Below are 121,896 nucleotides of genomic sequence, written 5' to 3' on the forward strand. Positions count from 1 at the left end.
TTCATTAGAGTTTAGAAGGTTGAGGGGAGATCTAATAGAAACATACAAGATAGTGCATGGCTTAGAAAGGGTGGGCACTGGGAGGTTGTTTCCGTTAGGCGGGGAGACTAGGACCCGTGGGCACAGCCTTAGAATTAGAGGGGGTAAATTTAAAACAGAAATGAAGAGACATTTCTTCAGCCAGTGAGTGGTGGGCCTGTGGAATTCATTGCCACGGAGCGCAGTGGAGGCCGGGACGTTAAATATCTTCAAGCGGAGATTGATAATTTCTTGATCTCGCAAGGAATTAAGGGCTATGGGGACAGTGTGGGTAAGTGGAGTTGAAATGCCCATCAGCCATGATTAAATGGTGGAATGGACCCGATGGGCCGAATGGCCTTACTTCTACTCCTATGTCTTATGGTCTTATGGCCTTAAGGCAGCACACCTTATGTGTCATGCCGGCCACCCGAGTTGGTATATCTTCAATGGTGCCTGCTGGCATCTAAAGTGCCATTTGAGCTTACCCATGACTCAGAAAATGTCAAATCTGTCATTGAAATGATTGTCACTTGTATCATTTCTCACTCTCATTCTCATTTTTCTGAGAGGTCACCAACCACTTTTTAATTGGATGTCCCTCAATTGTGAGAAGCCAGCTAGAAGGCCAAACAAATAGAAACATAGAGGAAAGGAACAGGAGGAGGTCATTCAGCTCTTCAAGCCTGCTCTCACCATTCATCACGACCATGGTTGGTCATCCAACTCAGTAGCCTAATCCTGTTTTCTCTCCATAACCTTTGATTCCATTCACCCCAAGTGCTGTATCTAGCTGCCTCTTGAATACATTCAATGTTTTGGCATCAAATACTTCCCATGGTAATGATTTCTACTGGCTCACCGCTCTTTGGGTGAAGAAGTATCTCCTCATCTCCATCTTAAATAGGCTACCCCAAATCCTCAGACTGTGACCCCTGGTTCTGGACACACCCACCATTGGGAACATCTTCCCTGCATCTATCCTGTCTAGGCCTGTTAGAATTTTATAAGTCTGCCTTCTTGCTTTTGCTTCAAAAGTGAATAACCTCACATTTATCCAAATTATACTGCGTCTGCCATTGCTGTTCCCACTCACCCAATCTGTCCGGATCATGCTGAAGGACCTCTGCATCCTCATCATAGTTCATCCTCCCACCCAAACTTTGAGATGTTACACTTTGTTCCTTCATCCACATCATTAATATATATTGTGAATAGCTGGGGTCCCTGCACTGATCCCTCTGGCAACAGAAAAGTTACTTTCTGCCAATTTGAAAAGGATTCATTCATTCCTATTCTTTGTTTCCTCTCTGCCAGCCAGTTTTCTATCCATCTCAATACACTTCCCTCAAACCCATGTGCTTTAATGTTGCACCATAATCTCTTATATGGGATTTTGTCAAACCGTTTCTGAAAGTCTAAATAAATCACATTTACTGGTTTCCTCTTGTCAACTCTACTAATGACCTTTTCATAGAATTCCAACAGTTTTTTCAAGCATGATTTCCCCTACATAAATCCAAGCTGACTCAGTCTGATACTGCCATTGCGTCCTAAATGCTCTGCTATCAAGTCCTTGATAATGGATTTGAGAATTTTCCCCACTACCATTAATACAAAACTCTGTTTGAACCTGACAGAGTCAATAGATCCTCCAACAGTGTAGTTAGGAAGTACCTTGACCTCTATAGAACAGAGCTGTATCAACCATGAATCAAATCTCGGTCACATCAATGACGGTACAGTTAGGGGCCCCACTGGTCTGAAAAGCTGATGGATTTCTTTCTCACTGTGATCATTGGTCCAATTTTAACCTTGGCCACACCTCCAGTCTGTTCTTTATTGTTTACTAATCATTACCAAGTTCTACTTTTCACCCCTTTCTCAACCCGAGGTTCTGTCTGCCCTCTCAATGAACATAAATGACCCTATGACAACATTTGAAAAAAAAAGCCAATATCCTGGGAAAACTTTCCTTCAATTCCTGTCACGAAAACAGATTACCCAGTTGAGACTTTTCAAAAATTCACTCATGGAATGTGGGTGTCGCTTGGATATGTCTGGGAGGCAAATATTGCCAATCCCTTGTAGCCCTTGAGGCTAGATTGGTATTTGTGGGAACTTGCTCTGCTCAAATTGACTGCTGTCCTTCCTATTTTACAACAATGGCTACACTTCATCAGTGTAAAATGCTTTGATGCATCTCGTGGTCATGAATGGTGCTACATGGTGCAAGTCATTCCTTCTTATTACCCCTTGTCTGTCTCAGTGGCATCAGGTAGTTTGGCTGGAAATCAAATCCCAGATAGTGATCTGTGTTAGTCCTATGTAATGTCAGGGATTTTTGTGCTGATAGTAACATACAGATTAAAATCCTATCACTTGCAAAGTACTTTACTCACCTTCAACAATCTGCTGGCCCAGATTAAAGAAGCGATTTTGGATAGAATATGTGCGAAATGCATTGTACTCTTTATTTCAATTGTGTTTTTGCCAATTATCTTGCCCACACTATCAAAATTATACATTCAGATATGTTGGCTATAATTGTTATATGCAATGTCAGCAATTGCAACTCAGACACAATAATAAGTATGTCATTCAGGTAACTTTACTGTGGAAAGAGGCATCAACTGATAACAGTAATATCATCATTTTAATCACTTTCCCTGTGTCAGCATTGCTGACTATGTATTTAGACAGCTCAAAAACAACCTCGCTTTGGTGTTAGGAGAAATACTGTTTTGATATGAGCCAACTATTTGGAATTTGGTGGAGCAAAGCTCAACAGAGCTGAAAGATAAGTATGATGAACTCAGTCTTACTGAAAATAAACGTTAGTTAAAGCCAAACAAAAACAGAAATTGTTGCAGCAATTCAGCAGGTGTTAGTAGCATCTGGGAAGGAAATGCAGTCAACATTTCAAGTCGAAGCATTAACTCTGCTTTCTTCCTATAGATACAGCCAGACCTGTTGAGACCCTCCAGCAATTTCTGTTTTTGTTTCAGATCTGCAGCATACACAGTTCTTTGTTAATTTTAGTTAAAGCCAAATTGCACAAAACAAGCAACTGTCAGTTAAGTTGCCAGAACTTTGAAAGATAACTTCAAGCTTTCCAGCCAAGTTTTTGCAAAGGATGGTCCAATATGGTGACAGAGTAGCACTCTTCAGCCAGACCTTGTCCACTCCACCCATTCTTCTTCTTTTCTTCTTTTTCTCTCCTCTTCGTGTTGTTTCTTCTTCTTCTCTCTTGGCCTCCAATGAATGTGGCCTCTGGTGATGATTCCCAGCCCCTGCAGTGACTCCCAGCCTCTAGTGATGATTCCCGGCATCCAGTGATGATTCCTGGCCTCTAGCAATGATTCCCAGCCCGTGCAATTATTCCTGACCTCCAGCAATGATTCCCAGCGCTTGTAATAATTCCCAGCCCATGCAATTGTTCCCAGCCTCCAGGGATGGTCCCCAGCCTCCAGTGATAATTCCTGGCCTCCCGTGACGATTCCTGGCCTCTGGTTGGCTTCTGGCCTCCTACGACTCCTGGCCTCCAATGACTGGTGACCTCCTGCCTGGCATAGCGGCCTCCCAGTGTGGCATGGTAGCCTCCTGCCTGGTATAGTTGCCTCCCAGCATGGCGTTATGACCTCCTGTCTGGTGTAATGGCCTTCTAGTGTAGCGTGGTGACATCCCTGCTTTGTAAAACTAAAAGATTTAGATTAGATTAGATTCCCTAGAGTGTGGAAACAGGCCCTTCAGCCCAACAAATCCACACTGCCCCTTGCAGCATCCCACCCAGACCCATCCCCCTATAACCCTCACACCCCTGAATACTACGGGCAATTTAGCATGGCCAATCCACCTAACCTGCACATTTTTGGACTGTGGGAGGAAACCGGAGCACCTGGAGGAAACCCACGCAGACACAGGGAGAATGTGCAACTCCACACAAGCAGTTGCCCGAGGGTGGAATCAAACCCTGGTGCTGTGAGGCTGCAGTGCTAACCACCGAGCCACCTTACAAGGAAGTTGCTGGCACTGGAGGGTTTGATCTATAGGGAGAGGTTGAATATGCTGTGGCTTTCTTCCTTGGAGCATCAGAGGCTATGGAGTGACCTTATAGGGGTTTACAAAATCAAGGTCTTCTTCCTAGGATGGGCACTCCAAAAATAGAGGGCACAGGTTTAAGGTGAAAGGGGAAAGATTTGAAAGGGACTTGAGGGGTAAGTTTTTCACGCAGAGGGTGGTGCATGTATTGAACGAGCTGCTGAAGGAAGAGATGGAGGCTGGTAGGGTTACAACATTTAAAAGACATCTGGATAGGTACATGAATAGGAAGGGTTTAGACAAATATGTGCCACATGCTGTCAAACGAGACTTGGTCAAATTGGGGTGTCTGGTGGGTGCAGACAAATTGGACCGAAGGGTCTATTTTCATGCTGTATGATGCTATCACTTCATATAGGTGACTAAATGCAAACAAAATATTCCAAGACAATACACAAACCAAAGTTCCTTTTAAAGATAGAAATGTTTATGCAGGAAGTTCTGAATTTTGGGGCCAACATGTCAAAGGGTTCTTTCCACCATTTATGAACCAAAGGTTAGGAGTTGATTGCAAGACCATGTCAGAGAAACAGTGCTCAGGGAGAAAGATAGAAAGCCTAACATTAACTCCAGACGTGGATGGTTTTAAATGTGTTAAAGGTTCACTCATCATGAAAATCGAATTTGCAGAGATTAGTTGGTACAAAGTTAAGGGAGGTTTATACATTTGGGCAGTGATTTTAAATTGAGAACATGATGGTGGGAGGTGCAGCAGGCAGCAGTTGATTTAGGTCAATGAGGGCAGGGGTTGGGTGAATGAAGAAGGGATGTTTTGGAGTTTTTGGTAGATGGAATGTGGATAGCCTGTAAAGAGATTAGAGCCATGATCTCTGGAGGTCTCAAAGCACAAAACAAAGGTTTCAACAGTAGGAATTTTGTAGTAAAAAAGAGTGCTGATATGATATGGAGTTGGAAATAAGCCATTTCGATAATGCACAGTGATTTGGGGTTAAAGCTAAGCTCAGAATTAGAATGCTAAGCTTGTGCATGTCCTAATACAAGAGTATGGTTAAGGAGGAAGATGGATTTAGTGTTAAGATAGCAATTGAGGAGGGAGTCAGAATGTCTTGACTGGAGGAAGATACGATCCATCCAAAACTGGAAACCAGACAAGCACTGTGATAACATAAAGGCAGTCATGGGGTTGAGAGAAGTGGAGGAGACAGGAAATTAAATAATTAGTGAGAATGAGAAAATTTATGGGTGAGGTCAGTGTGGAGAAGTATGCAGATAAAGAGGAAGGCAAGGATCGGTTGTTGGAGGTTATCAAAAATGGTTGTGCAAGGGAGGCAAAGGGACGTATAAAGAGGAATTGATTAAATATCTATGTTTACAGGATCATCTGCTTTTCTACTGTTATCTACTGGGTGGAGGAGATGAAGCTGAATACTGCCATTTGGTATGCAATATTTTTGAAATAGCCGCTGATAGCTAACTCCTATTTTAGAGATACAAAGCTTTTTGTGTAATTCAGGCTGAAACAATTCTATCCTTTTAGTTCAATAGGAATGGTAGACAGTACTTTCTGTGGATAAATATGTTGCTTTCTATCTGTTTTTGGCATTATTAGTTATCTACCTTAAGTAATGATGCCAAGGCTGGATTGATTTTATGTAACTGATTAAAAGGAGGAGCTAATCATCAACAGAAATTAGAATAATGTTAATTCTCTGACCACCTTCATGCAAGCGCTTCATTAGATGGTCTATATGAAGAAATAAATTTCTGTAGAGAATAAAAGTCATTGTTCTGGATATGTGTAATGTCTTAGTAATCTCTTTACATCTCTTTCAGTAACAATGAATCATCACAAAGTTTAAATAAGCCTGCTTTTTCACTTTGTCAAACAGCAAGCTACTGAAAACCCAGACAGCTCAATTGTGATAACATTACTTTTGCTTTTTGTATAATTTCACTCATCCAAATTACATAAAAGCTGCCAGGCCAACTTCAATTCCTTGATTCCTTCCATGTTACTAAATTGCAGTGTTGATAATATTGCAGATAAAGACACACATTCACACCTTATTACAAGGGAATAAATTGTACAGCCTAAAAGCTGTTTTGCACATTCTCAAGCTGTTAAACAGAGAAAATTCTCTCAAGCTGATGATGGAACTGAAGATGTATTACAGTACAACTCTGAAGACCTAAGTAATTGTATTTTCAAAATATTCTCACTAACTTAAAGTTCAGGCTCTAAAACAATTAGGAATCTCTATAAGAAAATGTAATAGTGGCAATTTATATATATTATATATTAATATGATGCACACAAATCTTAACTCCTGATATGAGTTGCAATATTTTCTATTCTCATTACACAATGTAAAAGAATCAATATCCACTGATAAGCATTAACAGGACTAATTCAGTCAATAATATTGTGCGTGCATTGTTTTTCCTTTCCTCTCTGATCAAATTAATTCAGTCATTCGGAAGTTCATTCCTCGAACTTCTTTCTTGCTCTCCCTTTCACACTGTTTTATCACTGGTAGAGTCAATGCCAGACTCAATGGTTCAGCCTTTTTGACAGAAATTGCGACTGGATGGTATAAATAAAATTATCTCCCTTGATTGCTCACTAAATGTACCTCAGTCATGGAGACCAAGCCAATCTCTGTTTAACTACAGTGTTGATAAATACACTTGGTTTTGGTTTCAGTATCTCCTGCAGAAAATTGGCCAGGATTCTGCTCCTGATCACCGTACAAGAGAATAGAATTAGAATTTGTGATGAAGTCAGTGCAGGTAAATGGCTGGCTGAACTCACAGATGAGCATCATCCGTGGTAGTTTAATAGAGTGATCAGTCATTGTGTAACAAAATCCTATGAAAGTACAAATGGATTTAGGAGAGGTAGGGATGGGCAAATATTAGTATAGAAAGATGAAGGTACTGGCCAGAGTAAATTAAATATTACATGTCCATATTTGTGTTTATTGCACTGAATTTATGTTGAATTGAATCCGATATTTAAAGTCAACGAATGCAAACATAATTGTCTAAAATTGGATATTAGGTGTGTGACTGATTTCATGATTGACTGGCCCCAGAAAAGAGCCCACTCTTGGGTGCTTGCAGAATTTTGATCTACAGAAAATTAGTCAATGGGTCTTCCAACTTGATATTTCTGAGGATTGACAATCCTTATCATGGAGTCGAGTGGAGAGGACTGGCTTTTTAACCTCCCAGGAATAAATTCACTTTCTTTCCTGTAAGGTTTTATGTGAAATAGATTCTTGCAAACTTACGTGTGAATTTTAGTTGCAAAGTATTATCCAAAACCTGGTGTCTCCATTCCACGGGATTCTGAGGATAGTCATACTGGGATTTTTTTCAACAAACAGTCTTTCCAGACATCAGAACCAGAATTGTGCACCAGTTCCACTTTCTCTCATTTTTTTCGCTTCCCACATGATTATAATTAAAATTTTAAATGCCAGCAGCATGCATGTTAAGCATATACAATTTTGCAGCAGAGAAGCATTTCATTGATGTAACCCACCAGCTGACAGTGCTGAATCTGTTAGGGGACCAACTGTTCAAACAGGTAGGCTGTACATTAGTGATAATGGGAACTGCAGATGCTGGAGAATCCAAGATAATGAAATGTGAGGCTGGATGAACACAGCAGGCCCAACCGCATCTCAGGAGCACAAAAGCTGACGTTTCGGGCCTAGACCCTTCATCAGAGAGGGGGATGGGGTGAGGGTTCTGGAATAAATAGGGAGAGAGGGGGAGGCGGACCGAAGATGGAGAGAAAAGAAGATAGGTGGAGAGGAGAGTATAGGTGGGGAAGTAGGGAGGGGATAGGTCAGTCCAGGGAAGACGGTCAGGTCAAGGAGGTGGGATGAGGTTAGTAGGTAAGAGATGGAGGTGCACCTTGGGGTGGGAGGAAGGGATGGGTGAGAGGAAGAACAGGTTAGGGAGGCAGAGACAGGTTGGACTGGTTTTGGGATGCAGTGAGTGGAGGGGAAGAGCTGGGCTGGTTGTGTTGTGCAGTAGGGGGAGGGGACGAACTGGGCTGGTTTTGGGATGCGGTGGGGGAAGGGGAGATTTTGAAGCTGGTGAAGTCCACATTGATACCATTGGGCTGCAGGGTTCCCAAGCGGAATATGAGTTGCTGTTCCTGCAACCTTCGGGTGGCATCATTGTGGCAGTGCAGGAGGCCCATGATGGACATGTCATCTAAAGAATGTGAGGGGGAGTAGAAATGGTTTGCGACTGGGAGGTGCAGTTGTTTATTGCGAACTGAGCGGAGATGTTCTGCAAAGCGGTCTCCAAGCCTCCGCTTGGGTTCCCCAATGTAGAGGCAGCCACACCGGGTGCAGTGGATGCAGTATACCACATTGGCAGATGTGCAGGTGAACCTCTGCTTAATGTGGAAAGTCATCTTGGGGCCTGGGATAGGGGTGAGGGAGGAGGTGTGGGGGCAAGTGTAGCATTTCCTGCGGTTACAGGGGAAGGTGCCGGGTGTGGTGGGGTTGGAGGGCAGTGTGGAGCGAACAAGGAAGTCACGGACAGAGTGGTCTCTCCGGAAAGCAGACAGGGGTGGGGATGGAAAAATGTCTTGGGTGGTGGGGTCGGATTGTAGATGGTGGAAGTGTCGGAGGATGATGCGTTGTATCCGGAGGTTGGTGGGGTGTTGTGTGAGAACGAGGGGGATCCTCTTTGGGCGGTTGTGGCGGGGGCAGGGTGTGAGGGATGTGTTGCGCGAAATGCGGGAGACGCGGTCAAGGGCGTTCTCGACCACTGTGGGAGGAAAGTTGCGGTCCTTGAAGAACTTGGACATCTGGGGCGTGCGGGAGTGGAATGCCTCATCGTGGGAGGAGATGCGGCGGAGGCGGAGGAATTGGAATTGGGAATAGGGGATGGAATTTTTGCAGGAGGGTGGGTGGGAGGAGGTGTATTCTAGGTAACCTCATCCCACCTCCTTGACCTGTCCGTCTTGCCTGGACTGACCTATCCCCTCCCTACCTATACTCTACTCTCCACCTATCTTTTCTCTCCATCTTCGGTCCGCCTCCTCCTCTCTCCCTATTTATTCCAGAACCCTCACCCCATCCCCCTCTCTGATGAAGGGTCTAGGCCCGAAACGTCAGCTTTTGTGTTCCTGAGATGCTGCTGGGCCTGCTGTGTTCATCCAGCCTCACATTTCATTATCTAGGCTGTACATTAGTGCCAGGGTATCTCACTAAGTGAGTGTCACATTATTGATGGAATGTTTGACCACTGAAGCAGACCAGCTCCATGGTTCACTTATGCTTCTCTGAAAGTTCTCCATGCTGTCAGGGAAAGGCAAATGGTGGTCTTTCCTGAACATGGCGTAAGAAGGCTCTCGTGCCAGACAAAGGCAGCCCAGTTGGAGACAGTATAGGAGATAAGAAACATGGGGATCATGTTTATGAGCTGGATCCACTGCAGAAGCGGTTCAGTCAACTGCTTCAATCAGCACGGCTAAGTTGTACATTCAACATGAAATTCTTGTGTGGTCATCAGTTATGTAGATGTGGGCAGGTAGTAGACTGAATCTGTGATCAGCCTTACTGCCATACAGCCATAGGAGAGTTTGTGTACATTTGGAGCAATGTATGAATGGCTGATCTCTGGGGTGAAGAGTATTTAAACAAAGGAATTAGATGTCACTTCATGTGTCATGAAATCTGAGATTTGTCTTACATGACAAACAAACTCACAATAGCAGAGAGAGGAGGAGGATGAGTTGTTCCTGATTCCAAGCTCCTCACAGTAACCAAGGAGAAGGTGAAGAATCAATAGCAGGAGAGAGTGCAATTAGTAGCAGAGGAGGCTGGGTCAACCAGAATGAGGAATAGGAAGAGGGATTCATTTTGCTGGTCAAATTGGAGCATGCAGGAGAGATGCTCAAACTGAGATCCTCAGTGATGCTTTTTTGTTTTCCACTACAGCATGTTACCATCTCGGGATGAGGCTGAGGCCACAGAAAACTCCATTAAAAGTGCATGAGCATGAAGGTGGCATGGGTGATTTTTCTATGTCCCCCATAGATGTTAAATATGCACATTGGCTTGAATCTCTCAAAGGGCAGATAGGTGCTGCTGCAGCACAGATGGGAATGTGAGACAAAACATTCTGACAGGGCTGGGCATACTACACACAGGGTGGAGGTCTTCCCTGGTCTGGGAGTCTACAACCAGGATACTGAATATGGCCATTTAAGGACTCAGACGAGGAAAGATTTCTTCACTCACAGGGCAGTGAATTTATGGAATTCTCTACCTCAAAGTTATGGAGGCCAAGTCACTGAATATATTAAAGAAAAAGATATATACATTTTTTAGATTTTAAAGATAGCAAGAGATACAGGGATAAAGTGGGACTATGTCACTGAGATGGATGATCAGATCTCAGTGAATGGTGAAGCAGACTCAAACGGCCGAATGGCCTACTCCTAGATTCTGTATTTAAGTTGAACATTGCTCTGTCTGAGTTTCTCAGTCTCCAAGGAAACTGAAGATTCCAATGTATAATTCGCCATGCCCAAAACCCTCTTGAAGTGCAGGTTCAGCTACAGTTAATACTTACCAGGAAAAGTTAGGCAATTTAAAAACCAAGTCTAACTCCTGGGTAACTGTTAAACTGACTGACTACCATTATCAAAAACTTACCATGACCGTATCTATTCCTATTCTGACTGCCTGAGCCCCTTGGGCCTTAGCTGTTCCCCACCTTTACCAGACCGAACACTGCCCTGACCCAATACCTGCCCTCCCTGCCGGTGGACTTGATCCCTAACTCTGGCAAGTATGGAACCCAGCAGTCCCTTCTCCCCCACCCCCAGGCCTGACAGTCCTCATGACCCACTACACGGCTCTCACGGGGACCCAACACTCCCGCTCTGACCTCAGGAACTGACACCTTGTCACTCATTTGCCCAGCTCCCGTGCACCACATATCTGCCACCGTCATAGCCTATCCTAACAGTCAGGCACCTATCTGGGAGTTTTTTCATCTTGGCCCCTGGCTCCTGACCTACCTAGCACGCTACTTAATTGGCATCCTTCCCATGTGGCACCGTAACCTCTCATACTTAGCCTTTAAAAGGAGCTGTCAAAGTGGATGTCTGCACTGCTGGATGTGTAAGTTACAGAATACAGCAACTACTGCTCAAGAAAGGATGGTATATAGTTTGTCTTCTCCCCACAGTCCTACACTATGAAGACACAGTTGAGCTGAAATACATTTAGTGCTTCTGCTGGATCTTTGATCAGAATCTCCCACCTGAAATGCAGAGAGAGTTTTCTTCACATAAAGTAGAAGCAGAGTGGCAACATTAACGTGATTGCCATTCCTTGGAAAATCCAGCCTTAAAAAAGTTGTTTTCTCTAGGTGATCATAACTATGGACATTGTTGTGGCCTATTGTATTGTATCTGTATTTCCTGTTCCATGTTTTTCCTCAATATGATGGCATGAAAGGAGAAAGAGATAAAGGCATTATTGCTGATTCAGTTGCATTTTGTGCATTCCTTGGGTGCTCGTGCAAATTTTTACTTTGAGCATGGCTCGAAAACTAGGCACAACTGACTCAAGGGCATTGGTCCCATTCACACTCATTGGTATAAATCTGAAGAAAGCTCAATTGCATTGAAAACACTTCAATTATTAGTGCCAGATCAGAATTGAATGAGGCACACTTACATGTTGGAGATGCATGATGGCGGGGGGGAGATGGGTCTGGGTGGGATGCTTCAAGGGGTCGTGTGGACTTGTTGGGCCAAAAGGGCCTGTTTCCACACCGTAGGGAATCGAATCTAAATCTAATGCATGGCACACCACAAAAGACGGATTTCATCTCTGCCTCTCAAGCATTCATAGGGAGATTGAAACTTTTGCTCCTGCCTGCTACATTTCATATCCTTGTAGACTTCATAAAATCACCCCCTTCTCCCCATCTCCATCAGTGTGGTAAATAGGAACAGTTCTGTAAACTGTCTCCTCTAAAGCTGGAGTGATTCCTGGATTCTGGGTGTTTTGTAGGATGATTGTTGACATCAATCCATCTGTGACCAGATTTTGATTCCTTCTATATCTGTTGATTTGTTGAGGTTGGTTGGTACACTGAGCTGGTTTGTTGTTCCACAGTCATTTCGTTACCACGCTTGGTAACATCCTCATGCAGCCTCTGATGAAGCATCGGTGTGTTTTCCCGCCTGGCTTTTAAACTCTGGGGTCCATTGCGATGGATTGTCTCACTTCCAGGTTTCCTCCATAGTGGAATGTATATGGGGTTGAGTTCAATGTGTTTATTAACAGCCTGCTTCGTGGAGTGCCATGCTTCCAGGAATTCTCGTGCTTGTCTCAGCCTAGCCTGTCCCAGGATCTTGGTGTTGTCCAGTCGAAGTCGTGGTTCTCCTCGTCCACGTGGATTGAGACGGGCGCGTATTGGTCATGTCTTTTTGTAGCCAGTTGGTGTTTACGTACTTTTGCTAGTTTCCTGCCTGTTTGTCCGGTGACGTGTTGATTTACAGGCCTGCTATTTCTATTGATAAATTTTAAATGAAAAACATTTTCTGTAATGATGGAACATCTTTTGTTTGTAACAGACCATAGGATTGGTTTTGAGGCTGGGAATGGAGGAGGGAGGGCTACAGTAACATAGCTGGCTGCTGCATCAATTCCCTAGCTCCATCTAGCATGTGGTAGCCAGTTAAACTAATGAAGGGCTAGTTAAGGCAAATTAAAGGAGGTCCCAGAAGTTGTTTGGGACAGTTTACCTGCCTGTGGAAGCAGAGACTCCGTGATGGGATGCTGGAACTGCAATCCAGGAAGGCTCAGGGATCTTGGCTACTTATGGAGTCATAGACTTATACAACATGGAAACAGACCTTTTAGACTAACTTGTCCATGCCAACCAGACATCCCAATCTGACGACATCACATTTGCCAGCATTTGACCCATATCCCACCAAATACTTTCTGTTCATCTACCCGTCCAGATGCCCTTTAAAAGGTTGTAATTATACCAGCCTCCACTGCTTCCTCTGGCAGCTCTTTCCATCCATGCACCACCTTCTCCATGGGAAAAAAAAAGTTACCCCTCAATTCATTTTTGCATATTTCCCCTTTCACTTTAAACCTTTGCAGGTTTGGACTCCCACCACCACCCTAGGAAAATGTCTTTGCCTGGCTGTCATAGCAGCTTGTCGGCTACCCTATAGAAGGGCTACCCCAGATCCCCAGTGGTGAGCCAGCAGCAAATACCATTTTATTTTAAAGAAGTTTGAGGCAGGGCAATAGGGTCATCCCTTACCTACCCTTCCAGGGAAGCTTGTTGCTGCTTTCAAGCAAAAAGCCCCACCCCGGTATCTTTAACTGTGCAGGGAATCCCTTCTTGCTGCCCCGAGCCATTAACTGGCAGCCCCAAGGAAAAGTCACATTAACCAACATTGTTTCAGAGTGCAGTCTTTTAATACCCATTTCACCCCAGAATACAGGACTCTCAGAATATCCTTCCCAGTTGTCTTTTAAAAGCTGGACTAGACAGCACTCTGGGAACCCATCATAATTTACAGGAGTTGCCACACAGAAAAATTTGAAAGTTGTTGATGACACGATAGCTTTACAAAGTATCCAGACTGCTGAAACAAAAAAGTGAAATTAATCCCCACTGACAATTTGCTTTGGGGTGAACAAAACAAAGACATGAAACAATCTTTTAAAATGATATTAACTCTAGTATTGTGCAGTATTTAATCTTATGCTATTCAGAAAGTCAATAAAAGGCAGGAGATTATAAAGAAAATAATATTCGACGATGCAATAAGAACGCATTATAATAGGATAGACACTGTTCTTTACACCACACAGAATGAAATGAAGAATTATTAACGCTAGTCACGTAAAAGGTCACCTATAAACCAGCTGGCTATTGTATTTGCATGTGGGCAAGTGTGTTAGACAATAACTTGCTTCATGCTGACAGCAATTATATGGATTATCTCATGTCATGACACATGCTAAAACATCCACACTAAGTCATCAATTCTGTATTTATTTCAGCTTATGCAAGGAACTATTCAAAACTTGCACTTCAATCCCACTGTATTCAGCCTGAAAGTTCATTACCACTGACAATAGAACACGGTTCTTCGGGTATCTTAATTCAGCAGATAGCAGAAACCAGGACGATTCAATACACTTATATTCTAGCTATTACTTAACATTGAAAATATCACAAATTACAAGAACAAAAGAAATTAGCTTTATTAAGCATAACTTCGTAGAAAGGTTTGTTGTATTAATGGCATGGAATTCATTAATAATAGATATGTATACAATGTTATTCCAAAAGCTTAATAAGCTGCAATACTTAAACGAGTAAGTTGAATGTTCAGTTCATCCATCTTCCGGTCTTCACAAGACAATGAAAATGGAAACCATTATTGCTGCTGAAAACCTTCTAAAGCCATGTCACAATTTTACTTTCAAACAACATACATTCTTGCCCAATCTTCCATTCATAAATCCAAACATCACACCACTGTGAAATTATTAGGATGTTCTAAATTGACATTGATAATCCTAAATCAATACAAGGCAGTATTTAGGTAGTTGATACTCAGCTCATGTGCTATTGAATGTTATGTAACAATTTGTCAAATTCAAGATTCACTGGCTGGCAAAGATATCCTGAAATGGTACTTTCACTTTTATGCTGTGATACTTGACAGAAGCAATTCATTCTATTTCTCCAACAATGATTATTATGAAAATTCTTCAGTTATTCCGCTGTCAGACATATTTCTGAAAGACCATTTCTTGTTCAAATTATGAGTCACATAAGAGAGTCCAGTTGTGCTTGTACAGTTTCCAACTGCAGAAGATAAAAAGAAACAAACGTTGGTGTATAATAGCTAATGTCTATGCTTTTGAATGCTCCCGCAACTGTTGTTTAATACCAGGAATGCAGTAAGCCAATGTTTTTATTCAGTTTTCAAGATCAACTCCTAACAATACAGTCCTAATAGAATTTGGCTTGGCATGATAAATCCACCTTGCTTCACATTTAAGTGTCTATAAGGCACAGTCCCAAACAAAATACACTCATGCATATATTACTTGCTGCTTAACACAATTAGATTTTAAAATAACATTAGACACCAAAACTAAGCGATTAGAAAATGAGTGGCAATGAGTCCTCAATAAAACAATCCACAGTCCTTAAATTTTAAGTTGAGAATATAAATGGAAGCTGCAGACTTTGAGACAGGAGTTAGGTATTTTGTTGTGGACAAGGAATGCTTTAGACCACTACCCTTAATTTCAAGGCAGCAGGTGAAGAATAATACAAATGGAGCCCAATAGCAAAGTTGAAACCAACTGGAATCAAGGGGAAAACACTCTGATGGCCAGTCATACCTCGCATAAAGGAAGATGGCCATGGTATTATCATCACTGAATCACTACTATCAAAATGCTAGGTAATGGGGTGGAGTGGTAGTCACCGAAGACACTAGAATCTCATAATACTTAATGAGATTTCTGGTCATAGTAATGCAATGTTAAAGCAAAATGATGATAAAAAGGGGCAACTTTAAACTGAGACTCTACATACACCAAAAAGACACACCAGTTTTCCAGAATACTGCAGACTTGAAGAGTGCATGAAGCTCAATGTCATTCAGAGTTAAGCAACCACTTAATTTGCACCCTAACCATCACCTTCAACATTCATGTCCTTCATTATTGACAAATAATGCCTCCAGTGTTTACCATCTACAAGGTGCTCTTCAGTAAGAGATCAATCCTCGTTTGACAGAACCTTTCAAACATATGATGTCTGAAACTGAGAAAGCCAAGGGCAGTAGATGCACAGGAACACCATCACACCAAGTCTCACTGCATTCTGACTTGGAAATATATCACTGTTTCTTCAATGTTGCTGCTTTAAAATCTTGGAACCTCCTACTTAACAGCACTGTGACAGTATTCCTACATCCCAAGGATGATAGTGATTCAAGAAGACAGCCCACCACCACCGTCTTCAGGGTAATTTGGGATGGGCGATAAATGCTGGCCTACCCAGGGACCTCCCCATCCTATGAATGAATTTTAAAAAAATGCTACAGGGAGAGGTGTTATGTCTCTCAAGATAAGGAACTAGGATAGCAAAAGTAAGGAAAGGAAGACAGTGTCTGAGATCTGAAAAGTAACCAGTTGAGAGTGACTCATACTCTATTTGCCTTTCAGCATTGCTTTACTTGAATAGCACATGATGAACTCAACGCTCCAAGTATAAATGTCAAGGCTTGATCACATGATTTGATAGCACACTCAACTGAGTCAGAATTTATTGGGTTCAAGTCCCGATCTACAATACGAGAACAAAGAAAACGCCTGGCTCTTGAGTTTAATACAGAAAGTGTGTTGCAGTTCTGGAGGGGCTGCCTTTCAGGGAGACACTAAATTAAGGCCCAGGCTGTCCTCACAACAGAACGCATCGCAGCATTAGATTATCACATCACTGTTTGTGAAGCTTGCAGTGCACAATTCACTGCTTTATGTTCGATAATGCAGCAATAATCATACTGAAGTCTTTCACTAGACGCAGCTCAGAAAGGTGCTATATGAATTCAAGTCCTCCTTCTTCATTTCCCAGGTATCAAATACACATGACTGAGGGCCCTGTCAACAATCAGGTCCGACCCATCTCCCGCACTTCTGTCCTCACCAATTCTCTTCCCTCCCGCAACAGCGATAGGGTTCCCCTTATCCTCACCTACCATCCACAGCATCCACATCCAGAAGATCATCCAATGCCATTTCCACCGCCTCCAGCAAGATGCCACCACCAGGCACCTATTCCCCTCCCCTCCCTTGTTTGCCTTCCGCAGGGACCATTTCTTCCGGGTCACCCTGGTCCACACTTCCTTCACCCCAACACCTCCCCACTGCCCTACCGCACCTTCCTCTGTAACCCGCAAAGGTGCAACACCTGCCAGTTTACCTCCTCACTCCCAGTATCCAAGGGCCCAAACATACCTTCCAGGTAAAGCAACATCACCTGCACTTCCAAGAATCTAGTCTGCTGCATTCGCTGCTCACAATGTGGTCTCCTCTACATCACGGAAACGAAGCGTAGACTTGGCGACTGCTTCGCAGAACACCTACGTTCTGCTTGCAAAAAAGACCCTGAACTACCTGTTGCCTGCCACTCAATGCACCATCCTGCTCCCTGGCCAACATTTGTGTCTCTGGCTTGCTACAGTTTTACAGTGAAGCCCAACACAAGCTGGAGGAACAACACCTCATTTTCCTCTTGGGGACCCTACAGCCCTCTGGACTCAATATTGAGTCCAATAATTTTAGGGCCTAAACTCTCCCATTTCTCAGTCTCTCACCCCACAAACCAGGCCTTGTTACCACAGCCTGCCACTACACACGCCCTGTTGTTAGTTACTAACAGTCCCTATTAATTATTCACCCTTCCAGCCTGATCGTTAGCAACTCCTTTGTCTGTCTAAGATAACAAAGTGAGGGGCTGGATGAACACAGCAGGCCAAGCAGCATCTTAGGAGCACAAAAGCCGACATTTCCGGCCTAGACCCTTCGTCAGAAAAACCCTTTGTCTGTCCAACTGTCTTTCTCTCTCTTTAGGCTCCAACCTACTGTTTACTCCCTACCCCACCCACCTCCTTATTTTCTGCATATAAAGTGATGTTTTCCCAGCCACCACCAGTTCTGAGGGAGGGTCACCGGATCTGAAACATTAACTCTGTTTTCTCCTCCATAGATGCTGCCAGAACTGCTGAGCTTTTCCAGCAACTATGTTTTTGTTCCTGATTTACAGCATCCACAGTTCTTTTGGTTTTTACATATGATTGCATTTACTGACAACACCAATTAATTTTGCAGTTAAGCATTTAAAAGGCAGCCTGGGGAAAAGTGGGTGGTGGCGGGGGCAGGGGGGTGGGAGAGAAGTAAAAAAGATGACTCCCATCCACGACACATCCTCAAATCATCCATCTCCCATCCTCACATTCCTCCATCCCACCCTCCACACATTCCTCTCCGTGACAGCACCATCCTTTATCCAGTCTCGTTTCCTCTCCTCTCCCCTCCCCAGACCATTCTGTCCTCTTGATTCTCCAGACAACTGTCCTCTCTCTTCACTCACTCACCTCACTGTCATCTCCTCCCCACCAACACCATCCTCTCTTCTCCCACCATCCGCCACCCTCCATGCTCTTCTTTCCGTACTGTCCTTCGTGCTTTCTCTGTACCACTCACCCCACCACCCCAAAATTGTTCGCCACACATCCAACATCCTCATTCCCCATCACTGAACCTTATTTCAAAAGCCCTCTTCTCAGCATGTGTGTAGTGTGGCCTTTGTGTATGACATCATCTGTAGATTTTATGCGATGAAATAGTGGTTGAATTGTGCTTGGGTCTTTCTAGAGTAGCATGTATGTACAGATTCCCACAGCTGTGGGTGTCAGGAGACACTGCTAATGCTTATTTGAAGGGCTTATGACGGATTTCAGCAGTCAAATTCCGCAGTTACATTTGGTAGAATGTAGCTTTAACCATGTCATGATAGAGAATAGCACATCAGAATTTATTCTCAATGTATTTCTGACCTCTAACTTAGTGTAAACTAGGAGCTGAGGGAAGTGAGACTCGATCTGGCTTCTCCAGACTTGATCTCTGGTATTACATCTTGAAAAGTGACACTTTTCAAAGTAAATGTAGACAGTAACTTCACAAGTTTCCCAATTAACTCAATTAGATTATCCTGTGAGTTACTGAGTTTATGCATATCAGGTAGTATCAATTTCAATCTTTAGTTTTCACTTAGTTACTTAATCTCCATTTTAGTGGTGGCAATGCACTTCACTTTAACACCTTTGAATTGAGAAGATCAACGGAAGCTTTAGCTCCTGATGATCAGTAACATTATAAATTATTGTATACAAGATGTACAATGCAAACAGGATAAAGGCCAACTGCTAAATCCCGACCAATCAGGTAGGCTACTGATATATACTGCTAAGGGCTCAACTTAAATGATGACCACTAAGTTGAAGTACCTCTAGCACTTGTTGAATTGCACTTCAACAAGCCTCCATCCTGAAAGGAGAGAGAAGGACAAGAGTTACAGCTCAACTGGATTCAGACTCACCAAAAGTCCACTTGTGTATGATGAGCTGGTATCAAGCGATCAAGAACATTACCAGGCACGCACGCACGCCCAAATGAGAATGGTAGTAGCCTTTTGAACAACTCTAAAACTAGGGTCCGACATTAAGCCCTCAACATTTCTCCAAATAAATAAGCTCACTTATCAGGGAGTTAAAGACTTTCTTTAAGGCAGATGGCATGCTTAAACCAAGTCTAACATTCAATCAACAAAAATGACAAACATGCTATTATTTATGCTTGTTGTAAAGTCAAGAAAGTAAACTGTCAATTTGTTGATGTACTACAAAGAATGTACTCACCTTGTTGTAAAATTCTAGAAGCTCTCCATGGTTAAATTCCACAAAAATCTTTTCTGTCTTCTGTATTCAAAACAAAACGTTTCTTTCATTAGTCACAAAAAATGATGTTCAGTTTGTTTTATTGTAAATACAATAAATCATGCAGTCCAAATACACACATCAGCTATCAGTGATGCAGGGATTCAGACCTGACACCAACTGGCTATAGCACATCTCTTATCATCACAAAGCAGAAATTAATGCATTATGGCATTCATACACTAATTTCCAGTTTCAGATCAATCCTATATATCTTGATAGTTACTGGATATGTAATTACAGTTGTTATAACACTTTGAAAGTTTAGGTTATTCATTAATAATGGGCACCTCTCTGAAAATCCAGAACCTGGAGAAGAGTGGGCTTTAAGTAGCGGAGAAGAAATGGTGGCCCTCTGACAGAACTCCGTTCTGACATGATTGAAATGGCCAACAAGCTAAAACTTCAGTGGTTTTTCCCTTTACCCACAGATCCTGCCTGACCTGGTGCGTATGCACAGTGTGTTTGATTTTATTTTAGATTTCCAGTATTTTGTTTTTTGATTAGGATTTTAAGTATTCCCTTGTCTAGTCACATGGTTTACACTTACAAATTATTCAGACAGTTACATTTCTAAAATTCTTGATTTATTACTCTTTCAAATGTAATCAGATTACTGCATTGTCAAGAACAGAATTCCATGTAATAAAATGAACATTGATAAATTAAAAAGTTATAAATCAATAAATCCTACATAATTTACATAACCAACATGAATGGAGGCTCAATAATATTTATTGCATCAATTAAGTATTCAGCATTTTCCCACTTCAACCATTTGTAGGAAAGTTATTAATTTTTGCAGAGGTCTTTAAACTTTGAAGTCAGTGAAGCAGTTGTAATGAACAGAGTGGTTAAATCTAATCCTTAGAAATGGGTCTTCAAGGCAATGTTCTATTAGAAATACTAGACCTGAAACGTCAGCTTTCCTGCTCCTCTGATGCTTCTTGGCTTACTGTGGTCATCCAGCTCTACGCCTTGTTATCTCTAAATATGGTTGTACGTTTTTTTGCTTTGCTCAGAGTGAAGTTCGGTTTCCTATAGCTTCAAAAAGGCTTAAGGTAAAGCACCCAGGCAATTCAGAATGTATGAAGTATTGACCTGAAATGCAAGCTTTGTGTTGGAAAGTAACAGAAAAGAACACCTCAGAAAAAAAAAATTCACAAGCACAACCGTAGTCAATTAAACAAATTACCCTTCAACCAAATAATTTATCAGCGATTGAATGGCGTTAGGATACACAAACATGAATATTAATCACGCAAATATCTCCAATGAATGTCATCACCATATCATCTTTGCAATATCAAGTGGCTCTCTGGTATTCCTACAGCTGGCTTTGCTCGCTAGATATAGGAACATAGGAACATTGAAAATAGAAGCATGAGAATCCTCTCTGACCCTTTGAACCTGTTTCACCATGATTATGGTTGATCATCCAACTCAATAGCCTGTTTCTGCTTTCTCCTCATATCCTTTGTTTCCTTTAGCTCCAACAGCTATATCTAACTCCTTCTGGAAAACATTTAGTGTAAGACCAACCAATCTCTTATGTAGAGGTTATGCTGAGTTTCTCCTTTCTGCCTGCTGATTTTTTAAGGGCAATTTACAGCTCTTGGCCCTGGTGGAACCAGTCCACAGACAATAACATAATTATTTCTTCCTGACTAAATGTCAAAACTATTTTTGGTTGCTTTTCCCATCCAGTTGAGCAAAGAAATAATTTCTAACATGACTCAGTCTACTACCACCTGGAATTGCTGATTATTTACAAATTAGTTCACCATCTTTATTATTTGAGCAAAAATCAGGGATGCTTAAGAACACATCTTGTTTATGTTCCTCTTACCTTTTGTGTAACAGGACAGAATGATTGCATGGACAGGCTAAAAGTTCCAGTTCAGGGTTGTGATTTCAATTCGAGAGAGATGGTAACTTTACAGGTACATTACTGTGTAGAACAACCACACTTTCAAGCAAAACAATCAGACAACTTCTCTGCAACTACCTAAATGAAAAATTCTTCCAACTCAAAAAAGGAAATTCATTTTAGATGCTAGATGAGGAAATAACTTACTTTGAAAATTAAATCTAAAATACAAAGCGAAGGACTAAGAATACCCTGCAACAAATTAGCCCGTCCTGGGATTTGAAGGAAATTCACCTTCCTGCAATATCTACAGTTGCAGAATCCACACTGTGAATGAAGAGCAACGAGTGCATCATTGTACCTGTGTCATAACTGAGCTAAACTGGCACACTGGGTGGGCATACGAGCCTTTCATTCTAACTGCATCGTTAAAGTTGACCACATGCACATTGTGTTGTTCCTGAGACTTAGAGTCAAAAGACCTGCTAAAAAGGATTGGCAACCAAAGGCTATCTTGTTAATACCCAATGACAAAGAAAGCGCTTTCAAATTTTTGACTCAAAGGTTCTGCACAACCTTAAATCCTCAATTACTGATTATTTATAAATTAGTTCACGGCCTTTATTATTTGAACCAAAAATCTGGGATTAAAAAAAAAGCACATCTTGTTCATAACATGCCACCCCACCAACCTCCAGATACAACGCATCATCCTCCAACACTTCTGCCATCTACAATCCAACCCCACCACTAAAGACATTTTTCCATCCCCACCCTTGTCTGTCTTCCGGAGAGACCACTCTCTCCGTGACTTCCTTGTCCGCTCCACAGTCCCCTCCAACCCCACGACACCTGGCAGTTTTGCCTGCAACCGCATAAAGTGTTACACTTGCCCCCACACCACCTCCCTCACCCCCATCCCAGGCCCCAAGATGACCTTTCACATTAAGCAGATGTTCACCTGCATGTCCGCCAATGTGGTATACTGTATCCACTGTACCCGGTGTGGCTTCCTCTACATTGGGGAAACCAAGCGGAGGATTGGGGGCCACTTTGCAGAACACCTATGCTCGGTTCGCAATAAACAACTGCACCTCCTAGTCGCGAACCATTTTAACTCCCCCTCCCATTCCTTAGACAACATGTCCATCCTGGGCCTCCTGCAGTGCCATAATGATGCCACCTGTAGGTTGCAGGAACAGCAACTCATATTCCGCTTGGGAACACTGCAGCCCAATGGCATCAATGTGGAATTCACCAGCTTCAAAATCTCCCCTCACCCCACTGCATCCCAAAACCAGCCCAGCTGGTCCCCGCCTGCCTAACCTGTTCTTCCTCTCACCTAGCCCCTTCTCCTACCTCAAGTCACACCTCCATTTCCTACCTACTAACCTCATTCCACCCCCTCGACCTGTCCGTCCACCCCAGACTGACCTATCCTCTCCCTACCTCCCCACCCATACTCTACTCTCCACCTATCTTCTCCTCTATCCATCTTCAGTCCACCTCCCCCTCTCTCCCTATTTACTCAGAACTGTCTCCCCATCCCCCCTTTTCTGATGAAGGGTCTAGGCCCAAAACATCAGCTTTTGTGCTCCTAACATGCTGCTTGGCCTGCTGTGTTCATCCAGCCCCACACTGTTATCTTGGTTTTTCCAGCATCTGCAGTTCCCAATATCTCTGATCTCATCTTGTTTATGTTCCTTTTACCTTTGGTGTAACGAGAAAAAAATTTGAAGTACTTATAGCATGGCAACCTAAATACTGTCCTATCAAAAGGTGGCACAGCCTTAAAAGGACTTCGCAAGAATGGTCCTGACATGAGAAAATAGAGTAGCTACAGAAACAGCATTGCTTCAGTTATGTACGAGGAGGATTTAAAAAAAACAAGTACATGAAATTCTAACAAGGAAATCAAAACAGTGAGGCAAAAACTGCAAAGCTGTCCAACACCCTACACCCTCCCCCAGAAAATATCATTTTCACATTAAAATCTGGCATTGATCATTTTTATGAATTTTCATATCTACATAATCAATCAATAGGTTTTTAAACCTTAAAAGAAAATTACATTTGCATTTTTAACAGACAAATGAATCATAATTTTCCTGATTATCTCAAGAGGAGTTCAGTTACATTCAATCACTCATCACTTTTTCACAGAGTTGCATTCTCCTATTGCAATGGAAAGATCAAACACTCCCTTGATTGTTAGTCTGAATGTCTACTTGGATTTGCTAATGCTCATTACAGATTTAAAAGAATTCTAATCTTCCACGAAGTGTATCGATGTCAGGTGAGACTCAAGAAAGATGTAACCACATCATTTGCACCCAATGTAAATTCCAGATAAGTGGCTGAAGAAAACAAACTATTTGGTTTTACCAAGCCGAGAGATGCATTAATTCTATTAGGAAATGTTCCTGAGCTTAGCCATTACTTACTCAATGTTATCACCTAGGCAATTTAAAAAACACTATAGTTAAGCAACACTATAGATGAGTTCTAATGAAAAATAATTAAGTTAGACATATTCATAGCTCAAGAAAATATTAATACAAGTTGTTGTTCTGCCCACGTATGCTTGATAAGCTCCATACAGTTATGTATCAATTTTATTAAACTTCAGTTTGTAAAAACAGCTCCTCATCTTGATTAATTAATTATTATCCTGTTTTTATTGATACATCTTAAGTTTCAGCCCAGGATCCAATAAATATAAAAACTTCTCCACTCATTACAAACTCCTCTACGATTTTTTCCTTTTCCTCACTCCTATTCCTGCAACCTCCTCCAATCTTCATATAACATTTTATTTTCTGATTTTGATTTTCTATGCAACGATCATAGCTTATACTCACCATTGGTGACAGTACAGCTGACAGGTTCTATCTCATAACACTTTCTTTAAAACCTCCTACCATCACTTTTAAGACCTCCTTAAAGCATACCTATTTCACAAAGCCTTGATCAATTGGAACACAACATTACCTTTTCTTTCCTCCTCTAAGGTATTTTTCTACATCTGAATTAGAATTTTGTTGATCACTCACATTTACTGGTCATAACAAAAATGTTTTAATATTCCCATAAACTTTCCATTTATCACCTAAGTCCCAACTTCACGTGGTATTCCAAAATTTACTGCTGAGTATTTTCACTCTGCATCCCATTGACTACCTGGATCTATTCCATTTGTCTGTAAATTTCTCACCTGCGTGCCTTTTACCTTGTCACTCACATGCTTCAATATATGACTTTTTTCCTTTCTTTTACTGTCTTTCACAAACTCTTGCATGTGGTCATCATCCTTCACTGAGTTGAACAGTCTAGGACTGGGCATTGCAAAGAACAGTTTGTTAAAACAATGCGGGTCTCCGAAATAGATTATCAGAATTTAATTGGTCCTTTTCAATAGGCCCCTTCCTGACTATGCAACCAGCATAACTAATACCAACAACATTCACTCAAATGATAGTTCCAAGTACAAACACAACTTCCTTACCTTTTCATCTCTTCTTACACAAGAACTTTTTAAATTGTTCAATCTGCAAAGGATCAACCTGGAAAACACAGCTAGACCCTTGGCACTCTGGTCTTTCTTTCTGTACAGTAAACCAGCTTCTTAGACCTGTCTCCCCCACCCCTTCCATCATCACCTACAAGAATAAGTTAGAGAAGCTCATAGACTTTGTAAGATTGGGAAAATATGTTCAGCTACTGTGATACTTTCTTTCCTTCTGCTATCCCACAGGGTTAAATTTCCTCTCATCCCTTTAGTCTGAGAAAACTCTAGTTTTCTCCCAAACCCCTTCTTCAAAATAACCTTTTCTATGAGACGCACTTCTTGCTTCCTTAATCCCATTCTCACTAATTAAGTGGCCACTAATCTTCCCCTCCTGACTCCACACTCATTGACATCATTGATGATCCTCTTTCTTCAGATGTCAGCCCCCTCTTCTTTATATTTGCTGTTACCACCATTTTCCTCACACACCAAACCTTTGTTGCCTTTATTTCATTCGTGAATTGGAAGTGATAATCACAGACAAGGTCAGTATTTGTTCGCATCCCTAACTGTCCTTGAAAAGGAAGTGCTGACTTGCCTTCTTAAACCTTTCCAGCCCACGTGACGCAGATGTAATCAAATAACGTGAGGAATGGAGTTCCAGAATTTTGATCCAGTGGTAGCAAAAAAAGGATAGGTTCAACTTGCGATGCCGAGCAACCTAGAGGGGGAACTTACAGATGATACCACTCCCTTGCATTTGCTGCACTTGTCCTTCTAGGTAGTGGAGGTTACACATTCTTGCAAACAAACAATAACCCCATCTCCAATCTCCACTTCTTCTTGAAAATCTTTGACCATGATGCCCCCCTCAAATTCATTCCATCTTTCCCTGAAATCTATGTTTGGATAAATCTAACCAATCAAGTTTCCATCCCTGTTCAACTAAAACAGCTCGCATCAGTCACTATCCTTTCAATTCCTTTTCAAACTGTCTGTGGCTTTCTGACATGGCTGAAATCATGATCCACCTCCAACATCTTGCTAAGTGTCACTTGATTCCATTCTTAGCACTTTAAAAATAGCCAGCATCACTTGCAAAGGCTTCTCTTCTTACTCCTCTATTATCTCCGGTAGGCCCCATCTACCTCATTTACATTTTGACATCCTGACAAGAAAATCCAAAAAATAACCATTAGTTTTTCTTGTCCAACATCTTGTATTGCATGAGCAGGTATTTTAACCAATTAAGTATGGGAGAAGTCATTTTCCTCAGTTCCTGCTTCAAACAGTATTTTTTTGGTTCACTGCCCTTTTCTGATTAACTGTGGTGCAGATTGAAATTGGCAGGTATGACATGGCAGGCATCATGGAGATGTGGATACAAGGGGCTTAGGACTGGGAGCTAAATATTCAGGTATATACATCCTATTGAAAAGTCAGGCGGATGGGCAGAGGGAGTGGGGTTGCCTCCTTAAGAAATGAAACTAAAACAATAGCAAGAAAGGAACTAGGGTCAGATGATGTAAAATCAGTGGGGGTAGAGTTGAGAAACTATAACGCTTAAAAAAAACATAATGGGAGTGATGTACAGGCCTCCAAGCCAGTAGTCAGGATTTGGGGCAGGAGATACACCAGGAGAGAAAAGATATGTAAGAAAGATAAGGTTACAGTGATCATGGGGGATTTCAATATGCAGGTGGGCTGGAAAAATGAGGTTGGTAGTGGATTGCAAAAAAAGGAATTTGTGGAATGTCTATGAGATGGCCTTTTTTGAGCAATTTGTGGTGAACTCCACCAGGGACCAGGCAATTCTGGATTTAGTGTTGTGCAATGAGGTAGGCTTGATATGAGAGATTAAAGGTGAAAGAACCCTTAGGAGGCAGTGATGATAACATGACAGAATTTACTCTGCAAGTTGAGGGGGAGAAGATGGAATCAGATGTAATGGTATTACAGTTGAATAAAGGCAACTCCAAAGTCATGAGTGAGGAGCTGATCAGAATTGACTAGGAGAGGAGCCTAGCAGGAAAGATGGTGGAACAGCAAAGGCAGAAGTTTCTGGGATTAATTTGGGAAACACAGCAAAAATGCATCCCAAGGAAAAAGAAGCATATTAAAGGGATGAAGCATCCATGGCTAACAAGGGAACCCGGGGACAGCAGAAAAGCAAAAGTGAAAGCATATAATGTGGTGAAGTGCAGTGGGAAGCTAGAGGACTAGGAAGCCTACAAAGACCAACAGTGGACAACAAAACAAAAAGAAATAAGGAGGGAGAAAATCAAATATGAGGGGGAAGGTAACTCGTAAAAGAAGACTGCAAGAGATTCTTTAGAAATATAAAAAGGCAAAAGAGAGGCAAAAGTGGACACTGGACTGCTGGAAAAAGATGCTAGAGTAGTAGTAATAGGGAACAAAGAAATAGCTGAGGAGCTGAATACGTACTTTATGCTCACGTCTTCACGGTGGAAGACATGAGCAATATCCCAAGAATTCAAGACAGTTGGGGGGCAGAAGTGAGAATGGTGGTCATCACCAAGAAGGAGGCGCTAGAAAATCTGAAATGATTAGAAGATTGATAAATTAATTGGACCAGATAAACAAGAGTTCTGACTGAAATGGCTGCTGAGATAGTGGAGGCGTTAGTGGTGATCTTTCAGGAATCACTGGACTCCCGGAGAGTCCCATAGGACTGGGAAATCGCTAATATAACCACACTATTTAAGCAGAGAGTAAGGGGAAAGATGAGAAATTACAGGCCAATTAGACTGACCCAGGTCGTTGGTATGATTACGGAGTCCATTGTAAAGGGTGAAATTTCTGAATATTTGGAACTGCACGGTAAAATAGGGCAAGATGAGCATGGTTTCATCAGGGCGAGGTCATGCCTGACAAATCTGTTACAGTTCTTTGAGGAAGTAATGAGCAGGTTAGAACAAGGACAGCCAACGAACGTTATCTAGCTGGAATTCCACAAGGCCTTTGACAAAGTGCCACACAGGAGGCTGATGAACAAGATAAGGGCCCATGGTGTTAAGGGGCAAGGTGTTACCTTGGATAGAAGATTGGCTGTCTGGCAGAAAGCACAGGAGGAGGATAAAGGGGTCCTCCTCAGGATGGCTGCCAGTGACTGGTGGTGTTCCACAAGGGTCAGTGTTGAGACCTCAATTTTTCACTTTAAACACTAGTGATCTAGATAAAGGAACTGAGGGCATTCTGGCTAAGTTTGCAGATGATACAAAGATAGGTAGAGGGACAGGTAGTACTGAGGAGGCAGGGAGGCTGCAGAAGGATTTAGACAGATTAGGAGAGTGGACTAAGAAGTGGCTGATGGAATACAAAATGGGAAAGTGTCATGTCATGCACTTTGGTAGGAAGAACAGAGGCACCGATTATTTTCTAAATGGGGAGAAAATTCAGTAATTTGAAGGGCAGAGGTATTTGGGAGTCACAGTCCAGGATTCTCTTAAGGTAAACTTACAGGTTGAGTTGGTAGTTACGAAGGCAAATACAATGTTGGCATTTATTTCGAAAGGACTAGAATATAAATACAGGGAAATGCTCCTGAGGCTTCATAAAGCTCTGGTCAGACCACTTAACATATCATGAGCAATTCTGGGTCCAATACATTAGGAACGACATACTGGCCCTGGAGCAGGTCCAAAGAGAGCTCACGAGAATGATCCCAGAATGAAAGGCTTAACATATGGGGAATGTTTGAGGACTCAGGGTCTATATTTGATGGAGTTTAGGAGGATGAGTTTGGGGGGAGGGAGGGTGGGGGTGGGGATCTAATTGAAACTTACAGAATACTGACCGGCCTGGACAGGGTGGATGTAGGGAAGATGTTTCCTTTGGTAGGAGGGACTAGAACCAGAGGGCACAGCCTTAGAGTAAAGGGACAGCCTTTAAGAAGAGATAAGGAAAAGTTCCTCAGCCACTGAGTGATGAATCTGTGAAATTCATTGCCATAGAAGACTATGTAGGCCAGGTCATTGACTAAATCTAAGACAGAGATAGATAGGTACTTGATTGTAAGTGAGATCAAGGAGAGAAAGTGGGTGAATGGATTTGAGAAACTTCTCAGCCATGACTGAATGATGGAGCAGACTTGATGGGCCAAATGGCCGAATTGCTGTTCCTATATTTTATGGTCTGTCTGGACCATCTAAACGACTGTCCATTTCTACTTCTAAGCTATCCCGAATTCAGATGAGCCTTAATTCATCTGCTACTGAAACATGAGATTTTGGTACCTCTAGATTTGACTATTCCATTGCATTTCTGATTGGTCTGCCATATTCTACTCTCTCAGTCTGAAACTTGAGATCATCCAAATGTTTGTTGCCTGCAGCATTACTTTCACTCCTATGTTCACTGATTTATAGTGGCTGCCAGTCAAACAACACATTCATGTTAAACTACCATTCTGGTTTTCAAATTCATCCGTAGCTTCATCCCTCCACTTTTCTGAAATTGGTCTCAACCCGAAAAACCGTAGAGATGGCTGTGTTCATACAATGTAGGTCTGTTCACTAACCCCGGCTGTAATTGTTGTACTCCCACTGATCAAGACCTTTAGCTGCCTAAGCCCCACATTCTGGAAGTCCCTTCCTAAACTTGTCTCTCTTCCTTTAAGCTGCAACTTAAAATCCATCTATTTTGACCAGGTTTTTGGCCATCTACCTTTGTACAATTTGCATTTAATTTTGCTTAATTCCTGTGAAGCACCTTGGGAGGTTTTATTTCACTAAAGACACAAATATCAACTGCTGCTGTTAAAAAGCATTTGGATTTGTAACATCTCAGGCTGCGAAAATTGTTTCTTTGCAAAAGTAGTTGTGAAATTCTAATCTAAAGCTGTTAAATAATGGCCCAGCAGTTCAATAGGCAAGTCTGGGTTTCTTAATTAAAATGTTTGAAAGAAATGTTAAAAACACCTGCAATTGTTGCTTAGGAAGTTTTTTCCAAAACCAACTTATGTGAACAGAACATAAGAATTACGGTTAGCGACTACAGTCATGATTCTGTAATACAAAAACTGCAAAGCAATACTTCACAACAGAGAAATTAGATGTGCTGATTGTCATGCCTCAAGACTGAAGAATTCAAAGTGCCAGAGAAACCAAATGCCAATAAATCTATAATCTCTAACTCACATTATTCTTTTATTAGCCATTGTTCTATTGTTAGTCATTTTTACAGAGCAAATATCAAGTTGATGAGTGTTACAACATTGCTTTTGGGCAATCAAACGTTAGCAGTTTAGATGGGTTTGTGCTGACAGCTTGCTAGGTTTGATACTTTCATGAGACTAGGGTCCTGAAATTAAAGGAAGAAAATTACATTGGGATGAGGTGCAAGCTGGCTGTAAAAAAACTGGGGATTGTTAGTTAAAGGTGGATAACCAATGGCAAACATTTAAAGGCCTCATGGGTGAACTGTAATGTTATTCATTCCAGTCCAGCATAAAAAGAAAATGGGAAATATGGTCAGACCATGACTAGCAAGGGAAATTAGGGATAGCAAGGAAGAGGCTTACAAGTTCACCAAAACGATTGGGGACAGGAAAGGGAGACAAGGAGGGTGAGCTTGCAGGAAACATATAGATAGATAGTAAAAGCCCATAGGTATGTGAGGAGAAAATAAGTTTAATGAAGACTAACATGGGTCCCCTACAATCAAAGTGAAATGTATAATGGGGTATGAAGTGATGGCAGATCAATTAAGTACATACTTTAGTTTTTTTTAAATTATAGAATACATTTGGTCCAAGCAAGTCCATACTAACTTTCCGAAGAGCGTTTCCCCCCTAGGCACATCCCCTTACCCTATATCCCTGCATTTTCCATGGCTAATCCACTGAGCTTATACATCTCTGGGCATTATGGGCAATTCAGCATGGCAAATCCACCAAACCTGCACATCTTTGGACTGTGGGAGGAAACCGACAGTGACACAGGGCGAACATGCAAACTCGACGCAGATGTTGCCCGAGGGTGGAACTGAACCCAGGTCCCTGGTGCTGTGAAGCAGCAGGGCTAACCACTGAGCCAGCCTTCTGTCTGCACAAGGGAAATACAAACATCACAAAAAAAAGGGAGAACTTAGGGTATAATTAGGAAGGAGGAATTGAACGAAATTAAAATTAGAAGGAAATCTAATGGAATTACAGGCAGATAAATCCCCAAGTCCCAATAACCTTCAACTCAGAATACTTCAGGAATGGCCCTAGAAATAGTTGATGTACCAGTCCCAAGCATTAGCGGATAGCCAATCTAAACTCTTCTCTTCAGGAGAGGTAGAGAGAAAACAGTAAATTATACACCAGCTAACTTCACATGGACTGTAGCGTTTTTCCACAATCAATTACAAAAGATGTATTAACAGAGCACATGGACGTTAGTGACAGGATCAGACAGGGTCAACGCGGATGTACAAAAAGGAAGTCATGCTTGACAAATCTGCTGGAATTCTGAGGATGTAACTAGCAGAGTGGACATGGATGGGCCAGTAGATGTGGTATACTTGTACTTTCAAACTGCTTTCAATAAGGTCCCCCACAAGAGATTAGTAGGCAAAATTAAAACACATACAATCATCAAGGTCATGTACTGAAATGGATTGAGAAACGAAGAGTAGAATAACGGGTCTTTTTCCGTGTGCTAGGCAGGTGACTAGTGAGGTATTACAGGGATCAGTGCTTGTTACCTCGATTATTTACAACACAAGGTGTCCTTCATTTATGAACACTCAAATTTACAAACCTAATCCCAAACAGGTGCATAATTTTTTAAAAAAGATATGACGCATGAATGTTGCCGGCACTTAAAAACGACTATTTTGTGTTGCCCTGCATGGTGATCCAATTTGATTACAAATCGTCTTACAAGCAGACTTAAGGAGGGAGCCAATTCACAACCTGGGGACTACCTGCATATACTGATGATTTAGCTGAGGAAACAATGTATCTCCAATGTCTCCAAGTCTGTAGATGGCAAAACTGGGTGGAAGGCTATATTATGACGAGGATACAGAGAATATTCATTAAAATTTGAAAAATTTAATTGGGCAAATACATGGTAGATGCTGTACAATGACAATAAATGTGTAAACTTTAGTAGCAAAACCAGGCAGGTCAATTATCTGAATGGGGATAGATTGGGAATGGGCAAGGTTCAATGGGACTTGGGTGTCCTTGTACACTGCTCGCTAAAAGTAGGCTTGTAAGTTCAACAGGCTGTAAAGACAACAAATGGCATGCTGGCTTTCATAGTGAGAAATATAAGGCAAGGGGTCTTGCTACAACTGTACGGAACATTGGTGACAGCACATCTGGGGTACTGTGTTCTTTTTTGATCTCCTTATCTGAGGAACAATGTTCTGACTATTAAGAGAATACAAAGAAGGTTTACAAATTGATTCCTGGAATGGGGGAGCAACTCACATGGACAGACTGGATTGCTTAGTGTTTAGAAGAATAAGGATTTTGGAGAAACGTATAAAATTGTAACAGAATTAGACAAGGTCGATACAGGAAGGATGGTCTTCACGGCCTAAGAGTTAAGGATCAGGGGTCATAATCTAAGGGTAAGGGGTAGACCTCTTGAAACAGATGAGGAGAAATTTCTTCACCCAGACTGAATTGATGATCAGTCATGATTATATTCAATGGTGGAGCAGGCTCAAAAGGGTCAAATGGCTGATTCCTGCTCCTAAATTCTGTAACAACCACACGATGTTACCTTATGTTGGAAATCACTCCAGCTAACAGATAGCTTATCTTCTGATTCCAGTTTTGCTCTTGCCCCCTTGATGGCGCCCTAATGTCAAAGGCAGTCACCTTCACCTCACCTCTTGAATTCAGTTCTCTTGTTCATATTTGGATCAAAGGTGTAATAAGGTCAGAAGCTGAGTGGCCCTACAGAAACCAAACCGAGCATCGTTAAATAGTTAGACATAACAAGGTGTAGAGCTGGATGAACACAGCAAGCCGAGCAGCATCAGAGGAGCAGGAAAGCTGACGTTCCGGGTCTAGACCCTTCTTCAGAAAATCATTAAATAGTGTGCTTGCAAAAGAGTAAACTAAGTGGGCCAAATAGCTTCCTTCCATGCCTTAACAATGCTTTACAACTAAAATCAAGGTAGCATTGAACACTGCAGAGCCAAATTAGAAACAGCCCTCAATTAATAAAATGTACATTAACCATTACCTTTTGTTTCTTGTCTGTATGCCAAATTTAGATCCAACCTATGAATCCCACTGGTTCTTTCACTTCTAGACAGGCATTGGGACCTTGTCAAACGCAGTGCTTTAATCTATGCAGAGCCCATCAAATACCTAATTGGGTGGCATGTTGGCTCAGTGGTTAGCACTGCAGCCTCACAGCGCCAGGGACCGGGTTCGATTCCAGCTTCGGGTAACTGTCTGTGTGGGTTTCCTCCGGGTGCTCCGGTTTCCTCCCACAGTCCAAAGATGTGCAGGTTAGGTGGATCGGCATTACCAAATTGCCCGTGGTGTTCAGGGGTGCGTGGGTTATGGGGTGGGGTGAGCGGGCGGGGGGTGGGGGGGGAAGAAGAGAAGCTGTGTCTAGGTGGGATGCTCCAACGGGCGGCGCAGACTTGTTGGGCCGAAGGGCCTGTTTCCGCACTGTAGGGAATCCAATCTAATCCAATTCTCACTGAAGCACTTTGTAACCTCCTGAAAATAATTCAAATCAAGTTTGTCAGATACAAACTTCACTAAAATCCACGTGGACTCTCCTTAATTAATTTGCATCATTCTAAATGATGTTTTAAATTGTTTCTCCACTGAAATTAGGCTGTCAGTCTGTCACTTCCTGCGCTTTTAAACAATGGTATATTAGCTATGCCCCAGTTTTCTGGACTGTGGGAGGAAACCCACGCAGACACAGGGAGAACATGCAAACTCCACACAGATGTTGCCCGAGGGTGGAATCAAACCCGGGTCCCTGGTGCTTGGAGACTCTGCAGCCTTCAGGACTCGATACCAAGTTAAATACTTTTAGAGCTGGAACACTTCCTTTAATCTCCAGCACTCCACAGGCTGTGTCATGGCATGGGCTGCTTCCAGCACCGCCAACCCATTTTCACCTTCTTATAGTCTCCATCAGCAACTCTTCTTCCTTGGCTTATTATGCACATTCCTTTGTCTGTCTGTCTTTCTCTCTCTGAGCTCTGCGTCCCTCTATTTGGTGACTCTTTTTCCCCACCTACCCCTTATCATCACATTAAAACCACCTTTTCCTAGCCAGTATCAGTTCTGGAGGGCGGGGGGGGGGGGGGGGGGGGGTCGGGGGGTCCTCACTGGACTCGAAATATTAACTCTGCTTTCTTTCCACAAATGCTGTCAGACCTGCCGAGTTTCTTCAGCAATTTTATTTCAGGTTTTCAGCATCTACAGTTCTTCGTTTTATTTTAGTCAATATTGAGACCCTTGCTTTTTCTGATATCTGTAAATTATCCAGGTCTGGGTGTGCTGGAGACAATTTCAAAGTATTTGGATGCCATAAAATTTGGAAGAACTGCAAACTGTGAGGATGACATTGTACAGTGCGCAAATAGGTGAAAGATCAAGTTCAATGGAATACACTTATGGAATACAATGATACACTTTGAAAGAATGAGGGAGACAGCATAAAATAATGGGGCCCCTATTCAAAAAGGTGGGCAGGAGCAGAGAACCCTGGGCGTTTAACTGCGTATATTATTAAAAGGTGACCGGGCAGAGGCACCATTCATTAACAAGATACTGGATATACCTCCTGCTGCTGGACAACATACAGTTCTGGATGACACATTTTAGGAAGGATGCAAATAAATTGGAGAGTGCAGAAAAGGCTCCAGGGATGAAACACCTCAGTTATGAGGAAAGATTGGAGAAGTTGAGATTGTTTTCCTTATAAGCTGAGGGGAGGATTGACAGAAGTTTTCAAAATTATGAGGGGTATGGACAGAGTAGATATAGAGAAATTTCTCTAGCTCATAAGAAGATTGAGAACCAGAGGGCAGTTTTAAACAGTGTTTTGTAAAAGAAGCAAATGTGAGATGAGTTTTTTTTTCTCTCACGTAAGTGGTCTGGGCTTGCAATATACTGAGAGAGGGGTGCGGACAATTTCAACTGAGACATAGCACAGAACTCTGGGTGGTTATTTAAATAGAAATAACATGCAGGATTATACGGAAAGGCTGGAGATCAGCACTTAGTTTAAAATGCTGAGAGAACTTACATTGATATGATGGGCTGAATGACCTTCTTCTGCACTGTATCAAATCTGTGCTCCTATATCTGTACTTTGGTCTCTAATAATACATAATTAATTAACAACATTAGAACCTAATACTTGATAATAAAATGTGAGATGCTGGAGAATCCAAGATAATAAAATGAGGCTGGATGAACACAGCAGGCCCAGCAGCATCTCGGGAGCACAAAAGCTGACGTTTCGGGCCTAGACCCTTCATCAGAGAGGGGATGGGGTGAGGGTTCTGGAATAAATAGGGAGAGAGGGGGAGGCAGACCAAAGATGGAGAGAAAAGAAGATAGGTGGAGAGGAGAGTATAGGTGGGGAGGTAGGGAGGGGATAGGTCAGTCCAGGGAAGACGGACAGGTCAAGGAGGTGGGATGAGGTTAGTAGGTAGGAGATGGAGGTGCAGCTTGGGGTGGGAGGAAGGGATGGGTGAGAGGAAGAACAGGTTAGGGAGGCAGAGACAGGCTGGGCTGGTTTTGGGATGCAGTGGGTGGGGGGGAAGAGCTGGGCTGGTTGTGTGGTGCAGTGTGGGGAGGGGGCGAACTGGGCTGGTTTTGGGATGCAGTGGGGGAAGGGGAGATTTTGAAGCTGAAGTCCACATTGATGCCATTGGGCTGCAGGGTTCCCAAGCAGAATATGAGTCGCTGCTTCTGCAACCTGCAGGTGGCATCATTGTGGCACTGCAGGAGGCCCATGATGGACATGTCATCTAAAAGAATGGGAGGGGGAGGGGGAGTGGAAATGGTTTGCGACTGGGATCTAAAGAACCATTTCCACTCCCCCTCACATTCTTTTAGATGACATGTCCATCATGGGCCTCCTGCAGTGCCACAATGATGCCACCCAAAGGTTGCAGGAACAGCAACTCATATTCCGCTTGGGAACCCTGCAGCCCAATGGCATCAATGTGGACTTCAGCTTCAAAATCTCCCCTTCCCCCACTGCATCCCAAAACCAGCCCAGTTCGCCCCCTCCCCACACTGCACCACACAACCAGCCCAGCTCTTCCCCCCCACCCACTGCATCCCAAAACCAGCCCAGCCTGTCTCTGCCTCCCTAACCTGTTCTTCCTCTCACCCATCCCTTCCTCCCACCCCAAGCTGCACCTCCATCTCCTACCTACTAACCTCATCCCACCTCCTTGACCTGTCCGTCTTCCCTGGACTGACCTATCCCCTCCCTACCTCCCCACCTATCTTCTTTTCTCTCTATCTTTGGTCCACCTCCCCCTCTCTCCCTATTTATTCCAGAGCCCTCACCCTATCCCCCTCTCTGAAGAAGGGTCTAGGCCCAAAACGTCAGCTTTTGTGCTCCTGAGATGCTGCTGGGCCTGCTGTGTTCATCCAGCCTCATTTTATTATCTTGTATTCTCCAGCATCTGCAGTTCCCATTATCACAGAGCCTAATACTTGACTGATTTCTCATTGAAACTATTTGGAAAGTAATTTTAAAAATGAGGGAGAACGCTTAAAAACAGAAAATGATTAGGACCTGGGATATAACATTTGAGTGTGTAACAGAGATAGTTTCCATGATGGCTTTTCAAATGCAATACTTGACAAGAAGAAAATTGCAGAATTAGCAGGAAGAGGTAAGACACCAGCCAGGTAGCTTCTCCTACAATTACTTTATGAGTCGATAAAGATGACAAAAAGAATTTTCAGTTTAGATTTCTTAATATTTAGGGAATAGCTGATTTGTCATTTCTTAAATGATACACAAATAAAAAACATATAAAATCTATTTCTGAAAGGCATCTTGTACCTCCCAAGGAGCATACAATCAAATTTGGCTGAAAGATGGAAAGTAGTCTTCTGGTTGCTCACTGGTGTGGAGCAAAGCCACACATACAGGTGCAATGTTCAACCCCCCAGGTTAGCTGCTCTCAACGAGAGGTTTTGGATGCAGCAACTGATCTCAGCAAGAGGGATGTTGCAGACAGACAAGTTAAACCAGACAAGTTGCAAAAATATATGTCTCTTGGCTCCCAAGCTTAATCTCTATTATTTAAAAAGTTATGTATGTGTGGATAATTAGCAAGGGCAGGATCAGGCTTGACTCTCAGAGTCAAAATGTCTGCTTATACTTACTGTTTTAATTACTTCATCATTGGCAGCTGAACCTTTATCCACTCAGGTTCTAGTTGATGTTCTCTCCATAAAACTCTTTTGCACTTTCTTCTCAACCTACCTACCAAATCTTTCAGTCAACTCACTTATTTTCTCATTTGATAGCAAGTTTAGTTTGATAGTCACTCATAAACACCTTGGAGATGAACCTCAAACTTAACTGCTGCTGTGATTTAGAATTACACAATAATGATTACTTCAGCTAGGCATCAGAGGTTTGATGCATTGTTTAATTGCTCCCAAATATTATTTTCTGGAAAGGGAAGAAAACGTGAACTGCAAATGGAGAGTAAAAAAATGACTTTTAGGTAGGAGGTCACAAGTTCGCCTTTGTAGTCTCTAGCCTAATCATACATCTTCCCTTTGATAATTAATAATGGAATGGAATCAAGGGAAATATGTCGAAAGGAACAAATCTTGCAACAAAATAAATCTGAAAAATAGTACAGCAAAGTAAGACTCCATCACTATGCTGAATACATAGGCAAACTGTATGCTTAATATAAGCATTAAGGGTTAAGAAATAAAAGCACAATTAAAGTTAATTAGAATAAAGGGAAAAAATAATGAAACAGGCCATGAAAAGAAATTATGGTTTACTAGTTAATCCACACCAAAGGGGCTTATGCTCTTGAAAGCTAGTTTTGTGGGTTGGCCCCATGAACAAACCTCCAGCTTTATTCATGACAAAAGACTTTGAAATGAAGCAGTGTGTGGTCTAACAACTACTTTTCTGTTAAGTAGATTTAAATATAGGTTTTAATGTCTCTAAGAATTAGACACTAGTTAGATTATCAGCATATTCATCCAGCACTACTAAAAGCAGTATTTGTTCGAACAGGACTGCTTCACGCCAACAAATACATCTATATATTTTTGACTTTTATACATTCAAAGTGACTACAAGACTCCATTCCTGATGGTCTGATGCCAAAATGTTCATGTATACTATTTCTGTGTTCATTTAAAAATTAAATCTAAACTTGTAAAAAGTACAGAACAAAAAAGTGTAATTCTACCAAAATAACAAACAATCTGCTTCCATACCAAAGCATTATTTAGCTTATTGTAACAATGAAAATAAGGGTGTGTGTCTGGACCGCACGCATTGAATTGCTCACAAGTACTTACTGAAAGACGACCAGCTTGGGGACAGAAAGCTTCTCCCTTGTACAGCAAATTTTAAAGCAGATATTTCCCTTTTGAATTTGAGCATTACTAACCAGTTTCATTAGCGCACTCGGAAGTTCAAGAATAATGATTCCTACATTTAAGCCTTAAACAGCCAGGTCATATTTAATGTAATTTTTCATTCCACAAAAAGAATATTATTTTCTCTGTCCTCCTTCTGCCTTCCACTGAGAACTAAGGGCCAGATTTTAGCTATCAAAGCAGCAGCTCAAGTTGGAAAAATTTCCAATTTGGCAAGTCCTTCTCATTAAAGACAACATCATACACAATTTTCACTCCGGGAAGGAGGGAATGGAATTGAGGTGGACACGTTGACTCTGGGTACACTTTAGAGACAGTATGGATGCAAACTAGTGTAAACACAGGCTGGTTAGAATGGCTAAGCATCAGGATTCCTCACACCTTAAGCATTTCCCTATTCCGCATTGTCCTTAAAACTCCATGCCCCTCCAAAAACATCACAGCTCCCCACCCTTCCTCATATCGCCTCATGCTCCCCTCTTATCTTAAATGCCCACAGCATCTCCATAGCCATTCACTCAGTATCCACTCTGGATGGACATGAAAGCCATATAGAGGTGAAAAGAGTTCATTACCTAGCAACCTAATGGGTTTGTACACACGATGCAGAAAACAAATCTCATTTATGAAACCCACTCAACATTTCAAATTCCCTCAACTGGTCAACCTGTCACAGAAATGAACAACTTTTATTCTATAATTATAAAGACAGCTAACCCTTTGAAGAGTCTATTTAAAATGTGAACTTAACACACTGTCCAAATATTATAAGAACTTTTGAAACCCAGCCAGGGATTCATAACGGTTTTTGATGTAATAACACTCCTTCCGAAAACTTAACAATTAGCTACTCAAACTAGGAGGAGAAAAAGGCAATACTTGTTTCTGAACTACAGTAGGTTTAGAGTGCTGGGAATTGAAATACCTTCGGATCCTGATACTTACACTTTTATGCATCCTTCAAAATAGTTAGATATCTATTCCATAAATTTAACTGCTTCCATACTGTGGGAGCTCTTGAAACTAAAAATTCTATTCAAACTTGGCACTAATTTCTAGTGGGCCTGTGCATTTGTTTTCCTGACTATGTGATCTATGGTCTATGTCCTTCCATAGCCAACAGAAAAATGTGATCGATTTTAAATGGTGGTGGAATAGAGGCAAGGAGAGAAAGAGGGAATGATTGTCTGCACATACACACACACGACTAAGTTAATAGAAGGTAATCCATTTTGGATGATTTACTGAACTTTTCAGGAGTTCGTTTGATTGTTTATGCATTTATGACACAATAGACACAACAAGATCAATGTATATTACTACAGAATTGCAATCCTAGCAAGGGAAGTGTGTGGAGAGCAGGGAGGTTACTTTTTAATAGGTCTAGTGGATTCTTCCCTAGAGTGAAAGAATGATCTTAAAAAGGCTCAAGTTGCATTTCTTCAACTTATAATATATTTATAACAAAACAGATTTTCACAATAAGTTCTCAATAGCACTTATCATGATGTACAGATGCATCAAATGCAATTCAAAGATGATTAAGTAATTTTGAGGTGCAATCACTCTTGCAATTCAAGCAAAATGCAGCAACCATTCTGTCAATAGCACAGGCCTACACAGGGCAGTGAGATATCTGAACAGACAGTTTTTAGTGGTGTCAATTTGGGATAAAGGTTGTCCAGAACACTGGCAGAATTCCTTTTCACTTCTTTAAATAGAACAATCCTGTGTTTCACATCCACCTGAGGGAGGTCACTGTTTAAATGTGACACTTCCCGTTTCGAGAAATAACACAAAGTTCCCCCCAAACCAGCCCCAATTCCCAATACCAGCACATTGCACTGCAACAGTCTCCAAACGTTTTAACCACGAGATCGTTTTTTTGAATGTGTGTAGCTCAGAATCTACCAAAATATAGAACTGTTTAGATTTATTGTTGTAGAAATCTAAAAACAAGCAGATACAGTTATTCATTTCATCCTCTACTTATTAAGTCTCAGTGCAACACCAGTGGGCTGCATTTTGAGACTGCTAGTCAAATAGAGACCATCAAATAGGTATCTGTAAGGACTGTGCGATACTTAGATTTGTTCAGCTTCATTGTGGAAAACGTTGGCTCCACGTATCTCTGCGAGATAAAGTAAGCTTTCATTTTAAAAGTACAGGATGAATGGAGGGAGTTATTTTCTCTGTTTATAAATCCTCAAAAATCACTATCTTTTTATTTCATCTTCAGTTTAAGTTTGCTCACTGAGCTGGAAGGTTCATTTTCAGACATTTGAACCTTCCAGCTCAGTAAGCAAACTTACATCCAGAGCCTCAACTTGAACTACAAATCTTCTCAAAACTCGCTATTTTCAGTTTAATATATTTTGTATAGTAATTATCTCCATACCATCTCCACTGCTCTGGAATTTGGTTCTAGGAGCAAAAATTATACCGCTGCATGAGGATCAATGTGTACATTATAAGGGAATGTGGATGATTGGTGAGGCAGGCATTCAGAGTCTCTGCAACTGCAGCACATGTGCAGGAGATTTTAACAGTTAACAGTTTGCAGAAAAATAAACAAACAGTCCCGAAGAATCAAAGAAACATTTTTAGAAACATTAACAGTAATGAGTGGAACCAAAACATTGTCTGCCCAAGTAGTTCAATATTCAGATACAATGAAACAATTCATCAAGAATAAACTAAAAGCAAAATAATGAGAATTCTGAAAATCTGAAATGAAAACAAAATACTCAACATATTCAGCAAGTCTGGCAGCATCTATGAAGAAAGGAAAACAACATTAACATCTCTCCTTTAAAACTTAAGACTTGAAACGCTGTGTGGAATTTTGTGCTGGTTATGGTGATTTTGATCGTCAACTCAAGGATGAATCAGAACTCAACTTTTTACCTTTCCAGAAGGCCTTTGGCCTTACAAAGGAGAACTGCCCAAGGAGGCAGTTGGCATCTCGAGGCAGGCAATTTTCCAGGGCTGGAATCTCACAACAGATGTCCACCCACGTAGAGCTACTCCTCAATCAGAAACAATGGTAGTGCCATTGAAGGAGGCTCCAAAGATAATAAAATGTGAGGCTGGATGAACACAGCAGGCCCAGGAGCATCTCAGGAGCACAAAAGCTGACGTTTCGGGCCTAGACCCGTCATCAGAGGGGGGGAATGGGGAGAGGGAACTGGAATAAATAGGGAGAGCGCGGGAGGTGGACCAAAGATGGAGAGAAAAGAAGGTAGGTGGAGAGGAGAGTATTAGGTGGGGAGGGGATAGGTCAGTCCAGGGAAGACGGACAGGTCAAGGAGGTGAGATGAGGTTAGTAGGTAGGAGATGGAGGTGCAGCTTGGGGTGGGAGGAAGGGATGGGTGAGAGGAAGAACAGGTTAGGGAGGCAGAGACAGGTTGGACTGGTTTTGGGGCGCGGTGGGTGGAGGGGAAGAGCTGGGCTGGTTTTGGGATGCGGTGGGGGAAGGGGAGATTTTGAAGCTGGTGAAGTCCACATTGATACCATTGGGCTGCAGGGTTCCCAAGCGGATTATGAGTTGCTGTTCCTGCAACCTTCCGGTGGCATCATTGTGGCACTGCAGGAGGCCCATGATGGACATGTCATCTAAAGAATGGGAGGGGGAGTGGAAATGGTTCGCGACTGGGAGGTGCAGTTGTTTATTGCGAACTGAGCGGAGGTGTTCTGCAAAGCGGTCTCCAAGCTTCCGCTTGGTTTCCCCAATGTAGAGGAAGCCACACCGGGTACAGTGGATGCAGTATACCATATTGGCAGATGTGCAGGTGAACCTCTGCTTAATATGGAAAGTCATCTTGGGGCCTGGGATGGGGGTGGGGGAGGAGGTGTGGGGGCAAGTGTAGCATTTCCTGCCGTTGCAGGGGAAGGTGTCGGGTGTGGTGGGGTTGGAGGGCAGTGTGGAGCGAACAAGGGAGTCATGGAGAGAGTGGTCTCTCCGGAAAGCAGACAAGGGTGGGGATGGAAAAATGTCTTGGGTGGTGGGGTCGGATTGTAAATGGCGGAAGTGTCTGAGCATGATGCGTTGTATCAGGAGGTTGGTGGGGTGGTGTGTGAGAACGAGGGGGATCCTCTTTGGGCGGTTGTGGCGGGGGCGGGGTGTGAGGGATGTGTTGCGGGAAATGCGGGAGACGCGGTCAAGGGCGTTCTTGACCACTGTGGGGGAAAAGTTGCGGTCCTTGAAGAACTTGGACATCTGGGATGTGCGGGAGTGGAATGCCTCATCGCGGGAGCAGATGCGGCGGAGGCGGAAGAATTAGGAATAGGAGATGGAATTTTTGCAGGAGGGTGGGTGGGAGGAGGTGTATTCTAGGTAGCTGTGGGAGTCGGTAGGCTTAAAATGGACATCAGTTACAAGCTGGTTGCCTGAGATGGAGACAGAGGTCCAGGAAGGTGAGGGATGTGTTGGAGATGGCCCAGGTGAACTGAAGGTTGGGGTGGAAGGAGTTGGTGAAGTGGATGAACTGTTTGAGCTCCTCTGGAGGGCAAGAGGCGGCACCGATACAGTCATCAGTGTAATGGAGGAAGAGGTGGGGTTTGGGCCTGTACCATGTAACCTTCCCCTGCAACCGCAGGAAATGCAACACTTGCCCCCACACCTCCTCCCTCACCCCATCCCAGGCCCCAAGATGACTTTCCATATTAAGCAGAGGTTCACCTGCACATCTGCCAATGTGGTATACTGTATCCACTGTGGCTTCCTCTACATTGGGGAAACCAAGCGGAGGCTTGGGGACCGCTTTGCAGAACACCTCCGCTCGGTTCGCAATAAACAACTGCACCTCCCAGTCGCGAACCATTTCCACTCCCCCTCCCATTCTTTAGATGACATGTCCGTCATGGGCCTCCTGCAGTGCCACAATGATGCCACCCAAAGGCTGCAGGAACAGCAACTCATATTCCGCTTGGGAACCCTGCAGCCCAATGGTATCAATGTGGACTTCACCAGCTTCAAAATCTCCCCTTCCCCCATCGCATCCCAAAACCAGCCCGGTTTGTCCCCTCCCCCCAATGCACCACACAACCAGCCCAGCTCTTCCCCTCCACCCACTGCATCCCAAAACCAGTCCAGCCTGTCTCTGCCTCCCTAACCTGTTCTTCCTCTCACCCATCCCTTCCTCCCACCCCAAGCCGCACCTACATCTCCTACCTACTAACCTCATCCCACCTCCTTGACCTGTCCGTCTTCCCTGGACTGACCTATCCCCTCCCCACCTATACTCTCCTCTCCACCTATCTTCTTTTCTCTCCATCTTCGGTCCGCCTCCCCCTCTCTCCCTATTTATTCCAGAACCCTCACCCCATCCCCCTCTCTGAAGAAAGGTCTGGGCCCAAAACGTCACCTTTTGTGTTCCTGAGATGCTACTGGGCCTGCTGTGTTCATCCAGCCTCACATTTTATTATCTTGGATTCTCCAGCATCTGCATTTCCCATTATCACCATTGAAGGAGGCGATGATTTTTATGCTCATACAATACTGAAACCTAGAAGTGTGAACCACCCCAGGCACACAGCTGTGGTTGTAAGAGATGGTTCGCAGTGTTGGTTTGAGGCTATTCTGTTGAGGTGAGCAGCAAGAACTGGAGGATGTCTCTCTCAGTGGGCCCCTCTGCTTGCTGATAGTGGACCCCTTCATCAAACCTTTGGAAAATGTACTCATGCTTCTCTGCGTACAAACCAATAAGCAAACACACCAGGGTTTGCTCACTTAGTCCAGTACAGAGTAAACCTCAGGCTAACCATTGAGTTAATAGCTGCAAGAGGTGGCACGTCAAATGGCAATTAATTGGTGGCAGGGCAACATCGGCCGTCTCACCACAAGTTTAATAAGGATGGAGGCAGGAAGATGACATGGTTCACCCACCAGCCATCTTCCCTCCCATCACCACTAAAGTGACCACAGGGGAGAACACAAGTTTACGCCTGTAAAATATGTTTTGATTTCCACACCTGCACCTGTTTTTCTTCATTATCATAAACCAGTTTAAGCATTTCTGAAGAATGGCCATTGCTCATATAAGAGCTTACAACAAGTCCGTACAGTGCTCTATTCTTTATGATCCATCAGGTCTATCCACAATAGAAAACGTACAGAGAAAGGGGATAAACATATGATTAAGGTGAAATTTAACGAGAGTATAACGTGATGCCCCTCAGGCTACAGATTATATTACGATTGTGGGACTTTTGAAATTTCAACATAATTGAAGCCTGTAAAGGTATCTAAAGAAGTGCTAAGGCAATGATTTTAACAATTGAAAGCTCTTTATCACCTTGCTGCCTACATTCACAATATACTTGCAACAATATTTCTGTGTTGTTACATTTGGTACACCAAGATTAACTCCAAAGCCCAAGGTTCTGGGCAGAATTTTAAACCATTTGTATAATCTTTCACCCATTAAGAAAAAATATTTGAATTAATTTAATTGCACACTCAAAAGTTTACATAACCAGTGCCAATAATTGCAAAAGCCATCTGTTCTCCTGAAAATCAAGATTTTAATATACTTTATGCAGAGATAACACAGCAATCGATGAAAACCATTCCCTTATGTGCAGGAAGATTAAGAAAAATAGTAGCTTTCTAATAAATCTTTTATCTTGTTGCCCAGAATTCTTGAGCTTCTATGCGTACAGCATAGAATTGTAGGATATGAAATTGCATCTGTTTCTTTAGATTCTACAATTACTGATGTGTTAGGGTGGATAGGGCAAAACAGAATTCAGGGAAAGGAATCAAAACAACATAACTTATCAATCCTATTCTCCCCTCCTTCTTGAAGATTTCCAACCTTGCAGCATATCTTAGTCAGGTATGAAATTTTGGTCTGGGGCTATTCATTCACAAATAATGTGTTCACGTCTTGAGAAAGCTGCTGGCTTCGATTTAATTTCTAAGAGTTTGGAGATCTCACCCAATGTTCTACCAACACTACCTGAAGCAATGATCAAAACATTCAATTTTTTTTCTTTCAACAGGGCAAATTTGTACTGGAAAGAAACCATTTCTGTCAGTCAACACTGAGATTGTGGTTTTTTGATATATAAAATAGATATACTACCCTGCTACATTACCTTCACATTAATTCTACTTTGTTCAATCAGCTGCATTTAATTATCACTGTATCGTGCAGCATGATTTCTCAATAAAAAAGCTCACCATTTGTAGCTCTTACCGACAGGTTGAGGCAATATTGTTAAAGACAGAGCCATAACATATTGATTTTATGCATCAAACATGACAGAATCAAATTATCACAAGCTACAGCTATTTGAATTGCTCAAAGAATAAAAAAAACACATTCCACAATTGGGGTGGCATGGTGTCTCCATGCTTAGCACTGCTGCCTCAGCGCCAGGGACCCGGGTTCGATTCCACCTGCAACGTCTATGTGGAGTTTGCACATTCTATGTCTGCACGGGTTTCGTTCCACAGCCCAAAGATGTGCAGCTAGGTGGATTAGCCCTGGGAAATGCAGGGTTACAGGGATAAGGTAGGGAGGTGGGTCTGGGTGGGGTGCTGTTCGGAGGATCGGTATGAACTCAAAAGGGTGGAACAGCCTGCTTTCGAATTGTAGGAATTCTATAGAATGTGTAATATTCAAAATAAAATTCTATATCAGTCCTTCAAAGCCAGATGCCTTTGCACCAAGGTTGAACAGTAAGTTTAACTAGCTTGACTAATTTTCATGGGGTAATAGAGAGGAATGATAAAAGGTAAAGTTGTGGATGTGGCGCACTAGGACTTCGGAAAGCCATTTATTAAGTGTGGTCTGACATACTTGTGAGAATAGTCAGATTTCACCGAATAAAAAGGCCAGTAGTAACAGATATAAAACAGACTGAGGAATAAAAAAATGAAGTAGTTGGGAAGAGACTTTTTCAGACTAGGGAATATTTTATACTGGTCCCCCTTTTTCTCATGTATACCAATGACCAAGATTTGAGCACACAGAACACAAAATTTACAGGTATGTGAGGGAGAAAGTTAAATTTCATTAGGACAGAGACAAATTGGTGGAAAAGGTGACAGATGACACTTAACAACTGAGAAGTTTATTTTAAATTCATTTAGGGCGTGAGGGCTTCTGTGGCTAGGGATACCATTGAGAGGGCAAAACTATTCCTGCTGTCAGAAGGACTGGGAATGAGAAAATATCAAAGTGATAGGGAAACAAACAATGGTGATGTGAGGAAAATTTACTTATAAAGCAAGTAATTAGGATCTAGAATATACAGCCACAGAGTCGGTGGAGGTAGATTCAATTGCAGCCTCCAAAAAGAGAATGAAATCATTTTCAGGACTAAGAAAAAAGCAAGGTGGGTGGTAGGATTAGGTGAATTATGTTTCCAAAGAGTCTGCATGGGCACAATGCATTATAAGGTCCCCTTCTGTGCTACAATAGCTTTAATTGAGAAGATAGAAACCAATGTCTATGGTCCCTCCAAAAATCTGTTCGTTTATCATTGAACCCATTCTCTTCCTGGCAGCTCATTATTTTTATGCCCTTTAACTTTGAAGTTTGAGCAGGGAATCTCCATGATATACTTAAAATAATAGGGTAGGCAAAAATAATTTATTTCTTCTCATTGGCGAACATTTCAGCCTTAGAAATGATAGAGACACATCCCTTAAAAAATAGAGCTGAGCCATTTCAGAGTGAAATCAGGAACTATTGCCGCACAAAGTAGTGAAAGTCTTAGACACTCCCTCAAAGACATTACAGGTACAAGGTTAACTGGAGCTTCAAATGCTAAAGCAGATTTTTCTTGGCCAAAATACAAGATGGCACAGAATAGAGGTGGCTACATAGTTAGTGCTCTAGCATGTTCAAATGGAACGCCTATGGGCTCAAGGGGTTAAAAAGACCACTGTTCCTGCTGTTCTTTCAATGATCATCCAAGCCATGCCCGGCCTGGAAGAACCGCATGCAGACAGTGGTTGTCAAAAGGGGAAAACTGTGCAATTTATCAACACTGACTAACAAGCACAAATGAAACTAGCCAGTTCAACAGCAGAACAGGTTAATTAGGGCACCTGGGAGTTCTCATTTACATCAGCAGTTGACTGAAATATTTTGAGAGGAGGGGTTAAAGTGAAGGCTAACGACTGGGATGTCACAATGTACAGCAGAACTATCTCACTCCACTGACAAGCACCAGTTTCGTATCTTTCAGTGGTGCAAGTATGGCCCAGCGATCAAATGTGGTCAAGTTCTGACAATCTGATCCATGAAGTTCCAGAAACTAGGTCTCAACTTCACATTTTTTCCCCCTACTCATGTAATTTTTTCTTGTTAAAAAATCATGAAGGTTGTACATTTGTTGCTGCTGCCTCAGTGGTGGATATATTCTAAATCCTTGTAACCAGAATATAAAATCATTCTTCTAAAGCTGTTTAGATGGAATTACCTGTTTTGTTAATTAAAGTTAGGCGTTTACATATTTGGTGGTCTCTGGAGTCAATTCATTCCAAGGAACTAACATATATCTTTGCTATTTGTAAAGGAATGAAATAATAAACTGGAAGGATCCACGTGCAATGTATTTTTAGGCACTTTTGTAATATAAAATTTCAATTAAATTTTCATATACTGTTCCTGCTGTTGGGTGCACTCAGCAATTTATTTTGTTCCAGCAATAACAGAGACCCATTTGTGCGCATCTTCTACCTGCCACCGGATGCTTAATGCAAAACAATGCCACTGAAAATGCAAATAATAGGATAAGTGACATCAAAAGGTTGGCATAATTCTTTCAAAGTCAGTATGAGAAAATGCAAGCTTCTGACATTAGGTGTAACCATTACCTGGGTATTTTCTCAGTGCATAATAGGCCATGAACTATTGTGCCAGGCCTGCAAAATTAAAAATAAGCTTACTGGGCTACAGCAGTGTCATACTGCTGATGCTAATGTAATATATTCCAGAATTAACTCTTCACCACTGGACGACATCATGATAGTAAGATAAACAAATGAACTGTAAAAATAACTGTACCACTACACCTGCAGGACGTGTGGATGCACTATCCTTCAACTCCCTACACCATAAATTTGCAGATACTAACAGCAGGTGACAACATTGTATCTTTTTAAAGACAATGAGGGATTTAAAATACAAATTTGCACCTGCTTCCTCATAAAACTCTACACAACAGCAATTTTTTTTCAGGAGCATGACAAAGTAATGAACATTTCCCTTGCAAGTTCCTTTATCTACAAGGTCAGCATAAATATTCCAGTTTCAGGGTGCCCGTCCGAGAATACACTGTATGCACAGAAATGACACACAGGAAATGCCACTGAATCAAATAATAAAAAAGCTAATTTCTCAAAACATATTTTGTTAATTTTAAAATTTAAAAACTTTACAAAGGAACATTGAACTTGGGCTCACATGGCTTATAAGCTCAAAGTCCACTCTATTAAATCAGCTAACAATTTAGCATCAAAACTAATGAGCCAATGATTAGTATCATTAGTTGAAGCATCTCATTTTCTGCAAAGCTTAATTTTGATGAGATTGCAAATATGGCAAAATTTCCTTAAAACAAAATTCAGACAATTTTGAAACTGAAAAATGTCCTGCAGATAAAGGAAGGAAAACGTATCCAGTCTTTCTGTTCACAAATGCTATCTAGTGTCTCTCAAAACATGCTTTAGTTTTTGAACATTAGGTTAAAATCGAAAGGTTTTCTGGATAATTAAACAGCAATATTCACCTCTCCTGGTTCAGGAATTTCAATGCTACAAATGGTCCTGATTCATTAGCTTCGCGAAGGGAAATATAACTGTTAGTGATTGCAATGTACTGACTCAATGAGTTGGACAAGGGATGAAAGGAAAATACTGCATGCTGTGGACATTACAAATCTGAAACAATACTCAGAACGTCAGAGAAAGTCAGCAGATTTGGCAGCAACTCTGGAGACAGAAACAGAGTTGAAGTTTCAAGTACAGCATGATGATGCTTCACAGATGAATTATTTTTCGGGAACCAAGAACACAACGGAAGTTTGCTGACAATATCATGATAAATAAGCAAAATAAGCCAAAAAGATGGCAAAAAACAGCTGCAGGGAGACAGACAGATTGGTCTGAATTTTCACCAAGTCAGAATGACTTGCATGCCCTCTAAAACTGTTGGACAGATCTCAGTTCTGGGATTCCGATTCCATTCTTGGGTTTCATTGATCATAGAATCCCTACAGTGTGGAAACATGCCCTTCGGCCCAACAAGTCCACACCAACCCTCGCAGCACCCACCCAAACCCATCCTCCTATAACCCACTTATTTTACACATCCCTGAACATTATAGGCAATTTAGCATGGGCAGTCCACCTAGTTTGCACATCTTTGATCTGTGGAAGGAAACCCATGCAGACACGGGGAGTGTGTGCAAACTCCACACAGACAGTTGCCCGAAGGTGGAACTGACCCTGGTCCCTGGTGCTGTGAGGCAGCAAGGCTAACCACTGTGCCACCCCAAGACTGTTTCAGTGCATTGGTTAGTTCATTCAGGAACCTGCTCCCCACATTTCAGGCTTCACTGTCTCCATTGCAGAGACAGGCATGTTTTGTCATCTGGACTCCTCCTGGAGTTAGACCTTTTTTTTTGAAGACTTGTGGTTCACAGCACCACTGAGGGGTTGCAAACTACAGGGTACATGAGGAAATATTTTGGAAGCTAAGTTCAAAAAGGTCCCCCTCAAGCCTCATTCTAAGTTATGACCCTTCACTAAACCCCTATGGCTCTTGGGGCTCAGTTGTTTCAATAGACAAATGGATTTTGAGAAGCTGAGCCAAGAATGCATTAAGTGGCTTGACTGATAGCCCAGAAAGATTTTTAAAAGAAGAAAATAGAAGATTATAAACAAAGATAGCAGGAACTGCAGATGCTGGAGAACCTGAGATAACAAGGGGTAGAGCTGGATGAACACAGCAGGCCAAGCAGCATCAGAGCAGGAAGGCTGACGCTTCGGGCCTAGACCCTTCTTCAGATATACTTTTCTGAAGAAGGGTCTAGGCCCAAAATGTCAGCCTTCCTGCTCGGCCTGCTGTGTTCATCCAGCTCTACAGATTAAAAACAAATTCCATTTTTGAGGTATTTTTAAAAAATTAGATATTCTGTTTTCTTCACAGGACTAATGGTTTCTATATGTTGCACAGCGGTTGAATTAGAATGCAAGTGGCATTGTTTGGCACAGGAATAGCTGGACTGCCTGAGGTAGCATGGGAAGCAGGTCCTTTGCTTCTCTTGATATGACGTGCACTAAGTTCCACAGCACTGAGCTGGGCCTCTTAAATCCTCCAACTTTGGGTCCGGCAGCATGTGAATGCCTGCAAATTCCTTGTGCCAGCTAGCCAGTTCGGAGGCTGCACTCTCCTCTCAGCAATGAAGAGCTACTCTTCTTCCCCCCACCATGGTAAGAGTGTGGAAAGTAGGGAATTTTCCTGGCTCCAGCTACCTTCATAGATGAAAATCCAGACCATTAACTCGGTGCAAAAGATGGCAGATGGAATGTGATGTGGAGAAAGGTGAAAAATGTACATTTTAGTTGTTATAATAGAAAAGCAGAATATTTTTCAGTAAGAGACTAGGAAAAGTTGGTAAGAAAAAGGATTTGGTCATTGAGCACTGGGATAAGAATACATTTCTTCAGTCAGATTGTTGTGAACTTTTGGAATTCTCTACCTAAATACTGGGAATTATTGTACAGGTTTAGGGCTGGGATCAACAGATTTTTTTGGACATTAAGGCAAAGGATTAAGGAATGAGGGTGGGAAAGTGAACTTGAGGTAGGTCAGCCATGATGATATTGAACAGCAGAGCTGACTTGAGGGACAAATAGACAACTTTTGCTCCCATTTCTTATGCTTTTGTGACCCCTGCTGGTAAGTGCACACTAAGATATTTTCCATTCAACCTAAGTAGAGATATTACTCCACACATTTGGAGGAGGGAGGGACTTGAATTCAGGCCTCCTGGTTCAGAAGTATAGATATTACCACTGTGTCCTGTCAGCTGTTATGCACACATACATTAGTTGAGATCAGATTGTGTTCAGATGCAATGCAAACATGACTGAATTATTTGATAAATCTCTCAGATCATTTCATAAAAGATTAGGTTAAAGAGATTCAATCCCTTTTTACTTTGACATCTTTTTAAGAAATGAGATAAATGGCAGTAAATATGCAAATACAAAAGATTACCTGTATGTTTGCTACTTGTGCAATATACTTCATTCATCTTTTAAGCATTAAAGATGAGATCCATGACACTGTTGGTGCTTGCAGCAGCTGAAACTTTTTGGAGATATAATACAGTTCTGAGCAAGTTGCTGAATGTTCCCACAGATCACAAGATGAGACATTTGCACATTTTGTAATCAGTAATCACTCTCAAACATCAACAAAATCAGAAATAATTATGAATGTGATTAGAAAGTCAAAATTAAAAACAAAGCATAATATCCAGAATAGCTTTTGCCTTCTGGTAATTTTTTTTATACAACTACACAGTGTTCCCACCATCTATTTCTTAAAGAATAATACCCTGCCTCCAGGTTTTTATATGGATTAATGTGCAACTCAACATTCCTGTAAAATAGGATTTCTTGGGCAATGGACCACACCCTACTTTCAGTATTTTTCACACACCTGTGCTGAATAGTGGACCTGAGTCATTTTGTGAGGCAGGTTATTATAATGTATTAGCAGTAAGTTCACTTCTGCAATGCATCAAATGTCTTGGGTTCTTTTCTATTAGAAAATGACGTGTAGAGCTTCTGTAACTGAACTGTCATTTGTATAAAAGATTTCCCCTGGACAGCAGCTGCATCTCGCTGCTGTTTGGTCAGCTTATTCTGGTTCAGCAGTTGGAACACTGCAATACATGGTCTTTCCTGTGTTGGTGGAAAGAATAAATGAGGTAAAATCTGTTCACTGATTAAGCTCCAGTTCTACTTTTTCCAAAAGTCACTGGCTAGGGACAAGATTGCACTCAACTGTGATGTCCCCAGCAATCAAAATGCTTACAGTATTATTGATCACAGGGTCCACGTGAGGTGTCAAAAGACTGTTTTATGCAGAACCACAAGCCAGCAACAACTTGTTTTGGCACTGAAGACAGCAAATTGAATTGGAAATTCAGAAAAAGCTCATGTAGGTAAATTATGACGAAATCAAGACTGAACCATGACTTGCAACTAAATTCATAGCATATAAAGAATGTTACTGCTCAAGTATCAAACCTAAATCCACTCAGGACGTGTGGACATGAGGTTGGAAAGTAGTTTATCCTATTCTGCCTTCTAAGTCAAAGTTCTGAAAGATTATTGACCAACCCCCAACCATAATCAACTAATTGTCTGCGAAAGATTTGCTTGGAATTACGTTTCAACAGTGATTCAATCAGAGCATCACACTCAGAGGATTCCAGTTAGAAGACACCTTTTTTAAACCAGTATTACTTGAAGCACTTTTACAGGTAACAGAAATGCATTACTCCAGACGAGTTTGAGTACCCAACATCACTGGGAAAGAGGGAAAGGCTAAGGAACATAATAACAACTTGGAGTCAAATAGTTGCATAGGTTTTTGAAAAGCATGTTCAAGGATGTAGCAATGTTTAATTGCAGTTCACTGTTGTTTCATAGAGTCCAAGCAAGGCAGTAAATAATTCTGCTTGGCTCAAGGGCATGAGAAAAATCATTCCACTTATAAGGTGTTAAAATTAAGGTTATAGGACAGAGGGGGAAGCAGTAGAAACAGGAAAAGAAGAATATGCAGTAGATTATAGCATATTTTCAGTCTGTTCTTTTTGTTTGGAAAATTCTCAAGACTTGGGCTTTAAATTGGTTAAACCAACCCAACTAAATTTTAATTTTGCAGCACAGTATGCACACTTAATACTGCTAAATGGAGTTACATCACCAATAAGCTGCTGGATTTAATATCTAGCTCAATCTCAGATATGACCTATGGACTATAATCACTGCTGGTGAACTATTAGTCAACCAGAATTGCATTTCTGTACTGCACTTCCAGTTTAAGCAAAATGCACTGCTCATTCAAAAGTGCTGAAAATCTGATCAAAAATAACAGTTCCAAAAAACCCGAACAGCTCATTTTAGGTATTTGGGACAGGAATACTTTAATTACGATACTAGCAATACAAACAAAGCTCTGCATTTTAATACAAAGTAGAAGCGTTTCCTAACTACAGCACACTTCTCTTATGTTAAATACAATGCATTTAAATTCTTATTTATCTTGTTATACTGTAATTTCTTACTGTTGGTTATTACGAATGTAAAATGCTCAACAATGCAATGTTTAAAATGCACAAAATTGTTTTGCATTACCTTCAGACTAATGTTCTGTGCTGCATAAAAGTAGGCTAGGATAAATAAAAATTTGTATAGAAAAATTTGAATGAAAATTTGCATAAGCATTTGCAAATCTAAGTGATCATTGTTTGCACACATCAAAAATTTGAAAATGCATATACACTGTTCAAACAAAATGTGTAACTATGGTTTAACCATAGCATGAGAGTTAATCCTGAGTTGCTTTTAAAAATACACACATCAGTACATTATGTAAGTGAAAGATATCGCAATGCTCTAATTTATAATGTATGCCTGGGTTTTAGGTCAACTTTCAATGTAAAATGAATAAACATTTCAAACAGCAATATCCATGTCACCAAGCGGAAGTCATTCAGTGATGACCAATCTGGAGACAGCAAAGACTGAATTCAATGAATCTTGACGGAAAATACTTTTTGAGACTCGTAAACAGAGTTTACTGTATTAAAGATTAAAAGGTGCAAAACATATCTGTCTGTCCTTTTTGAACTAGTTGTATGAATGTGGGTTTGGAACAATTCACTTTGGTCTAAGGAATAGTTCCACACAGTTGAAGATCCTTAGAAAGACCAGAACAGTGAAGTCAATTCATTGTTTAACTAATTGATAAAAGATAGCAAACACAGTCTGCAAACTTCAAAAAACTTAATGCCACTTCTACAGCTATGTTACAACAATTCTCAAATGTTTAAAAAAAGTATTTAATGAAAAAAATGATTCGTTCATAGTGTTGAACAACTGATTGTTGTATCAAAATTTACAATATTACTAAATATAGAGGGTCCTTCACTTTCCAGTAATAAATCATTGCAATTGTACTTTGACCTGTTTAGTTCTACTCAATTTATATTTTTCCCTACATTAAGCCTACTTTTTAATGTAATGAGGAGCCCCATTATTGCCTGGACACCAGAGTTAACCTTTCTGGTATGCAGGCTTCATTGATCAACACTGTGAAAGACAAGATCGACTTTACAGTATTACTGTGGGAACAGAAGTCTAACAGCACAAACATTCACAAAATTGTTTCTTTAAACACTGAACCCAGAACGGGCTGGAATTTAGTTTTTCTATGAATGTCATCAATGGGCCAAAGGTTGACAGATAAATACTGAAATAAGTTCATTGTGTATTCATATTTGATCTCAGAGAGTATATGGCTGAATTCCACTGACTAATTTAATTAAAGTTTCGGTTAGACAACATAATAAAATAATATGGCAGTGAAGTGATTGCTCTGGCATTATGATTTTACCCCAGTGAGTAGTTTTTTAAAAAAAGTTTGAAATACTTTTTAAAAAAACCTATAACACCATAGCGACACAACTTGCCACAGGCGATTAATTTTCGTACTAGAACTACCACTTCACCAGACTCCCAAAGCTGCACACATCCATCATCAGTTCACAATAATCCCAACAAAAATAATGTGCAAAAGACACGTCTGAAGCCAAGTTTAGATAGTTGTCCCATATTTTGATGTATTACCTCTGAAGGTAAAATAGCCACCCTAATTGAGAATTATATGAACTTAAAAGTGAACAGGGGCTTTTTATTAGAAAAACAGATCCTAAAATATTTCACATCATATTCCATTTAAAACTAGCTAATGCTATACTCATTTGCTGCACATGAATGTTGTTAGGAATAGGGATGATGGACCAGATATTCTGATAGTTTCACCTGCAAACTGGAATTATGCATTGGAAGACGTGGAATCCCTGATGTAGAAGACTATTAGAAATACTGAGGACATTGAAGGTTTTGCTTGGAAATTTTTCAGAGTCTGGAAGCTAACAAATCCCTTCATCTGAAGTGCTCTGCTTCTTCTAAACTCAGTTACACAGGAACAGTTAGACAATTAAAAACCTAGGTCTAATTTCTGGTTAAGTAATAAGCTGCCTATCCCCACACACATTGAACTACACCTCCCTTGAACCCTTACACCCCTTGAGCACTGGCCATTGCCACATCCCTGGCTCCAAGTTAATTTGACTCAATGACACTTTGGGTCAGCAGTGACTCCCTCCTTGTCACCTTAGTTGCTGAAGGGATGGGCCGGTAAGTCTGGCCTGAACAACATCTTGTCTACCACAGGTCACAATTGCTTATTTGGCATCCTCACGCTATGCCACCCTTCCCTCCTGGTATCCTAAACCATATGTATCTCAGGTATTTACAGGAGCTGTCAAGATATCTAGCGGTTTAGCTGCATACATAAACCTCAGCAGAACACACTGACTGTTGTAAAGGCAGCATGGCTCGACTTCCACCTATGTTACAACAGGATGTGGGAATTGTGTTGATTGCAGGTACACTCTATATTTCTGAAAGAGCTAGGGTTGGAATTTCCAGTTAAAACTTCTGAGCTCAGTAGTAACATGAAAATAAAATTCAAAGGAGTGGTAATCTGACAGTGCTTGCCACTCCTAAAAATATCCAGGCTAATAGTTGCAGAAGTAGATGTAGAAGCAATTTGTGGACTTCAAAATATGCTGGGGTTGCAGAAATATACCTCACCATTTGTAGTTGGCTGGGCTTAATAATATTATGTTGATATGTTCATATTTCACTAGATTGTCATGGAGCTTGGAGGGCAGAAGAGGGTTTCAAGAAATAGTACAGCACTTGGTCTCTCTCTTATAGCAATTTCCCTCACACAGTTAAAGGTAGCAGCAGCCAAAGCAAATAGGATTCTGGGCTGTAAACAAAAAGTGCTGGAAACCACAGCAGGTCAAGCAGCATCCATGAAGGCTTAGCGTGCTGTCTCTCCAAGCCTCGATGACTCTTCATCAGAGCTGATGTGAAGGGTGGAGATGGCAATATATATGCAACAGTGTCGGGGTGGGTTACTGGGGGAGAAAGAGTACTGAGTGTGGAGATTAAGTTGTCAAAATGTGAGAATGGTGCAATAATACCATCAAGGCTAATAAATCTAAAACTAAAGGCCAAGGCGAAAGAGTTACACCATATTTCACTGAGAACTAATCTGGAGGACTGCAGGACTTTGCAGTCCTGCAATGAACAGGAAAACACTCTGGCACTAGAAAAGAGCAATAGCAGCAAGTGACATAAGTGAAGCAATTCTGGAGATAAGAAGTTCTTGATTAAATATGGTTTTTTTGAAACAGTATAGAATTCAGAACAACAGGATTCAGATCTGCAAATATAATGAAGCATTTGGTACCTCACAACTAGAACAGATTGCTGGAGATCATAGAGCAGGACAGATCTAAGGGATTTCCAAATTAAATTTGGAAAGCAGGTAGCTTGGACATATTTTATTTTCTCAGACTAACCTCTGAAACTGCATTCCAGACCTGATAGTAAGGCTGATTTTGTTCAATCGCTCAGAATGACGTCAGATGCAGATTTATAAGATTAGGGCTGAAGTAAGATTCTCAGTAATAGTGAATAGGTTACAACCTCCTGAAGCTTACGTAATTGCTGCAAAGAGTCTAGATAGGAACTTTCAGAAGTTTCTCATTTGGCCTGCCTTCCCAGGTGTGGTGGCAATGAAGACAAGACAAAGAGTGGTAATAAAGGAGAGATAAAACAGGAAAATTGGACGTGAGAATAAAATTGAAGGGGGCGAAAAAAATGGAACAGCACACTGAAGGAAGTAAAATAATGATGAACCTTCATTAAACGCAAATCTAGCCTCAGCTAAAATAATGCATTCAATTTGGGGCATGGCACTTTACAAGAAATATGAAGGCTTTAGAGGGAGGTTCAGGAAAGATTTACAGGAAACGTTTAGGAAAGATGGACTTCAATTCAATAGTCAGTTTAGAGCAACTAGTGTTGCTTCCAATGGAGAAGGGGCTGAGGTGGGATTTGAGAGGTGGTGTTAAAAGTTAGGGTCTCGATAGGTTAACTGGAAGGAAACCACTTCCATTGGTGGGAAAGTCAGAAATTAGAGGACAGTGATTTAAGATGATTGATAAAAGGAATCAACGGCAAACTTAGGAATGACATTGCAGTTAGTGGTTAGGCTCTGCACTGCCTAAAAAGCATGGCAAAATCAGATATGATCATGGTTGTAAAAAGCAGCTACAGTGAAAACATTTGCAGAGCTTTAGAAAAAAAAATGGTGAGGGCAGACAGGACAAACATGATGGGTCAAATGGCTTCTGTGTTGGAACCATTCTATAATTCTAACCAGCAAACTGGTTGCATAATTACTAAAAAGGGCTGGTAGTTAAAGCTACACACAACCATTACCATCTTGAGGATGTAACATTTTGGGATCAGTTCTACAATAACTCACAATATATACAAAAAATTATTTTGCATTCACTTCTGAACTAAACAGTGGTGTGCACCATAAACCTTCATTTACAGGACTTTCACGATATTAAGAATTCTTGTAGACAGATACAAACCATGTTGGTTTTGGGTGACATGGTCGCTCAGTGGTTAGCACTGCTACCTCACAGCACTGCTACCTCACAGCACTGCTACCTCACAGCACCGCTACCTCACAGCACCAGGGACCCAGGTTCAATTTTTGCCTCGAGTGACTGTGTGGACTTCATGTTCTCCGCATGTCTGCATGGGTTTCCTCTAGATGCTTTTTCTTCCACAGTCCAAAGATGTGCAGGTTAGGTGGATTAGTCATGGGGAATGCAGGATTACATGGATAGGATAGGGAGTGGATCTGAGTGGGATGCTCTTTGGAGGATCGGTGTGGACTCGGACTGAATGGCCTGCTTCTACACAGTAGGGGTTCTATGATTCTACGTCCCACATCACTGAATCATTCTGCTTGATGTATCTATTAGAGAATCTATCCACTTTGTCCCCACTTGTGCACAATGCTCTAAAATAGATAGAATTCCATGCACAAGCTGAATAAATAATCAACACTTTGTTAAGATTGCAAAGCAAAATGACAACATTACAAAAGAGTAGAAGTTTCATGAACCCAATACATGGAAACCAGAATCATTACAAAAGATAATTTCAAGGCGTTGTTAATAATTACAATGAAGCTTGTAGTAAGTTTAAAAAGAATCCTCTCAAGCAGGAATGCCACGTCATTGATCAAAATACACAAATCTTAAATGATTTAGCTTGGAGTATAAATGGTGAAATCTCACACTTCCTATTTTATGCCATTAAAGTAATTAACTGCACCTAATAGTGACGTTAAGGATGAAATTTCATCATGTTACTTCATCCATTAATCACCTCCAGCAGTGAAAACAAATAAGCAGAAAACCTAAGTTTGCGCAGTGTAGAAGCAGTGAGAAACATTTACCTAGATAACAAAGTGTGAAGCTGGATGAACACAGCAGACCCAGCAGCATCTCAGGAGCACAAAAGCTGATGTTTCGGGCACAGACCCTTCATCAGAGAGGGGGATGGGGTGAGGGAACTAGAATAAATAGGGAGAGAGGGGGAGGCGGACCGAAGTTGGAGAAAAGAAGATAGGTGGAGAGGAGAGTATAGGTGGGGAGGTAGGGAGGGGATAGGTCAGTCCAGGGAAGACGGACAGGTCAAGGAGGTGGGATGAGGTTAGTAGGTAGGAGATGTAGGTGCGGCTTGGGGTGGGAGCAAGGGATGGGTGGGAGGAAGAACAGGTTAGGGAGGCAGAGATAGGCTGGGCTGGTTTTGGGATGCAGTGGGGGGAGCGGAAGACCTGGGCTGGTTGTGTGGTGCAGTGAGGGGAGGGGACGAACTGGGCTGGTTTTGGGATGCGGTGGGGGAAGGGGAGATTTTGAATTCTGTGCCCTCAGTTTGCTTTCCACCTATCTTTGTATTGTCAGCAAACACTGCTACATTATAATTGGTCCCTTCATTCAAATCATTAAATGTAAATTGCAAATGGCGTGAATGTGCTGGAGTTGGACTGGGGTGGAAAGAAGTCACACGACACCAGGTTATAGTCCAATGAGTGTTAACTATAATTCTGTGCCTGTATGCTTTTCTTCACTTCACTTGAAGGAGCTGCGCTTCGATAGCTTGTGATTTCAAATAAACCTGGACTATAGCCTGATATTGTATGACTTTTGACCTTGTCGATTATAAATAGTTGAGGGCCCATCACTGATGCTTGTGGCACCATACTAGTTATAGACTGCCAAACTGAAAGCAGCATTTATTCTGTTTCCGTTAGGAATTGTCTATCCATGCCAATAACTAGAGCATCACAAGCTTTTGCCCTGTGAGGTAACCTTTTATGTAGCATTTTTTCAAATACACTTTTGGAAATCCAAGAACACCACATCTACCAACTGCCCTTTATCCACCAGGATCATTACATCTTCAAAGAACTCAACAAATTTGTCAGATCTCAAATAGCAGAGTTGGCTCAAAGGAGTGAATGGATTGCTTGTGCTCCCAGTTTGTATGTTTTTTGTACACCAAACCCTATTTCCCTTTCAGTAAATAAAGCTGACTCTGCTTAATTGAGCTGAATCTGTAAATTGGAAGAGCCTGACTGAAATGAATTTTTTGAATTATGCCCATAGGGAGGTGTGATGGTGAAGAGGAAACGTATTCAGGTGTAATCCGATTACAATTGAGACAGTTTAGCTATTAACACTTACGTCATGATAGGATTACATAAATCCAAACAAAGGGCAGATGTGTTAATAGTCTTGATTCTTCAACAGAGTATGCTTGTATGCTACTCCCACCTTTTTATTCCTTTCACCATCCATCAGTAGCAATTTATTTTTCTCTCTTCAGTTGTTACCGTATTGTGTGTTCCTAGCAGTAGGCAAATAAAGCAGACACTATCAAAGGACGTTTTGCTCATGTTATCAAAGGTTTGCATTTCTCATGCATTTGTCACACTGGGAAGGTTTTGTCTCTAAGCACTGGTCTGATCACAAACAAACTCCTAAGATTAAAGTTATTGCATGAAGGGCAGGCACCTACACTACTCACTGCAATCTATGGGTGCCTGCCTCATGAACAGCCAAGTGACTGTGCAAAACCACAATGGCACAAGTATTACGGTTGCTGAACTCCTGACAGCAGGTAACTGGTAACTTTTTGTCGTAGCTTTACTAAGATTTTATCCTGACATGCCAGTTCAGTGGCAATGAGCTTTGAACTCAGAAGGGATAGCACTTCCAAGATGTCTATCAAAAGATGGCTTCCACTGATAACAATATAAATATAGACGGCATGAGCACACATGAAATTTAAACTCACTTGTAACAGAATTAATCAAATATATAAAAAAGGGCATTCTGCCACCCAGTTCCTGTAATGTTTGGGTGTTGATTACGGTGAACATAAGGTCCACAGCACTGTTCAAAGAGGAGCAAGACAGTTCTTCCAATGTGTGGCTTTAATAAATCTGTACTCTGTAACTTGATACTCTCATTCCATTGATCCTGGTCAGCTCTCCTGAGGGCACTCCATCAATTTTCTGAACGAAACCATCCATTTCTAACCAACTTCTTCTAACAGTACATCTGCATCAAGAGGTCTGGTAGCTGGGGAAAGAAGAACGCTCACAGCTTGTCTGCTGACCTGAGGGATACTGGTTTGCAGTACAACTGATTCTAAGATGTTCCTTCAAACTGTTGCAGGCTTTCAATCGTCAAATGGGGTTTCTATTACAAATGACCCTAAAACTTTACATTCAGTCAGGTTTAATCATAAAAACATACAATACAGAAGAGGCCTTAAAGCCCATCGAGTCTATGCTGCCAAAAATACATTACAACCTACACTAGTCCCACAGCCTTGAATGCTATGCCATTTCAAGTGCGCATGTGAGTGTTTTTTAAAAAGGTTGTAGGGCGACCTGCCTCAACTTCCCAGGCAGTGCACTCCAGTCCCCACCACCCTCTGAGTTGGGGGGGGGGGGGTACTTTTCCTCAAGTTCCCTCAAATACTTCTGTTTTTCACATTAAAAGTGTGCCCTCTTGTTATTGATCCTTCAAACAAGGGGAATTACTGCTTTCTATTCAACTTGTGCTGTCCATGCCTCTTATCATTTTATACATCTTTGTCAGGTCCCCCACAAGTTCTCTGCTCTGAGGAAAACAATGAGTATAACCAGCTTCTCTTCATAGCTCCAACCCAGGCAACTGCCTGGTGAACCTCCTCTGCACCCTCTCTAGTTCTATGGCATTCTTCCTTTTGCGTGGTGACCAAAACTGCACACAGTACTCTAGCTGTGACCTAACCAAAGTCCTGCACGGCTCCAACATAACCTCCCAGATCTTACATTCTATAATTCGATGAATAAAAAGCAAACTCTCTCATTTGTGTGCCTAAATATCCTATTATTCTGCCCTTGTCACCTTCAGGGATCTATGGACGAGTGGATAATAAATCAAAGTTCTAAAGTTGTTCGACAGCTGGATTGGCCATTCATTGAACAAGCAGGATGTGCCATTTGCCATTACTCCCTGTCCTGCACTGGAAAAGAATAAATGCTAAAATGTAGGAAAATTATTTAAGGAAAGATGGACACCTTCACACATTTGTGACTTTTCTTTTGACAGTAATAATGCAAATGTGTTTTTACAAAGAACCAGCCTGTCACTGGCTCCAACCCTACCTCTGGGTTTATTCCAGTGGAAAATGTTGCTCTTAAGTGCAACTAACAAACTGTGTTACACACCCAGTTGCCAGGCAACAGAAGAGAGATTTTGCATTTCAACCCAATTTTAAGTCCAACTCCAGTTATCCCTTTGGTATTTCTCACTAGGTAACTCCAATTTCCATCCCATGCTCCATTCGCACCCAAATACTGCACTTCCCAAATCACATTCCAGACTTACATATTCACAACCACAGGAAATGTAATCAAAAGGAAAAAAATCTTAACATATTAAAAATAATTGAATAGGGTCGTAATATTGTATTTCAGAGAACATCAAAAGACAAGTTCAATCCATTGCAAAAACTAATTTCATTACAGGTAACGGTTTCTGTATGTTGCATAGCGGTTGAAATAGAATGCAAGTGGCATTGCTTGGCACAGGAATAGCTGGACTGCCTGAGGTAGCATGGGAAGCAGGTCCTTTGCTTCTCTTGATATGACGTGCACTAAGTTCCACAGCACTGAGCTGGGCCTCTTAAATCTTCCAACTTTGGGTCCGGCAGCATGTGAATGCCTGCAAATTCCTTGTGCCAGCTAGCCAGTTCAGAGGCTGCACTCTCCTCTCAGTAATGAGGAGCTACTCTTCTTCCCCCCCATGTGGTAAGAGTGTGGAAAGGAGGGAATTTTCCTGGCTCCAGCTACCTTCATAGATGAAAATCCAGACCATTAACTCGGTGCAAAAGATGGCAGATGGAATGTGATGTGGAGAAAGGTGAAAAATGTACATTTTAGTTGTTATAATAGAAAAGCAGAATATTTTTCAGTAAGAGGCTAGGAAAAGGTGGTAAGGAAAAGGATTTGGTCATTGAGCACTGGGATAAGGATACATTTTTTCAGTCAGATTGTTGTGAACTTTTGGAATTCTCCACCTAAATGTTGGGAATTATTGTACAGGTTTAGGGCTGGGATCAACAGATTTTTTTGGACATTAAGGCAAAGGATTAAGGAATGAGGGTGGGAAAGTGAACTTGAGGTAGGTCAGCCATGGTGATATTGAACAGCAGAGCTGACTTGAGGGACAAAGACAACTTTTGCTCCCATTTCTTATGCTTTTGTGACCCCTGCTGTTAAGTGCACACTAAGACATTTTCTGTTCAACCTAAGTAGAGATAATGCAATTAGAGATAATCTAATTTAATTTATCAACGTTTACTTACAGTACATGTTACCTGGTTGGTCGCAAGGATTGGAATTTCTAATGTAAAATATCTGGCATTAATTTTTACTTTACATGGCAGCCTAACTAGATTCCTAAAGTGAAAGCATTCAAGACATACAAAGTATAGAAATAACTTGATTAAACAAAATTGCTATACAAGACTACAGACTTTGAGCATTAGGTGACACCTTGGTCCAAACTGTAATGCAGTCCTTTGTGTCTTAGTTTCTGTCAAGTAAAAAGTAGACATTTTTCATAAGTTTCAACTTTTAATATCACTTAAAATATACACTAAATTATTTCTTAATCCTCCACCTGCACAGATCCACTTCAAACTGGCTCTCCATTACAAATTCCAGTCTGCTGCAGATAACCTGTCAGATCAGTGGTGTCAGTCACTCTGTAAATGATCTATGCATCTCACAATATAGGAGTGGATGTGCAAGAACCTAAGGATGTAACAACAGCACCCCCTTGTGATTTTCACTGGAAATGTGCTCTTTAAACATAGATTTTTTCAATCATTCTTAACAAGAACCAAACAAGGGCATCAGTTTGGGCAAAGTAATTAATTATTTCATTTCCAAAAGAAACCTTGAAGAACAGGTGGTATATCTGGATTGACTTAATTTAAATCAGCATAATTTGTTGTCATCAAATGCTACAAAATACATATTGCTACACACACATTTCTAGAGAAGGGTCCCAACCCAAAACGTCAGCTTTTCTGCTCCTCTGATACTGCTTTGGCCTGCTGTGTTCCTCCAGCTCCACACATGTTGTTATCTCCGACTCCAACATCAGCAGTTCTGACTAGCTCTCTTGCTACATAGGTTGATTCATGTTGATTCTCAGTACCTGACAACATTTAAAGCTTTTTGTTCAAATAATTTGATTTTTTTCTTCTAGCACAAGCTCACAATAGCAAAGAGTCAAGGAGCTTGGTGACGAGATTTAATCGCACCAAACTGCCGCATGAAGCCCCTTACTGGCATGGGTTGCTGTGCTATACCTGGCCTCCGGTTGATGGAGTCCCAGCAATTCTTTCTGGTGGCACTGCCCAGAATAAAAAAAGATGCCTACCTTAGAATGGTCAGTAAGGTTTGGCAAACAGGACTTTTGTTGAAAGTCCACTGATGGCCTATTAATTGGTTAATTGGGGAATATTATTGGGCAAGTTGATAAAGACTCAGAAAATCAAGTTTACAATCCTCCATTTCGACTATACGCAGGAACTAAAGAAATACACCCAAGCCTCTTACCGGTCATTTCAACATAGTATTACCTTATCTACTGTCTTCCTACAGTTTTTCCACAGGCATCATCTATATTTCATGTATGGTCAACTCTACACTGCTGATGTAGACAAACAGGAGGCTCGGAGAACACAGCAGGCCAGACAGCATCTGGAGGAAAGGAGCAGTCAACGTTTCAGGTATTACCCTTCAGTTCTGGTACCCTTCTACCTTGGATTCCAGCATCTGCAGTTTTTTAAAAAAACAATCCATGTTGATGATGATGCAGTACCATACTAGGCTGCCTTTGAACAGCTATAATTCCCATTTGTTTTAACAATATAACTGATAAATTTAACCCTTAACTATGTGAAACTGAACCAACTCCCTCAGAGAATGCCTGCTGAAACAGAAGCCAAAGAGGCAATGTGGGTGTCTTACTGGTTCACTAGTCTGTGACCAAAGAGTGCACTGCATGTTTGTGCAGCAGAAGCTACCAGCGTACCCCCTCACTTCCGCCATTTACAATCCGACCCCACCACCCAAGACATTTTTCCATCCCCACCCCTGTCTGCTTTCCGGAGAGACCACTCTCTCCGTGACTCCCTTGTTCGCTCCACACTGCCCTCCAACCCCACCACACCCGGCACCTTCCCCTGCAACCGCAGGAAATGCTACACTTGTCCCCACACCTCCTCCCTCACCCCCATCCCAGGCCCCAAGATGACATTCCACATTAAGCAGAGGTTCACCTGCACATCTGCCAATGTGGTATACTGCATCCACTGTACCCGGTGCGGCTTTCTCTACATTGGGGAAACCAAGCGGAGGCTTGGGGACCGCTTTGCAGAACACCTCCGCTCAGTTCGCAACAAACAACTGCACCTCCCAGTCGCACACCATTTCCACTCCCCCTCCCATTCTCTTGATGACATGTCCATCATGGGCCTCCTGCACTGCCACAATGATGCCACCCGAAGGTTGCAGGAACAGCAACTCATATTCCGCCTGGGAACCCTGCAGCCATATGGTATCAATGTGGACTTCACCAGTTTCAAAATCTCCCCTTCCCCCACTGCATCCCTAAACCAGCCCAGTTCACCCCCTCCCCCCACTGCACCACACAACCAGCCCAGCTCTTCCCCCCCACCCACTGCATCCCAAAACCAGTCCAACCTGTCTCTGCCTCCCTAACCGGTTCTTCCTCTCACCCATCCCTTCCTCCCACCCCCAGCCGCACCCCCAGCTACCTACTAACCTCATCCCACCTCCTTGACCTGTCCGTCTTCCCTGGACTGACCTATCCCCTCCCTACCTCCCCACCTACACCCTCTCCACCTATCTTCTTTGCTCTCCATCTTCGGCCCGCCTCCCCCTCTCTCCCTATTTATTCCAGTTCCCTCCCCCCATCCCCCTCTCTGATGAAGGGTCTAGGCCCGAAACGTCAGCTTTTGTGCTCCTGAGATGCTGCTTGGCCTGCTGTGTTCATCCAGCCTCACATTTCATCATCCCCTCACTTGTTGTTGCCTTTAGAAGAGAATTTGTTGGGCAAGCGAAGTAGCTAACATCTGGAAGGGCAATCATTTCTCTGTACAAGATATCTGATACTATCTTTACTGATATTAATTTACATTCAAATATTAACATGTGCTTTGAAAGTTTTAAACTGTCAAAAGATGTTCTTCAGATCTTTAAAAGTTACCTGAGACAACAAGCATAATAGGAAACCCCAACAGGGGTCACAACACAGATTCCTTTTAAGTTCACTTTATGTCTCCAGGCTACATAAAATATTTACACTGGCCTAAGCACAATTCAAAGCACTTGAAAAAGTTTGAACTTCAGCTGCACGATTGTCTAATTACTTGGCTATGTGGGAAATCATGGCATTAATCTCAACATTTTTGAACAGAGCCGTCAAATCAGTTTTGAGAGAAAAATATGGCTGCTGAGCTTGCTCATTTAACCATGAAAATAAATCAAAAAAGAGCACTTAATCAATCTGTCATAATTTACGATAGTATAACCTGCACAAGAGGTTGCTTAATGACATTTTGTCAAAATTACCAAATACCACAAGTACATTCCAATAGTCATGAGTGACAATGTGGTGACTAATGGAAGACTCTAGGATACAGAAGAAAACACGTGTCAAGCAAGGGGGAAAAAAAAAAAAAAAAAAAAAAATCGCTCGCTGTCCCACCCATAGCATCAGGATTTATTTGCATTTAACTTACATTTTGTCAATTTAAAAAGTACGTTTACCCAGCAGAAAATAGGTAACTCACTCAATTATCATTTAGAACCAAAAGAATGCACAGAAGGAAAACCTCAAGATAGTATTGATAAGAACATTTTCAACCGTGATAGTTTCTGTCAACAACAAACATTCAGCTTGGAATGCACTCGACTCCTTCAAGTTTCTTTTTCAGGATGGAGGGTGTCAGAAATTAATAAAATGTTTTGTATTGAAAACTTTTGTGCTCCTAAGAGGCTGCTTGGCTTGCTGTGTTCATCCAGCTCCACACTTTGTTATCTCGGATTCTCCAGCATCTGCAGTTCCCATTATCTCTGATACAATTCGCAGGTGGTGAATGGGTTCTGTTTTGGAGTTCATTCACAAGTTGGAACATGATGCAGGACAATGGGAAGCAGCCGTTTGAAGTACAGGAAATGTTCTTTAAAATTACAATCCTGGTGCGAGTTTGCTCGCTGAGCTGGAAGGTCAGTTTTCAGACGTTTCGTCACCATTCTAGGTAACATCATCAGTGAGCCTCCGACGAAGCGCTGGTGTTATGTCCCGCTTTCTATTTATCTGGTTAGGTTTCCTTGGGTTGGTGATGTCACTTCCTGTTCTTTTTCTCAGGGGATGGTAGATTGATTTGGAGCCAATGTGTTTGTTGATGGATCAACAAACAGGAAATGACATCACCAACCCAAGGAAACCGAACCAGATAAATAGAAAGCGGGACATAACACCAGCGCTTCGTCGGAGGCTCACTGATGATGTTACCTAGTATGGTGACGAAACGTCTGAAAACTAACCTTCCAGCTCAGCGAGCAAACTCACATCCAGAACCTCAACCTGAGCTACAAATCTTCTCAAAACTCGCTAATTACAATCCCGTATGGAATCACACACACCAGTCAATATTAGTAAATCACGGTACCCACCCCACCACCCCCAACCCAAACCCCCGCATATCAGCACAGGACAGCAAAACTACTCATTAGTATGAACGAATCTAAAGTAATTTCACTGGCTTACAAGAACTAACATTTTAAAAAACTGATTCAATTTTACAATGTACTACAACTTTAAAACCACTTCTACACCTTAAAGCAGGAAACACTAAGGTCTAACTAAAGAAGCATTTTTCAGTTAATACTGCCATCAAATGTTTACAATGTCAAGAACAGCAGCATCTATTCAACAAGGAACAGTGCTTTGTTAGGAGTTTTACAAAGGACATTTTCAATGGGTCTAAACTGCATTGCAAAAAGGCTAAAAGTTATTAAATTCTGGCCATCATTTAATACTCCCTTCAATTCAAGACAAATTTCTGATAAATAAGAGTTGAAAGTTATCAGGGGTAGGTGGGAATGTACATTGATCAAATTAGCCATGATCTTATTACACTCAGAGTACTGGAGATGTACAGCACAGAAATAGATCCTCCAGTCCAACTCGTCCATGCCGACTGGATATCCTAACTTAATCTAGCCCCATTTGACAGCATTTGGCCCATATCCCTCATAACCCTTCCTATTCATATATCCGCCCAGATGCCTTAAGTGTTGTACTGTACCAGACTTCACCAATTCCTCTGGTAGCTTACTCTATTCTCGTATGCATAAAAAAGTTGCCCCTCAATCCTGTTTTAAACTGTCCCCTCTCACCTTAAGTCTATGCCCTCTAGCTTTGGACTCCCCTTCCCTGGGGAAGAAACCTTGACTGTTCACTCTCTCTATGGCAACCCCCCCGCCATGATTTTATAAACCTCAATGAGGTTACCCCTCAATCTCAGACACTCCAGGGAAAATAGCCCCAGCCTACAGCTCAAACCCTCCAACTCTAGCAACCTTATAAATCTTTTCTGAACACTTTCAAGTTTCACAACTTCTTTCCGACAAACGGGAGACCAGAACTGAATGAAGCATTCCAAAAGTGTCTCAACCAACGTCTGCACAGCTGCAACATGACCTCCCAACTCTTACATTCAATGCACTGACCGATAAAGGTAAGCTCACCAAACGCCTTCTTCTCTATCCTGTCGACAATGTGATTCTACTTTCAAGGAACTATGAACCTCCACTCCAAGAACTCTTTGTTTAGCAACACTCCCCAGGACGTTACCATGAGTAGAAGACTTCCCTGATTTGCTCTACTGAAATGTAGAGTCTCACATCTATCTAGATTAAACTCCATCTGCCAATCCTGGGCCCGCTGGCCCAACTGTTCAAGGCTTCACTGTACTCTGAGGTAACCTTCTTCACTGTCCACAGCGCCACCAATTCTGGTGTCATCCGCAAACTTACTATCCATAAATTCTACGATCACATCCAAATCATTCATACAAATGACAAAATGCGGCAGACCCAGCATTGAACCTTGTGGCACAACTATTAATAATTGAGTACATTCCAGGAGCACAGTGGCCAGCTCTTATTTCATGCCTTCACTGCAGAAGCTTAGATTATACAGGCTCAAATCTAAAAGAACACAAAATAGTAAAAAGCTGTCCCATTAAACTTTTATACAGCTGATTTAATTACAGGCTTCGTAAAGAAAGACCATTCAAGGATCACTGCATTTTTGTCTTCATACTGCAACAGGACCATAACAAGTAATGAAAAAAAGTCTGATTTAGTCATTACAATTACATTTAATTCCTGCAACATATATAGCACATTTATCAATCTTTTCCAAGACTATCAGTAGGTCAATTATCAGTGGCTTGATTGATCCAATCGTGCTTTTTGGTCACAGTTTCTTAGGTATGGCAGCTTAAGGCAAGGGGCATTGTAGTGGTTAACAGTGGGGGTCCCACACTTTCCAATGGCAGCTGTCAAAGGCACAAGAGTCAATACAGTGTGGCGCTGGAGGAACTCAGCAGGACAAGACGGCATCAGAGGAGCAGGAAAGTTGACGTTTTGGGTTTACACTCTGGTCCTGATGAAGGATAGACTGACTCCAGCATCTGCTGTTCTTGCTATCTCAAAGGCACAATCCTGATCAGCACAACTGGGACCCTTGATTCTGCCCTAACCACCTCAAGTCTGCAAGCACATTTGACAGCATTTGTTTCACAAGCTACCTGCATGGTGATTGTATTTACCTAGTGGCAGATGAGGCAATGTAAAGCTGAAAGAATCCTTTAAGTGGGTATTATTGCTTACTTGTGTCCTTGATTGGCCTAGAAGCAAGAAGGCCATCTACAGGACTTCACATCCATGACTTTAAATGGGACACAGCCTGAAAAAGTCGGAGAAATACAGCATGGAAACAGGCCCTCTAGCCCAAACTGCTCCAATGCTGACCATGGTGCCCACTCAGTTAGTTCCAACTCCCTGCATTTAGTCCATATCCCTCTAAATCCTTTGCATCCATGTACCTATCCAAACGCTTTTTAAATGTTGCTATTGTACCTGCTTCAGCCACTTTCTCTGGGAGCCCATTTCATATACGTATGACTCCGCACGAAGTTGCCCCTCAGGTCCTTCTTAAAAGATTCTTCCTCTCACCTCAAACCTACATCCTCTAGTTTTCAATTCCCATCCCGGGGAAAGAGATTATATGCATTCACCCTATCTATGGCTCTCACGTTTTTACACACATCAATAAAAGGTCAATAAAAAATTGGTTGGCTGCGGGATCCGTGATTCAACACAATTGCCATACAGTGATAACTCTGCAGATAAGTCACTCATGGACAGCATGAGCATCTGCTGTAAAGTGCCTTCCTCCCACCTATCACCTCCACCCATGTCAAGCCCACCCCCACCTCCTACTTACTAGCCTCATCCCACCCCCTTTACCAGTCCGTCCTCGCTGGGCTGACCTATCCCCTCCCTAGCTCCCCACCTACACTCACCTTTATTGGCTCCACTCCCGCCTCGTTGACCCGTCTGTCTCCTCTCCACCTATCTTCTCCTCTATCCATCTATCCGCCTCCCCCTCTCTCCCTGTTTATTTCAGAAGCCCCTTCCACTCTCCCATTTTTTTTTTTAAAAGGAGGGTCTAGGCCCAAAACGTCAGCTTTCATGCTCCTCTGATGCTGCTTGGCCTGCTGTGTTCATCCGGCTCTATACCCAATTATCTCTGAATTAAACTGGAACCGCAGTTCAGTTTATACACAAGTGACCAGAAGAGGGTGCTATTCCATCAATCTGTCCACCTAGATCAATTATGATTTATTTAGAAACTACGATGGTAGTAACTAATTTGGGTCAATAAGTTCAACAAATAACTGATGGGATAGGTTAACAATTGGAAAATACCTACTAAAAAGCCAGTTATTGTTTAAAAAACAATAAAGACTGATGAAAGGTCAAAGATAATGCACTGTAATACAACAGCAAAATTCACTCAGCTTAGAAATCAGTCATGGGTTCCTGTGGCACAGTGATAGTGTCCCGAAATCTGAGCCAGGAAACCTGGGTTCAAGTCGCATTCGCTCCAGAGGTGTTTGACAACATCTCTGAAAAGGTTGATTAGAAAGTGTACAGAAATTGGCCCTGTGTTAATTGGACAAAATGTTTACAGGTCAGCAGATCAGTGAAAAATCTGGCAATACAAGTTACTTAAGGAACTAACTTCATGTGCTAAAAGGGAAAAACTGTTGAAGACTACAGAATTTTGGGCTAGATAAAAATTAAAATAATCAAATTAATTGAATAAATAATAAAGATAGGTCCAATACGAAAACATAATTATAAAGGAAAAATGAGTACATGAAAAAAAAGAGGGGTCATGAAAGGGAGCAAAAATAGCATTTGCAATAAACAAAGTATGAGGGGAAATGAATGCAGGAATCAAATTATCGAAGTTGAAGCTATGGTAAAGACATTAAGCCCCATTTTGGATTAAATTTCCAAATAGTGAAGTGAGAAAAAAGGTGTAGCAGATGAGAGTATTAAAGAATTATTAGCAGCAAGGATTAAAATAAGGAACGCGATGTAAAATCATTAGCAGAGCAATATAACTTGGAGATATCTCCCTGACAGGAGACAGAAAATATTCAGGTCGAATTTTTCCAAACTCCAAAATACTCTTCGTTCTTTACTAGCTTAAAAAAGCCAGGATAAACGTGCAGACCAGAATTCTACTCTCACTGAGGAGGAGTCAAAAAGGTGCACAATGCATTTGTGCATGAAGCAGAATGTAAAGAAAACCGGAAGATAATAGTTGCAACAGTTCAAGAATGTTGCACATCACAGAAAGTCACATTTCAAAACATACCTTTAGCACCAGATTTCCAGATTGATCATTACTCACAACAGATTGTGAGTAAAAGAGGCCAGGAGATGGAGACAATGGATCTCATGCAGATAGTCTGGACAGAATTCCAGTTAATAGAATCAGCCTCTTACATGTTCATTGTCAAGTAAATAAAATAAGGATGAATGACAATCTTGAAGCAAGTATTTTTTGATATGCCCAATATCTCTTATGTTGTAACAAGATCAGCCTGTGCAAGCATAGTTTTCATTGCTACACATAGCAAAGAGATACCTGCAACTCAGAATCCAAACAGAACTGAGTTACCATAGAAACCTGCAGACTCAAGGCTGAAGGTTGGGACAACAGAACAATGGACAAACAACAGTACAGCACTGCACAAGAACATGCCCTTTAACCCACCAAGACTGCAGTGGCACACGATGCCTTTCTAAACCGAAATCTAAATCTTTTGCCTCTATGCAGTCCCGAGCTTTTTGGTCCCTAGTACATCCATATACCAGTATGATGCCCCTTAAACATTGCTAAAATACCACCTCTTCTAGCATCACATTCCAGGCACTTACCACCATCTTTAAAAAAACACCCTGGCTCTCACACCTCCTTTAAACAAACAGAGTTGGGAATTATAAAGGGATAGTAGGAACAGCAGATGCTGGAGAATCTGAGATAACAAGGTGCCGAGCTGGATGAACACAGCAGGCCAAGCAGCATCAGAGGAGCAGGAAGGCTGACATTTCAGAAAATGAAGGAGGATCTAGGCCTGAAACGTCAGCCTTCCTGCTCTGCTGATGCTGCTTGGCCTGCTGCATTCAGCCAGCTCTACACCTTGTTATCTTATAGAATTATAAATGCGAGTTGAAAGTTCTATTTGAGGAGTTCGTTGTTTAAATCAAGATGACCTTTCCTCATATACATATTCAAATAAAACCTTTGTTCATTTTCAGCAAGCAAACTTGGCAGTGGTAATATTTTTAAGCCACAAGTCCCACTCAGGGCCAAGTGCAATCAGCAAGCTGAAGCAACTGCAGAACCCATGCAATACTGAATGCAGTTCACAGTATCGAGAGTGGAGCAGCTGTTCATGGATTGCGGGTACTAAAGTATGTCATATATATATGATGAAAAAAAAAGACTGAAGTACGTACAAGTGTTAGAAACAAAACCATGCAAAACAAAGCAAGACAAATGTGAGCTGAGCAAAGAATGAAGTTCAGGGGCCAGAAAAGCAATCCGAACAGGAGCGAGATGAACTTATGAATTCAGCTCAGATGCACAAGGATTTGATAAATGGGCAAGAGAAATCTACACTTGTAGCTGAAAGTGAAATGTAAGGTTATGTTACTATCAGTTTACATAGAACCAAACACTAAAATCAGCAAGTCCAGGACAAATTTTCCCATAAGTGTAATGATGCGCTTGTTCTGGAATTAAGATATAGTAACATTCAAAGAATAACGTTCGTCCTGGAATGTTAAGCATGCTAAAAACTAAAACTAGGTAAAATCATCATCCAATTAATGTGGACAAAGCGAAAGAAGTATGATGCTGTAAAATAAGCTTCAGGGTTGCACAGACAGAAGGTAATCATGTATCTGTGAGGAAAGGGGAGTTTGAACTTGTCACAAACATCATGACAAGTTAGACAAAAATAAGTGATTGCATAATGAATCTAGGCCAAAGGAAACAAATGATGTCACGGGTAAACCGTAGTCAAGCTCAACAGCAAGTAAATGAAAACATAATTACATCTTTACACTTAAATAAAGCAGTACAAACTATTAAATGCAGATCCTACAGAAAGCAGTGTTACATATGAACGTACGAATTAGGAATAGGAAATCAACCAAATCAACCTCTTGATTATGGCTGAACAGATTGTAATCACAATTCCACATTTACACCAAACTTTGATAATTCACTGACCTTGCCTTTACTGATCTTTTAGAAAGATAGCTCCAAAGTCTCTCAGCCCTCAAAAAATAAATTATCCTCATTTCTCTCTTAAATGGGAGACACTTAATCTGAAACGCTGTTCCCTAGTTCTTGCACAGGATATCCTTTCAAACACCCAGAGTATTATGGTTATTAAATAGCAAAATCATGTTAGATGCAAGTAGTTGAATGAAGTCTCAATTTAAATGGTGTTACGTTACGCGATTCTTCAGTCAGCTAAGGACCACAATTTGAAAGCAATATTTCCCTGTATGAGAGATGGTATGCTCAATATTTTAGGAGCTTCAATGGTATTTAGCAGCTCCCAGTACTTGTTCTCTTGGACAATAAGCGTTTGACAAAACAATCATGAACAGGGATTACAAATAGCCTGTGCAGTTTACAACTTGATATATATGTAAGGACTCAAACAACAGGCAGATTTGTTTCTGAAACATGTTTCTGGAATATCTGCTTTTGATGTAACGATTTGTATAGGCCAGTACTAAAACAGTGTACTTTGATCTTAAAGCACAGCCCCAGTTACACACAATTTAAAATCCACAGGGCACTTCCAGTGATCATAACTTAAACAAGGCATAGGTAACAATACCTGACTGAAACTAAGTGAAGTTCTCTTTCAGTGACTGACTAATGACAGGTATAGTTGAGATAATAGAATGTCTGATTCAAATTGAACAGCTGCATTCACTAAGCGCATTTAATGTATCTCCTTGTCACCTTCATACTTGCAAGGGTCAGCTAGGTAACAGCATTGATGAAAATGTAATTGACAGGACCTTTAAAACCCCTTACTAAAATCATTTGATTTTTGAGATGTCTCTCTCTTTATGTACATAAAGCTTGAATTATAACCATTGATTATGTGGCTGCGAGTAGTAATTCAAGTTTTAAGACATGTGCCAGGTGACAAAATAAAGGAGAAAGTGACAATGCATAATCTGGTATGAACTGATTTAACACTTACAATGAATCACAAAACACAAAATGTACAAATTAAATATACTTTCTTCTCTCACAAGAGATCCTTCTGGGCAATGCATGTTTTAGAGGATTTTTAGCGAATTCCTGCAGTGCATTTTGAGGTAGTACACACTGTTGCTACACAGCATCAATGTTGGATGACTGTAGATGTGCTGGTACTCAAATGGCTTGCCTTGTCCTGGATGGTGCCAAACTTCACGAGTGTTGTTGGAGTTAGTTGCAAGTAAGAGGGAATGTTCCATCACATAACTGACTTGTGCCTTGCAGATGGTGAACAGGCTTTGGGCAATCAGTATTCCGAGCCTCTGAACTGCTCCTATAGACACTGTATTTATATAGTGAATCCAGTTGAATCAATGGTAACCCCCAGAACGTTGATAATGAGGGATTCAGTGAAGACAACACCATTGAATGTCTTGTTAATGACTTACTTACAATCTACAGTACTCCTCAAATTATACCACATCTACCCTGTCAAGACCCCTAAGATTCTTGGATGTTTCAATGAGACGAACTCTCATTCTTCTAAACTGCAGTGAATACAGGCTCAACCAGTGCAATTTCTACTGCAACCTAGTGAACCTTCTCTAAACTGCCTCCAATGCCAGCATCTTCTTAGATAAGTGGTCCAACGTTGTTTACAATATTCTAGCTGTGATCTGGCTAGTCCCTTATATAGCTTTAGCAAGACTTCCCTATCTTTATACTCCATTCCCTTTGAAATAAAGGCTTACAGCTCACTGGCCTTCCCTATTTCCTTCTGAACCTGTTTGCTAGCTTTTTATGATTCATGCATGAGGACTGAAGACTGAGCAAGACTCCACCTGGAGTGCTGTGTACAGTTCTGGTGTCCTTAGCAAAGGATGGATATAATATTGAGGGAGTGCAACTTTGGCTCACCAGACTAACTCATTTGATAGCAGAGCTGTCTCTCCAGGACCGACTGAGGAACTTCAGTCTGCAATTTTTTTGAATTTTCAAGAATGATGGGGATCTTATTGAAACTTACAAAACCATTGCAAGATGGTACAGTATAGATGCAGATAAGATGGTTCCCCATACTGGTGAGTCTAGACCTAGGGAACATAATCTCAGAATAAGGGGATGATCATTTAAGGTTGTGACCAGGAGGGACTTACTCACTCAGAGTGGCGTAAACTTTTGGAATTCTCCAGCACAGAAGGTTTGTGGAAGTTCAATTCATTCAACATGTTCAAGACTAAAATCAATAGATTTCTGGAGACTAATGACATCAGGCAGTACGGAGATAGTACCAGAAAGTAGCCTTGACGTAGATAATTAGCCATTTTCTAACTGAATGGCACTGCAGGCTAAAAAGGCTGTACAGTCTCCTCCTTTTCTAGTAAAGGAACACTGGTGGCGAAGATACAAAATGGGTTCAGGGACTGAAAGCAGAGAGAAGTGGTGAATAATTAAGGGTATTTAAATGAAAAGAGGGAAGTGTGCAAAGGGACAAAGTGGGCTATCCTTACTAGAGAGACTAACAAACAATACATATAACACTGAAGTATATAAAAACCAAAAAAGAACTGCGGATGCTGTAAATCTGGAACAAAAACAAAGTTGCTGGAAAAGCTCAGCAGGTCTGGCAGCATCTGTGATGGGAAAAAAACAGTTAACATTTCGGGCCCAGTGATCCTTCCTCAGAACTGAAACATGAAGGAAAAAAACAGTTATTGTTTTAGTTCTGAGGAAGGATCACTGGGCCCAAAATGTTAACTTTGGTTTTTTCCTTTACAGATGCTGCCAGACCCGCTGAGCTTTTCCAGCAACTTTGTTTTTGAAAACTGAAATATATCTCTGAACAGTAACAGTTGTATAATGCAAAATATTCAATTAGTATTTCAAGTGTTTACAATTAGCATTTCTGTTTATTATATTTGGTTCATTTACCTCAGAGTTGTCACTGTTGACTCCAAGCTCAAGAACAGCAAGAGGAGACTTCACTTTGGCTTGTGTTGAATGTCCCATTTCAAGGTTAAGACAGAACCCAACTTTTTCAAGCTGCAAATATGATCACATTTAAGATATTTATGCAGAATAGATGTTTGACGTTAGAATAACAATTCAGATTTCGGTGTCTGCCTCCTCCATATCTCCCACCTTGGTCAGACTTTCCAGACCTACATTATAATCCTGCTTGACTTAACAAAGCAATTGGCCTCACCTAAGCACTTGCAATACCACAGAAAATTGACTAGTGGCCTTTGTTCTCTTTGCATGAAAGAGTTTGTATTTCAGCCTACAGGGAATTAACAAATTAAAGATTATCCAGGTTCCTAATGAACTCAATGAGAATATTTTTTATTTCAAATCAAATGGAAAAGAAATTTGTGTGTCATGTAAAACAGGCTGCTGTTTATTCAAGAGATAAAAAGGTGTAGAGCTGGATAAACACAGCAGGCCAAGCAGCATCATAGGAGCAGGAAGGCTGACGTTTCGGGCCTAAGTTCATACATGTCTTGTGCAATTACTGATGACCAAATTCACCCCAGTAAGCTTTCATTTACAACATATGCTAAGAAAATACCGAATAGTGATTTGTACTTTCATTTACCTCTTCTGCCCAAAAACTGTCACTTAAGCTAGGATCTTTTAAATTTTTTGACAGAACGATGCCAGACGTTTTAAGACAAGTAATGTGAAGTTACAGTTACATTTTTGTAAGCAATTAAAAAATGCTATATTTCTCAGATTCCTTGGCTTTTTATTATTGATGCTAAAGAAAAACTCCAGGGTTCTGTCTGTAGATACAAAACTAAATCAAATAACTAAATGTTTTAAATATGGCACAACATCAGATTTTAATATGGTTTAATTGATAATATTCCTCCGTGAACCAGATAGACACAGATTCAAGGCTCACACCAAAACACACTGTACAAATGCCAAAGGACTATTTCATCTTTAATTCTAAGTTGTAGTCCCCATCTTCATGTTCTAGTGATTCACATACACATTAAAGATTATGTGGTACCATTTGAAGAAAACAGATCCAAGGATCTTGGCCAATTCTCTTATCATTGTCAAATATGAATAAATTAATCATTTGTTTCTCTGCTGTACATGGCTGTAATAAACGGTAACCAATTCAAAGCAATTCACTGCATGTGAAGTACAATTGAATTTTTGAGAGATATTTACATACAAATTCTTTTTTCTCCCCCCCATGAAAATCCCAGCACCCAAATTAATTCTGATCTTCTCAACTTATATTACCTTTTTAGGAGCAAACGTATTCTGCCTCAATTTTTCAACAACATCTTGGCCCGTACTTGTCCAGGCCTGGGCAAAGGTTTCAGCCTTCTCTTGACTCAGGTGAATATTTTCTAGTTGTTGTTGAAGAGCAATGGGTTTCATGTTGTAATAGGCTGCCTAATAACAGACAAACAAGTAAAGTGAAAATTCGAAACAGAGCCGAGTAACGCACTGCAGAGATAATTCATGATTTCAAAAGTAAAGTGGACCAGTACTTGAAAGAGATAAAATTGGAGGACTACTGGGATAATGTTGTGTAATGGGATGGAGAACTTGCATCGATTCAATTGGCAAAATGACCTCCCTTCTGTTAAGTGATAATGGGAACTGCAGATGCTGGAGAATCCAAGATAATAAAATGTGAAGCTGGATGAACACAGCAGGCCCAGCAGCATCTCAGGAGCACAAAAGCTGACGTTTCGGGCACAGACCCTTCATCAGAGAGGGGGATGGGGTGAGGGTTCTTGGAATAAATAGGGAGAGAGGGGGAGGCGGACCGAAGATGGAGAGAAAAGAAGATAGGTGGAGAGGAGAGTATAGGTGGGGAGGTAGGGAGGGGATAGGTCAGTCCAGGGAAGACGGACAGGTCAAGGAGGTGGGATGAGGTTAGTAGGTAGGAGATGGAGGTGCGGCTTGGGGTGGGAGGAAGGGATGGGTGAGAGGAAGAACAGGTTAGGGAGGCAGAGACAGGCTGACTGGTTTTGGGATGCAGTGGGGGAAGGGGAGATTTTGAAGCATGTGAAGTCCACATTGATACCATTGGGCTGCAGGGTTCCCAAGCGAAATAGGAGTTGCTGTTCCTGCAACCTTCGGGTGGCATCATTGTGGCACTGCAGGAGGCCCATGATGGACATGTCATCTAAAGAATGGGAGGGGGAGTGGAAATGGTTCGCGACTGGAAGGTGCAGTTGTTTATTGCGAACCGAGCGGAGGTGTTCTGCAAAGCGGTCCCCAAGCCTCCGCCTGGTTTCCCCAATGTAGAGGAAGCCACACCGGGTACAATGGATACAGTATACCACATTGGCAGATGTGCAGGTGAACCTCTGCTTAATATGGAATGTCATCTTGGGGCCTGGGATAGGGGTGAGGGAGGACAACCTCCGGATACAACGCATCATCCTCCGACACTTCCGCCATCTACAATCCGACCCCACCACCAAAGACATTTTTCTATCCCCACCCTTGTCGGCTTTCCGGAGAGACCACTCTCTCCGTGACTCCCTTGATCGCTCCACACTGCCCTCCAACCCCACCACACCCAGCACCTTCCCCTGCAACCGCAGGAAATGCTACACTTGCCCCAACACCACCTCCCTCACCCCTATCCCAGGCCCCAAGATGACTTTCCCTATTAAGCAGAGGTTCACCTGCACATCTGCCAATGTGGTATACTGTATCCATTGTACCCGGTATGGCTTCCTCTGCATTGGGGAAACCAGGCGGAGGCTTGGGGACCGCTTTGCAGAACACCACCGCTCAGTTCGCAATAAACAACTGCACCTCCCAGTCGCGAACCATTTCAACTCCCCCTCCCATTCTTTAGATGACATGTCCATCATGGGCCTCCTGCAGTGCCACAATGATGCCACCCGAAGATTGCAGGAACAGCAACTCATATTCCGCTTGGGAACCCTGCAGCCCAATGGTATCAATGTGGACTTCACCAGCTTCAAAATCTCCCCTTCCCCCACCACATCCCAAAACCAGCCCAGTTCGTCCCCTCCACCCACTACACCCCAAAACCAGTCCAGCCGGTCTCTGCCTCCCTAACCTGTTCTTCTTCTCACCCATCCCTTCCTCCCACCCCAAGCTGCACCTCCATCTCCTACCTACTAACCTCATCCCACCTCCTTGACCTGTCCGTCTTCCCTGGACTGACCTATCCCCTCCCGACCTCCCCACCGAGACTCTGCTCTCCACCTATCTTCTTTTCTCTCCATCTTCAGTCCGCTTCCCCCTCTCTCCCTATTTATTCCAGAACACTCACCCCATCCCCCTCTCTGATGAAGGGTCTAGGCCCGAAACGTCAGCTTTTGTGCTCCCGAGATGCTGCTGGGCCTGCTGTGTTCATCTAGCCTCACATTTTATTATCTCCCTTCTGTTAAAACTGATTGCACAGATTTTTGAGAACTTTTCAAATAAATAAATAGTTGATGCAAGTGCAACAGCACTTCTTAAAAAAATGTTTCAGCATAGACATAATTATTTAATTTACAGATGCTGTTCTAACTTGTCACAAGCAGAATATCTAGACTGATTAAACCAGTGCATTCAATTGCACTTAACCTAAATACTAAATTAATTAAGTGTCACACACTTATCTACAATAGCAGAACAGCTCTTTTAGGAATTGCACCAAACACCATGCGTGCCTGTTTTGGGCAATGGTTACTAGTTAAGACAAGATTTTGAAGGAGGTGATATTTTTCTCTTGAGCACAGTGGTATTAGTCTGAGAATGGGTTATGACATCAGTTGACCAACAAAGATCATCAAGGAATGATGGGTACTTCAGGCACATTCCATTCAGAACTGGTCATAATAGATTATGGCAACAGTTGATAGTATCAGATTTAAAGAAAACGCAGGAAATTGCGCAAAGGTTGGTGGCAGACTAGAAGATTGGACAGAATGTAACAAACAGCAAAGATTGACTAAAGATGAATAAGGAGGGAAAAATTTAGTAGAAAGCTAGCTAGAAATATACAAAAACAAAGAGTTTCCATAGATATTTAAAAAGGGAAACATTAACAAAGCAAATGTTGATCCGACAGGAAGTGAGTGCCGGGATATAATAATGGGAAGTAAGGAGATGGTAGGTGATATAAACAGGCATTCTGAATATGACTTCATCACGAAGGATGCAAGTTATATCCCAAAAATAATTGTAAATCAGCAAATAGAAGTGACGGACAAGCTAAAGAAAATTACTATATCAGAAGAAGTGGTATTCAGCAAATTGCTGGAGATGCTGGACAAGTCCCCAGGTCCCAATGGGGTACATCCTTATCTTAACCCATTGTAGTGATAGGTAATGCAGTTTTTTTTTGATTTTCCAAAATTTCAAAGTGTCAGGGCAAGTACAATTAGAATAGAAAATAGCAAATGCAACTCTTTAACTGGGAAAGGTACGGAGATTAAAAAACCGGAAACGACAATTTGAATGGCTAAATAACCATAACAGGGAGCATGTTAAGAACTGTGTTTAGAGACAATATAGCAGGGCACTTAAAGTTCAAGGTATTTGGGTACACTCAACACAATGTCGAAAGGAAATCATGTTTAACCAATTTATTATATTTCTTTGAGGAAGTAGCAAATTTTGTGATTACAGGGAAACCAATGGATGTAATGCACTGGGATTCCCACAAGGTATTTGATAAAGTTTCACATCAAAGACTATTCCAGAAAATGAATGGTACATGGTTAGCACACATATGGATAGAAGGTTGGTGATCTGACAGGAAATAGAGAGTAGGCACCCGTTGATAGTATTCTGGTTCACAAGATGTAAAAAGTGGTGTGTGACAGTGATCATTGCTGAGCTACCACAGTTTACAATGTATATGAATGACTTGGTAGAAAGGGCTGAAGGTATGGTTACGTGTGACTGACGACACACAGGTATGTTTAGAAGTAAGTTGTGATGTGACTGTAAGGAAGCTGTGAAGGGATACAGATAGGTTAAGCGCTCGGGCAAAGATTTAACAAATTGAACATTATGTAGAAAAATGTGAAATTGTCCATTATGATAAGAAAAGGAAAAAATAATCTAAATGGTGAGAGACTGCAGAGCTCCAAGATGCAGAGGAATCTGGTGTTCCAGTGCACGATTTATAAAACATTAGTATGTATATACAGCATATTGCAAGGGGAACAGAATATACAATTAGAGGAAGTCATGCTTCAGTTATAGGCATTGATGAGACCCACACCCACTTCTCATCTTTACCCTCCAACCACTACATCTACAAATATATCTGGATGGAGAAACAGATTTACACTGTCTAGTCTGTAAGTTACGGTTGTCAACTTTCTCCTCACTATTTACCAGAATGCTGCCTGGGTGGATAGTTTGAGCTACAAGGAAGCTTGGATTAATTGAGGCTGTTTCCGTTGCAGCACCAAGGCATTGGAGGGGGCATGATAGAGATATTTAAGATTATGACGGGAATAGATACATTGGATAGGAAGGCTCTTTTTCCATTAGTACAGGGTCAATAACCAGGGTGTGTTAAATTAATATCAGAGATAATAGGAACTGCAGATGCTGGAGAATCCAAGATAATAAAATGTGAGGCTGGATGAACACAGCAGGCCAAGCAGCATCTCAGGAGCACAAAAGCTGACGTTTCGGGCCTAGACCCTTCATCAGCTCTGATGAAGGGTCTAGGCCCGAAACGTCAGCTTTTGTGCTCCTGAGATGCTGCTTGGCCTGCTGTGTTCATCCAGCCTCACATTTTATTACCTTGTGTTAAATTAAGTTGAGATAGAAGATTCAAAAGAGAGTTAAGGACAATTTCTTTTCACTATAAAGGATGGTTGGAATCCAGAACTCACTGCCTAAAAAAGGGTGCTCGACTCGAAAACTCTTATAACATTTGCACTATATGTAGGTTTTCACTTGCAATTCTACATTCTCCCAGACTATGGATTATGCTGAAAAATGGGATTAGTCAGATCTTTGTTGACTACTTTGGAAACAATAAGCCAAATGGCATCTTTCTACACAGCAAATGTCAATGAGTCTCTTATCAATTCAACTATCCATGTTTATAATACCACCTCCGTCCCATATAAATACAGCTTTCAATGTAACCCAGCCACCACAAATCTGACAAGATACTTTCATCTACCTTTTTTACCTCAGTAACATTTCAAGTGCAGATTTAAAACAGGAAAAAAAAAAGCATCTCTTACACTTTGATAAGATATTGTCGCCACTTTTACTTTATTCATTAAAATGCTTACTTTAAGTGGTCTCATGTTTCCAACAAGCTTGGATTTGATATATTTCACAGAGTGACAATGTAGTGAGTTGAATCCGGATTTTATTTTCTAAGTGTTTAGGGAAAATTCCCAGGATGTTTTGGTATCAGTGGTAATTTACACTGATGGAAAATATTAGTCTAGTTTCTGACAATTTCAGTCCTAAAGCTTTCAAAATTATTTGAAAAAAACTGCATAAATAACACTTACATGCAGTATTTTGGAAAGTGTGGCAACCAGTGTGGGTCTCATTTCCTTGATAACTTGTTAATTACTAAAAACGTTGCTGTTATTTTTTCTACTAGAAGAGCAAAGGTGAAAAATATTTGCTTTGAGCATCCTGGGTATTTGTTTTTGAAAACTGAGCACCAGCATGAACAAAGGTTTATCCAACTCTCAAATTTCAGAATAAAGTTACAGCAGGCACGTGGCATTTTTCCCATGAGAACACAGACGCAACATAAATTAAACCTGAATAAGCTGAATTAGTCCTCTTGTTTTTAAAGAATGATTTAAAGTACAATTTGAAATGGAAACTGCTGGAAGCTGAAGCTAAATATTAGAGCAATACTGCTGATAATGGTATTAATGCACTTTGGAAACTTCGGTGCACAACCGAAATTCAGTTCGGGCAAAGGCATGAGTCTCAGCAAATGTATAATCTGCAAGACTGAAGGTTTAGGAGAGACTGAAGTGTTCAGATAGCTTAGGGATATTGGTCCAGCTTTGTTGAGGTGAAACCTGTCTATCTTTGACAGGTAACAAGGTGCAGAGCTGGATGAACACAGCAGGCCAAGCAGCAGCAGAGGAGCAGGGAGGCTGACATTTCGGACCTAGACCCTTCATCAGTAAAAAGGTTTGACAGGTGTTTCCTGATGTAATTTGGTTCCAATGACCAAATAAACTTCTTGCACAATTTCTCTCGGTGTACATTAACCTGCCTTACCTTAATGCCAATTACTCAATAGCAGGCAGTACAGAAAGAAAAACAAATGAGACCATTTATGGTGAGCAGTTAAAACACAGAAACTTTGCAAGGAATCATTAATTTTAAAACACCAGATAGTTTTCAGAAAAGGGTTTAGAAAATGTCTGGAATTCTACTGTCCTAATTTTGGGAACTTTAAATGCTCAACATTTGGCTGACATGAATGATATCGCAGTTCAATCAGTAATCACTAGCCAATTTAACTTATGCTGACAATTTACACAAACTAAATTCCACCACTTTAAATCATAATATACCACAAGGTGAATGGTTTATTTTCTTTACAGCTTTTATAAAATGCAATATTATTCAGTGGAATGGTTTTAAGACCTTGAAAACATTAATCAAATCCAAGAAAAGGAAGGTGAGCAAATCCGAACAGTTATAAAATGCAATTTCATGTAATTTCACCTGCTCCAGGATAAAAGATACAGTTTCCAGCACCAAGCGGAGATCTTGTTTTTCCAGAGAGAGCGCAGCTTGTAGCTTTTCCTTCTCTTCTTCATTAAACGAATGTTCATCCTAAAAACACAATTAATAAGAATTGAACTAATGCAAGAGGTTCTAATCAACACTGTAAAAATATACTAATAAAATATACACAGAATTCGTTTTGAATGGCACCTTGTGTTGCAAGAACGCTCTTACAAAATTAACTTTAATTCCAACCAAAAGGAGGTGAGACAGACCAGCCTAGATTGCTTCGGTATCCGAAGAATTGAATATGGCGCTGAACATTTACGCAGCCATCAGTGAACATCCCCACTTCCGACTTTATGACAGACAGGAAGTTGTTGATGAAGCAGCTTAAGATGTTGGGCCTGAGTCACTAGGAATTCTTGCACAGATGTCCTGGAGCTAAAATGACTGACCTCCAGCAAGCACAACCTTTTTCAATACACCAGGTATGACTCTAACCAGCAAAGATCAAGTGACTTGATTCCAAGTGATTTGTTTTGCTGGGCTCTTTGTTGCTACATTTGGTCAAATGCAACATGGGTATCAAGGGTGGTCTAGAATTCAGCTCCTTTGTTTGAACAAAAGCTGTAATGAGGTCAGGAGCTGAGAGGTGCTGGTGGACCCCAAACTGGGCGTAATGAGCAGGTTAATGCAAAGCAAGTGCTGCTAGCTAGCATTGTTGATGACATTTTTCATCAGCTGACTGATAATTAAGAGTACTGACAGGGTGTGAATTTATTCTGCTTTTGTGTGCGCAAGTGCACCACCATCCCTTCTGTGTCAAAATCCTGGAATTCCCTCCTTAACAGTATCTTGTTTTTAACTACAACACAAACTGTAGCAGTTCATGGACGATACTCATCACCACCTTAAGGGCAACTATGGTTCACATTATATGCTGACCGAGTCAAAGACAACTATATCCCTTAAAAGAAATTTAAAAAGCTAATAGGGTAGCAAAGAAGTTCAAGGGTAACAGAGGGACTGAAATATTACATTGGGTGGATCAACAGTAGTGGGATCCAGTCTGAGGGAGACAGGAGAGGATAGAAGGTATATGCCTAAAGCCAACATTTGGACTCTCGCTGCTGTTAAAAGACGACTTCTCCTTTTACTCTCTCTCTCTCACACACATCGCTCCTTATTATTTTTCTCCTATTCCCTCTAAACTTTCTATATTTGGCCTGGTTCTCACGTGTCTACTCAACCTGACATCTGCCATTTTTTTGCTTTGCCTTAGTGGCCATCTGTATTGGAGCTCTGGTTTTCTTTATACCAATTTTCATCTCTACAAGACTGCACTTCAAAAATACCTCTTTAAAAGCCAGTCCATTTTTTTGTTTTTGAGGTTTGCCCATGAATCTTGGTTACGATTAGCAAAAGATCCATCTCATTTACTTTAAAATTGGCTCTTACTGAAATTACTCAATATTTTTCTATGGGTTGTTCCTTAATTTTTCCATAGCTAACCCGAATCTATAATTAAATAGATATTTCAATCCCTCACTCCCCATCCCAAAATGTTTCATTTAGCTGACCTTATTCCTCAGAATGAGATCCAGCAATTCCTCCATTCTCATTGATGTTTTTGACCCACTCATCAAGAACATTCTCCTGAACTCACCTCAGCAACACTTATGCACCTTACACTAGCTATCCTAATATAGAGTACAGTAACCATGAAGTTCCCCATAACTATATTCCTTGCACTTCTCTTTAATTATCTTGTAAACTTGCCCCTGCACGTAATTCCAATTAATCGGTACAACAGTACATCTATCATTTATTAACTCTAACTAAGGGCCAGCTCAAGGGCATCCATTTTTTTTCCAGCATTGTATAATATTTGGAGATATTGCAATCTTGTGCTGCCTCTCCCAATCAGTTATACGCCTTGCTTATCTTCTCTGATGTTCCCACCCTGCCAAAATAATTTAAATCCAGTCCAACATCACAAGTATACCGCCCACAAGGACACTGCATCCCAACCAAACAGGGCCACCAACTTATCCAGGTACCCAGGAATCTAAGCTCTGTCCCCTCTACAAGGACTCTAATTATTTGTGTACTTGCTCTATCCTCCTATTTTGTGCTCAGCAACTTAAGGCACTGGAGGCACTCAGGTTACTATCTTTGAGATCCTGCTTGCTAGCCTCCCCCCGAATCCCAAGAACACCGGTTCCCTAAAATCAGCCAGCAACATATGAACCTTTTTACCAATTACGTGACTGGAACCATTATGCTGGCAGTCTACTCAACCTGTCAGAGAACTCAGCAGCTGCCCAGTGTCACCCTGAAGGCATTATACATCCTGCATTCACATACACAGCAGAGAGATAGCTGCATGCTCCCTAACTGTAGGCTATATAACTAAGCTATAAGATGATATTAAATAAGGCAAGATTATATTCCCTGGGAGTCAGAAGGTGAGGAACTAGCTAACTGAGTCTTAGCTACTCAAAAATTACAAGGCACATAGGCTGGAGAGATTGTAACACAGTAAGAATGGTCCAGGCCAATCATCTGGGGACAGAGATGCAAATCTCACCACAGGGACCTAAAACAGTGTCCTTATCTTTTGTCCAGAAGATTCAGGTTCAAGTCTCATCTGCTCCAAAGGTGTGTTGTATCATGTCAGGGTAGGGTGATTGAAAAACCTAAAAGCACATGGAGGGGCCTCAGCGCCTTGGGTCAAATCCCATCTGCTCCAAAGATGTATAATAACACGTCTGTACATCAGGTTTAAAAATATCAAAAGGCCCATGGGACAAAGGTGGGTATATAGAGTTAGGCCAAAGAGCAGCCATTGAACTATGAACAGAACAGGTTTGCGGGGTAAATGACATTATCTTAGCAGTTTTTCAGTATTTTCTGTTTTTATTATGAGGAACATTTTTTACTGATCAATTTACACAGGGCTGGTTTAGTTAAATATTAAAAAGATGGTGGGAACATAATATCGTACATGAAATCAAGATTTCTAATTAGTAATGACGGGAGGGACAAATACATTCCAAAATTAGAAAAATCAGTTTTTTTAAAAATATGAAGCATCCATTCTGTTACATGGACTTAATTATGTTATTTAAAGTAAATCGGGCCATACTCAAAAGCGATCCATTTGTAATGGGAACTACTACCCTTCAAAATATTATTAGCTCATATCATGACAGCATTAACATTTAGTTGTTTCATTGTGATAGTCTGCTGCCATATAAAAAAACATTTCTATTTTTCATCAAGTACCTTCAAGTGAAGTTTCTGAAGAATGCGAGACAGCAGGCGGGGAAATTTAGCAGCATCGATTCCATTGATTAATACAACAGCTTGCTTTATGCTGATCAGAGAGAAAATGAGTCAGATGAATAACTTTATTCAATTTCTACATAATTTCAAACGGTTGATCTAAACAACACTAAAACTGAGAATTCAGTTCAGTAATAGGGAAATACTATATATTAAAATAAGTGCAGTTTGAAGGGGCACCCCATTTCCTGAGATGCTATTTTTTGATAATCCACTAAACTGAAGTCCCTGATCAGATGGACATATTGTTGCTGATCAGCAATTTTCAAAGAAGAGCCAGGAATTCTCCCAGAGTGGAATGGAGACGGTTGCTGGACTGAGCTCTGGTGGAGATGGTCAGTGACTTCAGGCCAGTCAGACCACATGTCCTTGTGTTAAGCTACTGCCATGTAATGTTTATCTGACTATAATGTTTATCCTTTTAATTAAGTCTTTTATGTCTTATTTCTAATTTATACTATGAATCACTGTAAGGTAATGCAACTTTTCCTTTTAATTCTTTTTCTAAGATTTGTACCTAGGTATTTTGTACCCAAGGTGGCACCATGAGAGATAACATTATAAACTTTTCATTGCACCCCTGTACTTGAGTACATGTGACAATAAAGGATATTCTGTTCTACTCTACAAACTTCAAAATGACAATAGAGCGAATTCAGCTTTTCAGGTTAAGACTATGTCAAACTCAAAGTTCACCAAACCAAGGATCATATCAACATTTCCAAGAGAACAAGATTATAAACAAGTGATCTTACGACACATCAATAAGCTGATATTTTGCTTCCATTCTAGCAAATTTCAAACACTGAAGTTTTGTTGTTCAAATACATTGCAATAACACTGGATTACAGCCAAGCATTGATGTGGGACTAAGCACAAAGTGCGAGCACAGGCATCTGTACATTTCTATGATATTTCAGCAATAACTCCTTTTTCAAAACTACTAATCTGATTTTCTAATTACAAAATCACCAGTCACTATTTTAACAATTTGTCAGAATAGGTTTTTACTTCATGGTTTATTTGTGCTTATTCAATACTATATATTATCGAAACGGGACATAGCTTAAAAGTAAAGGGAACCCATTAAAGAAGAAGATAGAGATGAGGAAACATGTTCCTCTCAGGAGGCTCATAAGCCTTTGGAATTCCCTTCCTGAAAAGGCAGTGGATACAGAATCTAAATTATTTTTAAAGGCAGAGGATTCTGGATTATCAAAGGAGCAAAAAATTATTAGGAATATACAGGAATGTCGGATTGAGGTTAAAATCAGATCAGCCATTTTCTTAGAGTGGCAGAGCACGCTTGAAGGACTGTCAGGTCTAATCTTATTCCTTGTTTGTGTTAAAACACTCTTATTCACAGTTGCCACCGGCATCCTTTGTGATTATGGTCAAGCAATATTACTTTACTAACATGAAAACTATTCCCTTGTAAGTTCAACTTCATTATTCAGCTCAATAAGACAGTTCTTACTGGTGCAGCTTGCAAATGTCTATTCGTAGTTAGAGGTTTCCATGAATATCTGCTATTTCAGCATCGATACTGTAAATACAGACAGACTCCCGGCAATTCCACCAAACGATCTTTCCTTCATTCCCTTCTCCTATGCTGGCTGTTAACATCATCTTCCCCCACACATGGCGACAGATTTCCTGCTGGTCAGACAGACTGTCATTATGCCAGCACAAATAGGAGTTTGGGGACTCTGAAGAATAGCACTTCCAAAAGAATTTTCCAAGAAATTAAATATTCCTCCCAGTTATTCCTCCATGCCTGAAACCCTCAGTGTCCATAAAAATTGGACAGCACTGATAAAATTAAGTTAAAATAGTTACTCAGGATACACTAGTCTGTTAAATACATACTGTAACTCCTATGTAAGTATTAACCTGACCCCGTACTCACCTCACATTCCCCACTACACATGCAACCCTCAAGACACTGACTTGATGGATGTGAGTTTGCTCGCTGAGCTGGAAGGTTAGTTTTTCAGACGTTTCGTCACCATTCGAGGTAACATCAGTGAGCCTCCGATGAAGCACTGGTGTTATGTCCCGCTTTCTATTTATCTGGTTAGGTTTCCTTGGGTTGGTCCAACCCAAGGAAACCTAACCAGATAAATAGAAAGCGGGACATAACACCAGCGCTTCGTCAGAGGCTCACTGATGATGTTACCTATCCAGAACCTCAACCTGAGCTCAAATCTTCTCAAAACTCACTAACACTGACTTGATATCCTTAACACCCAATACATCCTGCCCAGAACACTAATCTCCGTGGGCTGCCCCTCCTCACCCCAGCCCCAGACTCAACGCCCCTCTACCAGATGCTGTTCCCGATTCCCCCACAACGTAGCTCACCCACCTCAACCGGACCTGCTCTGTTAGGACCAACCCGATCCAATCCATCATCGGACCCAACCTCACCCTCCTGGATCTGAAGCCCAAAGACTCAGACAGTCATTGAGTTATACAGCAGGTCTTTCAGTACAACTCAGCCACGCAGACAAGATATCCTCAGCTGACCTCATCCCATTTGCCAGCATTCGGCCCATATCCCCTTAAACCCTGACTATTTGTGTACCCATTCAGATGCCTTTTAAATAATGTAATTGTACGCACCTCCACCACATCCTCTGGCAGCTCATTCTGTACACGCACCATCCTCTGTGTGAAAAAAGTTGCCTCTCAGCTCCCTTTTAAACCTTGCCCCTCTCACCTTAAACTTACGTCCTTTACTTTCAAACTCCCCTAACCTTGGCTAGTCACCCTATCCATGTGCCTCATGAATTTATAAACCCTAATCAGGTCATCCCTCAGCCTCCAAGACTCCAGGGGAAAAAAGCTCCAGGCTGCTCAGCCTCTCCTATTGCTCAAACACTCTAATCCCAGCAACATCCTTGTAAATATTTTCTGAACCCTTTCAAGTTTAACAACATCTTTCCTATAGAAACACCAACTTCCTCATCCACTGCCGGACACAATTGCTCCTGATTACCCTTGACCAACCTTCACAACTTAATGAGTCTCCTTGCCCCTTACCCAACTGACAATCCACACACCCCTGACCCCAGGTGACCCTGCATTCATCTGGGCATCTACTTAACTGGCACCCAACCCTCCCAGCACCCTGACAAGTCAATTGGCATTCAACACTTTGACAACAGCCTTTGGTGCCCGATAATTGTATAATCCGCCTTCCAGCTCGATCTCCTGCTTCAGGCTAAACCAGTTCACAACCTCAGTGTCTAATTCAACACCCACTCGAACTTCCCACCCCAGGGCTGAGAAACCATCCTCCAGCTCCATTCCCTCAGTCACTCACCCAACTCTGAATCCTCCATCAGGGTCTACGCAAGTGGAAGCTGCTGTGGCTCAAGACACCACAAGATTTATTACAGCTCCTCAGAACAGGTTTTAAAATGTAATGTACAAGGCTTCTTAAAAAAAAACTAAAGTCACAAATGCGCTCAATCTCTCCCTTGTACGTGCATTTACCTTTGCGTTTCTTTAACAATTGCAGCCATTTGGCCAGGAGTCTGCACCGGGCTGTGGGTCAATGCCTGGTCACACACTGTCCGCTCACTCTCACGGCCCAGTTCCCACTGACCGGACACAGGCAAACAGCGCACCGCGGCTGATTTCCGGCTCCGGTCCGCGGTGTGACGGGATCCCGTGAGGCTCAGTTCTCGAGCTGGTAGAGACGGAGTGTGGGGAGGCCCGAAGCCTGAGTGGGGATATAAAGAGCGAGCTCTCTCCCTCCCCGCTCCGTTAGTGATAGGGTGGGGACTGCCCGGAGGCGGCCTGTCCGCAAGTGCAACTCGCTCAGTGCCCCACCCCGGCAATTAGTTTCCTATTGAAAACCATGATCGAACCTGTCTCCCGCCCACCCTCGGACAGTGTGTTACAGATCCTAACTACTTACTACATTTAAACAAGTTATTTTTTTTAGTTTATAACAAATGTCACATGGGCTCCATATCGAATAGGAGATCATGCTTGACCTAATTGCGACATTACCTAGCACTAGGTGCTCCTAAGATGCTGCTTGGCCTGCTGTGTTCATCCAGCTCCACACCTTGTTATCTAGGAAAAACGTAAAGGACTGCTTTCTATATCCTCATTGCACCAAGGCTGATGCAGGTGGAAAGGAATGAGAACAGGCACCTGCCAACGCTTTATCAATGTAAGTATACTTGGTGCCAGTAATGAAGCTATCCCGTACTTGACTAAGTAAAAACTAAGCTGGCCAATAAAATGTTCTCTGTTTTGTAAAAATTCGGCCAATGGAAGCTTACCTAAGTGTCCTCATCTCTTAAGATTTTGAGCACCTCATTCAAAACTTCTCTGAGGAACATCTTTAACAGGAATCCCTACAGTGCAGAAAGATGCCATTCAGCACCACATCAAGTCAGCACCAACCCAATGAAAAGTGTCCCACCCAGACCCGCACCCCATCTTTGTAACCCCGCGTGGGGTTTTTAACCTCAGCTAACCCACACGTCCTTGGACATTACAACGCAATTTAGCATGGCCAATCCAGCTAACCTGCACATCTTTCGACTATGAGCAGAACGCACACAGACATTGGGATAATGTGCAAACTCCACACAGGTAGCCACCCAAGGCTGGAATTGGACCTGGGTCCCTGATGCTATGAGTCACCCATTACACCACTAGATCAATCCATGTAGCTGAAGCCCCTCATCACTGGGACCATCCTCGTAAATCTTTTCTGCATATCCTTCACAAAGTGTAGTGCCCAGAATCAGTCCTAAAACTCAAGTCAAGGCTCACTATAAAATATTATGCTCCTGTATGGAAGTTAATATTTCAGATCAGTATTGAGATGATACACCAACTTAAACACATATAGGAACTTTAGTTAGTGTTTTAAAATATCACTTGAATGTTTCCAATTCTTTGTAAACTAAACACCTAGTTCTAGAAGCTTCAACCAGTGGAAATAGTTTATCTTCCCTTTTTTTCCGGATTAGATCACCTTCTTAACCTAAATTCCAGAGAAGACAGGCCTGTGTATGATTTGTCCTCATTAACTTAACCCCTGAAGTCCCCTTCCAAGTCTACTTTGTACTCCCTCCAAGACCAACATGTTCTTCCTAAGGTGTCCAGATTTGCTCTCGGTACTCCAAGTGGAGTCTAAATCGGGTGTTGTATAACTACAGCATAAGATTAGTCTTCTTATACTCCAGAACACAAGCTATAAAGTTCAGTATTCCATTAGTCTTGCTTCAAATCGCTCAAACGGAACTAAGGAATTTTGCTGAAAATAAAACAACGAAGCTTTCTGTTGTGATTTTTGTCTTTCATTTAGCAGGCATCCACAAGAATAGCAATATAAAGGAAAGCAACATGATTATACTGTTGAATTTAAGATTGTCAGTCAGGCTGATGTGAACTTGTACGAGTGTATACTTCAAAGGGAAAAAACCCAACATCTCTGCAGTTTGGACATAATATGCAAAGAGTTAGGGGTTGAGGAGGTGGTAGCTTGCTGTTGCATAGTGGGTTGTTAGCTTATCTTTATCATCATAACTGATCATAGTCCAGTCAGTTTCTACTCGCCCCTTCTTTCCACCATCTCCCTCTGCTTTGAAGGGCTGCCTTTGCACTGGTAGTCATGAAAAAAAATTTACAGGTTTCTCTCTCCCAACAGCCACTTAATTTATATCTCAGCCATTTCAGTTTGCATCAGCCCTTTCGATAAAAAACACATTTTGGAATTACAAATGCAAGATACCCTCGATACTTTTGAGTTCTGATCCATGGTTATAGCACTGGCTATACTCCTCAAACTACGGAAGTTATTGAAATAACTTTCATTAATGAGTCATTCTGTGTTCATTAGACAGAACCATTTGCATGAGATTTTTGATAGTTTTACAGAAACATTGGTATTAGAAGAAATATTTCTGACGTTCACAGATATGATAATTTTGCCACATTGATATTTCCAGCATTAAACATATTAAATGATAGAAAACCACTGCATATTGAGATCATTCACCAACTCCTCTACTTTCCTTTTCTATCATCCCTCTTGCCTTCAATGCCTCATCTTTTTCACAGTTTTGATGAAAAGTCAAATTAATCTAAAATATGAATGAAGTTTCTCTCCACAGATACTGCTGTGGCCAGCTGAGTATCTTCAGAATTTTTATTTTTTTGTTCATAAGCCCTACTTCCATTATCCTAAGCAGTCCCTCAAGTCAGAGGGAGACTTTGGTCCACTTTGAAGTAGTGGGTCCTCAGGTGACTAACAGTCCAATACTGGATGCACACCTGCGACAAGTGGGGACCATCGAACTGCTGACCACCCAACTTCCTTTCCTCAAACTCATCTCTGCTGAAGATGTGAACGGTTCCCAGGTACTATATGCCTAGTGTCAAAAGAAAAATCCCAAATCTTCCATCCTTACAAACTACCATCCATGTTCAACTTCCCTTTCAAAAAGGGCATAAGAAAGTAATGCAAGAGTAGACCATTCAACATTTCAAGCTTGCCCATGAACACTGGTAATGTGGCCCAGGCCTGAACTCTTTTCTGGCAACTCCTTATAGCCTCAACTCTCCAATATTTCAACAAAAAAAGTTTAAAAATATCTTTCACCTGTCTTTAAAAACTGTCATCTAGCTTCCACAACTCTCTAGGGTGAAGAACTCTAGACATTCAGAACCATCTGGGAGAAGAGATTCCGTCACATTTCAGTTTTAATGAGTGTCCCCCTTATTCTGTAATTATGTCTGGACATTTACACCACTAGTGGGAACATCTATCCTGTCAAACATCCCCTTGGAATTATAGGATAATAAAATGTGAGGCTGGATGAACACAGCAGGCCAAGCAGCATCTCAGGAGCACAAAAGCTGACGTTTCGGGCCTAGACCCTTCATCTGATGAAGGGTCTAGGCCCGAAACGTCAGCTTTTGTGCTCCTGAGATGCTGCTTGGCCTGCTGTGTTCATCCAGCCTCACATTTTATTATCTTGGAATCTCCAGCATCTGCAGTCCCCATTATCTCTGATACCCTTGGAATTATGTATGTTTCAATAAGATCACCTGTCATTCTTCTAAACTGTAATGAATAGTGGCCTAACCTGTTTAACCATTACTTTCCCATCTTTGAAAACATCACCCAAGACCCAATATTATCCCCCAGACCGCTGAAGATGAAAGCAAATTCACGAGTGTTTTTGTCCCTCTTTTAGTACTAAAGTAGCTCTAAGGCATAAATCACATTGCTGTGGCAAAGGTAAACTAGCTCTCCTCAGCCTATATGGAAGCCTTTGACAGTTGGCAACTTTGTCATCCTCCAAAATCACAACCATCTTCTAGTTGGGTAGGCCTTCATTTCATTTGCCAATTTCATTCAGAGAATGAAGTTGATTTGGAGCTAATGCTTTTGCTACAATGTCTTCACTTCCTAATCCTGCACCAAGATTGGTCGGAACTCTACAAGGATCTATCTTTGATTCTCTAATGCTCACATATGTACTGACCCCAGGCAACTACAAAAAGAAAAACAGTTTGTACAACATTTAACAATTACATTTGGCTGTAAGTAAATACCTGAACGCTTCCAAATTTACAGGCTTTTTGTTTGAGCAGAAATTTCCTCCAGAGGAACAAATGCTAAATTATTGTCTTTGGTCCCTGGCACGATTTCCATACCCTAGTTACCAGCTCCAACCCTCTGCCTAGGGCACATCTGAACTAAACCGTTCATCACCTTGATAGTTACGTGAATGAATCAAGCATTTGGTTCAATGGGAAGGCAGGTCCTTGGCAGATTGTCTGCTGATACTTTGAAAAATAAAGCACCGAGAAAATGGCTCTGGACAATGGCTTGCCATTTCTTTCTACTGAAAAGGACAGGGCAAATAGGAAGGTCTCAAGTCCACCCACATTGACATCATACAGCACATTTGCAATTAAAGACCTTCTCCCATTGAACAATATTGGTCGAGATAACAAGGTGTAGAGCTGGATGAACACAGCAGGCCAAGCAACATCAGAGAAGCAGGAAAGCTGACGTTTCCGGCCTAGACCCTTCAGAACAATATTGTTCAATCTGCTGCTGAAACCTTCAACAGTAACATTTTTGACAACTCCTTAGAATCAACTATTCACACATTCCTTTTCAACCAACTGTGTTGAACCTCTGTCATTCAAATTACCTGCTGTGTATCCTAACAAACTGTATAGTATTTATTCTATTGCTACAGTTTTTACAATAGTACTTAAGCAATGCCTCAAACTTAAGTTTTCACCCATTTTAAAATCACTGCATGACCTCAACCCTAAATCACCATCAAACCTACATCCCTCAAGTAAAGTTGTAAACTGTGGAATTGGCTGAGTTTGTACTTCATTGGCCTTCCAATGAGGCAAGGGACCCAAGATTTGGAAATATTTCATCCCATATGCTGATCCTGTAACCCATAAGCTGTCCTAACAGTTCCCCTTTGTGAAACAGTGGCAAATTTTGTTGCGAATGATCTGGTGAAGTCACCTGAGGTTTTACAAGTTGAAGGCACTCTAGCAGAAAGTGAAGAAACTCACATCAACTTTAATTGCATAGTATTTAGAGAAGAGGAAATTGTGCAAGGAGAGCATTTTGTTTTAGTTTAGCTGTCTTATGGATGCTAAGCACTTTGCATGAAACATGCAAGTGATCAGACTTTTGTTGTTCATTTTAACCCTTTTATTTCCCACTTTCAGTATCCTCCATTTTAAAAAAAAGTGCAAAAGCAGCTTCTTTGCATCAGTTTGGATCAGAATAGGTTAAGAATTTTCTCAACTACTTCACTTACAGCTCCCACCCCCAAACTGACTCTGGCCCTGTTTTAACACAACTTGGCCTTAAAGCATAACCTCATTTTTATGAGATAATAAGGTGTAGAGCTGGATGAACAAAGCAGGCCAAGCAGCATCAGAGGAGCAGGAAAGCTGACGTTTTGGGCCTAGACACTTCTTCAGAAATGGGGGAGGGGAAGAGGATTCTGAAATAAATAGGGAGAAAGGGGGAGACAGATCAAAGCTGGATAAAGGAGAAGATAGGTGGAGAGGAGACAGACAGGTCAAAGAGGCAGGGATGGAGCCTTTAAAGGTGAGTGGAGGTGGTGAGCTAGGGAGGGGATAGGTCAGTCCAGGGTGGTCAAGGGGACAGGATGAGGCTAGTAGATAGGAGATAGGGGTGGGGCTTGAAGTGGGAGAGAGGGGATAGGTGGGTAGAAGGAAAGTTAGGGAAGCGGGGGACAAGCTGGGCTGGCTTTGGGATGTGGCTGGGGGAGATTTTGAAGTCCATATTGATATTATTGAGCTGCAGGGTTCCCAAGCGAACTATGAGGAGCTGTTCCTGCAACCTTCAGGTGGCGGTCCAGGATGGACATCTCATCTAAGGAACTGGAGGGGGAAGTTGAAACCGTTCACGACTGGGAGGTGCAGTTGTTTGTTGAAAACTGAGTGTCAGTGTTCTGCAAAGCTGTGCTCAAGCCCCTGCTTGGTTTCCCCAAAGTAGAGGAGGCCACATCTGGAACAGATACAGTATACCACGAGTTTTGAGAAGATTTGTAGCTCAGGTTGAAGTTCTGGATGTGAGTTTGCTCACTGAGCTGTAAGGTTCGTTTTCAGACGTTTCGTCACCATTCTAGGTAACATCATCAGTAAATAGAAAGCGGGACATAACACCAGCGCTTCGTTGGAGGCTCACTGATGATGTTACCTAGAATGGTGACAAAACGTCTGAAAACAAACCTTCCAGCTCAGCAAGCAAACTCACACCCAGAACAGTATACCACATTAGCAGATGTGCAGGTAAACATCTGCTTGGTGTGGGAGGTCTTTTTGGGGGTGAAGGGGAAAGGTGTTGGGGCGGGAATAGCACTTCCTGCGGTTGTAGGGAAAAAGTGCCGGGTGTGGCGGGGCTGAAGGGGAGTGTGCAGCAGACAAGGGACTCACAGAGAGAGTGGTCCCTCTGGAAAGTAGATAAGGGTAGAGAAGAAAATGGCGGTGGGGTCGGATTGCAGATGGCAGAAGTGTCAGAGGAGGATGCATTGGATCGGGAGGTTGGTAGGGTGGTATGTGAGGATGAGGGGGAATTCTGTTTTGGTTGTTATTGCGGGGAGGGGGTGTGAGGGATGAGTTGTGGGATGGTATTCTCAATCACGGGGTGGGGGGGTGGTTGGGGAGGGATGGTGGAAGTTGCAGTCCTTGAAAAACGAGGACATCTGAGAAGTTTGGGAGTGGAATGTTTCAGCCTGGGAGCAGACGCAGCAAAGGCGAAGGAATTGGGAATAGAGGATGGCATTTTTGCAGGAAGGTGGGTGGGAAGTGGTGTGTTCGAGGTAGCTGTGGAGTCGGTAGGCTTGAAATGGATGTCAGTTTCCGGGCTGGTTTTGGGATGTAGGTGTGGGCGGGGTGGTGGTGGTGTTAGGAAAAGGAGAGATTTTGAAGCTTGAAGGTCCACATTGATATCACTGGGCTGCAGGGTTCCCAAGTGAAATATGAAGCGCTGTTCCTGCAATCCCTACTGTGTGGGAAATAGGCCCTTCAGCCGAGCAAGCCCATGAAATTTCACCCAAGAGAACAGAGATGTATCAGAGATAATGGGAACTGCAGATGCTGGAGAATCCGAGATAAAGTGTGGAGCTGGATGTACACAGCAGGCCAAGCAGTATCTTAGGAGCACAAAAGCTGACGTTTCGGGGCTAGACCCTTTATCAGAAAGGTCAGCTTTTGTGGTCCCGAGATGCTGCTTGGCCTGCTGTGTTCATCCAGCTCCACACTCAGAATGGAGATGGAGATGTGTTCTTTATTTCACTGAACAACTAAGTGCAAGTGTGGTACACAGTCTATATTAATTGAGGCAATCATTTTTACATTTCAGAATTGTAGAAACAGACACTTGCCAAATTAACGTTTAACTTTTATATTTGTCAGATGGTACATTAGTGGTTAAATTGAAGATGCAACACAATGTTGTGCACAAAAAAAAGGTTTGCTTTAATCACATTACTATACACAACAGGTCAGACTTATACAAACTCAGTGAGACCACAAATTAGGGAACTTTTGCACAATATCACTTCCTTCAGTTTCAATTCCATCGTAAATCCACTTGCGGTTACATCGACATATAGAGCCACATTTCCATGAACTGCATTTGGAGCAGGGATAGAAACAGCCCAGGCAGTCTTCATCCAGACAATCACAAAGGTCTATTCCGCTTAATAGCAGTCGGCCAGTATTGTCGTATTTCCTCTGCCATACAGTGCTAATTGAGAAGAATACTTCAGATCATTACAAATTACACAAATAGCACATTAATCCTTTTATACATTCTACAAACATCAGTATTTCCATATGAAATTACTGGAGCAGCACATCCGGTTAAGCCCCCTTCAAACTGTATTTGTTTATACTTTAGTGGCAACAACGTATCTAGGATCTCCTAAAAAAGGTCACATCGAAAAATCTCTAACTATTTAAGTGCAAGAATTTAAACTGTGTGTAAGAGGGAAAGAGATTAAATTTAAACAAAAGGAAACAAACACAGAATGGAAGTAAATATTTCCTCAAGACTTTGATCCAGAAAAAGTATTAAATTGTTTGGGGACTCAACTGCCACTCTTCCAATGTTTGGTTTGAGCTGTTTCACCACCATAAATCTGTTTGACAATAGCCTCAAATGGCTGCAGTGAAAATTAGTTTGAATCAATGACCCTGCAGTGATGGCTGAAATAGGGATAGGGGCAGCATTGGCTCCAGTGGATTGGATAAAGGCTTTTCTAGAAAAAAAAAGACCAAGGAACAATGGCAGATGTTTGAGAAAATAGTTCATGACTCGTCTCAGTTAGAAGGACTGTAAACAGAAAAAAGTTAGTCAAGAAAATTATAGTACCAAATTGAAAGCAAAATATAATGGAAAGATTAGTGGTAAACTAAAGGTTTGAAACATTTTAAAGGCCAAAGAAGTGACCAAACAAACTAGGAGAGTAAACTAGCAAGTAATATAGAAACAGACAGCAAGAGCTTCTATTACGTGTATGTGGAATGGTGACTTAAAAAAAAGGGGCCAAAGTGAACACAGGCCTCAGAAAAGGAGGCAGGGGAAATGATAGAGAAGTTGAATAAATAATTTGCATCTATCTTCACAGTAGAGGACACCAATAGCATTTCTAAGATACCGAATAAAATTTAAAATGCAACAGTAACAAGAGAAAGGAGAAATTAAAACAATGACCATCACTGATGATGAAATACTAGTGAAAATAATGGCACTGAAGCCCAATAAGATAAGATATAATGTATAGCATCCTAGGATATTAAATAAAGTTGTTATTCAGGTAGTGAATGCACTGAAAGTAAACTCAAGCTTCCTTGGATTCTTAAAAAGTTCCAGAGGTTTGAAAATCTACACTCTTATTCAAAAGAAAGAAAAAGAAAGTGACCCAAAAAAGCCATTAGGAAAATTTTAGAATAAGGATATAATAGCATTAAGAAAAACACAATTAAGAAGAGTCAGCATGGCTTCATGAAGAGGAATATCACACTATTAGAATTCTTTGAGATGGTGACAGGCAGGATAAATAGTAGGGAACCAACAGATATAATTTTTTTTGAAAAATATGGTTGCTAAATTACTTTAAAAAATGCTTCTTAATAAATATAAGAGCTTATGCTGTTCAAGGTAGTTTCCAAGCAGTGGCTCAGTGGCTAGCACTACTGCCTCACAGCACCAGCAGCCTAAGTTTGATTACATCTACGGGTGGCTGTGTATGGAGCTGCAAGCTCTGTGGCTGCATGGGTTCCTTCCCAGTCATAGATGGTTAGGAGGATTGGCCATGCTAAATTGCCCATAGTATTCAGGGATGCATAAATTTAATGTGTTAGCCATGGGAAATGCAGGATTATAGGGAAGGTGGAGGGGGATAGGTATGGGTATGGCTGGGATGCTGTCCCAGGGTCAGTTTGGATTGTTGGGCTGTATGGCCTATTCACACACTGTTGGGATTCTGTAAGGAGCATGGATAGAGGATGACCAGTTATCAGAGTTGGGATAAAAAGGAGTCATTTTCATGTTGGCAATCTGCAGTTAGTGAAGTGACACAGGGATCAGTGCTGGGTCATAATAATTTACGATCTATATTGGAATTGAGGAAAGTGAATGGACTGGAACCAAGATAGCTTTTCTACTATTTTTGTCATCTGCAAAGTGCTGATGATAACAGGTCCCGTTGGAATACAGACCAGCAAATCTTCCAACTGGAAAATGCAAGGTCTGCACTTCGGCAGGAAGAATAGAGAAACTGAATATTTCAAACGAGGAGAAAGACTGAAGAAAGCTACAGAAGAGGAATTTGAGTCCTTGTGCATTAAAAATCCAAAATCTAGCATCCAAACTCAGCTGCAGGGCTAGCTTTTTGTCTTTGTTATCTTTAACGTTTTTGCTTAGCCATGGATGTACTCCCCTTCCTTAATCTTTACTTCGAAATCTATTCAGTTAGGAGGAATTGAATATCTCCTCAAACATTTGCCCCTGCTCATCAACTGTCCTCCCATTTAGTCTTCTTGTCTCATCTACTTAAGCCAACTGTGTCCTCATACCTATGCTATTGTGGGGCTCCAGTTTCTTGCCCTCAAACTGAGTTGGAATGCCCAGTATGTATGAGTCTCTCTTCTTTTGAGGATCCTTTATCAGAGGGAGATCAGTTAATTCCACCTTATTACACAATACCAAAATATAAAAGTAGCCCTGCTCCCTGGTTGGGTCCCTGGCATATTGTACTTTTTGGAGCAATCTCTAATATACTATGAACTCTCCCTTGAGACTACCCTTTCCAATTTGATTAAACCAGTCTATATGCGTATAAAAATCACCCTCTATACTTCATACCCTCTTACCTCATACTTCGGGATTGAAAGAAAAGTATTTCTTGATTCACATTAGGTCCCCAAACAGTGGCTCTGGTGGGGCACTGTATATTACTTTGACAAGTAGCTTCTTCTCCTTGCTCTTTCTTCTTAACATAAATGATTTCTTCTTCAAACTAGACTAGCAGCATAATGCACATGTGTGATGGAAACAGATTTCAATGATTACATATTTATTACTCAGGATCCATCATCCAGTCTGGGAACCAGGCAGAATAGCAGCTAAAGTACTCAAGCCTGGAAACTTAATAGCAAGGAAATTTTGACATTTAGAAGGACAGACAAGAAAAAAAAGGAGATAGGGTTGTGCTGATAAAGGGATGGATCAGTACATTAGTAAGAGAGATCAGAAGTGTGGATTCTGTTCAGGTAGAAGACAGCAGGGATTGGTTGGTGCTGCTATTTGATGGTCAAGCAGTAGTCGTCTGGGGCATGCTATGAATCAGAAGATGACAGACATATAGCAGTAATCAGTGTCTTCAATCTGCATACAAATTAGATAAACCAATTGAGCACTAAAGCTTAAGGACAGGTTTCTGGAGTGAATGCGTTAGGTTGATTTTCTAGAACAGAATGTCAAGGAGTCAATGAGAGGATGTGCTATTTTATTATTCATGAAAAGGAGTTAATTAACAAATTCTGTTTTATGTTGAGTGACCACTGTATGATGCTGTATTATTGTACATTTGGAAGGGAGGTAGTCCATTCTGAAGCAGGGGAGTTAAATTTGAATAAAAAGGGAAATGATGTAAGCACAAGGGGTATTAGAAAAATACATTAAAAGGTTTACCTAGTGAATTTTTCTTAAAGACTGATTTACAGCAACTATGTATTCCTCCAAAAGGTATAAAAACTCAAAGTTCAATAATGACCAAAGAAAATTTAGGATTGAAGATTAAAAGGAAAGGCTATAACGTTGTCAGAGGGGGTTCTAAGGATTGGGAAGATAAGAATGCAAGAGAAGGACTGAGAAATGAATAAGGAAAGGGACAACAAACCAAGAATGCAATCTAGAAAGAGAAAGCAGACAAGCTACTGTGGTGTGTAAAAAGAAAAAGGTTTGGCTAAAAAAACTAGAGAGAGTGTCCATTACAGGTAAAGTCAGGAGAATTGAAAAAAAATGACAGAGAAGACATTCTGTTTTCATGAGGACAATACTAGAAAGCTCCTAGAACAAGAGATCCCAGCAGCTAAAGAAGTGAAGGAATCAATAAGAAGTTAATTTTTCCATTACAAAGGCTGAACGTTCACTAATTCTCAAGACATAGTGGTCTTCATCCCAGTGTAGAAGGCAGTAACTATAGAGATAGTAATCAATGCAGCAACTGTCTTACAAAATTCTGGATTCCTGTTGAATTGAAGAAGTCTCTCCCCCCCCCCAACCCCCATCATTTAAAGAACAGGTGTGAAAAAAGGAAACAGATCTGCTAATCTTTCATCAGTAATAATTTCCCCTACTATGAAGAGAATGAGATAAATAGATATTTGGCTGCTCCTGATCTGGTGGTTAAAATGTATTCTCAGGATGAGGGGGTCATGGGCTAGGCCTGCATTCACTGCCGATCTCAGAGGGCAATTAAGAGTCAACCATATTGGTGGTGTGTTTGGAGTCACAGTACTCCAGACCAAGTAAAGACGGCAGTTTCCTTCCCTAAAAGGAAAGTGAACCAAATGGGCTTTTCTGAGAAAAACAAAATTAACAATTAGACTCAGTTCCAGATTAGGGAATTTAAATTCTCCAAAGTTCATTGGGATTTGAACCCTGGTTCCCAGGATCTTACCTGGGTCTCTGGATTAAACAGTGGTGCTTGATGAAGTTTTTTTTTGGGAAAATGTGACTGACAATTGAGGTTGGTTGACTCGCTGAGCTGGGTTTGTTGTTCCGCAGACATTTCGTTATCATGCTTAGTAACATCCTCGGCGCAGCCTCTGATTAAGCATTGGCGTATTTTCCCACCTGGTTTTTAAACTCAGGGGTCCATTGCGATGGATTGCCTCACTTCCGGGTTTCCTCCATAGTGGAATGTATATGGGGTTGAGTTCAATGTGTTTATTAATGGCATACTTCGTGGAGTGCCATGCTTCCAGGAATTCTCGTGCTTGTCTCTGCCTAGCCTATCCCAGGATCTTGGTGTTGTCTCAGTCGAAGTCATGGTTCTCCTTAACCATGTGGATTGGGATGAGTGAGTATTGGTCATGTCTTTTTGTAGCCAGTTGGTGTACCCTTGATGTGCGTTTCCTTCCTGTTTGTCTGATGTAGTGTTTCTCGAAGTCTCTGCGGGGGATCTTGCAGATGGCATTGGTCCTGTCCCTGGCAGGGAGTGAGCCTTTAGTTCAGGTGAACACTTGTTGTAGGTTTGATGTGGGCTTGTGTGCCACTCTGATGCCCAGCGGTCGCAGAAGTCTTGGTGGTGAGTTCTGAGGTGTTCCTGATGTAGGGTAGTGTGACGTGTGTCGGGGCATGTAGAATCTTTCTGATGCTGTGCCTGTAGGCATCTCCTGACCCAGTTCTTTAGGTATCCATTATCCTTGAACACTTGGAAGAGGTATTCCTCCTCCTCCTCTTGGCACTGTTCTGTGTTGCTGCAGTGTGTTGTTGCCCTTTTTAAATAGTGTTTGCACGCAGCTTCGTGTGCGTGTGCTGGGATGATTACTATTGAAGTTCAATACCTGGTCTGTGTGTACTTTAATTTGCAGTTCCCCATTTGTCTTGCGCTCTACCATGACGTCCAGGAATGGGAGCTGTTTGTTCTTCTCTCCTCTTGAGTGAATTTGTCTCCATCACGGTGTTGTTTATGACTTTGTGTCTCTTTTCTAATTTGGTCCACTTAACGTGTCGTCTATGTAGCATACCGATAGTTTAGGTTGGATGTGTGGAAGGGCAGTCCTTTCCAGTCTTTGCATCACTGCTTCTGCTATGAGTCCGGACATAGGCAATCCCATGGGTGTCCCGTTGATTTGCTTGTATGTTTGGCCGTTGAAGGTGAAGTCGGTGGTCAGGCACAGGTCCAGCAGTTTAAGTATTGTGTCCTTGGAGATGGTTTCACTGGAGTCATATTCTTGTTCAAGTAGTGTTGTCATTATTTTCCTTGCTAGTGGTACGTCTATTGATGTTACTCGGGCGGTGACATCAAACGATATCATGGTCTCTTCGTCCTCTATCTTTAGGTCTCTCATGGAGTTGAGGAATTCTTAAGCCGAGTGGATGGAGTTGGGTGATTTGTTGACTCGGGGCTTGAGTCTTCTTTGTAGTTCTGTGGTTAATCTGTGCGATGAAGTGCCTGGTAGGGAGACTATGGGTCTGAGGGGGACTTCCGGCTTGTGCACGTTAGGGAGGCCGTAAAATTGGGGTGTGTTGATTCCTTCGGGTTTCATTCTTAAGAAATCTGTTTTGTTGATCTGCCCTGGTGGTTTAAGTCTTTGTAGCATGCAGAGGATTTTGTTGCCTAGTTGTGGTGTCAAGTCGGTCTGTACTGGTCGGTATGTGTTCTCATCGGGGAGCAATGCTTGTGCTTTGGAGATGTAATCCCTTTTATTCATTATCACTGTCACGTGGCCTGTGTCTGCAGGTAGTATTGTGATATTCTTGTCCTTCTTTAATCTGCCCGGAGCTAGTCTTTCCCGTGTTTTGAGGGTGTTGAGATCCCTCTTTCTGGTTAGTGTCGGGACTACTGGCTGTTTTCCAGTTTGTGGTGTTTCTTCATTGATATTGTTGGTCTTGAGTGTGGTTTCCAGTGTAGCTAGCCATTCTGTTTTGTTGGTGTCCCTGTAGTTGTAGTTCAGTCCCCGCGTGAGAATGGCTTTTTCCGCGTCTGTCAGTTTCCTGTCGGAGAGGTTCCTTATCCATCTGTCAATTCTGTTGCTGTTGTTTTTGTGGGTAATTGTCTCGCAGGGTCTGTCTTTTCTTGGCTCTTGTGCTTTGTCGACTGATGTTAATGGCTCGCTCCAAGTTGGTTGCCCAGTCTCGATCGGTAGCTTCCTGGAATACTGTTTTTTGGTGTGTAATTTCTCTGTTGTAATTGTGGAGCTGGGTGTGTGCGTCATTTATCATTACCCTTACCATGTTGCAGCCGTTTTGTTCTGCTGTTTTCCGGGCTTGTGGGTTGTTGATGGGTGGCTTGTACTTCACACTGCGTGGTAATATCTGGTTCTTGAGGCATCCATGTAGGAATAGAGTTGGTTGTGGGTTGCACTCTCTCGCTTGATGTAGTTTTCCCAGTTCCTTGCCAGTTTGAGCATGTTGCGCCTGTAGATCACTAAGGTTTTGGCGTAGATCTGTAGCTCGGGTTGAGAGTGTTGAGGTTGGTCGGCTCACCAAGCTGGTTTGTTGTTCTGCAGATGTTTCGTAACCGCTCTTGGTAACTCACAATTTAATAGGGGAGGAGCCAAAAGGATGATGTGGTGTTTTCAGAACGCTTTTAAGAAGGTCCCGCCACAGGAGGCGGGTTAGAAAAAGTAATGCACATGGCATGGGTTCGTGATTTACTAACAGGCAGAAAAAAATACTAGTAGAAATGAAGTGAGCCATTCTTATGTTAACAAGCTGTGACTACAAGGGCTCTGGGTACTGCCAGGATCACTACACTGGTCCCAGCTGGTCGCTACACAACGATTGAGGGGATTTACTTTTCCAAATTTGCAGATAATTCAAAGTTTGGTCAGAAATTGTGCAGTCAGGAAGACCACAGTTTTGGACAGGCTTGGCAAACGGGCAAGAACGTAGCAGGTGGAATATAATATGAAAAATAGGGTGGTTTGTCCACTTTGGTAGGAGGAAACACACAGTTTCTCTCAAATGGTCGGAGGTTGGAAAGTGTACGTGTGCACTGGTTGATACAATCCAAGGTTAACGTGCAGTTGCAAACTATTAGGAAGGCGAGAGGAATGTTAAACACGGGAACAAAACAAATTTGCTGGAAAAGCTCAGCTTGGCAGCAGCTGTGAAGGGGGGAAAGAAAAAGTGTTAACATTTCAGGTCCCGTGACCCTTCCTCAGAACTGGTGATGGCTAGGAAAACATCAGTTTAAATGCAGAAAATAGGGAAGAGCATGGTAGGGAGTAAACAATAGGATAGAGCCTAAAGAGAGAGAAAGACAGTTGGACAGACAAAGGAGTTGCTAATGATCAGGCTGGGAGGGTAAGTAGTTGTTATTGGGGTCTGTTAGTGACTAACAACAGGGGGTGTGTAATGGCAGGGTCATGGAACAAGGCCTGGTGTGTGGGGTTGGGTGTGGGGGTGGTGGTGGGGAGGATCTGGGACATGCGAGAGAGTTTAGGGCCTAAAGTTAGAAGTTATTGAATTCAGTATTGAGTCCGGAGGGCTGCAGGGTCCCCTACTGCAGCGTTCCAGCAAAGCCCAAATGTCAGCTGGAGGAACACCACCTCATTTTCCCCTCTTGGGGACCAAACAGCCTGGGGACTCAATATTGAGATGTCAGTTTCTATGCAGAAAATATGTTTTCCCAGTCACCAGTTCTGAGGAAGGGTCACCGGACCTAAAACATTAACTGTTTTTTCCTTCATAGATGCTGCCAGGCCTGCCAGCAAATTTGTTTTGTTCCCAATTTACAGCATCCACAGTTCTTTCGGTTTTTATTACAGGAACGTTAGCCTTTATTGCACACGTATGGAAGACAGAAGTAATGTTGTCTTAGATAATAAAATGTGAGGCTGGATGAACACAGCAGGCCAAGCAGCATCTCAGGAGCACAAAAGCTGACGTTTCAGGCAGAGACCCTTCATCAGAGAGGGGGATGGGGTGAGGGTTCTGGAATAAATAGGGAGAGAGGGGGAGGCGGACCGAAGATGGAGAGAAAAGAAGATAGGTGGAGAGAGTATAGGTGGGGAGGTAGAGAGGGGAGAGGTCAGTCCAGGGAAGACGGACAGGTCAAGGAGGTGGGATGAGGTTAGTAGGTAGATGGGGGTGCGGCTTGGGGTGGGAGGAAGGGATGGATGAGAGGAAGAACAGGTTAGGGAGGCAGAGACAGGTTGGACTGGTTTTGGGATGCAGTGGGTGGAGGGGAAGAGCTGGGCTGGTTGTGTGGTGCAGTGGGGGGAGGGGACGAACTGGGCTGGTTTAGGGATGCGGTGGGGGAAGGGGAGATTTTGAAGCTGGTGAAGTCCACATTGATACCATATGGCTGCAGGGTTCCCAGGCGGAATATGAGTTGCTGTTCCTGCAACCTTCGGGTGGCATCATTGTGGCACTGCAGGAGGCCCATGATGGACATGTCATCTAGAGAATGGGAGGGGGAGTGAAAATGGTTGGCGACTGGGAGGTGCAGTTGTTTGTTGCGAACTGAGCGGAGGTGTTCTGCAAAGCGGTCCCCAAGCCTCCGCTTGGTTTCCCCAACGTAGAGGGAGCCACACCGGGTACAGTGGATGCAGTATACCACATTGGCAGATATGCAGGTGAACCTCTGCTTAATGTGGAATGTCATCGTGGGACCTGGGATAGGGGTGAGGGAGGTGGTGTGGGGCAAGTGTAGCATTTCCTGCGGTTGCAGGGGAATGTGCCGGGCATGGTGGGTATGGAGGGCAGTGTGGAGTGAACAAGGGAGTCACGGAGAGAGTGGTCTCTCCGGAAAGCAGACAGGTGTGGGGATGGAAAAATGTCTTGGGTGGTGGGGTCGGATTGTAGATGGCGGAAGTGTCTGAGGATGATGCGTTGTATCCGGATTGGGTGGTGCGCGAGAACGAGGGGGATCCTCTTTGGGCGGTTGTGGCGGGGGCGGGGTGTGAGGGATGTGTTGCGGGAAATATGGGAGACGCGGTCAAGGGCGTTCTCGATCACTGTGGGGGGGGGGAAGTTGCGGTCCTTAAAGAACTTGGACATCTGGGGTGTGCGGGAGTGGAATGTCTTGTCGTGGGAGCAGATGCGGTGGAGGCGGAGGAATTGGGAATAGGGGATGGAATTTTTGCAGGAGGGTGGGTGGGAGGAGGTGTATTCGAGGTAGCTGTGGGAGTCGGTGGGCTTGAAATGGACATCAGTTACAAGCTGGTTGCCTGAGATGGAGACTGAGAGGTCCAGGAAGGTGAGGGATGTGCTGGAGATGGCCCAGGTGAACTGAAGGTTGGGGTGGAAGGTGTTGGTGAAGTGGATGAACTGTTCGAGCTCCTCTGGGGAGCAAGAGGCGGCGCCGATACAGTCATCAATGTACCGGAGGAAGAGGTGGGGTTTGGGGCCTGTGTAGGTGCGGAAGAGGGACTGTTCCACGTAACCTACAAAGAGGCAGGCATAGCTGGGACCCATGAGGGTGCCCATGGCCACCCCCTTAGTCTGTAGGAAGTGGGAGGAGTCAAAAGAGAAGTTGTTGAGAGTGAGGATGAGTTCGGCTAGGCCGATGAGGGTGTCCGTGGACGGGGACTGGTCGGGCCTGCGGAACAGGAAGAAGCGGAGGGCCTTGCCCCCACACCTCCTCCCTCACCCCTATCCCAGGTCCCAAGATGACATTCCACATTAAGCAGAGGTTCACCTGCACATCTGCCAATGTGGTATACTGCATCCACTGTACCCGGTGTGGCTCCCTCTACATTGGGGAAACCAAGCGGTGGCTTGGGGGACCGCATTGCAGAACACCTCCGCTCAGTTCGCAACAAACAACTGCACCTCCCAGTTGCCAACCATTTCCACTCCCCCTCCCATTCTTTAGATGACATGTCCATCATGGGCCTCCTGCAGTGCCACAATGATGCCACCCGAAGGTTGCAGGAACAGCAACAGCAACTCATATTCCGCCTGGGAACCCTGCAGCCTAATGGTATCAATGTGGACTTCACCAGCTTCAAAATCTCCCCTTCCCCCACCGCATCCCTAAACCAGCCCAGTTCGTCCCCTCCCCCCACTGCATCCCAAAACCATTCCAACCGGTCTCTGCCTCCCTCACCTGTTCTTCCTCTCACCCATCCCTTCCTCCCACCCCAAGCTGCACCCCCATCTACCTACTAACCTCATCCCACCTCCTTGACCTGTCCGTCTTCCCTGGACTGACCTATCCCCTCCCTACCTCCTCACCTATGCTCTCCTCTCTACCTATCTTCTTTTCTCTCCATCTTCAGTCCGCCTCCCCCTCTCTCCCTATTTATTCCAGAACCCTCACCCCATCCCCTCTCTGATCAAGGGTCTAGGCCCGAAACATCACCTTTTGTGCTCCTGAAATGTTGCTTGGCCTGCTGTGTTCATCCAGCCTCACCTTTTATTATCTTGGATTCTCCAGCATCTGCAGTTCCCATTATATCAGTAATGTTGTCTTACTTCTTTTGTCGAAGAGTTTGGTTAAACCATATTTGGAGTGGAGTGTAATGTAATGCGTGGTTAAATAAAATTGCCATAGAAGGAATACAAGGAACATTCACCAAACTTGTTCCGAGTGTAGCAGAAATGTCCTAAGACGACAGATTGGACAAATTGGGGCTGTATTCTCTAAAGATCAAGTACAAGTAGTGATTAAATTGAAATCTACAAAATATTTAAATGGACAAGATAGATGCAGGCACGATGTTCCCTGGTTGGGAAAGAGAACCAGGCAGCACACTTAAAAACAAAAGGGGATGCCACTTGGGTCCATAACAACTTCTTTTGCTCAGATAGTTATGAGCCTTTGGAATGTGGAAACTCAGTCTTTAAGATTAAAGGTAGAGCTTGACATATTTCCAATTAAGAGCACCAGTTATGGGGATGGGCGGGCAAAAGGCATTAAAGTGTTCACCCAGCCACATCATGCTGAATAACTGTCAAGGCCAGAGGCTAAATGGCCTACTCCTGTACACATGTTTACAAGTTCACCTGAGATCAAGTCACATAGACACTCAACATCAGACTGAATAGCTCTAGATCTTTTGCTTTAAAAAAGGTCCACAGTTTAAATCATTGCATTCTTTCAAAATAAAGAGCTGCAGGAAAGAGATTCAGACCCAGTAAACAGCAATCTGTATCCAATCTATATTCGCACAAGGCTGTGGGGAATTGTTAATTTAAGACAAGTGCAAGAGAATAAACAAGGAAAAATTTTGGAACAACAACACAAAGTTAGGCAACATCTGTTTTTCTTTCTCTGCAGAAAGACCATTTCATGTCTGTGAAAGATGGAGAATTAAAAAAAAGCAGAAACTGCCATTAGAAACATAGGGTTAAGCTTGCTGGAAGGGTTAATGGATAACTGTTTTGCTCAATCTGCAATTGATCTCTACTGTGTATAGGAGACCACATAGTGAACAGAAAATAACAGATTTGATCAAAACTGGAACATGTAAAAAAAAAACTCTACAGCAGCGCCAACTTAACTCACCCAAAATTTTAACAAAAAAAAACTTATTCTTTCAAGCATTAGAAAAGTTTCACAGTCTATTTGCTTTCAGCAGTTAGTTTCTTTTCTTGCCTTATTTTCCTTCAGGTACAAAGGGAATGGCAAAAGAAAAAAAAACACTTCTCTGTCTTTCAATTTCTGTTTTCCAACTTCAGATTATTCTTGGCCCGATCTCACCTTAAAATTTATTACATCTATCTTATGAAGGTCCACAATTTCACATTAGAGATGCTGCCTAACCTGCTGAGCTGCTCTCCCTAGCACTGATTTTGTTTTACATTTTCAGCACCTGCAGCATAGAATTTTTGAAAGGGTTTTGCTGAATTATTAGAATATGAAAAGATACATTTTCCATTCAAAGTGACACACTACAGGTGGTAAGACAACAAATATTCTGCCTATGGTAGAAGATTAATGGTGACGTGGCTCAAATCATCCACAGAGTAGTTTAGCAAAGATCAAACATCCCTCACTACAATTCCCGTTTAGAAATAAAAACAGACACCATGAACTTGCTGTTTGAGAAATTTTGGAGTTTTGATCAGCTAATAATAGAAATGCTCATTTGAGTTACTCCTTCCAAAGGGGAAATGTGAAGGTTGTGTTCTCAACAAGCAACATTTGTTGCTCTTAAGTTTTGCTCAGTGTCTCACCTATTACTGGTAGTAATTAACACGTTTTAGATTTACAGGATTGGACATGCAACTAAATTAATTATATTATTTATTGTGTACACTATACTGACTAAAGGCATCAAGAGCTGGGAATAGGTAGATGATATTATTGCTTCTCAAAATATGGAATACTTTGAGGAACTAGAGCTAGTTTTCAGATTTGTATGCAAGTTAAGTCAATGCATCTGTTTAAAAAAAGGGAATGACTGTCAGGAAGGAGAAAGGGAATAGGCAGACAGTGCAGGGATCCCCTGTGACCGTTACCCTCCATAATAAGTATACTGTTTGGATACTGTTGTGGGGGGGGGGTGGGAAGGGGGTGTGGTTGTTGGTGGGGGACCTACTAGGGGAAGGCCATAGCGGACAGGTCTCTGGAGCTGAACCTGGCCCTGTGGCAAAGAAGGGAAGTTGGGGGGGGTGGGGCGGGGGGAAGAATAAGAGTGTAATTGTAATGGGGGATTCAACAGTAAAAGGCACAGACAGGCGGTTCTGTGGACGCGAACAAGACGAACAGATGGTATGTTGCCTCCTGGGTGCCAGGGTCCATGATGTCTCAGATCGTGTCTTCAAGATCCTTAAGGGGGAGGGTGAGCAACCAGCAGTCAGGGTACACATTGGTATCAATGGCATATGTAGAAAAAGGACTGAGAATGTGAAAAATGAGCACAGGGAGTTAAGGTTGGAAGCTGAAGTCTAGGACAAACAGGGTAGTTATCTCTGGATTATTACCAGTGCTTGGCCAGCTGTGGTCATCCAGCTCTACACCTGGTTTTCTAAGAAATAGGGAGATATTGTAGCTAAAAACACGTGGTTACAGGGTTGGTGTAGGAGGGAAGGCTTCCGTGATGTGGTTAATTGGAGCACATTCTGGGAAAGGTGGGATCTGTTGCACCTGAACCAGAAGGGCACACATACCATGGGAGGGAGGTTTGCTACAGCTGCACGGGATGGTTTAAACTAGATTGGCAGGGGGTGGGGAGCTGGATTTATAATTCCGAGGATGAGGTATTCGGCCTTCCAACGTACACAACAGGCAGTGAGGTGGTTTATAAAGAAATGAGGTAAATGGAGGCGTAATTTTGCACAGCCAAGATGGTTTGAGGTGTGAATAGTTCAATGTGAGAAGTATCAGAAATAAAGCGGATGAACTTAGAGCATGGGTCGGTACTTGGAACTACGATGTTGTAGCCATTACAGAAACTTGGGTAACTCGGAGAGGAATGGTTGTTGGAAATTCCGGGATTTAGATGCTTTAAAGGAAATAGGGAGGGTGGTAAAAGAGGCAGGGGAGTGGCATTGCTAGTCTGGACAAGTATAGCAGCTACTGAAAGGCAGTTCAAGAATGATACGTCTACAGAGTCAGTTTGGGTTGAGGACAGCAACAGGAAAGGAGCAATCACTTTGTTGATTGTTTTTTAAAAAACAGACCCCCTAATAGTTGCAGAGAAGTAGAGGAGCAGACACTGGAAAGGTGCAGAAATCACAGGGTTGAAGTCACAGGTGACTTCAACTTTCCAAATATCGATTGGAAACATTTTAGTTGTAATAGTTTAGATAGAACGCATTTTGCCCAGTGCATTCAGGAAGGATTCCTGACAGAGTATGTAGATAGGCCAACAGGAGGAGAGGCCATGAACCGGGCCAAGTGTTAGACACGTTGGTAGGAGAGCATTTTGGCAGTAGTAATCATAACTCTGTTTCTTTCACGATAGTCATGAACAAGGATAGATACATACAGCAGGGTAAAGTTTATAATTGTGGGGGGGGGGGAATTACAATTCTGTTAGGCAAGAACTGGGTAACAAAATGGGAACAGATGCTGTCAGAGAAGAGCACCACAGAAATGTGGAGATTGTTTAAGGAATGCATACTACGTGTACTGGATATGTTGTCCCTAGCAGGCGGGGAAAATGCAGTCGAGTGAGGGAGCCATGGTTCTCAAGAGAGGTCAAACAACTGGTTAAAGAGGAAGGAGGAGGCTTACGTAAGGTTTCGGAAAAGAGGAATGGAAAACGCTTGAGAGGGCTACAATTCAGCCAGGAAGGAGTTGAAGAAAGGGCTTAGGAGAGCTATAAAGGGGCATGAGAAAACCTTGGCGCATAGGATCAAGGAAAACTCCAAGGCTTTTTACACATATGTGTAGAGCAAGAGAATGACCAGAAAAAGGGTTGGCCCAATCAAGGATTGTAAAGCAAATTTATGCATGGAGCCTAAAGAGATAGGAGATGTCCTAAATGAATACTTTTCTTCAGTATTCACAACTGAGAGGGACCTATTTGGAGAGGAGGACAGTGTGAAACAGGCAGGTAGGCTAGAGGAGGTTGATGTTAGTAAAAGAAGATGTGCTAGGAATTCTGAGGATGTTGAAGATAGATAAGTCCCCCAACCTGATGGGATTTATCCAAGGATTCTATGGGAAGCAAAGGCCGAGATTGCAGGGCCTTTGGCGACGATCTTTTCGTCCTCACTGTCCATGGGTACAGTGCCAGAAGATTGGAAAGAGGCAAACGTCATTCCCTTGTTCAAAAAAAGGGAATAGGGATAACCCCAGAAATTACAGACCAGTTCGTCTTACGTCAGTAGTGGGCAAATTATTGGAAAGGGCTCTGAGAGACAGGATTTATGATCAGTTGAAAAGGCACAGCTTGATTCGTGATAGTCAGCATGGATTTGTGAGGGGTAGATCATGCCTCACAAACCTTATTGAATTCTTTGAAGAGGTGACCAAGCAGGTGGATGAAGGTGGAGCAGTGGATATGGTTTACATGGATTTAAGTAAGGCATCTGATAAGGTTCCCCACGGTAGGCTCATACAGAAAGTAAGGAGGCAAGGGATAGGGGGGGAAAATGTGGCAGATTGGATTCAGAATCTGCTGACCCTTAGAAGACAAAGGGTGGTAGTGGCTGGAAAATATTCAACATGGTCCTCAGTTACGAGTGGTGTACCACAAGGATCTGTTCTGGGTCCTCTTCTATTTGTGATTTTTGTAAATGATTTGGATGAAGGAGCGGTAGGGTGGATTACCAAGTTTGCAGCCGATACAAAGGTGGGTCACATTGTGGATAGTGCGGAAGGCTGTTCTAGGTTACAAAGGGACATTGATAGAATGCAGAGCTGGGCTGAGAAGTGGCTGATGGAGTTTAACCTTGAAAAGTGTGAGGTGATTCGTTTTGGAAGGTCAAATTTGAAAGCAGAATACAGGGTTAACAGAAAGATTCTTGGCAGTCTGGAAGAGCAGAGGGATCTTGGGGTTCATGTTCATAGTTCCCTGAAAGCTGCCACCCTGGTGGATAGAGTTGTTAAGAAGGAGTATGGTGTGGTAGCTTTCATTAATAGAGGGGTTGAGTTCAAGAACAGTGAAGTTATGCTCCAGCTATACAAAAGCCTGGTTCAGCCACATTTGGAATATCATGTCTAGTTCTGGTCACCTTATTACAGGAAAGATGTGGAAGCATTGGAAAAGGCGTAGAGGAGATTTACCAGGATGTTGCCTGAAATGGAGGGAAGATCTTACGAGAAAAGGTTGAGCGTGCTGGGGCTTTTCTCTTTAGAACGACGAAGGATGAGAAGTGACTTGATGGAGGTGTACAGAATGATCAGAGGTATAGATAGATTAGACAGCCAGAGACTTTTTCTTGGGTGGAGGTAGCTTTTACGAGGCGACATAGTTTTACAGTGAGTGGAAGTAGATATCAGGGAGATGTCAGAGGTAGGTTCTTTACTCAGAGTGGTAGGGGCGTGGAATGCATTGCCGGAGAGGGTAGTGGAGTTGGCCTCGTTAGGGGCATTTAAACAGCTATTACATAGGCATACAGATGATAGTATAAGGTAGGGGTGGAGATCAGATAGACCTTAGGTTTCGGGTAAAAGTTCGGCACAACATTGAGGGCTGAAGAGCCTGTACTATATAAAAAAAATGAAAAACAAAGACTTGTAAATCTAAACAGAGGCTCTGTTGGAGTCTGTCATTAACCGCTAAAACAAAATAATTAAATTTGGTTGGGATGGGGACAGAAATAAAGGAAAGTTCATATATTAATGGTCACAAAATTAACGAAACTAAGCCCAAAATGAAATTCAAGGGAGAATGTCACTAGTGAGATATCTTTTAAAAAGTATGAAAAAAAGTCACGTTGACAGATTTTACTTGCTTTCGAAGACTAGCTGCCTTAACTTTGTCCTGCGAATTTCTTTTGTCTGTAATCTGGTCTCAGGGTTGAATTCAGCCAGCAGTGGACCAGGATTCTGAAATGCTAAGCATTTTAGCTGGCGCTCTGTTTGCTTCTGAAAAAGTAAAAGAATTTTTAAAATGAAAGAGATGTCCACATTTCAAAACATGACTAATTGAGTTTATTAGTATGATTGTTTAAAGCACATGGCTGTCCATGCTTCAAAATTTGAGGAAGTATGGACAGCAACATGAATACAATTGTTACAAACCTAGCTTAGAGAAAAGATAATGCATGCAGAGTAATAATTTAGAATAGCCAACCATTATATTTCAGGTGAGGAGAAAGAAGTTCATATTAGCATGAACTTGATCTTCTTTCTCTGCGCAATTTGGCAAAGAGACCCTGCATTACACGAAGGACACGAACAGTGTCTCCAGCCCCTTATTTTAATTCCTTGAAATACTTCCCTTAAAAAGGGAAAGTTCAAATTTTCACTCCAGTGCAGATGAATCAAATTTCAAGAAACATGAAGTTACAATTTACTGTTTGTGTGCGATGTGTCATCACCTGCATAAAGTCAATTAAACAGTGCAGAAAAGGCCCTTCAGCCCAACTAGTACACACTGACCTAGCGATCAATTAGGAATGTTTAAGGTTTCTAGCCTCCACTACGTCCTCAGGTAATGCATTCCAGACTCCCACCACTCAGTGAGAAAATGTTTTTCCCCTCAAATCCCTGAATCTTCAACTCTTTACCCTAAAACTATGTCTCCCTCAACCAAGGGGAACAACGACTCTCTATTCACCCTGTCCATACTCCTCAATCTTACATCTCAAATATCGTGTCCCCATTCAATTTTTCCTGCTTTTAAAAACAAAGTACAATCCAAGTTTATTTAGTCTCTCCTTGTAACTCAATTTCTCCATCCCAGACAAACTCCTGGTGAACCTCCTTTGTATTCCCTTTAGTGCAATCACATCCTTCTTGTCGTGCAGTGACTAGACTGTATATAATAATCCAGCTCTGAATTAAACAACACTCTGCACAACTCCAACTACGACCTAGCTCTTACACTCTATGGCACAACTGATGAAAACAAGATACCATGTATCTTGATTATCCTATTCACATGCTCTGCTGACTTCAGGGAGCTGTGAATAGCTTCTTCAAGATCCCCTCCTAATTCCTCTAAGCTATAGAGAGTATCCTACCATTCATTAAGTACTCCCTTCATCTTGTTTCTGCTTCTGAAGTGCATCACCTCACACTTACAGGCATTGAATACCACCAACCACTGCACTGCCCATCTGACTAACCCATCTACATTATCCTGCAATCATCTTCCACTTAGCCACTCTACAAATCTTTGTACCATCTGCAAACAATTCCTCCCCCCCATGTTTTCATCTATCATTTACGTATATAAAAGGATCCCAGCACTGAAGCTTGTCGTACACCACTGGACACCAGCCTCCATTCACTCAAACAGCCTTCTACCCCAACACTGTATCCTATTACTGAGCCACTTTCAGATGAATCTCACCAAGTTTTCCTCAATTCCATGTACTTTAATCTTCCTCTGTCTCCTACATGGAACCTTATCAAAAAGGTTTGCTAAAATCCATATAACCTACTTCAGAGCTTACCCCATCCATATGCAATCACATTTAAGAAATTATAACATTTGTTAGGTATGATTTCCCTCTGACAAAGCGATGTTGACTATCGCCAATTAACACATGCTCTTCTTTTCCAAATGGATATTAACTCTCCCCTCCAGAATTTTCTGATTGTTTCCCTACCACTGACAGGAGGCTCACCACTAATTTCCCAGATCATTTCTACCACCCTTCTTAATTGGGACCATATTAGCCATCTTCCAGTCCTCTGGCACTTTCCTGTGGCCAGAGAAGAATTAAATGTTTGTGCCAGAGCCCCAGCAATTTCCTACCTCACCTCCCACAGCAGCCTGGGATGCAATCCAACTGGGCCAGGGGATTTGTCTGTTTTTAAACCCAACTGGCCTCCAAAACCTCCCTTTCTTTAAAAAAAATGATAACTGTACAAGTCCTTCAGTTCCTTCTCCTGAATTCTATACCTACATTCTCTTCATGGAGTTATTTGTAATTGCACCTAATAACACGAGAGGAAAATTTTAGCTTGGAAGATACAGCCATATTTGTTATACATCTACAGATGTAATGATATAGGTGGTGAACTTGGATCTGCCTGATGCTCCTCATCTTGCAAAAAAAGTCTCAGCCTTGAACTGTTTCAGATTTAGTGAGAACAACAACAAAACAGAACAAAATCCACTTAAAACAAAAAACTGAGAAATAACCCTTGTTCAGCTGCACTAGTGAAGGTGTGTACATCAGTACTTAAACCATTAGTCAATGGGATCTACAGTTCCCACCACAAATCTGCAAATTACCAAAATATTAATAAATGTAGAACTGCAGTATATTCACAGAAATATCACTAGGAGTCCCAGAAAGAACTAGTAATCTAGAATTTTAACGATTTTGACACTGAACTCAAAATGCCCTACAAAAGTATGATGCATAGATCACACCCAAAGAAAAGGATTTTAAAATCAAACTTTCGTACCATTTTCTTTTGGTCTTTTATTTCGGATACATTCTCATCTTGTGACAATTCCTTTCTGGTGCTCAGAGTGAAGTTTTGAATATTTAATGTCATCTTTTCTTGGTTAGAAGTGTTCCCTTCATGGACCTGTTCCATGCCTCATACACTCAGAGGCTTAAAACAAACAGGAAATTTTAAAAAATAGACAAAGCATCTTTTAATTAGCACATGTTCCAATCCAATTAAGAGCAAACTGATTGCAGCCTTTGCTTCAGTGTCTTTTTTTTTAAAAACATAAAAAAAAGTGGTAACGCCAAGTATGAAGCCCCATATTACAAACAGCCAGGTTCCCAAGTACTAAGGAAATAACTAGTTCATCGGAACCACTTCACTCCAGAAGTGTGAAGATGAATTAAAAAATAAGTTTTAAACTGAACAGATGTAACTAATTCTTTTCTTAAAAAAAGGAAGTAAAGAAAAGCATATTGAACCTTCAAGTCGAGGCAAAAAAAAAGAGCAACACAAAGTTGCAATTTCAAGAGTACATGGTCACTAGCATTGAAAACAACCAAGCAAGAAAATGATTTAAAGAATGTTCCAAATGCAGGCAAAGTCACTTTACACATTTGTTGTTAGTACTGGTGTGCCTTCTTGGATCAGTTATGGGTAGCTGTCATCGCTTTTCTGAAGACAGTGGCACTGATTTTGAATTCTGCTCAGAAATCTCCCCTTCTGATAAGATTTTCCAGTGGGTTTTCAACTCATGTTGATGAAGTTGACTGTTCTCTTAGAAAGTGTTCAAATCCAGCAACTTATTTCACCCTAAAAACCAGTTCACCTGCCTGCTCTCAAAGTGTTACAGGCAATGACCACACCATCGAAGCAGCATCGGTTTACAAGATTTCTTAGTCAAAAGTGTCTATAAAAAAGTGTTTTAAGTTAGCATTTTGGAAAACACTTTAAAGTTATTACACAATATTTCATAATTCAATATCTAAACAGAATCAGTATGACTGAAAGCTAAAGGAACTAAAAATATTTGGCAGTTTAGAGACAGCTTTCTTAAAAGTTTAACTTTTCAGGCACAATAGCATAGGAAAGTATCGTGAGGAAGAAAACCAAAAGATAAAAAGACAAAAAAAAGCAATAACTCAGTTATTAGACTCAGAGTCACACGACCCAAAACATGGAAAACTAATTTTTTTTCCCCCACAGATATTGCCAAACCTACAGAACTTTTCCAGCAATTTTTTTTGTTCCTGTGTTAGATTGAAAGTTTAGCTACAAGGCGCTGGTATTGAAACAAGTAAGTTATCTACTGGTAATGGGATATCTGTATTGGATTGTTACAGAGTACAATAATAAGCTAAGATAACAAAGTGTGGAGCTGGATGAACACAGCAGGCCAAGCAGCATCTCAGGAGCACAAAAAGCACATCATCTGATGAAGGGTCTAGGCCCGAAATGTCAGCTTTTGTGCTCCCGAGATGCTGCTTGGCCTGCTGTGTTCATCCAGCTCCACACTTTGTTATCTTGGATCCTCCAGCATCTGCAGTTCCCATTATCACTGATACAATAATAAGCTAGCTTATTTTCAAAAATACACATACATTTTCTCAAGTCAGTTTAAAGAGACCAGCTGTACTTTCCTTGTGTTTTTTCATATTTACTTTAGAAATCCATGCAGACGAATACAAATACAAGGTTCAATTACTCTAGAAGATAAAACAAACTCATCCTCAAAAAAGAAAGTCTGATCTAGTGCAAGTGCCAAGAAAAAAAACCTTTCCAGCCCGTGACTCTTAAGAATAAACCTATTGAGTCTCTCTAGCACTTGGTTTTTGTTTCAGATCGCCAGATGTTTGTTTTGTTTCATTTCAATCCGAAAATTGATCAAGGGTACTAAAAGGGATAACTACACTTGCATCTAGAATAAATAATTGGAGGGAAAGAAGAGTAATACAAGCGAGACCCACAACCTAGATTAGCATTTTAGATATGGTTTTTAAATATACAACGCAAAGTGGATTAAGTTCACCTGAAAGTAAAGCGGTTGTACTGTGTGTTCAAATGTGATCAATTAGTTGGAACACAAGTTGGTGATGGACTGAGCCGCACGAATCAACCCAACTGTTGATGCTACGCTGGAAAAAGGAAACTTTGTCTCTTATTCTCTGTAATAAACTTATGCTTTTGTAGGCATTCGTTTGTAACTTGAATAATAATAATTTTAAAACTTTAAATCTCCATACCTAAATTATTGTTAATCTGCAACTATTCACGCACGGTTTCCAAGTCCAATGTGATGGTTCCACAATTACCCATACGGGACTCAAGCATTCGGGATGCCTCTTATCAACATAAACTGTTTCCGTGATTAAACAAGAAACCTTCACGCACGACTCCAACTTGTTTAGAAATAGCACAATAAAAGAAATGAGAGTTTAACGTCCGCCTGCAACTTCATTCCATTCATTAATTATCTGAATAGAATAATTAACTTCTGAACTATTCGGCTTGTCCCTAATCCGGTGATGACTGTTTAATTCTGCCGTCAATCACACTCGGGTAACCAATGCGAATAAAAACCGCACCTGACCACGAGTAGGCAGCAGCAGCTGCAACTGGCAACTGTGTATCGAAGGGTTATGAACGTACAAACAGGTTATTCAGCTGTTTGTTTCCACGCTGGTCCTCTGCACAACTAGTTCAACTAGACCACTTTCC

The 121,896-nt window shown here is 41.8% G+C and overlaps 2 protein-coding genes across 4 annotated transcripts; both read right to left on the reverse strand.

The window, feature by feature from the left end:
- Positions 1-14,134: 14,134 nt before the first annotated feature.
- Positions 14,135-92,236, reverse strand: commd10 (COMM domain containing 10). Of its 3 annotated transcripts, XR_007247160.2 has the most exons (8): positions 91,970-92,235; positions 88,409-88,499; positions 85,115-85,225; positions 78,689-78,844; positions 77,363-77,473; positions 35,313-35,385; positions 19,607-19,666; positions 14,135-14,976 (listed from the first exon to the last, which is right to left on the reverse strand). XR_007247160.2 is itself a non-coding variant. In XM_048527018.2 (7 exons), the coding sequence occupies exons 1-7, from the start codon at positions 91,996-91,998 to the stop codon at positions 14,938-14,940; spliced, it is 597 nt and encodes a 198-aa protein (XP_048382975.1). In that variant the 5' UTR covers positions 91,999-92,223; the 3' UTR covers positions 14,135-14,937. The 3 variants fall into 3 exon arrangements, 2 of the variants coding, with proteins under 2 accessions (XP_048382975.1, XP_048382976.1); XM_048527018.2 differs by lacking the exon at positions 35,313-35,385 and having other exon boundaries at positions 91,970-92,223; XM_048527019.2 differs by lacking the exons at positions 14,135-14,976; positions 19,607-19,666 and adding an exon at positions 32,952-32,983 and having other exon boundaries at positions 91,970-92,236.
- Positions 92,237-95,844: 3,608 nt separating this feature from the next.
- LOC125450735 (ARL14 effector protein-like) lies at positions 95,845-121,529 on the reverse strand. The gene is made up of 5 exons (XM_048526820.2): positions 121,422-121,529; positions 119,191-119,343; positions 116,555-116,691; positions 99,572-99,767; positions 95,845-96,000 (listed from the first exon to the last, which is right to left on the reverse strand). Exons 2-5 carry the CDS (start codon positions 119,323-119,325, stop codon positions 95,845-95,847), a joined length of 624 nt encoding a protein of 207 aa, XP_048382777.2. The 5' UTR covers positions 119,326-119,343; positions 121,422-121,529.
- Between the last annotated feature and the right edge of the window lie 367 nt (positions 121,530-121,896).

Source organism: Stegostoma tigrinum, chromosome 3, assembly GCF_030684315.1.
Source record: "Stegostoma tigrinum isolate sSteTig4 chromosome 3, sSteTig4.hap1, whole genome shotgun sequence".
Lineage (NCBI taxonomy): Eukaryota > Metazoa > Chordata > Chondrichthyes > Orectolobiformes > Stegostomatidae > Stegostoma > Stegostoma tigrinum.

Bases quoted from the DNA above. Each gene is read 5' to 3' on its own strand.
- commd10 (XM_048527018.2), bottom strand. From the start codon at position 91,998: ATGGCTGCAATTGTTAAAGAAACGCAAAG. The intron at 77,474-78,688 runs GTAATATAAGTT...TCATATTTGCAG, and splicing joins ATACGTTTGCTCCTAAAAAG to CTTGAAAAAGTTGGGTTCTG. The intron at 19,667-77,362 runs GTAAATGAACCA...TTTTGAATACAG, and splicing joins TCAACAGTGACAACTCTGAG to AAGACAGAAAAGATTTTTGT.
- LOC125450735 (XM_048526820.2), bottom strand. From the start codon at position 119,325: ATGGAACAGGTCCATGAAGGGAACACTTCTAACCAAGAAAAGATGACA. The intron at 116,692-119,190 runs GTACGAAAGTTT...TTACTTTTTCAG, and splicing joins TAAAAGACCAAAAGAAAATG to AAGCAAACAGAGCGCCAGCT. The intron at 96,001-99,571 runs GTGCAAAAGTTC...TTCTTTTTGTAG, and splicing joins AAACTGAAGGAAGTGATATT to TTGCCTGGGGTCAGTACATA.